This window comes from Cryptomeria japonica, chromosome 11, assembly GCF_030272615.1.
Source record: "Cryptomeria japonica chromosome 11, Sugi_1.0, whole genome shotgun sequence".
NCBI classification, from domain to species: Eukaryota; Viridiplantae; Streptophyta; class Pinopsida; order Cupressales; family Cupressaceae; genus Cryptomeria; species Cryptomeria japonica.
The window spans coordinates 729,337,202-729,481,380 of record NC_081415.1 but is presented as its reverse complement, the minus strand read 5'-3'; the positions used below and the strand labels follow the sequence as shown (position 1 = coordinate 729,481,380).

General features: G+C 38.3%; 1 protein-coding gene across 1 annotated transcript; it reads right to left on the bottom strand.

Annotated features, from left to right (window-relative positions):
• Nucleotides 1-76,619: 76,619 nt before the first annotated feature.
• On the bottom strand, nt 76,620-133,129 carry LOC131072101 (uncharacterized). Its single transcript, XM_058008157.2, has 10 exons — nt 132,383-133,129; nt 131,289-131,367; nt 131,028-131,122; nt 125,671-125,775; nt 125,461-125,540; nt 87,216-87,306; nt 86,986-87,093; nt 85,214-85,300; nt 77,490-77,558; nt 76,620-77,276 (listed from the first exon to the last, which is right to left on the bottom strand). The coding sequence occupies exons 1-10, from the start codon at nt 132,608-132,610 to the stop codon at nt 77,151-77,153; spliced, it is 1,068 nt and encodes a 355-aa protein (XP_057864140.1). The 5' UTR covers nt 132,611-133,129; the 3' UTR covers nt 76,620-77,150.
• Between the last annotated feature and the right edge of the window lie 11,050 nt (nt 133,130-144,179).

Here is a 144,179-nt window from a genome sequence, read left to right as displayed (position 1 = left end):
GTGTTAGGGTTTTATCATGTTACGTGCCATTTCATACAGCATGTGTGGTTACATTCAAGAAGCAAATCAATCATCATCAACAAGTTGCAAATCTACAAGGTTGCAAGTTCGCAACTGTAATTACAGGTTTGGGCTTCACTTGCAGAGACGGAAGAACCCTTTTCATTTCACGGATTTTGTGGAGGACCATGTACATTGTCACCACGGTCCCGACGAATTTTCTCCAAATTTGCAGGGAAGATCCGTATCAGTCTAATTAGCTTAGATCCGAAGTTACAACGCGATCCCGAACTAGTAGCTCCTCATTTCACTCAATCTCTCTCTTTGTTCCACATAGTCAACAAGACAACTTTCTCATTTACAAAAGAGGATAAATCACACATCAACCGCTTGCAACCCACTCATAATTCACATCCTTGTTTCCCTTGGATTTGGATCTAGCGGATTCAAGCCTCTCTTTTGAATGTAAAGTATATCCCAAGTGAAAATCATCCTAGTGGCTTCCTTTCTCTCTCCTAGGTGGGGAGTCACTAGGATCCAATTTTCCACTTTAGAGTGTGCTAAACATTGTAATCAGTTTTCATTGTGAGGCTAGATTGGAGCAGTAGACTACAACAACTATTCTTACTGAGGTTTTTCCCACATTGGGTTTTCCTTGTAAATACTTGTGTTATGTGGTGTGTCTTATGTGGGTATGATTCTTGATCTATTCAAATTTGTACTCATTAGCGTAAAGTTTTAGAATATCATTGATTCACCCCCCCTCTCAGTGACCTATTGTGTTCCTTCAGGTTATTCATTTTATGAGTTAATCTTGACTTATGGATTATTTTATAAGCTCATTTTGGGGGGTTGGTTGAGTTTTTCCCATACAATATTTGTTAGGAAAAAAATATATTTTATGTATGGTTTTTGGAGAGGAGAGGTTGGTTAATGCTTGTGTTTTGGAGAGAGAGGTTGATTTAGGTTTGATTGGTGAGGATTTGAAGAAGTTTTCTTCCATTTTTTTGTGCATTTTGGTGTGGAGATTTCTTGAAGGTTGTTGTATTCTTTCTTGGAGGGTTTGATGGTTTTTTTTTGTTGTAGATTTGGGGCTTGTTGTTGTTTGGAAACTTTTGGTTGTGCATGGCTTGCTTATGTGCAACATCTCCTCATTATTCCTCTTCAAATTCGTTGTCTTTGTAGGACCCAAAGTAGGTTTTGAAACCCCATTGTTTTTTGTATGATATGTCTTTTTTAGAAAAGGAAAAATAAAAATATTTTCAGTGCAATTGAAAGTAATTTGGAATCATTTTGATTGTTGGTCAATTTGTGTTGGAAATGGCATTAATTTCATACCCTTTCTCTATTGTTTTCTATGAATTGTTTTAGGGTTTTTATGCAATTGAATGAACTTGGATTTAATTAATTTTGGAAAGAAATTAAATGAATTATTTAGTGTAATTCTATGATATTTGATTGTGATTTGATCTTCTGGTTATGTGAATTAGGTTTTGTGTTGAAAATCCCTCTCCAAATGGAGTTTTTAAGGGGTTGTTTTCTGATTTTTGAGTCTTGTAACCCCTTTTTTTGTGACTTGAGGGCCAATTGAATTTTTTATGGAATGGAAATAGGCTCCTCTCAAATGGGTCTTCACTTATTTTTCATTTTCAAGGCCTATAGGTTGCCTAATTTTGCTCCCCAACTGTACGCTTTGCAACTACGCATTACTAGGCTCAACTGTGCAGGAGGAGCCCTCAACTGAACAGGTTGAAGCCCCTACTATGTAGATTAAGGACCCAACTATGCATTTGCCATGTCAATTATGCAGGGGTTAGGTTTGGGGCTTGTCTTGCCTTGTTTGCTCAATCTAAGTGCTTGTGGTTTCCAAAGGCTTGTTATGAGGTTGTTCTTTGTTGTATCTATGTTTGGGGGTCAGTAAGCCCTTATTTGAGTTTATTTATATATGCATATGTTTCTCCTATGCTTGGTTGTACATATATTTATTTTCTACAACATTTGAAGTACCTTCATTGGTGTATCTAATTGGAAAGGATTAAAAAGGCTTAAAGTGTGTGTCTGATTCAATTTTCAAACCTTGATTCATCTACAATGCATTTGAAATATCCATAGTGTTCATGTCTACCCTTCTTGAAATGAAACCCTAGGTTAAGGAACTTCTCCATTGAATCCGCACAAAGATCAATCACACAAGTCAGCCATATTGCACTATTCAACCCAAAAACATGTACACTGGATCTCCTAACTTGCACAACAATTATCACCGGCGGTTAAAATCATGGAATAAGGTACTATAGACATCTATCAAGCCTCCCTTAGCTCCACAACATAAAGTATTCAACTGAAATGAAATACCAATCAAGATATTGTACTCTGCTAGATGCTTTGTCCTAACTTACTGGACTTAACCAAATCTTCACTCAAACTTCCAGTATAAGCATATCATTCACAGTGGATGAGAATACTGACTTGAGTTGCCATCAATGACAACATTTGACTAATTGTGCAGTGTCTCTTGTCAACAGGTAACTCATTGAGAGTTCATTAAACCAGTGATAATAAATGAATAAGGGGGAAACAACACATTAATCAAGATAATTATGTTATGCCAACCCATGGCCTTGAATGCTTGTTTAGACTAAGGATGGATTTGGGAAGGCATGGTCGTCCAAGGGGTATTGGTCTAGCATGATCGAACTTCCTTATCCTCATGAAATGATTGTTCGTTTCCACATGAGTTGTCAAATGGGGGTCGTGGTCTAGATAGACTGCCAAGGTAACTCATGTTGAGACTATGTGATGACGCTATTCCGTATGTGTATCTTAGAAACCTATCGTATGTGTTGTGTCAAATGCCTCTGTTGAAACCTTGTGGTAAGTCTTGTTTGACCATGTATTATTTGTGTTTCCTTGGATGTTGGTATTCTCAGCCTAGTTTGTTTGAGTTGTGTGGGGCCTTGTGTCTATATCCAAAGCACGGTGGGGTGGACCTAAGGGTTCCACATGGTGGGGAGGTTTCCTACCTCCATTAGGGACCAAAGAGCTTGTTTGTGTGTGTCAGATGGACCTTGTATCTGATGAATACTAAGAGGGGGGGGTGAATTAGTATGCCAAAAATTGGTGTACTTAAACACTTTGCTAGACTAAGAGTAAACCGGTAAAATAGTTTAGTAGACAAACCAGTTAGCACACATGCAAACCAAATAGAAAATAATGCATTCACCCACAGAAGCACAAACATCATAACACGAGATATTTTGACATGGAAACCCAAATGGGAAAAATCATGGTGAGATGGAACTCACAAGTAACTATCTGTAGAATAGGAACCAGACCGGTTAAGGTCATACAATGTTCTTTACCAGAACAGATCCTGTTAGGAATCTCAATCTCTGTTAGGAGATAAGTTCGATTAAAGACTACCTTGCTAGAGGATTTTAGATCCACAGATGTGAACCACCTTGTTAGAGGATTTACAAAAGGCTTTTGGGCCTACCCAGTTAAGGGCTTCAGACTTGTCGAAGATGTGAGTACTCAACAAGTGAGTGATCCAGCTAATAGCACAGATTGTTTGGTTAGATCCTTGATAGCTCGTTCCTAATGCATTCCAGCATTACTTCAGTCTTCTACACATTCATACTCTCTCTAACTCATCAACCACCTTGAACCCTAGCAACAACATAAAACCCTAGACATGATGTCCTTATAAAGGAATCTGATTTCATGTCGGTCCAATAGGATTACATTTCAATTTCCTAGGTTCAATGCATCTAGACATATTCTATAACATGACACAAAAAGCATCATTGAAGTGTCGGCATCATCAAACAATCGGTGGATGGTAACTCATCACAAAATGTCGGTTGGTAACTCATCACAGAGTATTACCGATTCATACAAAATACCGGTTGCCGATTTGACAAAAATGAAGACTGGGAAATATGTGTTCTGCCGCTTTGATCCTTCGTACTACTTGAGATCCTCGAACTACTTGGGGTCAACATATCATTTCAGATCGGTAATCACTTTCTGCAAAACACCAATAGTCTAAGGACTATAATGCATCATACCGGTTGGGAACAAATACCGATTGAGCTTTAACTTATACATACAAAAGTGATCTCAATGCAAGTGTGTGTCCATCAATGACAATCACAACATAATCATAAAAAATGACAACAATCTCCCCCTTTGGCATTGATGGAAACACTTAGGAAATTTTCACATCTAAGTGTTTTACAACAAAATTACTTCCCCTAAGCATATACACTATCCCTTTTGCAGAAAATACAATGTCTACTACTTCTTAACAGAAATAACATGAAAGTATACATCAAAACATTCAAAATTTATACTTCTCCCCCTTTGCCAACAATGACAAAAAAATATTACAGACCAACCCCTGTTTTATTAGTATTAAAAGAATAAGAGTTTATGACAATAAAGAATAAAACTTGTCAAAAATTGATTTGAAGTCCTGCAAAAATTGTTTCATAGATAAGGACCAGGACTCAAGTAGGGAGGTAGCCACTTCTTTCTCTATCTGCATCTGGGAGACCTGCTCTTCCATGGCATCAATTGTGCTCATTTCTTGAGTCATCGTTAAGGCATCCAGATTGAGATAACATTTCTAAAGTATCTGGAGGCGTGGGAGTAGAACCAGTTGGAGTTCCTACAAATCTTGAGTTCGGTTGCTGATTTCCAACTCTATTTTGGCAAATTGGATATGAAAGTGGTGAAAGGTTTGCCCATAAGTTGTAAAAGAGTCATACAGTGGCTTGAAGGTGCTCATAAATAACTGCAAGTCAGTTTGTAGCTTTTTCTTCTGTACAAGCACATCATCACAGAAGAGATGGGGTTGGCAAATCTTACTCAGTAGTAGATTCCCCTCATCCAGAGCATTCCTTATGTCTTTTTGAGCTTTTTGCAGATCAGACCGAAGCTCATTTAGCTTCTTTACCAAGGCAATATTGAGAGCCTTTTGATGCTCTTTCTTGGCATTTGCCTCTACTACCTCTTCTAGGCACTGCACCCGATCATCCACTACGGTGCATAAGAGCTTCAATTGTGCCAATGATGAATTAGTATTGGGGAGGTTTGTGTTGGGTAACAAATCGGTAAGAGTGTCCACCGCAACTTGGATCACATCTTGCTCCTTCTTCCTTCTTACCACTTCAAGGCATTCTTGAGAAACCTTAATGCTCTGTAGCAGCTCCATTTTGTTTGCAGACTGGAGGTCAATAGGACTAGTGAGGTCAGCTGGTTTGGCTTGACTACCGGTTGCCTTTTGAGTCTCCATCTGAGTGTTTTTTGCCACTTCTTCTTTCTTTGTAGCTCTTAACTTTTCCTATTCTGTCTTTTTCTTTTCCTCTTCTTTTGTTTTCCTTTTCTCTTCTTTCCTCTGCTTTTCTTCTTCGTCATCCTTTTTCTTCTGCTCCTCTTCCTATTGCTTCTTCTCCTCTTCCTTTTTCTTTTCTTCATCTTTCCGCTTGTTTTCTTCTTCATTCTTCTTCTTCTCCTCTTCCTTCTTCCTCTTCTCCTCTTCACCCTTCTTCTTTACCTCTTCTTTCTTTCTCTTCTCCTCTTCATCCTTCTTCTTCTTCTCCTCTTCCTTTCTCTTCTCCTCTTCTTTATCCTCCTCTGATTTCTTCTTCTCTGCTTGCTTCTTTGCTTCCTCCTTTTTGTCCTTTGCTTCCTTTTGCTTTTCTACCTATTTTGTCTACTTCTCCTGTTCTGATGCTTCTAATGGTGTATCCTGAGTAACATCCAGAGCATCGACATCAATAGTGTCTATAGTAACCGGGTTTCCTTCATTATCAAACACTTCATTCGATTTTATTATTGTCGGTTCTTGCTCGGCCTTCTTGTTGGCTTCAGCCACTTGATGCATCTTAAGAGCTTCTTGAGTAAGAGTATGTGTATTCTTGATCACTTCTTGACCCTTTCCTTCCAGTAACAAGAGTTTTCTTCTCATGAAGAAGAGGCCTTTGTATTTATTCATAACTTCGAAAAGTTCTGAATTTGATACATTAGGAAAATGTTGAGCAAAAAATTTCTCTCTCATTTCTTGTTCCTTTTCTATGGCAATGCGCCATTTATTGTCTAAAGAATTATACAAATAATCCGGTGTCTCAGATCTTATTTATGAAGGTGACCGGTCATTAACACATAAATACTTAATGATTTCTTGTTTAGCTACTTCCTTTTCATCATCATTGAAATCATCAAAACAATCAATCAAATCATTCAGCACTTTTCTCCTAATATTTTTGACAGTTCTTTGACAATGTGTCAAAGGTTTGTAGGAAGAAATGTCAATATTTACCGGTGCCGATGATGTCGGTGTTGGGACTGATTAAAATTGAGTCAAATTTTAGAGGCCCATTTCAAAATTTTGCTCTGCATGTCAGAAAAGCACCTAAATAAGTCAGTTTGAATGCCTAGGTAGCAAGGGGGTAAAGTGGAGCCAGTTGATTTTCAGAGGGAAAGGCTCAAGATTCATGTCCCACACCTTTCATTTGGCCTATGCAGTGATGTGCAACTTTCAGAATTCAGTTTGGATAAGTTTACTAGGTACCCATTTCGAGGGGTGAGCTGAAAGTGCATTCTAGGCACAAGTGCAAATTTTATTAAGAAGCCTACTTTGGGTGTTTATATCTTTTTCCATGTTTATTATCATGAAGAATTTCAAAATGGATTTAATTTTATGCATAAATGTGAGTCAACATGCAAAATTTCAAGTCCTTATGAATCCGTTTGCTCAGTTTTCAAAGCTCAATCCGTTTGTAGTTTGTGATGTTTGCACAAGTGTAAAAATGTCCTGGTGAGCGTCATGTCAGAATGTTTGTTCCGGGCTAATTTTGGTATAAATGGTGAGCTACATTTCAAATTTCAAGGCTCTACCAATCCGTTTGATCGGTTTTCAAAAGAGCTCATTTTGCCATCAAATTCAGTTATCCGCACTTCCAGTGTTATATCAGTTAATGTAGCCGTTTTGGTGAGCGCGCCATTTGCATCCTGTCAGTCGGGTGATCGAACTGAGAATTCAAAGATTTAATATGTACTTAAAGGTACCTATGTTCCAAATTTGAGAGCCTACGGAGGTCGTTTGATATTTTTGAGAAAGGCATCATGTGTTGCCAGAACATTGACTTCATCAGGTCCGCAGTGTCGACAAAGCCAGTTGGCTGTTTTCAGAAATTAATATCTCTTCGCTCGGGACTCGTCTTGAGAAACCGTTTGGTAGAAGTCATCCTTGTATATCAGAGTACACGCCTGTCAAATGGCGAGCTCCAGAAAGGTGTTTTGACAGGTTTGAAAATTACGTCTTCGCGATTAAATGCAAAAATTGTGGCGTAATTGTCTGAAGGTTGTAAAATGCGGATTAATCATCCGAAAATGATGCCGATCATTTCCAGAGGTATGTTTGAGGTCCGTGAAGCATTCCAGGGGTCAGTTGCATGAAAACGAAAAAAAATTTAGTCGGACCCACTTTGGGGCCCGACCTAGCTCATGCCCGTTCATTATTTTTTATCACATAGTGCTTAATCCTCTTGGCAAATGGCATGGGATGGACAAGAGTTTAGAAGTTTCAGTAAATTGATTTGCCAGTCTTCTTTAACAAATTGATGTTAATTATGGGTATTATTAAAATGTACAACTCTATGGCAGTGGTTAAATGCATCAAAAGAAGTTTTACAACATTGGCATCCATAAGATCTCAGTTTACATGTCAATATATGGCCATGAAAAAAGAGAAGCAATTAAAACATTCAGGCAAATGAATGCTGACAGGTGTTATACCAATAATCTTCTTTGAGCAATGTGTTTGGCTGGAACCAATTAAACTTCTAGTAATTGCCAGCACAACTCCTCCATGCATGGAATTAGAAGTGGTGTTTGAAAAGGGCTTTGTAAACTTTCAAACATATTAAAACAGCAACAAATTGCTAGGTGCCAAAACAAAAATCCATGCACATGTAAATAGCTGGTTCAAAGCCAAATCCAAGGTGTATGGGCCTATGGAGTTGTGAAGGTTTTGTTAATTCGAGTAAATGCAAGCTATAGGTGTAGTTCCAGCCAAAATATCCTCCCCTACGTGGCTTTGGAAAAGTTTTCAACAAATGCAAATCAATAAGCCCATTAAACTTTAAATTAATGTAGATTTGCAATGTGATAGGTAAAAGTGTAGTTTTAACTTCTCAGCAAATGGCAAATGCAACTCAGAATTAATCTCTCACGTGGATGGCCAAAGAGCAGCATTTAGAAACTTTTTGGCAAATGAATGCCAGTGACAGATTATATTGCCAAAACTAATCCTCATCCCTGCGTGGATCTGAGGTAAAAGACAATGAAACTCCCAAACAAATGCAATTGGCTGGTATAAAATCGTAAACCCCTCTTTCACATGGAGCATGGTTTTGGCATAAACTTATTGGTTTTCAGATTTATGCAAAACTCCAAATTGCAAAGTCCACATGGTGGGTGAGTTGCATAGGTAGAAGGAATTAAAACTCCAAGGAGATTGCAGCAAACAAAATTGGCAGCCATGAAGAATTCTTAGAAATTGCTTCAAAAAATGCATTCTCAGGCAAAATGCAAACAGCAGAAACTTGAAGCAAATACACTTGGTTGTTGTAAAGCCCACTCCCCATCATTCTTTGCTGGCATCCTCTCTGTGGTGGTGAAAAGAGGCATTGAAGGTTTCAAGCAAATCCATGAGGCGCCATTAAAACTCTCAAGAAAAGCTTAAAACACGCAGCTCCAGGCATAAGCCTTAATCCCACATTGGCTGGGAAGTGAACTTTTCTGGTATTTATAACCAAGAACGCACTATAGTAATATGTCTAAGCCATAAAGGCTTTTGATAGATGGTGCCTATGGGCGCCCAAGGTGGGTCCATGCGTGAGCACGCTTCCCGAGGCGATGGAGGAGGTGACTGGATGGCAACCAGGTGGACCCCACGCAGGCACGCTTCCCAAGGCAAATAGGAAAAATTTTGCAGAGGAAGGTCGGGTTAACGAGTGAGCAGGTTCGAGATGGATCAACGACACGCGCTATTTCGCGAAGGGAAGATGCACGTAGTTTAAACCCCGCGAAATAGCGAAAGTGAACGAGAGTCGTCCACGTGTCGTGATAGGTGGCAATCCAGCAGGCAGGTCCCGATGAGGTGGCGCACAGGTGGCAATCTAATGGCGATGACGTGGTGGCCAAGTGGCAGTGACGAAGCAGATGACGTGGCAGTGATGAGGTGTCATCCCAGGTGGCGTCCGATCAACCCCATCGACCAATCAGAGGTCGCCACATGGTAAGGCATCAGAGCGCATCAGAGGCAAAAAATCAAAATTAAAATGAATAAATGATATAGTTTAAACTATATTAAATAATTCAAAAATTTTAATGATGTGCGCATTGGGGAATTAATTCGCCCAGGACTCAATTTTTGGCCAAGGTATAAAGTGTTATATATTTTTGGAAAGCTCTCAGAGTGAGGAATCCAATTATGAGGTTAATTTTGAAAAATGTGGGATATTTTGGAAGCAGTTTCCATGGGAACAAAATTCAGTTAGAGGGGAGACACTTGGCAATTCAGTTGAAGATTTGATTTGGTTCCCTCTCCCTTTTTATTCCAAATTCTTCTCAGTTGTAGGGGTTCCAGTTTTTGAGAGATTTGCTCCAAGGGAGAAATCCGAAATTGCAGGTTCCAGTGATGGCATCCTTTTATCAATGCAAATGACAATGTGTTCGTCTATGTTTTCATTGTTGTCTTTACTATAGGTTTAGTTTCAGTTTGCAGGTTCACACATATGCAAGGCATGTGTGAGTTTCCATGAAATTGTCTCCAAAATGTACTCGGATTCATATAATTTCATTTTATCAAGGATAATTTGAGTTGTCTCTTTTAGATTCCTCTAAGAGTGTAATGTTGTCTTTTGGGTATTCTTCAAGGAAGGATTTAAATCCTAAAACCCAGCATTAATGATTTTGAATGCATATTGGATATCTACATATAAGTATGGTTTTGTGATAAAGCGGAGGATTGTATTAATGTAAGGCATTGATACATGAAAATTTAATGTTGAAAAGAACTTGCATCTAAGATTTCTCATCCAATTTTATGCATGACTCTGTGGCCTGGATAAGGCACTAGTCTCTTGTAATATTGAAAGGTTGTCAGAACACCATTTAAAAATCCAAAATCAGAATATCTTTTATATTTTATGTTATGTGGAAGTGTCCCTCCATCTCATGATTCAAAATGTTGAGTTGCAAGTGTGGATCGAGCCCATCTGCAGTTATCTCTTAGTTTTTGAACCTTTTGAGATCCATCTGCTTTTGATTGATGCAGTCTTGTGTGTAATAGGTCTGATTAAATGCATCAAAGGTATACCCACCTAGGTTTTGCAAAGCCTGAAGAGTAGAAAGATTCATATCCTTGTCATGTTGTCCAAGCCCTGAGGTGTTTCATTGATTGAGATTGGCTATCTCATAGATAGATTTGCAGGTATACTTGGGTTATCACTTTTGGTGAACAACAGTCAGTTCATTCTTTGTCTTTTTCTTTGTTTGTCTTGTCTTCTTGGGTTTTTCTTCAGACACAGTTTCTTCAGAGTCCGGTGAATTATTCCTTGTTTTCCTCTTCCTCTCAAATACTTTGGCAGGTGCCACTTTCGGTTTCTTCTTTGTAGGTGACCGCTTGGTCACTTTGGGACTGGCTGCAATAACTAGTGCCGATGTCGAAGGCACTGCCTTTCCTTTCTTTTCAGGAGGTTCTACAACCGGTGCAACCCTTTCCAGATAGGTGTCAGTTCTCTTTGCCTTAGGATCAAGGGGTGAGGCGATTAGGGTAGAAGCATACCCATCCAGCATATCATACATCACCTCATATCCCATAGGCTCTACTTCTTCCTGTCTGGGCTCAACAGCCTCCATTATGCATTCATCCACTTTGATGATAAAGCAGATATCCTCTTCATATTTCTTGACAATGTCATTGGATATCCTCATCCTTAGACTCATCTTGCTTCTGAACTCATCAAAGTACTTGTTCAAAACATCAAGGTAACCGGTTCCAACTGCTTACAGGCTCTCTTTGATTTGCTTGGTAACCAGTTGGTCAATAGACCACTGGATATCTCCAAGTCCTGGGAAATAACCTTGGAAGTAGAAGAATAACCCTACCAGTAGTTGTCCAAACTTGAATCTTAGTGCATTATCCTGTTTGATTGACTTAAGATTCAACATAAGGTGTCTTTGCATACAGGTGCACAGATCAAACGATGCATCTTCTTTGATCATCCGGTAAGCGGCATTTACCGTTGTAGCAGAGACAAAATTAATTCTACTAGCAGAGAACATCTGGTAGCCTATCACCATTCAGGCATACTTGACCAGATCATCCTTGATTGAGTTGACGGTCATGCCACGTGAATCGCTCACTAAACTGGTAAGCTTGGACATTTCAGTCTTGCTAACTTTCCTTAGGGCTCGCACTTCCCCTGTATTGCAAAAATCGGTGATGGCTTGAATAGCTTGCGGTGTGATATCATGTGTTCTTTCAAGATACATCTAGTCACCATGAACTCTGCTCAAAATGATCCGAATGTGGTCATCTGTGAAATCCTCTAGGAAGCAAACTGCATTATGAAGCTTCTTCTTCTCCAAGATGCTATACTCTGGTTTCATATTTTTATCCTTCCCACAGAATAGACCTAGCTGAGAATGGATCACAAGAGACCCTAGGTATTCGATCTTGCAGTCTATGTAATTAGAAATCCCTTCTTCTACTATAACACTAGCCGGTACTTGAGACAAGGCATTATATTTTGACTTTCTTTGTATGAAATCCATAGAATCGACAGTTGCACTAGAACTATCATGAGATGTGGAAGCAATGATAAAACAGAAAACTTGAGAAATACCTTTCGGAAATTGAGAATTTAGGGCTTGCAAATTCCACTTCGTCAGTTGTTGAATCACCGCTTTGAGTTCTTCTTTTGACTGTTTGATATTTGCTTCTGAATCATCTTCAAGGTTTTAAGATTTCTTTAAATTGCAACACAAATCACTTTTTCTTCGCTCTGCACTTGAAAAACTTCTTCGCTCAAAAAATGATAGTGAGAAATGATTTGAAAATTCCTTTTAAACATATTCCTCACCTACCGTAATAAATGCTCCACCGTTAGGGCGTAAACCCTAATTTTCTTGTTACCATTTCCGGTCTTCTGCCAAATGACAGGGATCACATACCGGTTAAGGTCTTTTACCGGTGTAAACCAAGGGTTCGTAGTGTTTCACCATTTTCTCCCCCTAAGCTTTTTTGATGCTTAGTTTGTCGGTTCCGTTATTTCCACACTAGGTGCAGAAACCGGTTCTTCTTGCAACACTGCTGGTTTCTTCTTCCAGGTTTTGTTCATATCTGCTTGAACAGTGTCAATATCAATCTTTCCTTTCGGAGTGACCGGTATGTCATCCGATATGTTCTTTCTTGTTCTGCAGAATCTGACAATGTGACCTGGTTTGTTGCAATGATAGCAGACCATTCCAGGTGCTCTCCAAGGTCCATTATTCATGTTACCATTCTTCCTCCTACATGTTGCAGCTGTGTGACCATGACCATGATAGATCAAACAGTTTTCTCTCCATCCAGTTGCCGCTTGATAGCCACCGCTTCTTGACTGATGATTGAAGGCATTAAACCGATTGTGATTCCGATTCACAAAAGGTTCCGAACCAACTCCTTGAGTCCTCTGAGGATATCTTCCAATGTTGTTCATAACAGACGTCCATTCAGATGCTCTATGCCCAAACTTGTTGCATGCATAATAGTTACCATTGAATCTGTAGGATCTAGGCTTATCATTTAGAAAATAAGGAAAATTATTGTAAGCCTTACTCCTAAACACATTGGCAGTATGTCCTTCTTTAAGACAATTAAAGCAAACAAGTTTAAACTTTTGCTTACCTTTATCCTTTGATGTCGGTTGTTTCTTCGATGCTCCAACATTTGTACTAGAGGTCTCACCTTCCTCATGACCGGAATAACCAAGTCCATCAGTATTCTTGACAGGTTTGGTAGATTCAAGCTTTTGCTCTAGCTTAACAGTACTCTTGTTGAACTTAGCAAGTATTTCCTTTGACTCAGAGAGTTCTTTGGAAATAGCAGCATTTGTTTCCATCAGGTTTTCATTCTCAGAGATGGCAATGTTCATTTCTCCTTTCATGTCTTCCTTTTCCACTTTGCTCGCATGTAGTTGAGCAGTTAAGGCACTGATCTCTTGCTTCAGTTTGGAATTCTTTTCTTAGATTGGAATTGGATTCATTCAGCTTTTCTACTTCTTGAATCAGGGCTTCCATGTCCACTTCATCAGAGGAACTATTTTCAGATAGCTCCATCAATTTTTCAGCATGTTCTCTCCTTTTTGCTTGAGAGGCCTTATATTTGATCATGATCATCATAGGCTTGCTCAGACTGAGTGAGCCAATGAGTAAGTTCCCTCAATGTGTATTCCCCCATATCTCTTTCCAAGTGGTTAAACTTATAGAAAGGTAGGCTCTGATACCAATTGATGAATACTAAGAGGGGGGGTGAATTAGTATGCCAAAAATTGGTGTACTTAAACACTTTGCTAGACTAACAGTAAACCAGTAAAACAGTTTAGCAAACAAACCGGTTAGCACACATGCAAACCAAATAGAAAATAATGCATTCACCCATAGAAGCACAAACACAATAACACAAGAGATTTTGGCGTGGAAACCCAAATAGGAAAAACCACGGTGAGATGGAACTCACAAGTAACTATCTGTAGAATAGGAACCAGACCGGTTAAGGTCATACAATGTTCCTTACCAGAATAGATCCTGTTAGGAATCTCAATCTTTGTTAGGAGATAAGTCCGATTAAAGACTACCTTGCTAGAGGATTTTAGATCCACAGATGTGAACCACCTTGTTAAAGGATTTACAAAAGGCTTTTGGGCCTACCCAGTTAAGGGCTTCAGACTTGTCGAAGATGTGAGTACTCAACAAGTGAGTGATCTAGCTAATAGCACAGATTGCTTGGTTAGATCCTTGATAGCTCGTTCCTAATGCATTCCAGCATTACTTCAGTCTTCTACACATTTATACTCTCTCTAACTCATCAACCACCTTGAACCCTAGCAACAACATAAAACCCTAGACATGATGTCCTTATAAAGGAATCTGATTTCATGTCGGTCAAATAGGATTACATTTCAATTTCCTAGGTTCAATGCATCTAGACATATTTTGTAACACGACACAAAAAGCACCGTTGAAGTGTCGGCACCGTCAAACAATCGGTGGATGGTAACTCATCACAAAATGTCGGTTGGTAACTCATCACAGAGTATTACCGGTTCATACAAAATATCGGTTGCTGGTTTGACAAAAATGAAGACTGGGAAATATGTGTTATGTCACTTTGATCCTTCGTACCGCTTGAGATCCTCTAACCGCTTGGGGTCAACATACCGTTTCAAATCGGTAATCACTTTCTACAAAACACCAATAGTCTAAGGACTATAATGCATCATACTGGTTGGGAACAAATACCGGTTGAGCTTTAACTTATACATACAGAAGTGATCTCAATGCAAGTGTGTGTCCATCAATGACAATCACAACATAATCATCAAAAATGCCAACAGTATCTTCTTTCCAATATCTTTCATTTCATGATGCAAATGATCCAAGTTAATGTATTATTAGATGTTATGTGTTTTATAATCATCATAATTGTATCATTATTATTGAATTTGTACACTCCTTAGGGAGAATGATGTAATGTTATGAAATTGAAAAAAAGTTATCTTGGAGTAGTGTTTAAGTGGTTCGGAGTTGGTACCGGCTACTCTTATGGATGAATGTTTTATCATACACCATACAAAATGTTATCATAGGAACACTTAGTTTGGTGTTTAAATGAACCTAGTGATAGATATTTATGTTCATGCTTTATATAATATTATAATATTTCATTATGGTTTTAGATTCTTAGATTTTGTTGTGTTGCTTAGGTAGCGACATTAGGGAACTTACAAGAGGACTTAATTTATGTGTATGTTTATCTTCTTCCTGTGCATTAGATATGGTTAATTCCTTAATGGGTTTATATTTTTAATGTAATTTGTTAAATAAAAAATTATTTCTATGTTTAATTAGTTAGTTATTTGTTGTCCTCTAGGGTTTCTTAGCGAGGTCTTACATGGTGTCTAGTATGGCCTTGTCTTCTCTTCCCATTTCTTCCATGCATATTCATCGCAACTTTCATGGGGCCCTCAAACCTATCATTGTCTATGTGAAGGTCTCATCTCAAATTCCTAAGCATAATTTTAAGTAGGGTGTTGTTCCTAAGTTTCGTCATAAGAAGTCGACTCATGTGCCTTATATTGATACATCGGTCCTTGTAGTTAAGGATGTCCCACCTTCTCCATGGTTTCTCACTATCCTTTTTCTAAAGGTTGCTGATGTGGCTCCCATTTTTCATCCTTTAGTTGAGTCACCTACCTCTTCTTCAAAGAGGTGTATGTTTGACTCTCTTGATGATATTTCGACATTGTCAACCATCTTCACAAGATCATTGACTCTTGCCTCACATGAGTTATTACATAAGAATGTTGAGGTAGCCTCATCATTTTCTCTTGTTGTTGGTGAGATGCCTAGTACTTCTTTGGCCAACATGCCTCTTTGAGCTATACTTCCCTCCCCTTAAGATCGGGAATGGGAGGATGGTGATTTGATTGTGGAAGATTGCTAGAATGGTACCTCTTCATTTCTTTAGATTAGAGTGCATTATTTTGTGTTCCCACATACTTGTCTTTATATGTTTGTGCTCTCCGAAATGACCCAAGTTACTCCATAGGTACTTGAATATAGGAGATAATATTTTTTGTGCACTTCCTCTATTTCTCTCATCATTCCTCTTTTTGTCGTATATTGATTTTTCACATCTAGGGAAGATGCAAAGTGATGGGGACATTTAGGTCTTCCATTTTGACCCTTTTTTTTTTTTTTCTTTTTTCATGTGCTCTTCTTCACGATACAAAAACTTGGGGAATATTATGATTAATTCATATGCAGTCATATATATTATCTAATTTCATTGCTATGAATTATACTGACCCTGAATAATCAAATCACCCTTTGTCTCTCTATGTTCTTGTGGATGTTGTGGGTGTCATGTGCTATGTGTTGCAAGGTAGCATTCCATGTATACATCTCATTATGTTTTTATAACACAGCATTTCTTCTCCTTAGAATGATTTGTGTTCCTCTTTGTGTAACACATCTCATTCTAAGGGGGGTTATCATAGCTACATTCATCTGTACATTTATATTACAAATATCTTATCACATATTTCTTTTTGAAATATTTATGCATTCAACTATCTTATTTATTTCCTAGCATGGGGACGCACCACTGCACTTGGTTTTTTTTATCTCTTCCTTTTATGTCGTTGTCCTACAATGCACTTTGTAGTCATCATAGTTCAATCAATTGTATGGAAAATTAGTATAACACAACTTGCTACCCATACATATCAACATCATCTAAATGATCATTCTCTTATAATCTCTATCTAACATCTATGATCATTTTTGTCTAAATTTTTTATTTTCATCTAACATGTTTGTTTACAGTTAACTTTTTTATGATGATACAACTCATCACCATCTCACAAAGGCTTGACTCATTTCTCTTCCTTAAGGGAAACTCCACATGGATAGAAGACTTCGCTTCCCCTTTGCATCTTGGGTATATCTCTCCTAACCTTTTTCTCTCTCTACTTTTGCTTGCATCTCTGACGCAATCAAGGCAAGGAGATCCAATGAAGAACAACCCAACCTTGCAGCCTAACACATAAACCATGCAAAACATACGGGTAATTGATAACCAGGTGCTAGAAATAGTAGAAAGAACAATCGGCAACATAACAGAACACATAACCAGTAAACAGTTTGAATAAATCTTATTACGATCTGAAGAATTACAAATGCCACATGCTGGATCACAATCCAGGATACAAATAATACTTACAATAAAATTACAAGATCCGCAAATCATCCACATATTAGATCAAATTCCAGAAACAATCTATTGATTCTACCCTAATCCGGACCTCAACCTTCCAACCTCAATCCTACCGAATCAGAACCTCGCCAGATCTACATCTTTGCTTGATCTCAAAACTTTGTCTTCTATCTTCTAACTTCTATATCTCAAGTGATTCACAAGATTCCATTTATACCTCTTGCAAATAATAACAACTCAATCAAGTCGACCCAAAGACCAACCGGTTCATGAAATGTGCAACGGTAACATGTCGGCTCAAATCACTAAGAACATCACAAAAGCATAAAATGATGCGCGGACCTCCAAAAATACTAGCCAACGCCCAAAGCAACATCCCCAATGATCCACAAGTCATGAAGATCAACTGCAACCCGATTCCACTTCATTCAACACACTACCAGAATAACCGGTAAGAACATATCAACCGGATAGTACCGGAATCGATAACTCACCGGGATTATATCCAAATGCCATGAAACTCGAACACGACAAAGACACCGAACTCAAGGGAATAAACCCAAAACCACAACATTAAACACTCCAACATGAAGAAATGCCTCGATCTAAAGAAATTACACTGAAAACTGCTCAACCAATAAGAACTAGGTTGGTGCTCCTGCATCAGACTCTGGGGGTTAATTGAAAAGTGAGTCCCATCACTTGATTTCGTTCGGCAATCTATCAATAGGTACTAGCAAATGCCTCAGAGGGTTCGGCGATCTATCAATAGGTACTAGCAAATGCCTCAGAGGGTTCGGCGATCTGACTACAGCTTTTGGTTTCCTCTCCACTGCGATCTACCAGTCCAAATTGCGACCTGCCTCAATCGACAATCTATTCAAGTCTCCACCAATTAACTGCCTCAAGCTCAAGCTCTAGGATCGGCGGTCTACCTGCAAACCTTTCTCTGCCTCACGTTCGGCGATCTGAACAAGTCCACAACCTACCTCAATTTTCTCTCCAACCAACCGGTGCACTAACACATAAACCATGCAAAACATACCAGTAACCAGATGCCAGAAACAGCAAAAAGAACAATCGATAATGTAGTCACATAAATTTGTCCAGTTTAATTAAATGAATATTTTCTATTTATTTAATTAAAAGGCCACTAGCCATCAGTTAATTAAATTAACATTTAATTAATTCATCTTCAAAACATTCTCCTATTAATTAAATAAATTATTCAATTTATTTTAATTAATTCATTATACCAAATTCACAATCAATTAAATGAATAAATCTTATTTATTTAATTTAATCCCCTTTCTTCTTTTAAATAAATAATTAAAAACATTTATTTAAATCATTTATTCCCCCCCCCCCCACTTGCATTTTCCTACAAATGCAAGTTGCAACCACAAGTTGAAATAAATAAATTTTATTTTAATTAAAATCCTATTTTCCCTCACCCACCAAACCCACTTGCAATCCTAAACCCCTTTTAGATTCTTCTAAACCTTTCCTAATTAACCTAATCCATCTCCTAATTATTGTCACAATCCTAATCAACTTGAAGTCACTTCTCAAAGACTTCAAAGTCTTTGAAAAACATTAAATGCTTTGTGTGTTCAACAAATTAACCTCTAAAGTCTTCCAAACCACTTATGGCTCTTACATGACCATTTATGGTTAACCCCTAACTCAACCCTCATGTAACTCATGTGTCTCCTCAAGCATTTATTGCTTTGACCATGGTTATCCCTTTAACCTTTGCACAAGAGTTTATCCATTGGATAAAAGCTTTATTCTTTGAATAAAGAATTTATTCACTCAACCCAACCTTGACCTTAACTCCCAAGTTAACTCTCAGGTCATGTCAAGCATTTAATGCTTATTCCCTCTCCTCTCAACCCCTCTCATGTTGACACCTGTCATCCTGGGATTGGGTTGAAAGCCCTCACATGGATTGAATATTATTCAATCCTAACCCTTGTTGAGATTACTCAATCTCAACCATCCATTGCTCCATTTTTCCTATAAATAGAGCCCATTTCTTCATAATCCAGATCCTGAAAAACTTGTATGCATTTAATCTATAGTCAATTTTAGAGAGCATTTTTTATGAATACTAAGAGCGGGGGGTGAATTAGTATGCCAAAAATCTCTGTACTTAAACACTTACACAGTCTGAAGATAGACTGGTAAAACAGTCTAACAGACAGACCGGTTATCACACATGCAAACCAAAATGCGAATAAAGCATTCACCCACAAAAGCAATACAACCATAACACAAGATATTTGACGTGGAAACCTAACTAGGAAAAACCACGGTGAGATGGAACTCACAAGTCACTATCTGCAGAATAGAAACCAGACCGGTTAAGGTCTTACAATGTTCTTCACCAAAACAAATCTTGTTAGGAATCTCAATCTCTGTTAGGAGATAAGTCCGATTAAAGACAACCTTGTTAGAGGATTTCAGATTCACAAAAGTGAACCACCTTGTTAGAGGATTTTACAAAGGCTTTGAGGCCTACCCGGTTAAGGGCTACAGACTTGTCAAAGATGTGAGTAATCAACAAGTGTTTGATCTATCTTATAGCACAAACTGCTTGGTTAGATCCAGTATAGTTCACTGCTAATGCACTCCAGCATTACTTTAGTCTTCTCTATCTCTTTCTGTTTACAACTCGATCTTCTCAGATAAGATCGCTCTTACAACAACTCAACAATCACCTTAAACCCTAGCCATAACATAAACCCTTTCAGTAACAGCAACAACCACTCAAAACCCTAGACATGATGTCCTTTTAACGGAATCTGATTTCATGTCGGTCCAATAGGATTACATTACAATTTCCTAGGTTCAATGAATCTAGACATACTCAGTAACATGACACAAAAATCACTGTCAGTGTGTCGGCACCGTCAATCAATTGGTGGGTTGGTAACTCATCACAAAATGTCGGTTGGTAGCTCATCACAGAGTATTACTGGTTCATACAAAATACCGGTTGCCGGTTTGACAAAACTAAAGACTGGTAAGAATTTGTTATGCCGCTTTTCTCCCTTGTACCGGTTGAGATCTACAAACCGCTTGGGGTCAACATGCAGCTTCAGACCGGGAAACACATTCTACAAAATCACTAGTCTAAAGACTAGAATACAACATACCGATTGGAACAAATACAGGTTGAGCTCTAGCTCATACATATAAAGGGGTTCTCAGTACAAGTGTGTGTCCATCAATGACAATCACAACATAAACATCAAAAATGCCAACAATCTCCCCCTTTGGCATTGATGGCAACACTTAGGAAAATAAAATTTTGACATCTAAGTGTTTTACAACAAAAACTTGCCATTAACAAAATTGCTCCCCCTAAGCATATACACTATCCCTTAATCAACACAATGTATAGCAATTTTGCATACAGAGCATAATCATTGAGACATTAGAGAATATAGCATATATCAAAATTTCAAAAACAGATGCTTCTCCCTATTTGTCTTCAAAATAGATAGAGTACTTATCCCCCTATATCAGAAGATCAAAATTTTTAAAACCAAAAATAGATACTTCTCCCTCTTTGCCAACAATGACAAAGTGTCGTTGAACAACCCTGTTTCCAAAAAAAATAAAAAGTTTATGACAACAATGAATAATACTTGTCAAAAACCAATTTATAGTCCTACAAAAATTATTTCATGGATAGCGACCAGGACTCAAGTAGGGAGGTGGCCACTTCTTTTTCTGTTTGCATCTAGTATACCTATTCCTCCATGGCATCAACTGTGCTTAGCTCCTGCGTAATTGTCAAGGCATCCAGGTTCAGATAACACTTCTAAAGAATTTGCAGACGTGGAAGTAAAACCAGTTGTAGCTCCCGCAAATCTTTAGATCATGTACTGATCTCTTGCTCCATTTTGGCTGACTGGATCTAGAACCGGTGAACGGTTTGCCCATATGTTGCAAAGGAATCATAAGGTGTCTTAAATGTGCCCAAGTAGGACTGTAAGTCCGTTTGATGCTTTTGCTTCTTAGCTAGCACATCATCGCAGAATAGATGAGGTTGACAGATTTTGCTTAGTAGTAGGTTTCCCTCATCCAAGGCATTCCTTATGTCCTTTTGGTCTTTTAGCAGTTCAAATCGAAGCTCATTCATCTTTTTCACCAGAGCAATGTTAAGAGCCTTTTGGTGCTCTTTCTTGACATTTGCCTCAGCTGCTTCTTCCAGGCTCTACACCTGATCGTCCACTACAGTACATAGTAGTTTGAGTTCTACTAGTAATGATTCAGTGTCAGGAAGATTGGTACCGGGGATTAAACCGGTAAGGGTGTCTACAGCCGCCTGAATTATGTCATATTCCTTTTTCCTGCGAATGATTTCAAGGCGCTCTTGAGCAACCTTGATGCTTTGCATAAGCTCCGACTCACTTGCAGATTGGAGATCAATAGGACTGGAGATATCAGCCGGTTTGGCTTGACTCCCGGCTGCCTTCGAAGTCTCCATCTGTGTGCTCTCCATTGCTTTCACTGCCTTGTCTACTTCTGCCTTCTTCCTTTTCTCTGCTTCTTTCTTTTGTTCTTGTTCCCTGTCTTCCTCTTCTTTCTTTTTCCTGTCTTCTTCTTTCCTCTTCTTCTCTTCTTTCTCTTTCTCTTTCTTCTTCTTCTTTTCTTCCTCTTCCATCTTTTTCTTTTCTTCCTCTTCCTTCTTCTTCTTTTCTTCCTCATCTTTCTTCCTCTTTTCTTCCTTGTCCTTCTTCTTCTTTTCTTCCTCTTCTTTCTTCCTCTTTTCTTCCTCTTCATTCTTCTTCTTTTCTTCCTCTTCTTTCTTCCTCTTTTCTTCCTTGTCCTCTTCTTCTTTCTTCTTCCTTTCCTCTTCTTGCTTCTTCTTCTCTTCATCTTTTCATTTCTCCTCTTCCTCTTTTCTCTTCTCTTCCTCTTTTCTCTTTTTCTCATCTTCATCCCTCTTCTTCTTCTCTTCTTGTTCTTGAGCCGCTTCTTGTGTGTCCTTAGCTTGCTCACCACCCTGTTCGGCTTGTTGCCCCTGTTCTATTCCCTCAGAAGGTATGTCCTGAGTGACATCTTCTACATATAGGGCATCGACATCAATAGTGTTGATTGGTTCTTCAACCAGGTTTCCTTCCTCATCAAAAACTTCATCCGGTTTGGATACAGCCGGTTCTTTTTCCGCTTGGAGGTTGGCCATTTTTGCTTTGTGAGAGTTGATAGCATAATCCATATGCTGATGAGTATCTTTTTCAAAATCATCAATTCTCCCCTCCAACAACTAGAGTCTTCTTCTCCTTGTGAAGAAGAGACCTTTATTTTGATCCAGGACATCAAATAATTCTGAATTTGAGAGGTCGGGAAAGCACTATGCAAAGACTTTCTCCCTAATCTCATGTTCTTTTTCAATGGCAATGTGCCATTTATTATCTAATGCTTTAAATAAAGAATCTGGTGTTTGAGATTTAACCTCTGATGGCGACCGGTCATTTTTACACAAATAAATAATGATTTCCTATAATACTTCTTCCTTTTCCTCATCACTAAAATCATCATAATAATCTACTAAATCATGAAGTAATTTTCTCCTAATATTCTTAACTGTCCTTTGAAAATGTGTCAAAGGTTTGTGTGAGGAGATATCAATATTTACTGGTGCGGATGCTGTCGGTTCATTCTTCTTCATTTTCTTTGTCCGTCTGGCCTTCTTTGGCTTTTCATCAAACTCGGTTTCTTCAAAGTCCGGTTCATTTGTCTTCGTCTTCCTTTTTCTTTCAAAGACTTTTGTCGGTGTTACCTTCGATTGCTTCTTTGTAGGTGACCGCTTGGTCACTCTTGGAGTTGCAGTGGTAGCCGGTGCCGATGTTGTAGCCACTGCTTTGGTTTTCTTTGTTGTCGGTTCTTTTCCTTTATTAACCGATGGTTCTTCAGCTGGTGCAATCCTCTCCAAGTAGGTTCCGGTCCTTTTAGCCTTTGGATCAAGAGGCAAGGCAATAAGGGTTGAGGCATACCCTTCCAACATATCATTCATAACTTCATAGCCTATTGGCTCCACTTCCTCCATTCTAGGCTCAACAGCCTCCATTAATTATTTGTCCACCTGAATGGTGAAACAGATGTCATCTTCGTATTTCTTAACTATATCACCTAAGATTCTTACCCTTTGACTCATCTTTCTTCTGAACTCATCAAAATATTTGTTCAGTACTTCAAGGTAACTGGTTCCAATGGCTTGTATGCATTCCTTGATCTACTTGGTTACTGGTTGGTCAGGAGACCACTGGACATCTCCTACTCCAAAAAAGTAGCCTCGGAAATAGAAGAACAACCCTATCAGTAGTTGTCCAAACTTAAACCTCAGTGCATTGTCCTATTTGATCACCTTTAGATTCAACAGGAGTTGCCTCTGCATACCGGTGCATAAGTCAAAAGATGCATCCTCTTTAATCATCCAGTAAGCGGCATTTACCGCCACAGCAGATACAGAATTAATCCTGCTGGCTGAAAATGTTCTGTAGCCTATCACCATGCAGGCGTATTTCACTAGATCATCCTTGATAGGATTAACTGTCATACCCCGTGAGTCACTTGTTGAACTGGTGAGCTTGGCCATTTCAGTTTTGCTTACCGTTCTTAGGGCTGGCACTTCCCCTATGTTGCAAAAATCAGTGATTGCATGAATTGCCTGAGGCGTGATATCATGTGTCCTCTCCAGGTACATCTTGTCACCCTGGACTCTGCTCAAAATGATCCTGATATGATCCTCCGTAAAATCTTCTAGAAAGTATACTGCATTATGGAGTTTCTTCTTCTCTAAGATACTAAACTCCAGTTTGATCTTTTTGTCCTTGTTGCAAAATAAACCTAATTGGGTGTGAATAGCTAAAGACCCTAGGTCTTCTATTTTGCAATCAATATAATCTGAAATTCCTTCTTCAACTATGACTCCAGCCGGAACTTGTGATAAGGCATTATATTTGGACTTCCTCTGAATAAAACTTTCTGACTCAATGGATGTACTAGAACTGGTATGAGATGTGGAAGCCATTGTTGAGTATTTTCAAGAACACGAAAAAAATACCTTTACAACGTGAATTTAGGGCTTCCTGATTCTGCTTCACTTCACTCTCCATTGGTTGCCAAATCACTGCTTTGAGTTCTCCATGACCGCTTGCAAACTGGATTTGAATCTCCTTCAAGATTTATCAATTTCTTGAAATCTTAGCTCAAAACGCCTTTTCTTCGCTCTGCACTTGAAAACTTTTCTTCGCTCAAAAACAGATAGTGAGAAATGATTTGAAATATACTTTTATACATGTCTCTCACCTACCACCATTAATGCTCCTCTATTAGGGTGAAAACCCTAATTTGCCTCTTTTACTGTTTCCGGTAAGGTCTTTTACTGGTGTAACCGGGGGTTCACAATCATTTCACTGTTGCTCCCCCTAAGCCTCTTTGGAGCTTAGTTTACCGGTTCCGATATTTCCACACTAGGTGCAGAAACCAGTTCCTCTTCCAACATTGTTGGTTTCTTCCTCCAGGTTTTGTTCATGTCCGCTTGAGCTTTTTCAACATCAACTTCTCCTTTCTGAGTGACCGGTATATCATCAGATATACTCTTTCTACTTCTGTAGAATCTTGCAATGTGACCCGGTTTGTTGCAGTGATAGCAAACCAATCCAGGTGCTCTCCAAGGTCCATTGTTCATATTTCCATTCTTCCTTCTACATGTAGCCACAGTGTGTCCATGTTCATGACAAATCCAACAATTTTCTCTCCATCCGGTTGCCGGTTGATAACCATTGTTGCTTGACTGATAATTGTAGGTATTGAACCGGTTAGGGTTCCGGTTTACAAAAGATTCCAGACCAGCTCCTTGGATCCTCTAAGGATATCTTCCGGTATTGTTCATAACAGACCTGCATTCAGATGCTTTGTGCCCAAACTTGTTGCATGCATAACAATGACCATTGAACTTATTGGATCTAGGTAAATTATTGATAAAATATGTAAAATTATTGTAGGCTTTGCTCCTACATACATTGGCAGTGTGTCCTTCTTTAAGACAGTTAAAGCAAATAGGTTTGAATTTTTGCTTACCTTTTCCTTTGAGTGACGGTTGCTTCTTTGATGCTTCAGCATTTGTTCCTGAGGATTCTCCTTCCTCATGTCCAGAGAAACCAAGACCATTGGTATTCTTTACCAGTCTAGATGACTCAAGCTTTTGCTCTAGCTTGACAGTACTTTTGCCAAACTTAGCAAGTATTTCCTTTGACTCAGAGAGTTCTTTGGAAATAGCAGTATTTGTCTCCATTAGACTTGCATTTTCAGAGATGGCTATGTTCAGTTCACCTTGCATGTCTTCCTTTTCCATCCTACTCTCATGAAGGCGAGCAGTCAGTGCACTAATCTCTTGTTTCAACTTAGAGATCTCGTGATCTCTATCCTTTACCCGATCTTCAGCTTTCCTACGGTTCTCAAGCTCTTGACTAAACTGGATAGTCAGTCCTTCCAACTCCTTTCTCAGATTGGAGTTTGAATCATTCAGCTTATTTCCTTCTCCAATCATGGCTTCCATATTTGCTTCATCTCCACAACTACTTTCAGATAGCTCCATCAGCTTCTCTGCATGTTCTCTCCTTTTTGCTTGAGATGCCTTGTATTTGACCATAAGATCATCATAGGCTTGCTCAGACTAAGTGAGTGGTTGAGTAAGTTCCCTCAAAGTGTATTCCCCCATATCTCTTTCCAAGTGGTTAAACTTATAGAAAGGTAGGCTCTGATACCAATTGATGAATACTAAGAGGGGGGGTGAATTAGTATGCCAAAAATATTTGTACTTAGACACTTACACAGTCTGAAGATAAACCGGTAAAACAGTCTAACAAACAGACCGGTTATCACACATGCAAACCAAAATGCAAATAAAGCATTCATCCACAAAAGCAATACAACCATAACACAAGATATTTGACGTGGAAACCCAACTGGGAAAAACCACGATGAGATGGAACTCACAAGTCACTATCTGCAGAATAGAAACCAGACCGGTTAAGGTCTTACAATGTTCTTCACCAAAATAGATCCTGTTAGGAATCTCAATCTCTATTAGGAGATAAGTCTGATTAAAGACTACCTTGTTAGAGGATTTCAGATTCACAGAAGTGAACCACCTTGTTAGAGGATTTTACAAAGGCTTTGAGGCCTACCCGGTTAAGGGCTACAGACTTGTCAAAGATGTGAGTAATCAACAAGTGTTTGATCTATCTTATAGCACAAACTGCTTGGTTAGATCTAGTATAGTTCACTACTAATGCACTCCAGCATTACTTCAATCTTCTCTATCTCTTTCTATTTACAACTCGATCTTATCAGATAAGATTGCTCTTACAACAACTCAACAATCACCTTAAACCCTAGCCATAACATAAACCCTTTCAGTAACAACAACAACCACTCAAAACCCTAGACATGATGTCCTTTTAAAGGAATCTGATTTCATGTCAGTCCAATAGGATTACATTACAATTTCCTAGGTTCAATGAATCTAGACATACTCAGTAACACGACACAAAAAGCACCGTCAATGTGTCGGCACCATCAATCAATCGGTGGGTTGGTAACTCATCACAAAATGTCGGTTGGTAACTCATCACAGAGTATTACCGGTTCATACAAAATACTGGTTGTCGGTTTGACAAAAATGAAGACTGGTAAGAATTTGTTATGCCACTTTGCTCCCTTGTACTGGTTGAGATCTACGAACCGCTTGGGGTCGACATGCCGCTTCAGACCGGGAAACACATTCTGCAAAATCACTAGTCTAAAGACTAGAATACAACATACCGGTTGGAACAAATATTAGTTGAGCTCTAGCTCATACATATAAAGGGGTTCTCAGTACAAGTGTGTGTCCATCAATGACAATCACAACATAAACATAAAAAATGCCAACAATTTTAGCATAAAATCACTAATATATTGTCATTTTGGACTAAAATAATTCTTAGTTCATTTCATAGCATCTCATATTTAGCTTATTTTTACACTTGCATAGCATAAGTTTAAAAGCATTTTCAATCTTGAATCTCCATAAGACATCCATAGTGCAAAAAGTTGTTGAGAGCTACACTAATTTGGAACTTGGAGAGGAGAGTAACAAGGGAGAAGGAGCTAAGAGCATGGTAGAAGGCATTTGGAGATGCCTTGGTGTATTTGCTTCCATAGTTAAATATTTCATCATGTTTTTAGTGTCTCTTTTGGTATGTCTTCTTAGACTTGTTTTTGGTTGATTAACACTAACGTTTGTCTTTGTTTCTTGTGTTTTTGTGTGTTATACGACTACAGGTTTTAGTCTAACATTGCCCATTTTGTAGAGCATCATTTGGTGAACCCGACGTGAATCCAACAACATTTTTTTTAACAAACTAACTTTTTGACTGTTTAGCTTGGCACACAGGTCGCACTTTAGCACTTTTGTTCGCGCTTTTGTTCGCGTTTTAGCACTATTGAAATATGATCTTTTAGCGCTATTGTTTTTACAATAGCGCTATTGTCTCAAATTTAGTGCTATTGTCCATGTTATAGCGCTTTTGACTATTAAGTAGCACGTTTGTCCATAGTTTAGCGCATTTGTATTATTGTCTAAGTCTTATTCTTTAGCGCTTTTGTCTATAATTTTGCGTGTTTGTGTTAAGTAGCGCTTTTGTTTTTACACTGAGTAGCGCTATTGTAACAGAACATTGTAAAAAAAGGCCATGTAACTGATAAAATATTTTTTCTTAGGCTTGTGGAAGCCCACCATATGTTCGCATTTTACTAACTTTTTGCTTCATGTGCAGGTTTTAAAACTAATCCTTTTTTTTTCTTAAAATCAAAAAACACTTCATTTTGGTGCTCTAAAAATCACAACACAATTATGTTTACTTGCAAGTTAGGCAACAAATCTTCATTTGGTGCTCTAAAAATCACAACACAATTTTGTTTACTTGTTAGGAAACAAATCTTTATTTGGTGCTCTAAAAATCACAATACAAATTTGCTTTCATTGCAAGTTAGGAGACACTCTATTTTGGTGCTTAAAACAAAACAAGGCAAAATCTCATTTCTTGCATCAAATTTAAGAAAATTCACAATCAACACTTCAAATTTTTGTGCAAGTAAAAAGAACAATCAACTTGTCAAAGTTTTCTTGTTTCAAAGCGATTTACTTCAAGCAAATGTGCTTTTCATTTAGTTGACCAGGATTTAAATTTTCCTAGTTTACTCAACATTTTGCCTTTGGAGTTAAAAATAACACCATGATTGTTGGAGCAACATCTCCGAAATAGTTATATCACATTGCAATGATGAGTTAAAAAAGAACAAGTGTATTTTGTGTTTGGCACTCTTGTGCAAAAAGAGTTTTGTCGAGTGGTCCTACTTCTAACACACACTATCCTCTCCATTGGCTTTAGTGGTCCTAGGTGCAAGAGAAAAGTGTTAGTAACACTCAAAATTTTGTCTTTTTAAGAGAGGCCTGCCAAGAGACACATCACTCTTGGGAACGACCTCGAGCGGTAAATCCTTCGAGCCGCTATAGAAATCAGGTGAGAGCGAAAGTTGTAGCCTTGGGTATAGTTGTTCCTACATTGTAACTTGCCGAAAGGACAAATGGGCCCCACCACAAGTTACAAGGCTCTTAAGTGAGTCACTGCAGAATGAACTTATATCCAAAAACATCAAAAATTACTAAACACTTTTAAGTAGTAGCCCACCTGTTCTATTGATTGAGGATATTTGTGATAAATCCAGTGCAAGAGCATAGAAGGTTTTGCTCCCAAGATACTCACTGTAGACACCTAAAATTGTCCAGTCTAATTAAATAAATATTTTATTTATTTAATTATCTAAGCCTAATTCTTCTATTAATTAAATAAATCCTTATTTATTTAATTAATTCATTTATCCTCTTCTAGCCTTATTTCTCATTTAAATAAATACATTTATTTATTTAAATTATCCTTTTCCTAAATTAAATAAATATCTTATTTATTTAATTATCCCACTTCTTCTATTAATTAAATAAATCTTTATTTATTTAATTAATTCATTAACCTTTTCTACCCATGACACATGTCATTCATCTCTTAATTCATACACTACCTACCCCTTTCATTATTTTATTATTTCTTTTACCTACCCTCTAATCATAGCCGACCTCCTTTTACACCTCTCAATCTTATCCCTCCATTTCATATAGTGTCTTCTATATAAGGAGATGCTTCCTTCATTATCAAACCCTAATGATGCATTCTAACTACTTGATCAATTAACTACACTACGATCCTACTTGCAACCACATTCCGTTCTTTGTTGAGCTCTTGTGCATATAAAATCTGAGAGCAAATATATCAAGCAAAATCAATGGAGATAGGAAGAATGGAGATCAAAACCCTATTGGACATGTGATGGTATAATCTTTGTGATTTCATGTGATTTGCATTGTCTTAGGTAATCTTCATATGTTATGGTGGATCTTTGTTGATTGTTAGGCTAGGGTTTTGTGGTTGAATCTATTTAGCCTTTCAATATTGTTATTATTGTTATCCATTTTCACCATATACATTTTGGCACGCCCGGTGGGACCCTTGTCCCTTTTGCATTTAACCTTTTGTTGCAGATTTTGTCTTTGAAGTTGCAGATTTGGTATTTCCGACAACATTTTTGACATTTTCGCGTCTGCATACTTTCGGATCGCGTTTTTGATTTTCTGGCGCGTCTGCGACATCGGTAATCGTGTCCATGTTTTCGACAAATTTTTATTTTGCAGGTTTCCGAAAGGCGCGTCTGTGTTAAGGAAACGCGTCTGTGTCATTTTTATCCGCGTCTGTGTCTGGGAAGCGCGTCTGTGGTTTTTATCCACGTCTGTGCCACAAAGAACCGCGTTTGTGTCGCAGAGTCGCGTCTATGTCAAGGGTAATCGCGTCTGTGTATCGCCTGTTCCAAAATTTTGAAGTTTTATTGATTCAGTTTTCGGATTCTGCATTTAGGGTTTCAGATCTGGTTCATTTTTGGACTAACATTTTCAGATCTAGCTAACAAAATTGGTGCAGCTTGTCTTGGAAGCAAAATCGTTTGGTTGAAGGCCCCTATTTTCACAAAGTCTTTTGGGTTTTAAAAATTTACTTAACTTGTGTGCTTGCAGGAAGGGGTGATCATTTGAAAACAACCCAAACTACTAACAAATCTTTGGTGCAGGTCCTTGGCAAGGTTTTTTTGGATTTTTATTGTGTGCCTTGTTTTCATAGACTAACAAACACTTCCATTGGTGCACTAAAATTGAATCATTGTCTTTTTTGTCTTGAGCAATAGGCTCTTTTTGTTTAATCTTTAGAGGGCCTGTCTTCCCGTGTGGTCATTAGGACTACTAGTGAGAAGAGAACGACCCAAGTGGTAGCAAAAGAAAAGTCATCTTCTTCCGAACCACTATAAATAAATGTACTCATGGTGAAAACTATGAATAACGTGTGTTGATTAGTTCATACTGACACTATGTCTCCCCATAAACCCGTTTGATCAAATTTATTTGATCATTTGTAGGACGTAACCCCTACCGGCTGGGAGCCTTCTGTATTTATAGAGCTGAAAGTGCCGCATGTATGGCCACACGAGCGGATGTCTTTACTAGCACCTTTTTGTTTTAGAAGCCCAAATCCTTCTAGTTGTTGGGGCAGGAGGTCGGACCTCCGGTAGCAGCCCACACACATACGGTTCTTAGTAGAGATACAAAGTTCGCCATGGCGAGTTTTCATGGGGACTGATGCTTGGCTGACCCGAGAAGTGAGTGCCGAGGGTGGAGCCAGTGAGGTCAAGCATCTAAGTATCTGCTCTGAATAGCGTAGCCTCGGGGGTAAACCCCATGTGGGATCAACATGTGGGATCAACAACTATTGTCTTGGCCAGCCATAAGAATTGTGCTTGACTTATGTTAAACATTCAAAACATTCAAGACCAAACAGCAAAACATTGTGTCTTTTGTGTCTTCAAGTGTATGCAAAACATTTTTACATCAAACAACACACTTTTCTTGGAGTCATTTTGAGTCTAAACACTTGCAAACATTGGGTCTTCATCAACACTGTGTCCTCTTGTCACGAAAAACAGTCAAGCAGTCAGATTTGGTCACAACAAAACAACTTCACAGATTGGAAAAATTGCACAAAATTTGCAGAAACACGTCTGTGTCAGGCATAATAGCGTCTGTGTTGTCTAGCCGCGTCTGTGAAGGACAGAATCACGTCTGTGTTCCAACAGTCAACATTGCATTTGGCAAACAAAAATCTCAGAAGCGCGTTTGTGTTAAACAGAGCAGCGCCTATGTCGGGAAACCGCGTCTGTGAAGTATACAGGCACGTCTGTGTCCAGAATTGAAAAACTATTACAGTCCAGCAAACATAAACAAAAAAATCTCAGAAGCACGTCTGTGTTAAACAAAGCAGTGCCTGTGTCGGGAAACCACGTCTGTGAAGTATAAAGGCACGTCTGTGTTCAGAATTGAAAAACTGTTACAGTCCAGCAAACAAACACAGTCAGTTTTGGAATTCTTGAGCTTCCTAGGTCATTTCTCCAGGGTTTCATTTAGCATTCAACCTGTCTTTAGGTCTCACAAAGTCCTTCATTGCTTTACACCTTACATTACATTCACATTTGTCTAAACTTGAGTCAAAAGGTCACTTGCTTGTCCTCATCATACTTTATCAACACACTACATACAACAACACTTTGCTAAGTGGTCCCTCATCAAGGTTTCTTACCTTTGGGTCTCATTTGGTTTTACTTAGAGTCAAGGTCAACTTACCTCATCAAGAGAAACTATCCTCTCTTTGGAAGTCACACCTACTCTACTACATACATACTTGGTCTTACACTTTGGACATTGCAAGTACACTTCAGACTCATTTACATTCCATTCAACTCTTGGTCTTCCATACTCTTTCCATTTTTCATCTAGTCTCTCACATCTTGGTCAATACCTAGTTCATGGTTGAAACCCGTCTTCAAAAATCTAGGAGAGAAACTAAAGAGCCTCAAGAGTCCGCAAACATGACTTCTTATGAGTATGACAATGATATCTTTTTCAATTCTGATCATACTACATTACCTGACATGGATGCCTATAGAAACATTCCAAATGTTGAGAACATGGACACTATAAACAACAATGCTACACACAATGACAATGTGGACAACTTTTCAGTACATTCAGCAGATGTGGAAGAATCCATTATGAATCCCCATTTCAATCAATTGGTTGAGGAAATAATGAGGAGGGATAGACAATACTTCTTACAAATGATGGCACAAAGTGGAGCCAAGATACCTCATGATTTTGACATGTCTCAAATAATGGAACATAGACCTTTGCAACAACCTCACTCCAATATGGATCAAAGGAGACCTAATAGTGGAGGAAATAGAGGACCACATATGGTACCTAAATCACCATCAGCTTTGCTTCAAAAACCAAAGGTCCCACATACACATGGTCAAACATATGATACTTACCTTCACAGACCATTATGGAAGTCTTATGCAGACAGATATGCTCAATCACATACCAATGCTAAGGAACAACCACCAAAACAATTGGATGTTCAAAGGCATGCTCAAAATTTGGACACAAGGAAACCTCATGTCAAATTTGGGGGCAACACAATGGAACATGACATGCCTATAGAATATGTTATACATGCACAAAATAGATATGGTGTTCCTCAACATGAATCTATACCAAGTGGTCCATATACACAGCATCATTACAGACCTCCTCCATATGAACATGTGTATGATCAATATCATCCATATATGCAACATGCTCCTCCTCCAATTGGTGCCTCAAGCATGGGGTATGGTCCAACAAGTCGATCTCCACCTAAGAGCAATTTGGAGCAACAAATCAAGGACTTACAAAAGAAAATGGAGGACATAAATACACCGAAGCCAACATACAAAATGAGAGACATATGTCCTTGTCCATTTGACAAGAGCATTCCAATGCCTCCTTTTCCTACACACTTTGTGACGCCTAAATTTGATAAGTATAGAGGAAAAGGGGATCCTAAGGCACACATAAGACAGTTTTTCACAACTTGCATTGAGGTAGCAGCAGAAGAGACATATTTGATGAGATTATTCCCACAAAGCTTAGGTGATCAAGCTATGGAATGGTTCTCCCAACTTCCACCTGGTATTAAGTCATGGGGTGACTTAGCAGAGGCATTTATTCAACATTTCTCCTACAACATAGAGACAGACATATCAGTCACTACTTTGTGCAACACCAAGCAAAAAGAGGGAGAATCTTTTGCATCATTTTTACAAAGATGGAGAAATCTAGCCAGCAGATGCTCTTGTGAAATTCCACAAAAACAAATGGTAGAAATGTTCACACAAAATGTTAACAAAGATATTGGTTATGACTTAAGGAAAGCTTGTTTGTCCACCTTCAAGGATGTCATTGAAAAAGGCTTAGCGACAGAAAAGGTCCTAATTGAACAAGGAGTTATTAAGATATTCAAGGAAAACAAAGATGACTTTAAATGAAAGGACAAGCCAAGATTTTGGAAACAAGAACACAGTCAGTGATGGTGTTGTTGACGCCAACACAGTGCGACCCAAATTCATTTTTCCCGGATCAAGCTCTATAAACAATCAAGTGAATACTCAAACAACCTCTAAATCACGAAGGAAGTACACTCCATTGGGAGAACCACTTGAGTCAGTTTTCAAGAAGCTTGTGGAAAACAAGGTAATCACAGTTCCAGATTTTCCTCCATATGAACCAAAGGTTAAACCAAATTGGTGGAATGATGATGAGTATTGTGAATTTCATAAGAGCAAGGGTCATAAGACAGGAAATTGTCATCGACTGAAGAACATCATACAAGATCTCATTGATAGAGGTGACATTGAGATTGAAGGACACTCGTCCAATCAAGAACATGAAATGTTTAAGGAACCATTCCCAAAGCATGACAAGGGAAAAGCTAAAGCCACAGAGGATCAAACCAACTATACCAGAGCATCTTACAATTATGATTCAACTATTAATCACATTTTAATGGACAATTATGTCTCTACCATTATCATTAAGGACAAAGCGTCCGAGAATTCTACTCAGAGACCCAGGATTGTCCTAAAAGGTGTTGGATCTTCTTCCAAACCTACCTCTGAATGTCATGTTACAACTCGTCAAAGAAAAATCACTTTGCAAGGTGCTCCAACTAAAAACACAGCCTCCTCATCAACCAAACCTGAGTATGACCTTGTAGAACAGTTAGGGAAGACACCCGCGCTCATTTCAATCCTTGAACTATTACGCATATCTCCCGCACATAAAGCCATTCTTGACAAAATCTTGAGAGATACTACCATTCCTACTGATCTAAACATGGACCAGTTTCAAGCCATGGTGGGATACCTTTCTATTCCACATTCACTTACTTTCACCGAAGCCGATGACGCCTCTGTAAGTCAGCCACATAATGCACCATTACACATTGAAGCCTTCATACACAAACATCGAATAAAACGAGTCCTGATAGATGGAGGAGCAGGTCTAAACATTTGCACATTAAGCACTATCACACAATTGGGATATTCTGCTAAAGCTATAAATTCTACAAACAAGATCACCATTAAAGCATATGATGATGAAGAGCGTTCATCCAAGGGTACAGTCATCTTACCTCTCAGAGTTGGGCCAGTTACAAAGGATGTGGTCTGTCAAGTCTTGGATTTAAATCTCACTTATAACATATTGCTAGGATGTCCTTGGATTCATGAAATGAGGGCAATCCCATCCACATATCACCAATGCATTAAGTTTCCTAATAATGGAGTGGAAGTAACAGTTAACGGTGATCCTAATCCATTCATATACTCCAATAACCTGAAATCAAAGACTGAGACCATCATTCCCAGCAATAGTGAGGCCGTTCCTTCATCGGCATACATTGATCCTGAGTCATTAAAACCTTCGACATCAAAACAAGGTGAGCTTAAAGGCAAGTTTCAGGACAAAGGCATGGGAGAATATACTTTCAATCAAACCATGTACTTACGACAAGTCATGAGTTCCCCAAAAGAATATGGAAGACCACATCCTAACAAGCAAGTATCCATCATGATGCTCAAATGGGACCCTACTACCTTCCAAAGATGGGGTGAACTAGAAGAGGAAGATTTATACCGAATGCTTTTCAGAGACAATGAAGAGGAAACACAAGACCACATCAATCTACCATGTGAGAAATATGGCAAAGGCTTCAAAATTCTACAAAAATTCGGGTATGATGGAAAAAGCCCTCTGGGGCTACGAAAGGAAGGCATCATTGAACCTTTACAACCTGAATTGACTTTCAAGAAGGAATGCTCGAAAGGACTTGGTTTCTTAACTTCCAAAGTCCACACCCAAAGGACATAAGAAGCCTTACAAATCAAAGCTGCCAAAATTCAACAAGAGAATCGCTATTCCACAGATTCCAATGAATGGGAATGGGGTTCCGACAAGTCTTCCAGTGACTACGAGCTCACCGAGACATTCAGAGAGCTGGGTGAACCCACAGAAGAGGAGGAGTTTTATAACAAATTCAGAGTTGGTCAAGAAACAACCCATGATGAGTCTACACAGTCCTTGTCTCAAGGTTCTAGGTTGAAATCACATAGGATGAGAACACCTATTCCGGAATGCGCTACTAGTGATGATAATTTGGATTCGCTCATGATCGAGACTGATGAGGAGAGTGCCATCGATGACCTCGATAATTACCTTGACATACCCGAATATAACCACATCTTCACTCTTAGCCCCGCTAACTTCGAAGACATTAACGGCCTTCCCCTTGTTCACCACCAACTCATTGACTGGGATCATGAAGGACCTGCACAGTTGGATACATTCCAAAATGATGAAGCTTTTATTGACTATCTAGGCATACGAGATGATCTTCCCCCTGGAGACCATAAAGCGGGATACACCATAGAACTCAATAGCGTGGCATATTTTGGTGAGGGTGTCAGACCTTCCAGTCGCAAAAATGTGAAAATAAGAACAAATCAAGGGTCTTATGGCGAAAACCACATTGTGGCGCTATCTGACCCCAAAAAAGTAAAAAGAAAGGACATATCTGAGGGTGAAAACCTCTCTGAGGTGCCCGAAGATGGAAGGCTCGACATTCTCCCAGCATCATATGAGGAAAAATCATCAATGTTGGTAGAGGAGACTATCAAAACAAACATCGGTACAGAAGAGGTTCCACACAACATATTCCTAGCTCAATCATTGACAGAGTCTGAAAGGTCAAAATTCATAAGTTTCTTCAAAAAGCGACAAATCAACTTCGCGTGGTCATACGCTGATATGCCTGGATTGGATCCGGATTTGGTAATGCATCATCTGTCAGTCAAACCAGGAGCAAAACCAGTAAAACAGAAATTAAGAAAAATGCATCCACAAGTGGCATTACTAGTTAAAGCAGAACTTGAGAAATTACTCGATGTCGGATTCATACGCCCAATTGATTATCCTGAATGGATCTCCAACTTGGTACCTGTCAGTAAACCAGATCGCAGCATCAGAATTTGCACAGATTTCAGAGACATCAACAAAGCTTGTCCAAAGGATGACTTCCCATTACCAAACATTGACTTGATTGTTGATCTCACAGTAGGTCACGAAATGTTATCATTGATGGATGGATTCTCTGGTTATAATCAAATAAGGATCACACCCGAGGATCAACATAAAATAGCATTTACTTGTCTGTGGGGAACTTTCTGCTGGAATGTCATGCCTTTCAGGCTAAAGAATGCAGGTGCTACATATCAAAGAGTCATGACTACTATCTTTCATGATCTCATGCATGTAACTGTGGAAGATTATTTTGACAATCTCTTAGTCAAATCAATAGACAGAAATACACATTTGTGTTGGGAAAAATGGTGTCTCAACCTTGCATTTATGTGAGGTTACTATTTATAGTAAGTTTTCATTTGAGCACGAAATGGTGCGAAACTCTCCCTGAAGCTTCTGGTTGGTTAGATAAGCATTTCGGTAAAGTTGCGTCGCAAGGTCACAGCTAGTTTTGAAGATATTAAAGTTTTCATCTTGGAGGGGTGCAATAAAATGTTTAAACTTAATTTTGGGGACTTTAGAGGCTCTGAAATGACCTGAAAAGTGTCCGTAACCGGCGAAGCGGGTTACGAGGTGATAGAGCACTTCGCGAGCTTTCCGGCGCTTCAAACGGTTCGTCAATCGGACACCCGGTTCTCAAGTTATGGCCTCCGGAAGTTTGTACTCCTGAAATAGGAAAAATAATTTGTATCGGATACATAAATGAGCTGTAAAAGGGAGCAACACGTGTTGATGTGTGCTTTAACATGTCATAGAAGGGAGATAAGGTCGGCTACACCTTATTGGGTGGTTTTAGCCCATGGTTTTGTAATACCGTTTGATGGTTTCTTGTATTGTATCTCCTATTTATGAGGTGTGTGAGATAGAGGTTGTGTGTAAGAGTCTTATGGCTATTGAGTTGCCTCTGAATCTCTGATTAGTGCTACTCCTGTGAAGAGCTTGCTCTGCAAGTATTTTGTAATCTATTTTTGATTGCTGAATAAAATATTGAGCTGCTTTTGGAGGGTGGGGTTTTTCTCCCGAAAGGGTTTTCCCCACGTAAATCATTGTGTTGTGGTATGAATGCTATTATATCTATTTCTATTTTCTGTAACTGTTGTAATGATCTGAAAAAGTTTTGCATTACCCTCCTCTCAAGGTTAGTGTAGGAAGTTGTTTCCGCTACTTAACTTCCTTACAAGTGGTATCAGAGCCTGATCACCTTTGGTTTCAATTGTGGGCAGTTGGGTTTTTTGAACTAATCCAGATTTGAGTGGGAGCTTGTGCAGAAGACACTTTTTGATCTTGTTGCAGGAATTTTCAGATGGCGAGTTCGTCAGGGAGAATAGAGGTGGAGAAATTTAATGGAAGTAATTTTGAGATGTGGAAGCTGAAGATGGAAGATCTGCTAATAGATCGAGATCTTTGGGATGCTGTTGATGCGAATGTCCAAAGGCCCTCAGATCCTACTGCGGCAGCTCAGTATGATGTTATGGACCGAAAACCCAAGGGTCTAATCAGACTGTGCCTGGCAGACTCTGTTCTAATCAATGTCCATGAAGAAAAATCTGCAAAGAAGCTATGGACTAAGCTTGGTGAGATGTATCAAGTGAAATCTTTATTAAATCAAATTTTCTTAAGAAAGAAATTGTATTCCTTGAAGATGGAAGAGGGTGGACGAATTGCAGACCACCTAGAAGCATTCAATATGATTGTGGCTCAATTAGTATCCGTCGGTGTTAAGATGGATGAGGAGGAGAAATGTCAGATCTTGCTTTGTTCTTTGCCTGATTCGTGGGATTCTCTTGTTGTGGCTATCGGTAGTACTTCTGTTGTTTTGAAATCTGAAGATGTGGTGGGTGCCCTACTCGGTGAAGAGATGCGAAGGAAGGTATCCATCCGTTCAAAGGAAGCCCTAACCGTTCGTGGAAGACCTAAGGAGAAAGGCAAGAAGAATGAGAAGCGCGGCAAGTCCAAATCCAAAGGGAGATCAAAATCTCCTGGAAAGTCCAAAGTCATTTGCTGGAATTGCGGTAAACCGGGTCACATCCGTAAGGACTGCAAAGAAGAAAAGAAGAAGAAAAAGAAAAAGTTCGATTCTGATTCTGAGTCCGACAAGGAAGATGGCGATGCATTTATTGCGGCTTTGGCGACTCATGCAGGTAATGATGCCTGGCTAATTGACTCAGGTGCATCTTTTCATATGACTTCCAATAGAGATTGGTTTTCTGAATATGAAGGATTTAATGGAGGTAAGGTGTACTTGGGTGATGATTCACAACTAGACATTGTTGGTCGAGGTAAAGTTAGAATCAGGTTTTCTGATGGTAGAATAAAAAGGATTAATGGTGTGCTGCATATCCCTGGATTAAAACGAAACCTGTTATCTGTGAGCAAACTGATAGATGCAGGTGTGCAGGTAGTCTTTTCTGAAGCAGGATGTAAGATGATTAAGGGTGCTATGGTAGTTGCTAGAGGTGTCAGGTTTGGCACTTTGTATAAGCTTGAAGCATACACTGTTGAGTGTAATAGCACTTCTGTAAAAGGCAAATCTGCGGATACTTCACTGGAAGATTTGAAGGTTTCACCTTCAGCATATGGAAATGGTTTTTGGGTACGTAAGGGTGCTCTTTCGTCTGAAGCAAAGTTACCTGCAGAGAAGACTATGTTATGGCACCAGAGACATGGCCACATTGGAGAAAAGGGTCTAAGGACCTTGAAAAATAAAAATCTTGTTGAAGGTTTGAATGATTGTAATCTTGACTTTGATTTCTGTGAGCATTGCATTTATGGAAAACAAAACCGCGTTCAGTTTTACTCGAGTTCTCATAAAACTTGTGGTGTTTTGGATCTTATCCATTCTGATGTGTTTGGTCCAGTAGATGTCTCTTCGATTGGAAAATCCACATATTATGTTTCATTTATTGATGATTTTAGTAGAAGGACATGGGTATATTTTCTAAAGAGTAAATCTGAAGTTTTTAGTCGTTTTAAAGAATTTAAAGCAATGGTTGAGTTGCAGACTGGAAAGAAAATAAAATGTTTGAGAACTGATAATGGCGGTGAGTTTTGCTCTAATGATTTTGATAGATTCTGTAAAGACTGTGGAATTAACAGGCATAAGACAACTCCGTATTCTCCACAGCAGAATGGAGTTGCAGAAAGAATGAACAGGACACTGATGGAGAAGGCTAGGAGTATGTTGAGTGGTGCTGGTCTCGAACAAAAGTTTTGGGCTGAAGCTGTTGCCACTGCTTGCTACCTGATTAACAGGTCTCCTACATCAGCTCTTGTTGATAAAACGCCTATGGAAGCATGGTCAGGTCACAAGCCTTCATTGAGACATCTTAGAGTTTTTGGTTGCGAGGCATATGCACATGTGTCAAAGGAGAAGCGAACAAAGTTGGAGAACAAGGCTGTGAAATGTATCTTCATCGGGTATAGTTATGGTGTGAAAGGATACAAGCTTTGGGACCCTGTTGCACAAAAGGTAATTCACAGTAGAAGTGTTATTTTTAGAGAAATTAAGTCTCCTTCTATTACACTGCAGCCAGAATAGACTAAAAAGGAAGATGTGATTCAACTTCCTTCTACACCTGAAAGAGTTGAATCGAGACCCTTAGATAGGCAAGAATTTGAGGAGAGCTCGTCTAGCTCTGAATCTTCAGAAGAAGAGGAAGAACCTCCAACTCAGCTTGTTCGAAGGTCTACAAGACATAGACAACCACCTGAAAGGTATTCACCTGATGATCGGAGATGTATTTTTGCTTTGAATACTAGTGTGGATGAACCGAAATCTGTAGAAGAGGCATTAGGTATGAATGATGCAGAATCCTGGAAGATTGCTATGGAGGAAGAAATGGCAGTTTTGAAAAAGAATGATACATGGGATCTTGTACCATTGCCTGAAGGACGAAAACCTGTTGGTTGTAAATGGGTGTTCAAGAAAAAGATTGGTTCAGATGGAAGCATTGAGAAGTATAAAGTAAGGTTGGTTGCAAAAGGCTACTCTCGGGTTGAGGGTGTTGATTACGGTGAGATATTTTCTCCTGTTGCAAAAATGACGTCCATTAGATTTTTGCTTTCTATTGCTACTGCTTATGATTTAGAGGTTGAGCAAATGGATGTGAAAACTGCTTTCCTTCATGGTGATTTGGAGGAAGATATTTATATGACACAGCCGGAGCACTATGTGGTGAAAGGCAAAAGTAATTTGGTCTGTAAATTGAAGAAATCTTTGTATGGCCTCAAACAAAGTCCTAGGATGTGGTACCAGAAATTTGATACATATGTGTTGAGTTTGGGATTTGAACGTTCTAAATCAGATCACTGTGTTTATTATAAATCTTATGGTGATCATTTCTTATTCATTGCATTGTATGTTGATGATATGTTATTCATTGGTAAAGGGAAAGGTATGATTTCAAAACTGAAGTCTCAGCTCGCTGCTAAATTTGAAATGAAAGATCTTGGTGCAGCAAAGCACATTCTTGGGATGGAAATTAGAAGAGATAGGGTGAACAGAAAGCTATGGCTAGGCCAGAGTAAGTATGTGAATTCAGTGTTACAGAGGTTCAACATGCAGAATTGTAGACCATTGAGTGTTCCTTTTACAGTTGGAATGAAACTATCCATTTTAGATTGTCCTACATCCCCATTGGAGATGGAAGACATGAGCAGAGTGCCTTACCAGAGTGCGGTTGGAAGCTTGATGTATGCTATGGTCTGTACTAGACCAGAAATTGCCCAAGCAGTGGGAGTACTTTCTAGATATATGTCTAATCCTGGTAGAGTTCATTGGGATGCGGTCAAAAGAGTCTTCAGATATTTGAAGGGTACTTCAGAGTATTCTTTGTGTTATCATGGTAATTCAGTTGGAGACATGACTTCCCTTGATATCCATGGTTATGTGGATTCAGATTGGGCAGGTGATATTGATAGAAGAAGATCCAGCAGTGCTTATGTGTTTACTTTGTTTGGTGGTGCAATTAGTTGGATGAGTAAGCGACAGGCTGTGGTTGCTCTATCCACTACTGAAGCAGAGTATATGGTAGCTACTCATGCTTGTAAAGAGGCCATTTGGCTTAAGAGACTGTGTTCGGATATTGGAATAAAACAAGGTACAGTGACAATTTACTGTGACAGTCAGAGTGCAATTAGCCTAGCTAAGAGCCCGACATTTCATGCCCGGACCAAACATATTGATGTTCAGTATCATTTTGTTAGAGATATGGTCGAAGATGGTAGGGTGAAGCTGGTTAAGGTGGAAACTTTGATGAATGTTGCAGATGCTTTAACTAAGGCTGTGAGCACAGAGAAGTTCAGATGGTGTTCAGAGTCTATGGGCCTTATGGCCCCTAGCAATTGATTCATTGTGTTGACATTCCCTTCCGCTCATGCAAGGTGTTCGACAAGTGGGAGATTTGTTGGGAAAAATGGTGTCTCAACCTTGCATTTATGTGAGGTTACTATTTATAGTAAGTTTTCATTTGAGCACGAAATGGTGCGAAACTCTCCCTGAAGCTTCTGGTTGGTTAGATAAGCATTTCGGTAAAGTTGCGTCGCAAGGTCACAGCTAGTTTTGAAGATATTAAAGTTTTCATCTTGGAGGGGTGCAATAAAATGTTTAAACTTAATTTTGGGGACTTTAGAGGCTTCGAAATTCCCTGAAAAGTGTCCATAACCGGCGAAGCGGGTTACGAGGTGATAGAGCACTTCGCGAGCTTTCCGGCGCTTCAAACGGTTCGTCAATCGGACACCCGGTTCTCAAGTTATGGCCTCCGGAAGTTTGTACTCCTGAAATAGGAAAAATAATTTGTATCGGATACATAAATGAGCTATAAAAGGGAGCGACACGTGTTGATGTGTGCTTTAACATGTCATAGAAGGGAGATAAGGTCGGCTACACCTTATTGGGTGGTTTTAGCCCATGGTTTTGTAATACCGTTTGATGGTTTCTTGTATTGTATCTCCTATTTATGAGGTGTGTGAGATAGAGGTTGTGTGTAAGAGTCTTATGGCTATTGAGTTGCCTCTGAATCTCTGATTAGTGCTACTCCTGTGAAGAGCTTGCTCTGCAAGTATTTTGTAATCTATTTTTGATTGCTGAATAAAATATTGAGCTGCTTTTGGAGGGTGGGGTTTTTCTCCCGAAAGGGTTTTCCCCACGTAAATCATTGTGTTGTGGTATGAATGCTATTATATCTATTTCTATTTTCTGTAACTGTTGTAATGATCTGAAAAAGTTTTGCATTACCCTCCTCTCAAGGTTAGTGTAGGAAGTTGTTTCCGCTACTTAACTTCCTTACAATTTGGACATACTTTCAGTTGCCTTTGATCGGTTGGAAAAATACAAAGTAAGATTAAACCCTAAGAAATGTGTATTTGGAGTAACCTCCGGGAAGCTCCTAGGATTCATTGTATCCAAAAGAGGAATTGAAGCGGATCCAGCAAAAGTCAAAGCTATCTTGGAAATGCAACCACCAAGAAATATTAGTCAACTTTGATCCTTACAAGGCAGACTCCAGTCCATCCAAAGATTCATAGCACAACTGGCAGATAAGTGTAATCCTTTTCAGCACCTGCTACATAAAAACATCAAATTCAAATGGGATGACAACTGTCAACAGGCTTTCCAGACGCTCAAAGATTATCTTCTAAATCTGCCAGTTCTGATGCCACCAGTTCCAGATCAACCATTGTTACTATACATATCAGCTACTCCAACAGCACTGGGGGCACTCTTAGCGCAACAAATCGCTGAAGGCAAGGAAAAAGCAGTACACTATATCAGTCGCACATTGGTGGGATACGAGCTAAACTACACACCAATTGAGTGCGCATGTCTTGCTGTGGTCTTTGCTTCACAGAAATTACGACATTACATGTTTACTCATAAGACAAAGTTAGTTGCAAGGATAGATCCGTTGAAATACCTTCTCAATAAGGCAACGCTTACTGGGCGACTGGCCAAATGGGTAATGATACTGAGTGAATTCGACATCGAGTATGTGGACAGAAAAGCAATAAAAGGACAAGCCATCGCAGATCAATTAGCAGATGCTCTCATGATAGATGATGTTCCTCTAAGTTCAGAATTTCCAGATGAATCCATTTTGACAATGTCACATGCAAAGCCATGGCAACTATACTTTGACGGCTCATATACACAGCATGGGGCAGGAGCTGGCATCTTCTTTATAACTCCTCAAGGGGATTCTATACCAAAATCATACCGCTTATCATTTCCTTGCATTAACAATATAGCGGAATATGAGGCATTAACAACAGGATTACGAATTGCAGTTCAATGGAAGATCCAAGAACTTCGTGTTTTTGGGGACTCCCAACTTGTTATCCGTCAAGCAACTGAGGATTATCAAACAAAAGATGAAAAGTTAATGCCTTATAAACAAATGGTGGATGGTCTGAAACAACATTTCACAAAGATAGACTTTGAGCAGATACCAAGAGAGCAGAATCGAGCCGCAGATGCCATGGCTACAATTGCTTCACTGATCGATTTACCTCCAAACGAGACCCGCTATGAGTTCTTGGTGGATAACCTTTTGGTCCCTTCATATGAGATAATGCCTACTGAGATGATATGTGTTGTCGGTCCCGAATCCCAATTATATGGTTCCATTTTCACATACCTACGAGACAATACTTTACCTCCTGATCTATCAAATAACCAACGTCGCACTTTCATTCGCCAATCCTCTCGATATGTCATTTTAGCTGATATCCTATACCGGCGAGGTCTAGATGGCACTCTTCTTAGATGTTTAGAAAGTGATGAAGCTCAGGTTGCCTTACGGGAAGTGCATGAAGAGATATGTGGTCCACATGCTAGTGGTCCTACCTTGGCCAAGAAACTCATCAGGACTGGATATTACTGGCCCAACATGGAGAAAGACTCATATTAGTTTGTCAAGAAATGTAAGCAATGTCAAATTCATGGAGATCTCATACATGCGCCAACACAAGAACTTCAACCGCTTGCGTCTCCTTGGCCCTTTTGTCAGTGGGGGCTCGATCTCATAGGCAAGATTCACCCTCCTTCTTCCAATGGTCATAAATTCATTATCACTGCCATAGAGTATTTTACAAAATGGATTGAAGTCGTGCCTCTCACACAAGTTACTGGAAAACAGATTGCTACATTCATCCTTAACTATATCATTTGCCGATATGGTATTCCTGTTTCCATTATCACTGATAATGGGCGTCCCTTCAAAAATCAAGATGTTCACGAACTCTATGACTGCTTCCATATCTCCCATCATTTCTCCACACCATACTACCCCCAAGGTAATGGCAAAGCTGAGGTGTCTAACAAAACAATCCTTAAAATCCTAAAGAAGACAATCGACAATGCTGGTCGTAATTGGCATATTCAACTTAATCCTGCACTTTGGGCTTACCGCACAAGTGTCCGTACACCTACAGGAGCTACACCCTATTCACTAGTCTATGGTTTTGAAGCCATCTTGCCTATTGAGGTCGAGCTACCCTCTTTACGGGTCTCTTTGCAAAACATCATTAGTGATGAAGACTATAGGGTCTCTCGCTTACAAGAGCTGGAACTACTGGATGAACGACGACAAACTGCTTTCAATCATCTCAAGGCTTACCAACAATGAATGAGTCGCAGCTACAATCACAAGGTCAAGCCTCGCACATTTGAGGTAGGTGACTTAGTTCTCAAAGAAAACCCCAGAAATCAGCAAGACAGAGAGAAGAAGGGCAAGTTCGAACCAAATTGGCTTGGTCCTTACATCATTACAGCAGCATATGGATCTGGTGCATATTAGCTTTCAACTACAGAAGGTGAACCTTTGGAGGATCCTATCAACAGCATGCACCTTCGCAAGTTCTACACATAGCTCTTTGGAATATCCTAATTCAAAAATACAAAAAAATTCAAAAATTTCAAAAATACAAAAAAATTATAAAACAAAAAAAATCATTACTTGGTGAAAATTTGGCAAACAGGCACCTTGTGACACAAAAAACATTGAAAAATCAAAAAAGTAAAGAGAAATAATTTCGTCCAACGGTGAAAACCACTTCGGTGGCACCCTGGGCAAGTACCATGGTGAAAACTGGGTCACCAGCGCCATGCGTAGAGACATTGCTCCTCCCTCCTTCAGGATTCACTTTCATCACTTCACTTTGCACACACTCACAACCAATTCGTTCATAATAAACTTACCCATTCCCATCATGGCTTGTTATTGATCTACCTAAGATTGGTTCGCCATTCATAATAAACCTCCCTTTTCATCCCTTCCCATCCATAATAAATCAGATCCTATCTATGGCTAAGGCAAATCCTACGTCTAGTAATGGGTGTGGAATTGAGAACATCACATGTTTCGAGGAGTACAGTTTCTTCCAGCTTCCTTTAGTCTATCCGCGCACAATCCACAATAAAGCAACATTTGCATCACAAATCCGCAATAAAGTTTCATCTTCTCTGCAATAAAGTATCAGTTTCATGGATTCAGTCAGTTTTAGATGAGACACAGCAGCAACAATGGGCTTCAACAAATCAAATCTTTCAACAGACTCAGACAACATTATGGTTCAGTGCTATCTATCATTTCTATGAAAGTAAACATTGTGACCACAATCAAATAGACTTATAAAAGTGACAAGAGACACTAAACTTGAGGACTACAGTGGGTGTTGGTGTCAAGTCTTGGTTTTCTTTTGATTTTATCTTTCTGGTGACATGTCTTTTAGCTTTTACAGGATGTCTTTGACTAGAGATTCTATCTCTAGGATGTCTTTGACTAGAAAGGAAAGGATGGGGTATCGTCACCTATTTGTATTTTCTATCTGTGGATTGTCTCTTAGTAATGCTATGACTTGTCCAAGGATATGAGGACACTATGAGTCTAGTATGAACTGGGGCATTCCTTGTTTGCAACTGTCTTATCTCCATGCAAACAGGTACAATGACTTTCTGGGTCAAACATATGCCTTGATTGTCATAACCTACTTGCCATAATAAAACTCAATGATGATAATGCACAAGAAGCTCTTTCACTTTCATATCTTCTGTCTTCCATCCCCCTTTCTTGATTGACTTCCATCATCCTTCTCGAGTCCGCGTAGCCTGCTATCACATGACTGAGTATAATGACACACCAAAAACATTTGCATTTCATGTAGGTGCACCTACATTACCACATATAAGCATTTCATACATACATATAGATATCACAACTGCATCAAATCCTGCACACAACACCTGTTAGCACAATTTACATTTGCATTATCATATTCATCTGCACTTCATACATTTGCATTTGCATTGGCATAACATTTTAAAACATAAAAGAACAAAAATATTGCATTACATACATATTTGCATCCATAGCATAAAACATACATTATAATAACATCTCATCACATAGGTACACATGCATATAGCTGCCACAAAGATGAATCATCTCATATATATAATCAAAAGTGTCATGATACAATGATGTCAAAATCATATGGCTACAAAAGCACCCACAGGTGTCTACAATACAAAAATGGCACAAAACTGATACATAGGGAGCCCTCTAAGGCTATGATGAACTCCCTCCCTCGGAGCCGCCTGGCCTTGGTGGAATCTGAGCCCCTGAAGGACCCGCCCCAGGATCATCCCTCCTGTCTCCTCTATCTAGTGGTGGTGGAGGACCCATAACCCCACCACTCGATGCCTGTCTCCTCCGGCTCCCTCCCGTAGCTGTCACTGTACACGACGGTCTATGGAAGCTCCTCGCCCGCTGATCTGTTGGCACTGCACCATAGTAGAGGTCTCTCCAGTAGGCTATCTCCTCTCCTGCCCGCAGGACATAAGCATATCCTGCCCCTGTGTCCTCAGCTGCCTGTCTCCCTGCCCTCAGTGCTGCCGCAGCCTCTGTGTAGTGCTGGATAGCCTGATCCCGCTCTCGCTCAGTATCCCTGAGCCTCGTCCTGAGCCGATCCTTCTCCCTCTCCAGCTCCTGGATCTCATCTGCCTGGCCCTGACAGATCTCCCTCAGATCTAGCAACTCGGCCTCCACCGAGTCATCCCCCTCTGCCTCTGCCTGTGGCTCCCCCTGTGCCTGTACCTGTACCTGTACTGGTCCCTGTCTCTGTCCCTGTCCCTGTGCCTGTACCTATCCAGGACCCTGTGCTACTGGTACCTGTAGCGGCAATCCACCGCGACCCCTCACCACCCGAGCCGGCCTCTCCTCACCACCCTCCCTCCAAGGTGCAACCCTCCTCTCTCCAACTACTCCCCTCCTCCTCCGTCGGCCTCGGCCCCCATCACCTCCACCGTCATCATCATCTCCCCCACCATCTCCCTCCAGTGCCTCTCCTGGATCTGTCAACCGTGGGAACGGATGCTTTGCCCAATAAGCTGTATACTCGGCATCCATGTCGGCGTCCTCGATCTCTGGCCACATGTCCCAAGGTAGAGGTATCATCTCCACCAGCTGTGTCACTACCTGATCATACGACAGCAACGGCCCAAACTGTGTCTGATCTCTCACTGTGCGGGCATACATGTCTGAGCCCCGCTGCATCCTCTGAATCCGGCCAAACTATCGGCCAATCCTGTCTACCAGCTGCCTCTCCAGCACATAGGGCATCTGCCCAATCAAATACCTGCTCTGAAAGGTGTAGGGATGCTCAACTGCATCATCCTCCCACTGCTCGCAGCCCAGATAGAGTCGCCATATGACCTCATCAATGTCATCAATCACCCACCGCCAATGCTCTAGCCTGCCAATCCGTGGCTGCGATGTGATCATATCATACAAATGCACAAAGTTGCGTCCATAACCTTTGCCCCTGAAGTGTATCGGTCGGGTAACCGGCAGATGCTCCTAAGCCCATACCTGCAGCAAGGTAACTCCGCAACCCAATCCCACTGACCCATGATAAACAAATTGATGAAGCTCATAATACAAGTGGGCCAACACACATAGTCCCCAGGCATATCTGGTATGCTGTGTCACCAGCGTCTCCAGTGCTCCTCCCCAGCCCATAGCTAACCCCCGTGTCGTCCTGTCCAGACACAGGAACCCACTGATAGCTCCTCCAATCACTGCCGGCAATGCTAACCCGGTGGTTTTCATGGTGTCCCATGCCACGTGTCCTGCCCTCATCTCCAGTCCAGGGTCCTGGAATACTCATCTCAGGGCCTCTCTGTCGCCATCTCGATCATATGGGATCAGCTCCCCATCGATCGGTATCCTCATAATCCTGTATACATCCTCCAGGGTGACTGTCATCTCACCCATCGATAGATGAAACGTGCACGTCTCAGAGTGCCATCTCTCAGCTAATGCAGTCAGCAGTCCCATGTTCGCTCGAAACTCAGGCACATACAATACGTGTCTCAAACCCATCTCCTCGATGGCAGCTCTATCCTCAAGCGACAACTCAGGTCGCAACCTCTGCGTCGACGAGAATCTCTCCCGTGACTCTAACATCGGCAAATACTCTTGCAGTCAAGCAAATCAATCATGTCAGTCATCGTGGCATTTCCTGTTTATCACAAAATGCTACTCACTATCTAAATGCATATGGCTATCTACCCTAGTGACACTCACTGTTCATCACAAAGTGTTGCTATTTATCCTAGTGGTACTCACTGTTCATCACAAAGTACTACGTGTGTGACACTCCCTATTCATCACAAAGTGTTACTCACATTTGCACTCCCTGTTCATCACAAAGTGCTGCTCATATTTCAGTACTCCCTGTTCATCACAAAGTACTCTATCTTGGTACTCACTGTTCATCACAAAGTGCCTTGATCTATCCTAGTCTTCCTAGAGGACCTGCTTGAGTGTATCCTCTCAGCAGCTTATCTAATCGACAGCATATGTTCATCACAGAACTGCCGATTTGACCTAGAAGATGCAAATTCATACTTTTCAAACACAAACACGCTTACATGACATAAACGCGCTCAAAGACTGCATAGACGCGCCTGAAAAACACAGACGCGCCTGCCTGACACAGACGTGCCTATGCTCTGCATAGACGCGCCTGGGTTGCACAGACGTGCCTTCTTGGCACAAACGTGCCTGAACAGCACAGACGCGGCCGCAATTGACGCAAACGCGGGTCCAGACATAGACGCACCTGGCACAAACACAGACGCGCCTAGCGAACACAGACGCGCCTGGCACCAACGCAGACGCGTCTAAACATTTTTTGACACTTTTTGGACCCTAGTCTAAGCACATTTATTACCCTATTCGACATGCATTAATGACAAAATTAAATGCGTCAAAGTACGAGGAGGTTTGGTGGTACTTACCGGCTCTCGTGCCTCTGCTGGCCTCTGAAATCGGCGAACACGGTCGAATCTGTGAGTGAAGGCCATCGTTGCTGACTGCTGCTGCTCTATTCTCGCTCTGCAATATGCTCTTGTGGAAGTGTAGATGACAATGAGGATTTGTTTTCCCCCATGGTCTATCTTATAGACTACCCCTAGCCTTCATTTCCCGAGTCAGTCTTCATTATCCCATGACTTTGTCACTTTATCTGGTTAGTCCATTCTAGCCTTTCTTTCTTATCGAGAGATTCTCTGCAATCTTTTCAAACATTTTCATCCAATCTCTCAACGGGGCATATCATTCCCATTCTGGGGCAACTCTGTATCAGTTCATCTTATCTTCTTTGAAACAACGCAACAAGCCGCATTGTCTCAAAGAGGGGCAAAATGTAGACACCTAAAATTGTCCAGTCTAATTAAATAAATATTTTATTTATTTAATTATCTAAGCCTAATTCTTCTATTAATTAAATAAATCCTTATTTATTTAATTAATTCATTTATCCTCTTCTAGCCTTATTTCTCATTTAAATAAATACATTTATTTATTTAAATTATCCTTTTCCTAAATTAAATAAATATCTTATTTATTTCATTATCCCACTTCTTCTATTAATTAAATAAATCTTTATTTATTTATTTAATTCATTAACCTTTTCTACCCATGACACATGTCATTCATCTCTTAATTCATACACTACCTACCCCTTTCATTATTTTATTATTTCTTTTACCTACCCTCTAATCATAGCCGACCTCCTTTTACACCTCTCAATCTTATCCCTCCATTTCATATAGTGTCTTCTATATAAGGAGATGCTTCCTTCATTATCAAACCCTAATGATGCATTCTAACTACTTGATCAATTAACTACACTACGATCGTACTTGCAACCACATTCCGTTCTTTGTTGAGCTCTTGTGCATATAAAATCTGAGAGCAAATATATCAAGCAAGATCAATGGAGATGGGAAGAATGGAGATCAAAACCTTATTGGACATGTGATGGTATAATCTTTGTGATTTCATGTGATTTGCATTGTCTTAGGTAATCTTCATATGTTATGGTGGATCTTTGTTGATTGTTAGGCTAGGGTTTTGTGGTTGAATCTATTTAGCCTTTCAATATTGTTATTATTGTTATCCATTTTCACCATATACACTCACCATACATATTTCCTTGAGTAGAAACATAGCTTTTTGAAAGGTTACTTGTAGCCCGATAAAAGTGGTGACTCCCACATCATAGGGATCATCTATTTGTTATGCTCGTGCAAGACTTAGTATATCACATCCTTACCTACCACGGCGGGATTCATAAGGTATGTAGTACCAAACTTGAAGAAATATCAAGATGTGGGCTGAAATTATCGCAACTGGCCATTTGAACTTAGGGATAAAGAGTGTTTGAAGTGTTTGAAGTGTTTTCATTTTTAGTCAAGACCAGTGCAAATTGAGCTGACTTCAGGCTTTGGGAAACACCTAAAATACATTTGAAGAAAAGGGTCATAAAAAATTCAAAAGATTGGGTTGATCTAGACCCGTACTTGCTTGTGCCTTTTGAGGCAACATTCTTGTGTTTGTGTGCTTGCTTTGTTTTCTTGTCAAAGAACATCATAAAATCCAAATCAGAACAAGTATTCATCCAACATCAACATTTTCAAAAACACAAAAGATCAAAAACAAAGAGCAACAATCAAAAAAAGTGTCAAACTATATGACCATTCTTCACATCTTAAGAAAGCAGAATCTTCATCAACACATCAACTTGAAGAAAAGACCATTGAGCTCAAAGGCTCTTATCAAAAGGAGGAAATTATTCTATCTTAATAGACAAATCTTTCTCTCTCATAGAACCTTCCTACGTCGCATGCGTCTATATCTTGAAGGCAAATCAAACGAATTTGATCAAGAGTCATTAAACCGCAGAGCTTTCATGCAATATCGATCTTTGATTTATCACAAAAACAAAGGAGGCAAAATCAATCCTGACTTCTTTCCAGAAATTTGCATCACATATAATGTAGCTCAAGAAGAACCACCAACTCCCGAAAGAGAAGAAGAAGAATTTGTCCCATATGTGACACAAAACTTTTATTAAAGTTCACATTTCATCCATTATCATATTCATATCTCATCAAATCCATTCCAACTCTCAAAACATCAAGAGGTTTTTTTTGTCCTAAGTTCTATTTCGATATTGCTCGAATCAAAAACAATACATCACTTTTTAGAGTGTCTCTACATCTAAGATAAACTCATCCTAAGAGACATTTCTACGCAGGTTAAAACTAGTCTATGAGTGCATCCTCTCATTACTAGATAGTTGAGTCTCTAATACATCTCAGATTTCTCTAAACCTTATCACATCAAACTTTGTCAATCCAACACAACAAGCAATTCAAGAAATAACTTTGGTAACATCTACCTTTAGTGTTAGGGATCCGTATGCAAAGCACCCCACCAAACATAAATCTCTCATTTCATCAACAACTCATCATCATTTTCACCCAACTTCAACAAAAACTTATAAACAAAATGGCTCATACCAGGTCCAGGTCTAGACAACAAGAAATTGAAGAGGAAGAGGAGGAAAATATCAATGAATTCCAAGAAGCCCTTGGAGGAAACATAAACGATGACAATCCAAGTACTCCTACTCTCGCAGCAATAGAAAGGGCACAACACAACCCTCTATTTAATAGACTTTTTGATGAAATACTCAGGAGCAATGTTGATGCTCACTTTTTAAGACTTGCTCAAGAAGGAGCCAAACTACCCTCTGACTTTGATGTTGCGCAACTAATGCAAGCATCAGAATGCCAAAGTCGCAATGAGGATGAAAGAGGTCGAGATCACATCAGATACAACCTTCATCAAGGTAATCCCCCACCTCCTCCTCCTCAAAATAAAATAGACATGTTACAGCAACAAGTTGAAAATCTTGCCCAACAGCTTCATAGTGGTGTGAAAACTAATCAGTTTTCACTCAATGACATTTTTCCCTATCCCTTTGATAGGAATCTTCATATGCCACCTTTTCCATGAGGGTTTGAAACACCCAAGTTCAAAAAGTATAGAGGAAAAGGAGACCCTCATGATCATGTTAGATAATTCCATTCAGCTTGCCTCAAAGTGGCATACGAGGATACATACCTAATGCGACTTTTTCCCCAAAGCTTGGGAGGAACAACCACATCATGGTTTTCCCGATTACTAGGTGGTATTAAGACATTTGAAGAACTCATCCAGAAATTCCTGGCACATTATTCACACAACATTGAATGTGATATCACAATGGCTGATCTATGTAACACTAAACAAAAACCAGGTAGGCTATTTTCAGTCTTTCTGCAACAATGGCGTCAAATGTCTAGCAGACGTTCTCTTCTGTTACCTGAACAAGAACTAGTGGAAATTTTTATTTCCAACTTAAATGACGAAATGGAATTTCACCTAGATGTAAAAGACATAGACTCTTTCAATGACATGATCACCAAATACTTAAAATGTGAATAGGCTCTCATCAAAAAAGGGCTTATCAAGATATACAATGAGCCAAAGGATGGCCCTCGCCCACGCTTCAATAGTGACAAGCCTAACTTCTGGAACAAAAACAAAAACATCGTCAATGACGGGGTTGTGGATGCAAGAACTATCAAAAGTGCACAACCTGTGGTCTGATTTGCAGGACAGAACCCCCCACCCAAGAATAACATAGTTGCTCCTCCAAGTCAAGGACGCAATACATCTCAAGAGGAACCCAGACAACGTCAACAAAATTTTAAACCAAAATGAACATACACTGCCTTAGGAGAACCCATTGAAACGGTGTTACGTCAGTTGGTTTCTCAAAATCTGGTTACCTTACCCAAAATATCAAATTATGAACCTCAAGTCAAACCTTCATGGTGGAGGGATACTGAACATTGCGATTTCCATCAAGGGAAAGGGCATAAGACAAGCAATTGTCATAGATTGAAAAATCTTATTCAGGATCTTATTGACTGAGGTGAAATCAAAATCGAAGGACATGACCCAAAAACAACAAATAATGATCATCTTATGTTCAAAAATCCACTTCCATCACAAGATCAAAGGGGTCCTTCCACTTCAGGGAGAAACACAGATACCACCGATTATACGCAAGCCACGTATAATTACACTGTGAATCACCTATATGATGCCAGTGAACAAATTGCAACTATTACCATCAAAAATCGTAGCTCCACTTGCAATGTTGTTACACGTCGCAGAAAGATTACCATAAAAGCATCTCCATAAGGCACCCCATCTATCCCAAAGCTGTATAACCTTGTGGAACAGTTAGAAAAAATGCCTGCACTGATATCTATCTTAGAGCTATTGCGCCATCTTCGTCCCATAAAACAATCTTGGATCAAGCTCTCCAAGAGGCGTCAATCCCTGCAAACCTAAATACAGATCAGTTCCAAGCCATGGTTGGAAATCTAAGGTCATCACCTTGTCTCACTTTCTCTGAAAGTGACAACTCATCCTTCCAGCAACCTCACAATGCCTCACTCCACATTGAAGGGTTTATCAACCAACATAGGATCAAGCGAGTCTTGATTGATAATGGAGCGGGCCTGAATATCTGTATGCTACAATTAATCACAGCTTTGGGATATGCAATTGAATCAATGGATCCCCGCAAGAAGATCACAATCAAAGCCTATGATGATGCAAAGCGTTCATCCAAAACAGCTGTTGTGCTACCAATCTGAGTGGGCCCTGTGGTGAAACACATCATCTGTCAAGTTCTGGACCTTCATCTGCCATACAATTTATTTTTAAGAAGACCTTGGATACACGCCATGCAAGTCGTTCCATCCACTTACCATCAGTGTATCAAGTTCCCACATAATGGTGTAGAAATCGCAATCCTGGGTGATGCAAACCCCTTTGCATATTGTCACAATATCAGTCATCAACCAGAGATTACCGCTTCCAACAACAGAGAAGCCATCTCATCCACATCATATGTAAGTCCAGCCTCTCTTTCCAGTTCAAACACCACTATACCCAAGCAAGAGAAGCTCAAGATGAAAATAGTAGAGGAAGGTCCTGGGGAGTACAATTTGAGTCAACTCTTTTGTGTTGGACAAATGCCTACTTCTCCTAGAATTCATGGTAAACCTCAACGGTTACTTCAAACACCATTGTTCAAGCCAGCATGCACTTTGATGTCGTTCATCCTTGGAAAGAGTCAAGAAGAAGAAACCAAAGATGAGGACTTAGCAGAATGGATCTATAAAGACCCAATCACCGCGGACATCCCACAAGCTAAGCTTCCCACGTATCAGTATGGCAAAGGCCTTCTCATTATGCAAAGAATGGGTTATGATGGTCAGAGTGCTTTGGGACCTTGCAAACAAGGAAGACATGAACCACTACAGCCAGAATTAAAGCCCAAAGATAACACAGGCTTAGGCTTTCAAAAGGAGATCCTTCCTAAACTCAGATTCAAAGGAAAACCAAGCAAACCTCTATATCAGCCTATTACAAAGAGGCCACCTTTGATTATATCAGCAGCACCGCGTGCCATAACAAATGCCCCATTGAGGCTAAAAATCCTAGGAAAACCATCCACAACACCAATCATCCCACCAATCAAACCAGCAATCCCATCAACCACAGCAACCACATACACAACACCACTGGCACTATCAGAACCCCCAACGGTATCGACAACACCAGCAATTCCAGCAGAAGCAACAGAGTCAACACTATCGACTCCCCATATCGGATTCATTGATCCCCATAATTCTTCCTGCAGCACCAATCCTTTCATCTACAAAGGTACGTCAACCGATCACACCTGCAGTGTTTAACTCAAAGGATATCCCAGTATGGTATAGTAATCGGATATTGGAAAGCGACTCAGAGACCAACTCACATGAGTGGGAATTTGATTCTGTCCAGCTTAATACTTCAAATGAGGAAGACACATCACTACCTCCACCTCGAAAAGACATCCCTGTTTACGGAGAAGCACAGATAAAGACCTCTTAGGTACCTGAGCTGGAAACTTCTTCCATAGACCCTACGTCACATCCTATGTCCGATTCTAACAGGGAGAGTACCATCAATGACCTTCACCACAATGTCTTAACCCTCACTAACAAATCTAACGAAATTAACCTAATCGATGAGGTAATGCCCATTATCCATCCTAAATCATCGAATGGAACCAACCTAATCCCCCATGTCTTGACCATTTCCAAAACGATGAGGCGGTCATTGACTTTTTGGAACTGCGAGATAACATACCAAGCGGGGATCACAAAGTTGGATTCGTCATAGAACTTAATAGCGCAACATACTTTGGGGCAGATGCCAAACCTTTCAGTAGCAAAAATATAACAATAAAACATGGATCTTCTAGTGAAAACCACACTGTGGGACTGTTTGATCCCACAAATGTAAAAATAAAGAGCGTATCCAATGGTGAAAACCTCTTTGAGGTACCGGAGGATGAAAGGTTTGATATTCTCCCTTCTAGTACATAGTAGGAACGATCAACAATTCTTATCGAGGAAACAAAAGAATACAATGTGGGGACTCCTGAAACACCTCACCACATACATCTGGCATCTCTTTTAACTACTGAGGAATGGCCTAAGTTTGTTGAATTCTTCCAGAAGTGCCAAATTAACTTTGCATGGTCATATGCAGACATGCTTGGGCTTGATCCTAATTTAGTCATGCATCACCTCACCATAGCAGAAGGAGCAAAACCTATCAAGCAGAAGCTTTGCAAGATGCATCCTCAGATTGCAGTACTAGTCAAAGCAAAACTTAAGAAACTCCTAGATGTTGGTTTTATTAGACCAATTGATTATGCAGATTGGATATCCAATATTGTGTCTATCGGCAAATCAAATGGGGGCATCTGTATCTGTACTGAATTCAGAGATCTGAACAAAGCATGTCCTAAAGATGACTTCCCCCTACCAAACATCGACATAATAGTGGACCTAACAGCAGGACATGCCATGCTTTCTCTCATGGATGGCTTTTCAGGGTACAACCAGATAAAGATCACACCAGATGATTAACATAAGACGGCCTTCACATGTCCATGGGGCACATACTGCTGGAATGTAATGCCTTTTGGTCTAAATAATGCAGGAGCGACCTATCAAAGAGAAATGACCACCATCTTTCATGACATGATGCATACCATAATGGAAGATTATGTTGATGACTTATTGGCAAAATCACTAACAAGAGAAGGTTATCTAGAAATATTAGAGAAAATCTTTGATAGACTAGAACAATATCATGTTTGACTCAACCCAAAGAAATGTGTCTTTGGAGTAACCTCGGGGAAGCTTCTAGGATACATTGTCTCAAGTAAAGGTATTGAGGTTGATCTTGCAAAGGTCAAAGCAATCATGGAAATGCCACCACCAAAAAATATCAATCAGCTAAGGACATTACAAGGATGGCTACAATCCATCCGAAGATTCATTGCACAACTAGCAGATAAGTGTCACCCCTTTACACACCTATTACACAAGAACATCCACTTTCAATAGGATACCAGATGCCAGCAAGCATTCCAGATGCTTAAAGATTATCTCATGAATACACCATTGTTGATCCCACCAGATCTAAGTAAGCCTCTACTACTCTATATATCAGCAACAAATACAACATTGGGTGTACTATTGGCACAACACAATGCAGAAGGGAAAGAGTGTGTTGTTTACTACATCTCTCACACACTGGTTGGCTATGAACTCAATTACACACCTATTGAGTGAGCTTGCTTAGCAGTAATATTGGTGGCCACTAAACTGAGGCACTATCTGTTGACACATAAAGTACAACTCATTGCAAAGATCGATCTACTCAAGTGCTTACTCAGCAAAGCAGCGTTGACAGGTCATTTGGCCAAATGGGTGATGATTCTAAGTGAAATTGACATCAAATATGTGGACCGTAAGGCTATCAAAGGCCAAGTTATTACAGATCAATTGGTCGATGCTCCCCTCATAGGCGATCATCCTCTCATTTCCAATTTTCCAGACGAAGAGATATTCATGATCACAGCAGCATAACCATGGAAACTATACTTTGATGGTTCATACACTAGGCATGGCTCGGGGGCAAGCATTTTGTTTACCACACCTCAAGGTGACAGCATCCCAAAGTCTTACCGGCTCACATTTCCATTCACAAACAACATAGCTGAATATGAGGCCTTGATCACAGGACTCGGGCTAGCCATACAATGGAAGTTACAAGATCTACAAGTATATGGTGGCTCCCAACTGGTCATTCGACAAGCAACAGATGAATATCAGACCAAGGATGATAAACTCATGCCATACAAACAAATGGTGGACAAATTAAAGACATCATTTACTATTATCACCTTTGAACAGATACCCAGGGACCAGAATCGAGTTGTTGGCGCTATGGCTACCATTGCATCTCTCCTAGATCTTCCACAGAATTAAACACGCTACGAGTTCTTGGTAGAATAGCTTTGGATTCCCGCTTATGATGTCCCCGAATCCGAGATGATATGTCACCTTGTCGGTTCCAAATCCCCATGGTACGGTGAGTTCTACACCTACCTCTGTGATCACACACTTCCTCCTAACCAATCGAATAACCAACGTAAAACCTTCATTTGCCAAACTGCTCGATATACCATTATCGCTGAAACCCTATACCGACGTAGTCTTGATGGTACTCTCCTTCGATGTCTGGAATAGGATGAGATAAAAAAGGCCTTGGAAGAGGTACATGAAGGAATTTGTGGAACTCATGCAAGCGGTCCGTCTCTAGCCAAGAAACTCATGCGCACTGGATACTATTGGCCATCCATGGAAAAAGACTCCTACTACTTTGTCAAAAAGTGCAAGAAATGCCAAGTTCACGGAGACCCAATACATGCACTAGCACAAGAATTGCAACCAATCACAACACCATGGCCCTTTTGTCAATGGGGACTCGACCTTGTAGGTACAATCCATCCATCTTCATCCAACGGCCATAAATTCATCATTACCGCTACTGAATAATTCACAAAGTGGATCGAAGCTATTCCACTCACCCAAGTCACCGGAAAGCAAATCGCCTCATTCATCCTTAATTACATCATCTATCGGTATGGTGTACCCATGTCCATCATCATAGATAATGGTCTTCCATTCAAAAATCAGGATGTTCGTGAGCTTTATGAGAAGTTTCACATCCAACACCGCTTTTCCACTCCCTATTACCCACAAGGAAATGGTCAGGCTAAAGCATCAAACAAAAACATATTAAGAATCCTCAAGAAAACAGTCAATGATGTCGGTCGTGATTGGCATGTTCAATTGAATCCAGCACTATGGGCATATTGAACTAGCATTTGAACCCCTACAAGCACAACTCCATACTCACTAGTCTACGATGCAGAAGTTATCTTACCTATTGAGGTTGAGATACCTTCACTATGGGTTTCCTTGCATAATCTCATAGATGATGAAGCATAGAGAGTATCACGTCTCCAAGATTTAGAGCTACTTGATGAGAAACGACAAGCTGCATACAATCACCTCAAGGCATATCAGCAGCACATGAGCAGAAGCTATAATCATCGGGTTAGACCTCGTACATTTGAGGTAGGTGATCTTGTTCTTCGAGAGAATCCTCATAACCAAAAAATAGAGAACACCAAGGAAAGTTTGAATCAAACTAGCTCGGTCCATATGTTATCATTGTTGTATTTGGGTCCAAGGCATATTAGTTGGCCACATCCGAAGGAGAACCACTAGCAGATTCACTCAATGGCGTGCACCTCAAATGGTTTTATACCTAAGCTGCACAGAGCATCAGGCTCTCATGCATACTGGAAAAAAAACCAAAAACATTCAGATAAATGTCCCGAAGAAAATACAAAAATATCAAAATAGTAAAGAAAAATCATGCATCCAAACGGTGAACAACCACTCCGGTGGCACCTTGGGTAAGTGCGATGGTGAAAACTTGGCAAACAGGCGCCACTCATAATGGTTATGGCTCCATTGTCTTTCAGACTTGTTGTGATCACATTCACTACATTCACTCATCCATCGGTCCAAAACCATGGCTTGTTATTGATCTGCAATCAAGGATAGTACTTCATGCGTCCTGCATCCCGCTTTTTCATAGTCATATCTAAACTAGGGGAAATGCCCTTAATCTAGTTGATGGAAGTGGATTCTACATTATTTTGTGATTCATTGAGTTCTTCATTCAAAACTATCTCACAAAATCCAAAAACATTCGGAAAATCATCTCACAAAATCCAAAAACCTCATAAAACATCAAAAACATGGCAAACACCTTGTACATATGTTTTTTTTTAAAAGCAGATACTAGACAAAACATTGTGAAATAATCAAACGATGACCACTTATCCCATCAACCAAACAATCAACATCAAACGCACAAACTGTCTAAACAAGGATGCATCCTTCCTTACCAAAACAAAGACAAGATCACATTTTCTTTGACAAAAAAAATTTGTTTAAGCTATCAAGTACTTGGTTGATTTGTGGGTTATTTATTCATTTATATCAGGTTCCTACGCTACTCTAGGATATCCACAAGTGATTAGAGTGGTCGGGATGGTTCCTACACATTGTTTGTATGTCTTCTGTGAATTATTCAAATGAAGTTCTGGGGAATGTACTAATGGTGTCTACGTGGGAAGTTCACTAAGCTACGTGATCATATGCAAAATACAGTCATGGATCGCTATGGATTGCTGACTACAACTTATACCTCGACCATATGAACATGAACCATTATCGAGGGTCCATATTCTTTATTCTTTATTTATGTTGTTTGTTTGTAGGTACAATGCTCCATCCTTGGTTCCTACTGCCTCATCCAAGTTCGATATTATCATGGTCAATGATGAAAATTAAAGCACTATGGATCGTCATTCCATCTCATCTGTTTATATTGCATTCCGTTGCATATCGCCCATCCATTTACTCATTCATTATTCATATGCATGGTTTTGTATGCAAGTGTGAACAAAGTTAATATGAGAAGTTATTTGCAAAATGAATTGGTCTTAGATACAATCACGACAGAGTACTCTGATACATCATCAGTGCATCATGCAAAGTTTACACAACCTTGCATTCATCTATCATAATCACATCTTCATCATTACATTTAGTTGCATTTGCATTGAGTGCATTTCATATCAGTTGCATTTAACTACATATAGTTCATTATCATTTATTGGCATTAGTCTCATTATATCATTTCATCTTTGCATAATCATGACATTTAGATTCATTTATAGGATAAAATTGTCCTTAGTTGCATTTACTATCATTATTAGCCATTACTATGCATTCATTTAGTGTCAGTCACCAATCATCATTTATCATCATTTATCATCATTTAAACACTTGTGTACCCTGCATTTGTTTAGATTCCCATAAGTTACATACATTTATTTATCCATCCATTAGTTAAGTGCATTCATTTATCCATTTAGTATATTATTATACTCATTCATTTTATTTCATTTAGGATTTATTACAAAAAGCATTCATTATCCTTTTAATTGCATTAAGGTGCAGTTATTCGTTACCCATGAGTTGCATTATCATTTCACTTCATCATATTTTTTGCTACCTTTAGAATTATAACAAAGCCATTTGTTTCAACATTAGTTTATACATTGCACATATGCATTCATTTAGAAATCATCATTTAAACATTTGTACTTTACATTTGTTTATCCATATTACATTCATCTAAAAACCATCTAGATGCATTTACATAAATAAATCATTCATTCAACACATTCCATTAACATCATTGCATATCATTATCTCATCATCGCATCAACATAAAGTATCCAAGTACTATCTATACCATCATAATCATCATTTCATTATGCATACATAATCATCCTGGCATTACATACACAAGGCATTGCATCACCAACACACCATGCACACATATATAAACCTGCATCTACATATTAGCATCACATTCATAAAACATGCATATAGACATCATGTAGGAATAAATCATCATACAACATGCATATAGGACTCATCTAATCAATGCATACATATAGCAAGTACAAGTATCCATCTAAGCATAAATCATAAAATCATCATCCTGCATAAAATCCATATGTATCAACATGCATATCATCACAAAATATGGGATCTCCTCATATATATCACATCATATCGCCACAAATATACATGTATCAGAGTACATTGAATTCCAAAATATCGGCTACCAAGAACCATCCAAGACACAGTCCAAAATGATAATATAAATGCATACAAAATGCTCTCTCAGAAGCCACTCTAACCAGATGTCGCACCACCATCACCACCTACTCCCCCACTACCCCCTACACCACCTGATCTATCTCTTTGTGGAGGACCCATCACACCACCACTGTTCTACATCCTCTAAGACTACTTTGATCTCGCTCGCTGCATCTGTGAATAGCTAAGTACTAGCTGGCACTGCCTGCTCATATAACCCCCGCCAATAATCTATCTCCTCCTGTGCTCGTCACATCTCCCTCATCGCATCCCCAGTAGGACCCTGCGCTCCTACTCCTGCTCCCACCCATACTCTCTCCTGCAATGCCACAAATCTCTCCATGGCCTGATCTCTCTCCCGCAGCACTACCGTCATCTCTGACTCTCGTGCAAACAGCTGCACATCTCTAGCTGCTACCTCTGCCTCCATATCCTCGAGCCGAGTCTGCAAAAATAGTATCATATGGTCTCGGAGATCTCCACCTGTAGCTCTCTCCCCCATATCCATAGGTGCCTCTCCAATGGCTCCCTCTCCTATAGCTCCCTCCCATGTATCCATAGGTGCATGTCCCTCACCTGCATCCCTGCCACCTAATCTCATACCTCCATGCATCAAAGGTCCCTGAGATAGCCGCAAAGGCTGCCCACCTCTCCCTCTTCGATGTAATCGTCCACCACCACCCCCTCCACCTCCGAATCCACCACCTCCTCCAAAACCCCCACCCCCTCCTCCATCACCACCTCCTCCATCCCCTCTCCCTCGTCCACCTACTACTTCGCGACCTCCTCTCCTCCTCCGTCTCCATCCCCTATCCTCCTCAAAATCTGGAATCGGCTCTCCTGGATTTGATATCCGCAGAATTGGATGTGTCGCAATGTACTGCGTGAACTCCTCTGACACCCAAACATCTACTACCCCAGGCCTCATCTGCCATGGTCTCGCCTGTAAGGTACGGAACTCTGCCAATGCCTGATCATAAAGTAGCACTGGCCCCCATAAGTACCTCTCTCGTACCACCTGTGCATATTCTCCCGAACCACTAGGCAATCCCTGTCGCCGCCCAAACTGTCTCAAAACTCTGCCAGGAAGTTATCTCTCCACATTGTAGGTTGTCCTACCAATGAGGTATCATGCATGAACACATACGGCAATGCCTCTGCATTATCCTCCCAGGGCTCACCTCAATATACGACCTCCAGATCACTGTATCCAAATCATCTAGTTCTCGTCGCGACCACTCTAATTTCCCCAGGTGGGGCTGACTCATCATCCCTCCATACATGTATACATACGGCTGGTCCACTACTCGGAATCTCAAACTAAATGTTCGGGTAACCGGTAAGTGCTCCCACGCCCAAATATGCAGCAACATGATGCCCACTCCCAATGAGACCACCACTCGGTATGCTACCTCATGCAAATCTCGATATAAGTGCAACAGCACGCACGGTCCCCATGCAAATCGGGTCCCCTCTGTAATCATCTGTTCAATCACCTGACCCCACCCAACGGCAAGTCCATGCGATCGTCGATCGGGACATAGCAGTCCCCCAAAAATCCCTGATAGCACTGCTGGTAATGGCTCATATAAGGCTGCTATATCCTCCCAGACTATCGATCTGTCATCAATTAAGACATCCTCATCAAAAAATCTATACACTGTTGTTGTCCCCAAGCTCGGTCATAGCTCACCAGCTCTCCTCGAATAGGAATGTGCAAGATGCGCCATATATCCTCCAGTGTCATTGTCATCTCCCTCTGCGCTAAGTGAAACGTGCATGTCTCACTATGCCATCGCTCTGCCAATGCTATGATCGACCCACGATTCGTCTGAATCACGGGCATATACATAACATCATACAGGTTTGTCGCTGCAATACAATCCAACTCAGCCTCTATCAATTGATCACGCAACACCTATGTGGTGGGATGCCTCTCGCGCATCTTTAAGATGCGAAGATCCTCCTACACACGTGCATCAACCATCATCATCAGTTGTTTTGTTTCAAACTTTCTTAATTTTAAACCTATACTATCAACAAATGTTTTCATCAAGTATCTTCGAGTCTCAACAAGTAAGCAATCATGGCACACCTCGACTACAACAGGCATTTATCCTAATGACCTCAGTCTCATCGAGGCTGCTATGATTCAAAACAACTCTCACCTCACATCTCCATCCATCCATCATTGGCATCCGGAGATTCTTTTTCAAACACACTGGGGCATCTATTTTCCTACACAAAAGCATTAGTTTGCACACAATAGTGCTAATACTATCACAAAAGCGCTAAATCAACTATGCAATAGCACTAAACCAACAACGGTGCTACATTGACTATGCAATAGCACCACCTCACAACAACAGCGCTCAATCAACTACTTAATAGTGCTAAACAAACAAACGTGCTAAAGCAGCTATACAATAGCGCTAGCCTTGACAAAAGCGCTAAAACCACTATGCAATAGCGCTAATTTAATTGACAACAACGCCAAAACACTGTTTTAGCACTATTGTGTTGACTCAACTTGGACTAAGCAAAAATATACCAAAATGCATGAAATTCAAAAATTCAAATTCACATACCGGTGGTCCATAGTCATCTGGCCGCTGGAATCGTCGCACTCACTCTAAACGGTGCTCTACTATGGGAACCGGCATCCTGACTGCTCCTTGCTCTTCTAAAAAGTCACTCCCAGAGCTAAAATTTCACTATGGACGCGAATGCAAATGACCCTGTTTTCACCCCTTCTTCCTCATATATACCCTTCACCGTAACCCTAATTTTCCCCCGCTCACCACTATGGTCCCCGTGAACTTTCCGAGCCTCCCATTTCTTCATTTTGTCTCTGATTTCTTCTATTTTTCACCAGTATTGCTAAAATCTTCTCTTCTACCACCCTGCCAATTTTCATTCTTTTTCGAGAGATCGCCCGATTTTTCGAAAATTTCCAGCCCATCTCTCAAGGGGGCATACCACCCATTAAATTAACATTTTATGGGGCATATTTCTTCACACCTATTTTTCTTTCTTTAAAACAACGCGATAAACCGCACCGTCTCAAAGAGGGGCAAATGTAGTCACATAAATCTGTCCAATTTAATTAAATGAATATTTTATATTTATTTAATTAAAAACCCACTAGCCATCAGTTAATTAAATTAACATTTAATTAATTCATCTTCAAAACATTCTCCTATTAATTAAATAAATTATTCAATTTATTTCAATTAATTCATTATACTAAATTCACAATCAATTAAATGAATAAATCTTATTTATTTAATTTAATCCCCTTTCTTCTTTTAAATAAATAGTTAAAAACATTTATTTAAATCATTTTTCCCCCCCAACTTGCATTTTCCTACAAATGCAAGTTGCAACCACAAGTTGAAATAAATTAATTTTATTTTAATTAAAATCATATTTTCCCTCCCACCAAACCCACTTGCAATCCTAACCCCCTTCTAGATTCTTCTAAACCCTTCCTAATTAACCCAATCCGTCTCTTAATTATTGTCACATTCCTAAGCAACTTGGAGTCACTTCTCAAAGACTTCAAAGTCTTTGAAAAGCATTAAATGCTTTGTGTGTTCAACAAATTAACTCTAAACTCTTCCAAACCACTTATGGCTCTTACATGACCATTTATGGTTAACCCCTAACTCAACCCTCATGTAACTCATGTGTCTCCTCAAGCATTTATTGATTTGACCATGGTTATCCCTTTAACCTTTGCACAAGAGTTTATCCATTGGATAAAAGCTTTATTCTTTGAATAAAGAATTTATTCACTCAACCCAACCTTGACCTTAACTCCCAAGTTAACTCTTAGGTCATGTCAAGCATTTAATGCTTATTCCCTCTCCTCTCAACCCCTCACATGTTGACACTTTTCATCCTGGGATTGGGTTGAAAGCCCTCACATGGATTGAATATCATTCAATCTTGACCCTTGTTGAGATTACTCAATCTCAACCATCCATTGCTCCATTTTTCCTATAAATAGAGCCCATTTCTTCATAATTTAAATCCTGAAAAACTTGTATGCATTTAATCTATAGTCAATTTTAGAGAGCATTTTAGAATAAAATCACTAATATATTGTCATTTTTGACTAAAATAAATCTTAGTTCATTTCATAGCATCTCATATTTAGCTCATTTTTACACTTGCATAGCATAAGTTTATAAGCATTTTCAATCTTGAATCTCCATAAGACATCCATAGTGCAAAAAGTTGCTGAGAGCTACACTAATTTGGAACTTGGAGACGAGAGGAACAAGGGAGAAGGAGCTAAGAGCATGGTAGAAGGAATTTGGAGATGCCTTGTTATATTTGCTTCCATAGTTAAATATTTCATCATGTTTTTAGTGTCTCTTTTGGTATGCCTGCTTAGACTTGTTTTTCGTTGATTAACACTGACGTTTGTCTTTGTTTCTTGTGTTTTTGTGTGTTATACAACCATAGGTTTTAGTCCAACATTGCCCATTTTGCAGAGCATCAGGTAACATAACAGAACACATAATCGGTAAACAGCTTGAATAAATCTTATTACAATCTGAAGAATTACACATGTCACATGTTGGATCATAGTCTAGGATACAAATAATGCTTACAACACAATTACAAGATTCACATATCATCCACATATCATATCGGCTTTCGGAAACAGTATGTCGATTCTACCCTAATCCAGACCTCAGCCTTCTGGCCTCGATCCTACCGGATCAGAACCTCGTCGGATCTACATCTTCGCTCGATCTCAAAACTCAATCTTCTATCTTTTGACTTCTATATCTCAAGTGATTCACAAGCTTCCATTTATACCGCCCGCAAATAATAACAACTCAATCAAGTCGGGCCCAAAGACCAACCGGTTCACGAACCGTGCAACGGTAACATGTCAGCTCAAATCCCTAAGAACATCACAAAAGCATAAAATGATGCGCGAACCTCCAAAAATACTGACCAAGGCCCAAAGCAACATCTCCAATGATCCGCAAGTCACGGAGATCAACTGCAACCCGATTCCACTTCGCTCAACAAACTGCCAAAATAACCAGTAAGAACATATCAACCACCAATACCGGAATCGATAACTCACCGGGATTAGATCCAAATGCCATGAAACTCGAACACGAAAAAGACAACGAACTCAAGAGAATAAACCCAAAACCACAACATTAAACACTCCAACACGAAGAAATGCATCGATCTAAAGTAATTCCACTGAAAACTGCTCAACCGGTAAGATCTAGACCAATGCTCCTGCATCAATCTCCCTTTTGATATACTCGTTAAAGTGGGAGAAATGTAACATCATAAATTAAGCCTCATGCAATTTCACGTTGAATAAACCTCCTCTTAAGCCAAATTAAAAGGCAATGATCAAATTCCAATATGTCAACCTCCCTTGCATTTGTCATGCCTATTTTCTCGACCATTTGGTCTAAAATATGCATGGACATGTTTGTTTCATGAATCCATTCGATGAATATTCACAACTAAATGTGGTCATTGGGACATTAAAAAAAAATTATATTGGCAATGTAATGCCCCTTTGGGCTCGCATTGATGTCGGGACGATTTCCAATTCCTTAAAACTACCTTTTTGGGCTTCATTTCATCTCTCTCGTTCATTGGATTCACTCTCATATATTTTCAAACTCTATTGCATTTTCTACACCATATCAGAACTTACCAAACCTCCATTATCATCCAATGAAGCTCTATCAAACTTGGAATTCATTCCCATTCCTCATTCCTACAAGCCACGCTATTTTTGGTGTTGAAGAGAGGGTACATTTTTCTAGATTGTTTACTTGATTCATTGTCTTTTTTATAGCATATCATCTTATTGTAATGTTCTTTCTTGTATCCACTTTATTGTTTTATTACAATCTTGTATCTAATCTATTCATGGAGGTGGAAACACCATAGTGGGGATTTGACCATTGAAAACCTCTAAACATAGCCACCCCCAACATTATGTCTTGGTTTCTTGTGTGCATGTTCTAGTGAGGAAGAGTGTGGTGTTTGTTGGAGCTTCATTTCGTGAACCTGGGTGAGCATTCCTTTGCTTCCTCCTTGTTCTTCTATTAGTTTATTTTTGCTTATTAAGCTTTTTGTTTTATATTTATATCATATTTAGTTTGTAGAACATCATACTAGTTATTTGGTACTCTTTGGTACGGATTTCTATACTCTATCGATACAAGATGTTTGTGCGTCATGATGTCGTCCTCGACCTGCACATGTGTCCTCGACAGAGAGCGTACAAAGTTGTTCAAAAGGTCCTTGTAGCTTGTTTTTTCATATTCTAGGAACTAAATAATTTTATGCGTTAGTATACTCTAGTTGCACAGGCATTTATTTCCCATATAGTGAGGAAACACAAAGGTTGTAGTGCCCCAAAGGGTTTCTTGGACTAGAGAGTTGGATTTGGGGTCCTCGTGGGGTTTGACTACCCTTTGTAGTGGTTTGATTTTCCTTCTCTACAGTAATACCTAATACAAGCCTCTATTTACTTCTATACAAATGTAGTTGCATAAACTTAGAGGGCAAGATGCTAGAGTAAGGGCCAAATTTGAATTATTTGAGCTATAAACATAAGATAGAAAATATGTTATTTAAGTGACGATCAAAGTTTATTACACAAGGACCCCATTGAAATAATATCTCTTTTAGAATTTCTAAGGAGATATTCCCAAAGAAGATAGCAATTGGGCCTATATACAAGAAACCCTTGAATATGTTGTCAAAGACTATTTTTGAATAAGGGAAAATAGGTTTTAACGGGACCAAAAACCCCATACAACAGGTTTTGAAGGGACCCGAAACCCAATAGATTTTACCGGGATCTAGAACCCAACAAAGCAGGTTGTGCAAAGATATTAACAATGAAAACCACAGCCAAAAAACCAACACAACTGACTCTACAGCTTCCAACAAAAGCAAAACGAAGCTGCTAAAAAGAATAGACATAAAAAACCAGCAAGCCTACCAGATAAAGAAAGGGTAGAAACTCCAAAGAGACAAGCTACCTGAGAAACTACAGGCAACACAAAACAAACAGAGCACAACTGCCCACAAGGGTTAAGACAACCCCCTCCCTTAGGATTTCCCTTTGGGACCCTTCATGTGGGATCAAAGGGTCATGTCAAAAGAAGGCGAGGACCTCTTAGACTGTTTACCTTTAACCGTTATTTAGCCATCTTCAACTTTAGCAGCCTCATCTTGCCACTCCAACGAATTTAACGCAGGAAAATCAGTAGCTAAGGGATAGCCAGCAATCAACGAAGCTCTAACAGACATAGAAGGACTTGGGTCAAAAACACCCTTGGAATATGTTGTCAAAGACTGTTAAAAATTAACCTTTACTTGATAAAGGTTATTTCTTTTACTTAGTTACTTGTAGGAATATTCCAAAGGAATCCCTACAAGTCTTTTGTGTTATTTGAGTATTCTCACACGTGTGAGAATGACTCATTTCTATAGTTCATATTTTGTGGAATATTAAATATTAGGTGTAGATTCCTCATGAGGATTTTAACATCTTGCACACACATAGGATGAAAGGTGGCATGCATAGACTTGGAAGTTACTTATCCAACTATCTCAGTGCCTCTAGTTATTCGAGGTGATTCTCTCATTCTTCACATGAAGTGTTCAATGCATGAGCTCTCTCTCTTTCTCTCATTGTATCATTCTTAGGCTTTATTCAAAGTAAACAAAGCTATTGAGTTCAAGTGCAAATTAGAAAGAGAAACTAAAACTCTTAAAGAATAAATCTAAAACATGCAAAATGAAAATGGAAATAGGACAACAAGAACTAGAACAATTGAGAATAACTAGATTTGACAAATCAAGATTGATAAAAGAAGAGGACACATCACGAATAAAGGAGATTCAGTTAGCATTAGCTGACATGGAAATTAAAGAATATCAGCTGAAAGATCAAATAGAAGAGGCTAAGTCATGGTCACAAGTTGTAATTAGGTCATCAAACAAGCAAAAAGGAATCATTGGGAAATAAATTAAAATACAAATAAAGGAAGAACAATATAAGAAAGGCAAGGCTACAAATATCATTATCAAAGGCTTGAGGGATTTTAGTGAAAATGAGAGAACTGACATTCTAGCAAGGGACCTCCTTAAAGATAACTTGAAGTGGACATGGTTTATTCAACAAGAAAGCAAGATTGAAAAGAAGATAAAGGAAGAGATATGCATGTAAGAGTTATCTTGAGAAATATAGAGGATGAGAATATGATCCTTAGAAATAGAGGATTGCTTACAAGCACACACATCTACATAGATGAGGAATTGACTTTTTCTCAACAAGAAGACCATAGAAATGAGTGGGAAAAAGTGAAAACATCAAGAAATGAGGGAGAGTGGGCATGGTTGAAGAATGAGAAAGCTCAAATCAATGATCGTTTCTCAAATAAGAAATAGGAAATAGGGGCCCCACGGGATTGTTTACATGTAGTAAGTTGGAATTGCATCCATAGAGAAGAGGTCTATGGTTGGGACCCATGACAGGGGAAAGGTATTATCATTCTTCTAGAAACACATGAGCACAATGGTTACAAGGATCCAGATTTTGAGGGTTACAAGAAGATTTTAGTTTAGAACAAAGGGAATGAGATAGGCAAAGGACACAAAGGAGTCATACTGCTAATAAATAGAAAGTGGTGTGGAATTGTAAAAATGGAAAAAGAGGATCTAAAAAAACAATTTACATTTTGCTGCAAATAACAGAGAAGGAGGTTACTTTTAGGTTGATTGCTTGCTATTTCGCCCCAAAAAACTCAAAGATCTATAAAAGAAGCAATTAGGCCATCGAAGATACATATACCTCATTGAAAAGAGATATCCCTTTATTTAGTTCCGTAGGAGAAATAATGTTAATGGCTGATTTTAACACAAGGACGGCTAACATTCAATCTCTCTAGTTGAGAAATGAAGAAAGAGGGGAAAACAACCCCTTATGGTTGGGAGAGGTTGGAAGTCAACCATGGTAAAGAAATTTGTAAGATGAAAATGGGGGTGTGACACACTTTGGGGCAAAATTACTGGGGCTTTGCACGGTTATTTGCAATGGCATGACACAGTGGCCAGCTTTACAGGGTATCACATGCAAAACTTACAATGGTCAAAGTGTGGTAGATTACGTAATCAATTCTCAAAGTTGTATATCTAGAGTGCTTAAGTTTGATATTGGGGATTTCTCTATTGAAATGAAATATGATCATGCCCCCCTACTTGTTAAGCTAGACTTTGTTCCTATTAGTCCACACAATAATCAAACTCTTTGCATACAAAAGAAAACTCTTTCCAAAGGCAAAATCCTCATGAATCAAGAAAATAGAAAAATGTTTAGTGTTTCTCTTAAGCAACAGTTTGAGGTTATAAAGTATAGCATGGCAGATGAAACAACCAATGAAGCAGGTGGTCATGTTCATAGTAGTTTTTTGATTCCAACAATCCAAGGCCCTTAAGTGCATGCAAAAGGTCTCACCCCAAAAAGAGGGTTGCAAGTTCTTTTTCGGCAAACTCGTGGTATGATGAAAAAATGCAAAGCAGCTAATAAGAATATATATATATATATATGCAAGAAGAAAGGGGTTAATCTCCCTTGGAAAACACAATAATCTCCCTTGGAAAACACAACCCCAAAGGATTTTGGAGAGAACTGCAATTAGAGTATGTGAGGCTCCTTTATGAGAGCATACACGAGAAAGATGTTTGTCCCATAGTGAACACATCAATGGAACTCTTCATAGTGGATGATATCAAGCAAGGAATAAAGAATTTAACAAGTGGTAAAGAGGAGGACATAGACTTAAGCTGAATTTTTAAAATAGGGGATTGAACTCGTTGCCCCTCACATAAAAGTAATTTTCAATGGGGTCATTCGAGACGGCTTTCTAGGAGAATGGACTACTAATGTGGTCATTCCTCTCTTTAAGAGTGGAGATACTTCTCACTATTGCACTATTATGGTCAAACCCCTCCTGGGCAATCTTTTTGGGAGCATGATAGAGTGAAGAATGAACAGTTGGGCAGAAAGTGAGGGAAAAAGGGCAAAAGGGCAAGCGGGCTTTAGACCTAGACACTCTACCATTGATCATTGTGTCTCCCTTAGACATTTGATAGAGAAAATTTGGGACAAACAAAGAGAAGCAACCTATTGCTATTTTGTGGACTTCAAAAAAGCCTTTGACACAATGCCTAGAGACAAACTATGGAACGAAATGGAAGAATTGGGTATCCCAAATATAGAGCGGCAATTCATAACTTTATGAGAAGGTTAGAGCTAAAATCAAAACAAGTGAAGGAATGATTGAATTTTTTGGTAGTGAACTTGTGTTAAAACAACGATGTCCTTTATCTCCCACTTTGATTTATAAAATGATAAGTTGGAAGCCTAGTTACGAAAAATGGATGGAGAAGGTGTCCAACTAGCAAGATATGTGGTGAAGTTTCTTTTATATGTGAATGATATTATTCTAATCTCAAAAGCAACACATGTATTAAGAGAATGCTTAAAGGCCTTAGAACACTTTTGTCAGAAGGTCAAGATGCAAGTGAACATTACTAAGACCAAAATCATGATCTTTTCTCTAAATAGAAAAGACAAACCAATCGCCTTTCTTTTCGAAGGAGGGGCCCACTGGAGATAGTGAAAGAATACAAATATCTTGAGATTGACTTCCACTATAAGCTCAACTAGAAGACTTGTAGGATGAAAAGGATATAGGGAGGATGAAAAGCCTCGTACCTACTCCAAAATAGGTGCAGAAAAGTTGAACTTTGGGATTGGAAAACCAAAAAACTCTTTTTGGTTTGCTGGTTACGCCCTAGAGATATAAAGTATGGGGAAGCAACATGTCAAATTGCAGCTAGAGACGGGTAGAAAGAATCCAGAAGCAACTAATTACTAGCAATCTCAAAGTTAAAACCACAGTCCCGTATGAAATTTTTTCAGTTGAAGCAGATACTTTTCTATTGGAGGTGACACTGATAACTAGGTTAATAAGTTATTTAAAACAGGTTGAAAACATGGATAACCAATGTTGGGCCAAGATAGCTATGGAGGAGTTAGACCGTATGAACAAAACTTGGATAAAGCAAAACAAAAAGGGGTTGGGCAAGTGGAGCATCAAGTTGCATGAATGTCCTAACACCAATGAAGATATAAAAAAAATTGACTAAAAATTTTAGGACTACAATGTTGACCAATCACATTGGGTGTAAAAAAGCATACTACATCAAAGAGTTTAACCCAACTTGTGACCATAGTGAGAAAACATATTTAGGGGCAGCTATAAAAGGAAAAGAAAGGTTGTTAGTTGCACAATTGAGGAGATCACATCACCTTAGATTGGAGATCGGTAGGTGGAGGATACCCAAGGAAGTTTGGGAAGAAAGACAAAATGGCACTTTGTCATGGAATGTGTAGTCTATGAGGACATCTGCATTCAATATGAAAACAGTTTGAAGGTCGAGAACATGCACCATTTATTTGACGAAGATAAGATCAACCAGATTGCTAGCCTCCTAGTCAAGATCCATAGCATAAGATCCAACATCGAAAGGAGTATGAAGATGATTTGGAGTTGTTTATATCTTGGTCGCTTAGGCTATTCAGCCTCGTGGGCATGATTAAAATCAATCATTCATTCATTTGGTCCAAGCAAGATGGTAATGTTGATTGTGGTGCCATATTGTGGCTTCAATGCTTTCTACCTAAATTTGGAGGCGGACTCGATTATATAGACCTTGAAACACAAAAAACTTGGCTGGTTGATAAATGGCTCATCAGCATGACTAAAGGGGGCAAACCATGGAAAAGAAATCTTTCTATAAGAGGGAAATGGCAAGAGTTTAATTGGTTGGATTAAGTTCTTTGCTCCTAATTTTCCAATTAAAGCTTCTTTCCCCATTAAATCCTTTTGGCATGGCAAACAAAATTGTAAATTTTGGGGACACTCGTTATAGCATGGATTCAATTTTTTATCTTCCTCCATCTGGTCGAACAAGCAATGTCAAGGAAATCCATTGGTACTCGTAATTCTTAGACAATCTCGAGATTTACATAACTTTTCTTCTATGCAACGTTCTTCGTGGTAGGACATTAAAAAACAATATGAATTGTTACAATAATTTATTTTTTTGGTTGCAATCTCTTGCGCCTCTTAATCTAGCGAGAGAAACTAGACACTCCAATTGTTTGCAACTTCTTCGAGGGTTATCGTTGGTTACTACCCATCATTTCTGCTCTTTCCCTCTAAAGCAAGTTTATCTCCATCTTCTTCCCATTTGAAACTTAATTCCTTTTCATCCAGCACCAAAGAAAAATTAAATCATTTTCAAAAGCAGATATTCCAAGGCATTTTACCAGCTAGAACTGAGTAACAAGTAACTGAGTGCTCGGTTCAGGCTACAACAGAGTTTCAGGGCACACTAAGTTGCTCCTATTAATAGCAGAATTACTAGTTTTTTGTTCCAAGAAATTGCCTCAAGGGTAACGGTGAATCCTACTTAGTTGCTTATGCTGTCATATTTTTGTAAATTGCATGACGTTACCTGTATATTGTGGTCCTTTGACTACTCTTATTTGTTGTTCTATTCACCAAGTTGTTTGGCTGCAAATCTTGGTTTGTTACTGTCTTTTGCATGTCTTCTAACTTTCGTATCCATTTAGTTAGTGAGCAGCTTTGGTTTTTTATTTTTGCTGCTATGGTGATATGTAATAGTCAAGTTACTGCGTTGTATAGCTCTGGTTTTCGTCTAATTACATTGCAGCCCTGGTTGCTGTTTATTTTTTATTCATTGTAATATTTGCTTTGATCAATATCAAAAAAAAATGCCGCACTTCCACACACAGATGGGCAAGTAATTTGACTCCAATAAGACCAAGAACGTGGCATTTTCCAACCAAACAAAAAAATCTTTTATCTTGAAAGGGATTATCCTAGAAGAAGTAACAGAGTACAAATATTTGGGATAAGACTTCAACAAGAACTTTGGTTGGAAAAATTGCAAAATAGAACTTTGAGAGGTTGGTGAGCACCCTATGCATTATAGGTAGATTATGAGAATTAGAAACTATCTTAATTCAATTCAGATTATTCGTAATTTCAGTGGGCACTTAATGGGTGTGAATGTGCACTAGAAACACTTAAAAAATACAAAGACAAATAGAGAAAATTCAAAAACACCCAATCACAAACAAGTTTAAAATATACACTTTTGATTCTTTTGAGGATCTTTTAACAGAAAGAGGTTGCCTTCACTATTGAGGCAATCACTATGGTTTATCTCTTAGATATATTTAAAGTCGGACAAATGGTGCCAAATAGATAGCCTAAGCTTAAAATATAAACTTTAGATTCTTTTGAGGATCTTTTGGCAGAAAGAGGTTGCCTTCCCTATTGAGGCAATCACTATGGTTTATCTCTTAGATATATTTAAAGTTGGACAAATGATGCCAAATAGATAGCCTAAGCTTATAAACAAAATGTTTTGAACAAGAGAAAGATGCCTTGGATTAAAGAAAACATCAAATGAATGAACAAATGGAACATCAACTTGAATAAATGTCCCAATAATAGCGAGGAAATAAAGACATTCTGATGGATAAATTCATAGATCTATGTCAGATAAGTGTTAGGAAGAAAGAGATAATAATATCCTAATGAATTTAACCCCATTATAATCATCATCACAAGGGCTATATAGGGGCAAATATTATTTGGATGGCAAAGATGCTTATAGCCTAATCGAAGACTGACTCACATCATCTGTGTGAAACTCAAATTAGTATATGTAAGAGGGCAAAGGTAAAATAGGAGGGTATATCTTTCATACAGTTGGAAGTGGAAGCACTTTATTTAAGAGTAGCTTCTTTACAGGATCTATTCAAAGAGGAGAAGTTTTAAAAAACAAGGGAGTTATCATTAAAATAAATAGCAGAAGATTGCCTGCAGAATGTTAAAGATACTAGGTCAGCTATCCCTTAGGCTGTCTTTGGCCTCTAACTCTCTATTCTATTTTATGACCTTAGTTCTCTACTCACTTTTTTAAGAAGCATGTACTTGTGAATTTAACAAAAATAATGGTATTAAGATGAATGATTTATAGGCCAATTTTTTATGTTAATACAATCCAAACTTCAGAATAAAAACACAAATTGCTCATTAGCAAAAGATATTTACATTTGCTGCTTATAGACATCCTTAATCTACGAACTGAAATCATACTGTAGATCTCATACTCATTAAAAACCATATTCGTTGAAATATTTAACAAGAGAAATCTGTTTCTGTGCTTGTGATCCTTTCGACTAGCCACACTCATGGGACATATTTGCATGTTTAATGGAATTCATCCATAAAATTAATTTTCAAAATTGTAGGATCGCAATGCTAAATCTAACTTCTCATCTTTGTAGGCTTATGCCAAAACAGCTGATAGACATGAGAACATAGAAGATTATTTTTTCCCTACTAACAACCCTTCCAAGTGGATTTAAAAATCCACAAAGAATGCACTCATTTAATACACCCACTCACAGGTAACGTCAAACAAAACGTTATTGAACAATTTGTATTTTAGAATCTAAACATTAACAATACAAACTTCTTGTTGATCATTTTGGACGTTATAGAGCACTGGCAATGAAAGTGGACACAAATCACTACTGCCAAAAACAAATATACTTTTGCTTTACAACTCCTTTGTGCTCGGAAAACTCTGCAGTGTTGAATTCATGTTTGCTTACTCTTGGTCCTCTTAATTCTTGCTTTCACTCTTGACTTTGCAATTAGAGTCTCCACAGTATTTGCAAAGTTCCCCACAGCCATTATCAACAATAAGATCCCACATACAACTACCTGTCACATATAACAACCACCAAATAACTTCAAAAATAGCTTAAAAAGAGATTTAGAAATCCTCCTGGCATCTAAAAGTACAGTTACAAAATTAAAAAACAGTCACGAAGTGTGAAATTAAGGAACCAAGGGCAGTGACAAACCTGTATTATAACAAATTCAAAGGTAAACATTGAAACAACGAGGAAGTAGAAATTTTAATAAACATCATACCTGCCACTCAGAAACACTACCAACAATCACAGTCCGAAGCAAGAGCACACCAATGTATCCTTCAAAGCCCTGTGAATCCAACTCGTTAGATCTTTTCCCAATTTAAAGAATATAGCTCTAACGGGTAAAGAATAGGATGATGTACTCATTGTAATACTAATCAACTAAGATTCTGGTATTTATAAAAAATAAGTGTGGCATTGCATCTTTACTTATATCAACGCTAATGCTAGAGAAAAGAACTGATCACCAACTCAGTCTATTATAACATTTGTATATGCCTTACATACGTCAATGCTCATGGTGAGATAAAATAACTATAAAGTTTGCATATTAGTGAAACAAGCTAGGTTTATCAAACCACTAACTTTATTCAAATTCACAATTTATTTAACAGTTCCATCAGAAGATTACCAAATGGGACAAGCTCATGTGTTAAACAATCAAGACTTTCATAATGAAGACTGATATTCAAATCCCCTAGAGGCATATTATAAGTGTACCCTGAATACGCATCCCCAAGGTTTACACACATTTCGCCATCCCCAATCTGTCAAAATTCTATTGAACACCCCTAGGCATTGCCCCAAACTGGGGGAAGTTTCCCTAAAAATTTACCTTCTACAGGAATACTTTGGGGGCAGCCTGCCAACCCAAACATTCCTATGACCTCAAGAAGTCCCTGACCTAAAAAATTGTTTGCAAAAATATTTAAAAGAAGAAAAACCCTATCCTTCTATAGAGGCCCACATTCACACCCAAAAACATGTCCACGAAGATACAAATATCTTTCAAGACCTGAAATTTGGTCTTCGTGGCAAGGACTCCACCTCTTGACCTGCCCTATATCACGACAGGGAACATGCCAAGGGTGCTGTCCATAGATCCTGCTAAAGTTGTCACCCCCAACCTTGCTCTGGTTTTCAAAAACAAGAAGTATAATTTGTTTTCTGTTGTGCCAAATGGAGAATAATATTTTTTCCCCAATTTTTTCCTAATTAAATCTCAAGTAGTAACTGAATTACATTTGAACTTTTGGTTAGTTGAGTTAATCCCAACTCTATGTAATACTACTATGATATAAAGCATTTTGATTTATATCTTAACATTTATAATTTGACAGTAGACGTTGAATTATCAATTATCAGCTCTGTTCACAGTTCTCTATTTTAATTTTGTGTGAATTAATGTTATTTTTATATATTTATACAACATCCCTTTTCATTGTCTCTAGTGATATTTCATTGAAATTCTATGTTATCCAGTTCCATTGTGATTTGGATGTAGATTATTGTTTTGATTTTAACTATCATTTAATGCATTTCAAATGCTATTGTTGATTGACATAATTAATTATTTTAATGGCAGTTATATTATTATTGTCATCTACAGTGCTGCTAAGGATTACTGTGGAGAGATTATGGTGTGACAAGTATAGGTACTGGGGATGGCAAACTATGTCCTGGTACTGGAAGTATTCCGACATAATATCAGTATTGGCATAGTGTGATTGTTAGGTTGTGGTGGTGTTGCCCTTGCCCTCAAGGTTCAAACCCCACTAGGTGTTATTGTTGAGCTTTTATATCAGGGATGAGGTCCCCCATTTGTGACCTGATTAAAAATAAATAATTGATGGTGTTGATTATTTAGTGCCTAGGAATTTATTTTATTTCAATTATCTACTTCCAATATCTTTTAGAAAAAGAAAGAGTGGATTTTACAATTATAATTGTTTTAAATAAATTGATTTGAAAGTGCAAGTTCATAATTAGAACTTGAATAAATAATTAAATTTATTTTATTTTGGAGAAATAAAAATAGATGGTTTCTTTTTTATAGTTATTATGAGTTTTAAATATTAGAAAATTTTAAAAATCTAATATTAGATATTTTTTAAGTCGTGCAAGAATCGAAAAAAAATATTTAAAATAAGATTTCTTTTCCAAATTGAGAATTATGATTATTTTACCTACAATTAGAGGAGTGTGATTTATATTAGAGGAGGAATTCTTTAGAGGAAAAAATCATTGCATTCAAGAAAGATGAATTTACAGGTTGAGGTTAAACCTGAGGAGCAATTCTTTAGAGGAGGTTAAGAATTCACTCCATTTAAAGATGAATGGGTGATTTAGATTAGAGGAATTTTTTTTTGATTATCGCTTTTTGAATTAACATTCAAGAGTTGATTGGAATTCAGTCTAGATCTTCATCAATTACTGTCAAGTTATAAAAGATTCAATGTAGGATCTTAATCATGGAATTCCTTTAACAAACATTTCAATTTGATTTAGTAAAGAATTTAGATTCATGATTGTGAAAAAGATGTTTCATTGCTTGAATGAATGCATCTTGTTCAAAAAGAAAACAATAGGAAAGTTGAACATTGATTGGAATTAGGAATTACATTTCAATTTTAAAAAGATCAAAAGATTGACAGATTGGTAGAATGATACAGGAAATGAATTCAAATTGTTTAAATATAGTTGTTTTATATCTTGAAACTAAGATTACTTGTAGAGAAAAAAACCTAGTAGACCCCCGCAAAAAAATTAAGAAATTTATGGCTTTGGATTCAGATGTTTCTTCAATATTGATTTAGGGATGCAATCTAAATAAATAGAAATTCAAATTACTATTTTAATGATAGATCTTTGTTGGTGTAAATTATGTCTCATAATTATACTTTACTTAAGTTGACTTAGGGTAATGTATTTTATAGTTTGTATATGAGACACTTAGGTAAGTGTGCACATAGGTATGATGTATGTAGGAGAAATTCCACCTTTTGTGGTCTTATTTTGTTGTTACATTCCACCTTCGGTGGATGATCCACCTCTTGTGGAATATTTTATTATTTCTCCTACCTACCCTACTTTCGAGGCGGAGCGATTAGGAGAGTGACACCACTCTGCATTGGGGGAAGAGTTGGTTCCGAAGCCGACTATCGGGTGGATTCCCTTAGATCTTGACTCGATTCACTTCCCCATTCTATTGCTCCGATCCGTGTGGTTCGTCACCCGCCCTCTGGAACTATTATTGCATGAATGGGTTTTCGGAAAACAAGGGATGAATCGGAATATTTTATTATTTCTCCTACCTACCCTACCTACCCTTGTTTCTCATTGAGAAACACGTGTCATGATTGTGTGCTCACATATCCATATGGCTTTGCCTTTATAAGCAGGCCCATCTACATTGTATGTAATTTTCTATGATCCAGTTGATCAGTATTTTGCATCTTGATTAGAATAGAGTTTATTCTTATCAAATCTAGTGTCTCTCTTATTGTGCTATTCATTGTACTCTAGATCTTGGCTATATTTGACAAATCCTTACAATCTTTTATTGCTTGAAACCCTTATAAATTTGAGTTAAAATGAATGGTATAGGAACAAATTATGGATTCCTAAGGTATGGGATATCTTTGTTCAATGAATATTCGAAGAATGTGGTGACAATACTTTATGTATGGTACTGTTATGAAAGTGTCTATATATGAATTCTACTTGTTATAAATGACTTGGTTTGAAAACTTGGGTGCTGGCTAGTAAGCTAAATGAACCTTGTTGAAAAGTCTTAACCAGGTTGTCGAATAAATTTTATGTTTGATCATGGTTTTGAGATTAGGTAGAAATCATGTGAAACTAAGCTTAAGTACATGTTTTCCAAGTGCACAACCCTTGCACGCTTCCTTTCCTCTTGTTTGAATCTTTGGTCATCCATGTTCCATATTTCTTTGATACAACATGGACAATCTCTAAAATTAAGGTGTGCATAACTTTGGTTCCATAACCAACTTGCATCTTCAATAGTACAATAAAAAGCATTTGATTCAATTTCTTTGATTCTCAATGGGAACATTTGGTTCTTTGTCATCTGTGCTCTAGCAATCATCTTACCTTTTGGTCTTTATCATTGATGGTGCAAACTTTATCCTTGAAAACAAGTTTTAAGTCCTTCGTCAACTAGCTGGCCCACACTAATCAGTTTTTGTGTTAGTTATGGTAAGTCTTCTATGTCAGCAATTTCTACCTTTCCTTGTCTAGTGTCTATATCAAATTTTATTTTTCCACAAACTTTTTTAACTTTATTCACTCAAGAATCTAGAAATACTTCTCTGCAACCTATCATATGATTAGAACAACCTGAATCTAGAAATCATACCGCATTATTGATGTTCTCAACTTCTTTGTATGAAAGAAAGTAGTGCAGTGGATCTTAATATTTTCCTTTCTTGTGCACACTTTGTCTTTCTTCATTTGAATTCTTGAATCTGCAGTCTCTCTTTATAAGACCAATTTTTTTGCATTAGTAGCATTGCATTGATTACCTTCTTCCTTCATGGGAATTCATGGCCTCCACTTTGTCCTCTTCCTATCGAAATAGAACCAAACCCTTGATAAAAGTTTTCCCCCTTACTACCTTGAAGAAAACTGGTACTTGCTTGTTGATTATCGTTGATCTTTGCCTTTGGCATAAGCACTTGATCTAAACAACCCATACACTTTACCTTCTCTTCTTGAGTAAGTAAAGATCCTGTTAACTCTTCTACCTTAAAAGTATCTAAATCTTTGCACTCTTCCAAGTACTAACAAAATTTGCATCCACTTGGGTGTATGAGATCTCAAGATCTTCTTCACAACCACATCACCTTTCACCACCTACCGTATGTTATCATCTTATTCACTATGTATATCATTCTTACACGGTAATATTCAATTTGATTATTATCTTTCATTCTTGAACTCTTAAAACTTACTCTCAGGATTTGAAGCTTTGCAACCCTTACCTGATTTGTCCATCCATACGAACTTTCTAAACCTGTCCATGCTTCATTTGATGTCTAACAACACACAATTCTTAGATAAATTCTTGAATCTCTTGCAGTCTGATTATAGAAAAATGGGTGAGCATCATTTTCCTCTTTCTTTTTCTCTATCTTATCTTTTGCATTTAATGCATTCCAATCTTAAGGTTCAGTATATGTATACCCACATGCTACCATGTCCCATAAAACCATCCATATTAAGACTCTTTTCCGCTGATCTGTGAATTGTCATTGTACCATTGTTTACTGCAATTGTAACAAACCAAACCCTAAACTTTGTGACAATTGGTAGTTCAACTTTGTAAGCACCACTTCATCAGTATCTCTTATCCAACAGCGTTATGCTGATTTGACATCAGATTTTCTTACAAAGATGAGGAGCAGCAACAAAGAGATTGTTAACAAGCCCCAATAATAGCAGCATTCCCTCCAAAGCTTGCGAGAAGCAGCCAAGAGAAATAAGGCTGAATCGGCACCAATAGCAATGGTTATGAATTTCGAGTGGCACTAAGCAAAAGAATGGAGCAGACCATATTGAATTTAGGAACTCAAACATTTATTAAATGAAAATATACAGAGCTCAAATGCACTGAAATATAAGGTTTTTTTCAGGTTCACCCATCCAAACCTGGGGCATATCCCATGGGTAATTAGGCCCAAATCCATACTACGAACCATTCAAAACAGGCACAGCCTCGGGCTTGGATGAAAATTGTAACTTAGTGCATGTGTGTGTGTGTGTGTGTGAGAGAGAGAGAGAGACATGTACTAAGTTGCCAGTTTATTAGCAGGTCAGATACAAATACAGGGTTCGGGTACACCATTACAGCAAAAAAATCCTTGAGTACGGTACGGCTAGGTATGGCTGTATTATGTTTTTTTATTATAAAATATAAAAACAGTGATACTCAAATTCATAATTCAGTGACTTGTCATATGTCAATACACGATACAATCAATATTCAAGAATCTTCATGTTGTTTTTCATCGAGAGCATCAAAGTCAACATTTGGTTCAATTTCATTTGTACCACAATGAGTTACAATGCCACTTCCACTAGCCCTGTCATATGCAGAGGCTGCCTCATCTAAAGAGAAATTTTTGGCAAGTTGTGTGATAAGAATATCTAAGTCAACACACTCTAGAGTTAGATCCCAATTCCTTGTTATCCCCTAACTGTAATCAATTTTCTTATGTGACAAGAGATCCTAATAACTAGTGGACGTCCAGGAGTGGAGCCCCCAATGAGGTTGGGCAGCGTCATGGGGCAAAGCCCTGCCACCAAGCCCAAATTAAGGCCTTTGAAACCACACAAACCTTCATGACACACCATTTTCACAATTTTATCACTTAGGGCAATATTAGGTATTTGGCACTTTTTTGTTTATAAAAATGTCTAAATGAGTTTTATTGTTTTTTGTTTTCTGTTGGAGCAACCCTTAGGTCTCCTCAGGTTTTCCCAAGATCCCACCTGGGCACCCCGAGTTCAAGACTCACAAGGAACCCAAGGTGCCTAGGCAAACCCGAGCAACTCTTGTCATGGAATTAATACCCAAACCAATTCAATACATGATCAGGGCCCTCAGGGAGTGTATAGGATGTTGAATTGGGCAAACTACCACATCTAATTTTGAGTATGGCATACCCCTATATACAAGGCCAGGTAAAAGTCGTAGGCAAATTTGACGAAAAGAATACCCAGTGGCTATGGTATTGAAGCTAAAGGACACCTCACATGGAAAATACACCAATCACAAAAAAAAATTTAAAGAAAATTAAAAAATATACATATAAGAAGTGATTCCACCAAAAGATATTTCAGGTTCATCCAGAAACAAGTAGAAAACTCATTTTTTCAACTTACATTTCTTTAAGACAAGCAATACCAATGAATCATGTCATTGTCAAACGTGATAATCCTTCCATGTGAAATGGACAATGCACAAGTTTCCACCCAAAAAAAATGGTGGCTGAACACCAGAAATTAATCCATGATTTACATTATTATTTGAGGCTAAAACAGTTGTCTAAAGAAGACGATTGCTCCAAAGATCAAGACTAATGTTATAAGCCAAACTCTAGTCATACAAAAAGCAACTAATTAGTATGTTTGAATAACACTTCTCTCATATTACAAAATAATTTGGCTATATATTTGAAGTAATAGCTTTCTATGAAAGATCTCACTGATGCACCTTGAAACATGACACCAACATTGAGCTAAGAGTTTGGTTTTAAACTTAAACACTAAACTTTGTGGGTCCCACCGAAGAAAACAAAGCGTTCACGAGAGAAAAGAAATCTTATGTGAATAAGGTTCAAAAAATGGTGGCTTTCTATTAAATTTTGAAAAGTGAAACAAACTCGAAAAGGACTTTCCAGTACATACATTTAGATAAGGGTTTATTATGGAATTGTAGGTGGACACTACTGAAATTGTAATAGGCAAACCAACTGCCATGAGATTACTTTTTGATATTTTAACCCTTTCATAAAATCATTAAGAGGAAATTAACACAAAGCTAGCTTTAGAAGTCACATTGTTGAAGGACAGTACGAAAGAAAAATTAAAAATAGAAAAGCAAAAGGGATTAATCGAAGGCATAGCCTTTCACATGTTGCTCGGTAAAGAAATGTAATACCAGAAATTCTGCTGATAAGAATTATATTATTCTGATTCAGCCATCTGCGGTGGTGCAACTTTTAAAATTTCATTTTTAATTTATACAGTTAAGAGTGAATTGAAAAATGTATAACAAAAGAACTCATGACATATACATCAAATCCCAACTTTTACTCATTTCTTGCCTCTAAACATTAACAAGTGAAATTAAAAAAAAATGTCCTATGCTTAAGCTCTAAATGTTAAAATAGGGAAATAAAACTATGTACTTGCCTGCAAAGTGAATAGAATGGGGTACAACAACCACAGTTGACCTTCAACCCCCGAAGTTTCTCCCCATACTACATCCATTCTCCGTGCCTGCATATTCAAGTGACAATCAAACAGATGGATAAATAACTTTGCAAAATCCACTTATAAGAATGACAAATTTTGGATTATAAGACCTCTCCAACCAAACCTTTATTACACAATAAGGTGATTTTCTCCTAAATCAAAAATTGGTCCTATAGATAATCTAAAAGAAACTAGTGCAAAATTAGATTCTTGAGAAGGCAAATTTAGTAACCTGGTGTAAGAGCCAAATTGAAGACAAAGATTAAACGATGCACTAGAGTAGCATTCATAGTCTTGAAGAAGAAATTTGGATCTAACAGATACCTTTGAAACAAGAAAATAGACCTGCTATTTGCATAATCAGTTCTTGTTTCAACTTTCAGGTATAGTTACTTGAGCTGTATAAGAACACATTTGTGATTCTGGAGTGGGAGAGAAAAACTAGAACCACCTATCCAAATGTTTGTATTACTAGTACCATGGCTAAGAAAATGTAGTTTCAAGATCCACCCAAGTATAAGTCCTGGATAGATATTATTTCTTCTCTCTTTTGGGGTTTTGTAGCTTTTCGAGAGAGAAACAACCACTGCAGGTGAAGCTATCAAAAAGAACGAAGAAGGAAAGAAAACAAAAGAAATAAATATTGATGTCCACGAGTGACCAAAGTAGGTCACCAGGACTCCCAAATACATTCAGTCACAGGTAGCTGATCTCAACAATATGAGAGTATGCAAAATGAGCCAAGATTGTTTAAGTTAGCACAAACACAACCCCCCCTTGCCAACCCATAAAGCCCTTATTCATTTAGAAAGGGGGTGGGGATCCAATCTGATTTGAGCTATTTTTTTTCTAAATGACATAACTTTATGTAACTGCAAATAATTTGCATGATTCTGCTGTTACAATGCAAGATTAGTACTTTATGTAAAATTTGGTCAAAAATAGACCCCACCATACAGTGCCAAACTTGTGACAGCCAACTTTTTAAGTGTTTTTTCCTTCACAAGGCTCTGATTAGTGCATTGCAAATAGTAATTTCATTATTATGTTATCCTTAAAAGGATATTTTAAGCACCGTTGTGTTATTTACAAGGGTTTTTGAGAAGTTCATCTTTGTATTTTTATTTTATTTTAAAACTAATGACACACATTGGCATTTTTTTTGGCTTGGTAAATTGATAAGAATTACCCCGTCCTCATAATTGAGGAATATGCCATCAACTTTCAGCCACCATTTATCTTAGAATTCAAAGGTAATCCCCCATCGTGGTTAAAATTAACCAATTTACCAATAAAAAAAATAAACAAACATATGTAATCTACAATATAAATTAAAAACATGAAATACAACCTAAAGATATTAATGACACTTATTATAATTATTAATTTATAAACTAAAACATAATGGATTTATATAAAATCATTAAGAAAAACTAACTTTCATTCCTAACTTCAGTTTTTCAATTCTCTTGCTGGAGAACCATCAACCAACGAAAGCTTCCCCTGGATATGAAAATGCTTGTTCCTAGAGATGAGAAGAAATGCTCAAGACAAAAGACTGCAGAGAGAATGGACAAATTAGAAATCCTGACTCTAAGTAATACTCCCATTCATAATATTCAGCTCCATGGACAAGATCAATACACTTTAGCCTTGGACCATCATCTTGCATGGAGAAAATAAAAATAAGATGATAATGAAAAAAATACCTTTCCTAGTGCAATGCGTGTGTATAACCGCTGACGCTGGTATCTATTTTGAAGTAACATGGCAACGCCTTGCATTATAGCCCATGTCAGAAAGAGCCGCACTCCTTGCTGCATTTATACATTAGCCATAATAATGTCACAAAATTTAGAATCGGGACAATAATTTGAAAGAAATAACAATATCCTTGCGGGGAACTCAGTAGAATGAATAGAACAATGACAATAAAGACCTGCTTCTGGACACAGCTAGGCTGCCCTCTGATCTCCCATGTAAGACTTACAAGAGCCATAGTCATGGCACAATAATGGTGATAGACCCACCTGGAAAAACAGAACATATAAGATACCTAATTCTCTTTAACAATTCAAGTGGATTAACACACAGTAATTTGGAGTTTGCTGTGTCATGCAGAATTCCTGACAGAAAGCTCATAAGACTCAAACAGTTATAAAGAAGATCAGCCAATAAAAATTATAAAATGGTTGAATTACTGATCCCCTACAAACAACATAGATCATGGAAAGTTTACTACTAAAAATAAAAGATTCTTTTTTAATGCAATGTGTGTAACTTTTCATTAGTAAGATGATCCAAAATGGATCAGACATGTTAGCCATGTTAGCAAACATCACTATAAAACACACTTGAAGACTTTTTCATTCACAAACCACTCATAAGACACATATCTCTAGGTCAATATCAAAAACAGGGTTGCAAAGAATTTAGCAAGTCAAAAGAAGTATAGAAAGTCACTTGAGTGATCCGAACACTCAAGGGACTATTAGAATGATATAAATGAAGCATCAATGCACTTTTGGCCACAACCAAAAATATCATACAGTTTTGGCTACAGCCAAAAACATTACCAATATGTCTGCACTTAAACAGCAGTTTCATGTATAGCCAAAACCATCTTTTTTGTAGCTCATGGGCTACTTTAGTCCTTTAAGGGACATTGTAAAGGAGTTCCTTTAAGTTGTATTTGATTGTATTGTACATAGTTGCTTCGGTAAAATAGAATTATAGAGGTTGTAGTGTCATTGAGAATGTTAAAGAAATAAGGCATTGTTGTATAGGTGTTTGGGCATTCTCCCGTATGTGTAAGATGTCCACGAAGGCCTCAAGAAGGCAGTAAACATTTGTGAAACAGCATGGAGACAATGGCATGAGGAGGAGATCCCTCACTCTTCTAGAGCTTTCTTCCATTTGGGGTTCTCTAAGTCAAAGGCTGTGTATACTCCATTTTTATGAATGTTCTTGCCCCATACATTGCTCGTAACATCATCTGATCTTCCTTCATGTATGCTTGCACTTAACAACAAAAACTTTTTTTCTGCACTTCTGCTTAAGAATCGGCAACTAAATCAGTCATAGTAATATTGGATGGTTAAGATTCATAATGGTGACTTATGTAGTGGAACATCCACACTTATTAACGATCAGATTGGTATCAAGGATGGTTTTGTGTTGCTTTTCATGTGACTTTGTGTAGAGTCTATGAAACTTGACAGTTTTGCAGTTATATATTCCTTCTCAGATCAGCTAGTGCTACAGGGGAAGGCGTTTTGTTTCCTTTGCAGCAGGACACATCCACAATGTGGAATAGACATATCAGAAGCATTGTGGCTCTTGTAGGAGAAATGACTCTTGATGGTGAAGAAAAATTCAGCAAGTTGGATGGCATGAAGCTAACATCACTCAGTCTGTGGGTTCTCGTGGACAAACTAGGAGTGTCTATAGAGATATCAAAAGAAAATGAAGAATCAAAGACTCGAGAGCCTGAGAAAGAGCAGCCCCATAGCACCCAAGTTCCACCTCTTTTTAGAGTGGAGACTAAGACATATGAGATTGAAGGTGATGTTAAAAAACTTTGACCATTGAATTGCTCAAATAGATGCATCATGTGTATTTCAGTTTGCATCACCTTAATGAAGAGCAATAAATTTATTTTACAAGGTTGAAACTAGATAATCAAGATAAACATGGTTTGAATTATGCTCATTCCTTGGCTATGAGAAAATTACGATTTACAACTAATAAGTAAGTGGGATTCAAGACTCTAATTCAGAGGTAATTTTATCCTATTTGTTTAGAATGGAATAGGTATATTGTTTGGCAATATTTGAGGCAAAGACAATGCCAAAGCATGCTGGCAAACATAAGCAAATTTTGCAATGAAGATGTACGAATGGGAAGAGGTGATAAAACTGTGATATAATAATGAGATATATAGGTCTGTATACTCACATAAGGAGGCCTATTTTGACGTCTAAGCCTAAGGACATTGATAAGACTTGCTCTCAATCACTTTAGTCTTTACCTACAGATGGACAAGACAAAGAGTTAATCTTCCTCTCCAAATCAGCAAAAACAGCAACTTGGTCAAGGTTGTTCCAAATCTAAACACAGAGAAATGGGTAAACACAAAGATAAGCATAATGCTACTACTACTTTTGTGATTGTTGTACCCATGTGAATTTTCCATATTGTGCTGAATTTTCAGTTAAAAACTTTGTCGTCTTCTCAAGCATGAGTCATGGTTCAGACTTTGTTGTGTGTGTCTATGTCATTTTGGTCATCTTTCCTTCGGTATACTTACAAGAATAATGAAGAGAGGTTTTAAATATATCTGTTAGGGCGAAGGATGGGTTAAGATGATGAAGGCATAAGAAAGATTCATTAAGAAATTAATCTTCACCATTCCAGTATACAGGTGCACATCACTGTAAAGGCAACATGGAAGTTTTTGAGTTTGAAAAATTGCAGGGGCATGAGTTTTTAGTTATAGTCATCATTGTTTTCGAAGAAATGGACATATTCTGAGAAGTCTATTTTTAGCAGATACTTTTAGACTATCTAAAATCTATTATTAGTTGGTAGTTATCTTTATCAAGAATTTATCTAAAGATTGCCAATTTAAGGTTTAGTATTTGTGGACAAAATCATGTAACAAATTTGTTTTACATGAAAGCAGTCTACTCATATCATCATCAGCAACCATTGGAAAATCTTTACATTATTTTTAGTAATCAATTGTTAAGCAGTCTACTCATATCATCATCAGCAACCATTGGAAAATCTTTTTTTAACCATGCTATTCTTAGCTTACATTATTTTTAGTAATCAATTGTTTTCAAAGAAATGGACATATTCTGAGGAATCTACTTTCAGCAGCTACTTTTAGACTAGCTATTATTAGTTGGTAGTGATCCTTGTCAGGAATCAATATAAAGATTTAATACAGATGCAAAAGCATATGGATTTCAAAGAATCGATGTTGTTCAATTAATCAAGGAGACAAAGCTCCTTTAAATAGAGTTAAAGGACGATGTTTCTAAGAGAAACAATCATTAACTAGAGGCGAAATTAGAAACAACTTAAATGACCATTAATAACACAAAGAGAAAGATATTATTCTAATACCCTCCCTTAATGGTCATCATTCTAAGTACCAAGAGAAATAATAGAGAAGGTTGCCCCCTTCTTCTTAGAACACGCTGCCACTTGAGATGAGTATGCCACCAACCCTCTCAGAAACTGCAGAACTTCTGGAGATACCCAAAACAACACCAACCGCCCAACCTGATGTTGGAGAACTGTCCCTCCCTGTAACTAGAGACACCAAGAACAGTCACGATTTTGAGGAAAAAATCGGCAAACCCTCCAAACTATTGCAGATGAGAAAGATGCCCGAAAATAGACTGCAAACAAGAGACTAATGCAGATGTTCGCACAACAACTCCAAGTGCAACTAAAACAGACTGCAGAAAAGTACAATTTTTGAGGAAAAAATCATAATCAAACTCAGAATCAGTGAGTTTGTGAAGCTTGTCAGGCTGGGAAGCAGAACAGGGCACCGTTCAAGGATGGTGACTCATGTCGAGCATCTAAGGTACTGCAGTTGGTCCACACCGATGTATGTGTTCCAATGAATACTCCTTTTGTTACTGGGTGGAAGTATTTCTTACTTTTTGTTGATGATTACAGTCGTAAGATGTGGGTGTACTTTCTTAGACAGAAATCAAATGTGTTGCCTGTAATTCAGAAATTTAAGGCCTTGGTAGAAAAAGAGTCTGGTTGTTCTATTATTACTCTTAGGTCTGATAATGGGGGGCAGTTTTGTTCTACCGCTTAATCCACTTTCTATGATACACATGGCATAAAACGTCAGTTAACCACACCATACACCCCTCAACAAAACGGCGTTGTAGAACGTCGCAACCGCACCATTACAGAAATGGCTAGGTCTATGTTGGAACACAGAAATGTTCCTAAGAAGTATTGGGCATAAGCAGTGTTTACTACAATCTATCTCCTTAATAGGTCTCGCACTCATGTTGTTAAAGGGAAGACTCCTGAGGAAGCCTGGACTGGTCGCAAACCCAGGATCAGCCATCTGAAGTTTTTGGCTCTCTTGCATAATTCCAAGAGTCAGAAGCTTATGTTTACAGGGTACAGTGACAACCATAAGGCCTACCGACTGATTGATGTAGACATTGATTGTCTCATCTTCAGTCGTGATGTTGTCTTTGATGAAGATCGAGGACCATTTCAGCTTTCCTCGTCTAAGCAGAATTCTGAGGATCAACCTTTGAAGGCTTCTGATTTAGGTGTTCATCTTCCATTTGGTTCACCTAATGGGAGGGATGATGCAGATTCAATATTTGATGATGCACTACCTGAATTTCCTCAAGATGATGCTAATCTTCCACCTGTTCCAGATCCTCTTCCACCTCCAGTTCCAGTTATTCCTCCTCCATCTAATGTTGGCACATCTACTCTTCGGGCTAAATGGTGGGCTAAGACAATCAGTGATCTTCGTCCTGATGAGCTCATTGAGGGTAGATCTTCCAAAAAATAAGGGCAAGCAACAAAATACAATTGAGTTTGCTCTCATGGCCAACATTCATAGTATTTATGAGCCTCAAAAATTTGCAAAGGCAAAAGGGATTCCAGAGTGGGAACAGGTAATGGACGCAGAATACCAGAGCCTTCTGAAGAACAACACCTAAGTTCTCTCTGATCTTCCTCTAGGGAAGAAACCCATTAGCTGCAAATGGGTCTATAAGGTCAAGTATCTGTAATGTCCTCTACTTGGTTCAGGACAGTTTTAACCATAATTAATCGATTTCCAATATATTTATAACTTAACTAAATCGATTAATAGACAAAACTATCTTAACATGAATCCAACCTAGGATGTTCTACCTTTTCTTTAGTCTATCAAGTACTAGCTATCTTACCATACTAAATAATTAATCCTATTTTTGATTTATAAATCATTTACGCATTTATTAATTTTTAATTAATAAATAGTTATTGTTATCAATTAATTAATAAATACTTTGTTTTGGTGATTTAATAAATATTTATTAATTTTTAATTACATAATAAATGATAATTTATTATTATGATGAAGAATCACAAAATCTATTATTAATTACATCATCAGGATGCGGGGTTATGACAACCCTCTCACTTTAGAGGAAAATCGTGAAGTCTCATAAATGAGACGATTTTCCAATATTATTTAATGTTAATTAATAAATGTTTTAATTATCGTATTTATTTAATCACAATAATCCAATTGTCCAAAGAGGGGTTATGACAGTCCGCCCTTCCCGAATTTGCTTGTCCTCAAGCAAATGTTTATTTTAATTTCCTCAACTAAGTCATCTACCAACATGAGTTAAACAACACAAAGCATATACATGGGAAACACGAAGCATACACGTGGAAGGCACAGAGCATACACATGGAAAACATGAAGCATACATATATGCAAACACGAAGTATACATGTGAATACACACATTGTGAAATTTCTTTCTTGTTATGAGTAGAAACACAAATCAACACCAGCTTGATGCAAAAACATAAACACTCAATCTAGTTTGTGATCTCAGGTAGAGTATTTAAGAATTTCAAATGGAGTAAATATAATGAGTCTAATTAGCCATATCGACAAAGAGGATAGATAGCACAATGTTTGGATACTTGCCTCAAGTATTAATTAAATGGACTATGCTTAACCCCTTATTCGCCATTAATGAAAGAGAAAAGATTTAGACACAACGAGACGCCCGTAGTGCTTATCAGGCCCAAGAGCGGTACACTCCCCCTTGGCCCAATTGATGGCAGACTTTCAGTCATCCACATCGGGTTGCCTACCTGACAGAGGCCTAGTTTCTGCTGACCTCATTGCTCTATCTCTCTCCCACACTAGTGGTGAATGTGAAGTATACATCTTTTATTAGTCAATTTGTTTAAGATTATACTGTTATCAATGAGATAATTCCATACTCATTCCCTAGTGAGACCAAGGAGAAGTAGGTGCAATAGGATGCCCGTAGCGCTTATCAGGCCCAAGAGCGGTACACTCCCCCTTGGCCCAACTTGTGGCAGATGTTCAGTCATCCACAGTGGGTTGCCTGCCTAACAGAGGCCTAGTTCCTACTATCCCATGGCCCTATTCCCTTGTATCTTACTGGGTTTGGGTATGCAATTTATCCATTCATCATTACTTAATAATTAATCCATGGTTTCTTTATGGGACTAATCCTTGTGATCTTAAAATCACATTAATAATGCAATTCAATACTGACTTGTAATTTCAATAAATATTTGTGTATGCATTAGCCTTCTTCGTATTCACTTCCTCAGTGAGATCAAAAGGATTTAGACGCGATGAGACGCCTGTAGCGCTTATCAGGCCCAAGAGTGGTTTACTCCCCCTTGGCCTCACTAATGGCAGACCTACAGTCACCATAGCGGGTGATGTACCTGACAGAGGCCTAACATCTGCTGACCTCATTGCTCTACCCCATTTCCTCACTAATGATCCATATGGAATTTATGATTAATTTATTCTCAATTTAAATGCCAGCTTATTTGTTATTTGTTATTTTTTTGACATTATTATTATATATATATATATATATATATATATATATATATTAAGTATTTTAAATGCCACATGGATATGCCTAGTTATCCACTATTCTAATTTGAATTACTCTGAAGTCATACCAATTCAATATCTATTTGGCTGATAATAATATATTTAGAATTCATTTTACCAGATGGAACCCTCGTTGCTTATCCATCATGGTATTTGCCTCTGTTTATTGACTAGAATAATTCGTTGATTGAATCTTACCCTACAGGATGGCATGATCATGGCTCTGATACCATTTGTAATGTCCCCTACCTAGTCTATTTAAATATACTAAAATTGATAGATTTTCTTCAATAAGTTATTAACAAGTGCTTGTCTATTTTCCTCATTAGCTGATTAATTTCATTATTCATAGTTCTTAATATAGATATCAAACCTTGCTACTACTTCAGTTTCAAGGGAGAAGGGTTTACATATGTTACCAAAACGCTTAGAGACCAACTACAATAGGTTCCCTCAAAGTTTACAGATCCAAGCCCTTACCTATCTTGGGTCTATACCCTCAAGGCTTATGGGTCGCTGATCCCCACCCTATCTTGGGACTTAACCTATTGCTTGGATTTAGACTGCCCCTCTTTGGAACATCTCAATCCCATCTTCTTAAATACGGAAAGTAATAACATGATTTAGACTATAAGTATATGTATTTCTTATGTATTATGAATATATACATGAAATTAAGTATGACTGTCATACATATTGCAGTCCATATTAGCATTACTATTAATTCTGCATAAGAACATTATTGGGCTTCATATATTAAGCATACTTATTAAGCACATCCACATGCATACAACCAAGAACACAAATGTTACTGCCTGTAACTTGATAACAATTCTGATCTAATCTAATCAATGGTGATCTTACTAGATGCTTTTGACTCCTTTCATTTATATCTCTCAATGTGAGGGAGAGGTCACACCTCTTCATCATGTATACCCTTTGGCAAGAGATACACCCTTTCACCATTAGCACCCTTTGAAAGAGTGCAACTCTTCATTATTTCTGCCCTTTGAAAGGAACACAACCTCTCATAATCAGATCTGCACTTATCATTTAAATCAAATCTGCACTTCTCATTTCCAAATTATTCCCCCTCTCAAATGAGGTTCTCTTCTCCCTTTTATATCTCATTGTTGAGGGAGTCACCACCTTTCTTTCATTTCTTTTGACTTTTCATTAACTTAATTAATTTTTAATTAATCATATTTAATTATATTTAATTATTTTATTTTATATTTTAATTTAATTTTAAATATTTTAATTTTATTATTATCATTTATTATTGAATTTTATTTCAAAGTGAGGACATTACAGTCCCCCCCACCCAAGATTGCTTGTCCTCAAGCAATGATCATGGAGTGTTCAAAATGACTCCCAATATGAAATGGTATTGGAAACACACATGGAATGCAAATGCTGGAAAGATATCAGGCATGAACCAAACACAGAGCATAGACATGGATATATACGAACACGGAGCATACACACAAATACATGTATCGTTAGATTATTTCTTATCAACTAGAATGTTTTATTGATTCATGTTTACCTTGCAGGATGGCAGGATCAAGGCTCTGATACCATTTGTAATGTCCCCTACTTGGTTCAGGACAGTTTTAACCGTAATTAATCTATTTCCAATATATTTATAACTTAACTAAATCGATTAATAGACAAAACTATCTTAACATGAATCCAACCTAGGATGTTCTACCTTTTCTTTAGTCTATCAAGTACTAGCTATCTTACCATACTAAATAATTAATCCTATTTTTTATTTATAAATCATTTACGCATTTATTTTATCAATTAATTAATAAATACTTTGTTTTGGTGATTTAATAAATATTTATTAATTTTTAATTACATAATAAATGATAATTTATTATCATGATGAAGAATCACAAAATCTATTATTAATTACATCATCAGGATGTGGGGTTATGACAACCCTCTCACTTTAGAGGAAAATCGTGAAGTCTCATAAATGAGACGATTTTCCAATATTATTTAATGTTAATTAATAAATGTTTTAATTATCGTATTTATTTAATCATAATAATCCAATGTCCAAAGAGGGGTTATGACAGTATCATGCAGATGGTACTTTGGATAAATACAAGGCCAGATTAGTTGCTGGAGGATTCACACAGCAGGAGGGCATTGATTATGAGGAGACATTTGCTCCTACTACCAAGATGAGTACCATTCGTCTTCTTCTCGCTATTGCAGCTCACTTTGGATGGAAAGTCCATCAAATGGATGTTAAGAGTACCTTCCTCAACGGGGAGTTGCAGGAAGAAGTCTACATGATGCAGCCTCCTGGTTTCAAGGTTGTCGACAAAGAACATCAAGTATGTAGACTCGTTAAAGCACTCTATGGACTTAAACAGGCTCCTCGAGCGTGGTATATTAAGATTGATCAGTACTTGGTTGCTCATGGTTTTCAGCGTTGTCCTTCTAACTGTAACCTATATATCAAACACTCTGGTGATGATATTCTCTTTTTGGTTGTCTATGTGGATGACTTAATCATTACTTGCAGTTCAGCACATTTGATTGTAAAAATCAAACAGGATTTGTGCAAGGATTTTGATATGACAGATTTGGGGCTTCTCCATTATTGTTTAGGTGTTGAGGTTTGGCAGACTGATAGTAGCATTTTTATTTCTCAATCTAAGTATGCCAGGAACTTGCTTGACAGGTTTCGAATGTAGGATTGTAAACCTGCTTCCACGCCTATGGAGACAGGATTGTATTTGTCAACCAAGTCTGATTCTCCTCCTGTAGATGAAAAGCAATTCAGGCAACTAGTGGGCAGTCTCATCTACCTTACTACTACTAGACCTGATCTCAGTTTTGCAGTGAGCTACATTTCACGCTTCATGACAGCCCCCAAGGCTGATCATTGGGTAGCAGCAAAGCGTGTGCTGCATTATGTGAAGGGCACCTCTGATTATGGACTTCTTTACACTAGGAGTCATGATCCTAGACTCTGTGTGTTCACAGATTCAGATTGGGCAAGTTCAGTTGATGACAGGAAATCAACCTCTAGATATGTGTTCAGTTTGGGATCTGGTGCAGTCACATGGACTAGTAAAAAGCAGCAGGCAGTGGCTCTCTCCTCTACAGAACCAGAGTATCGAGGAGCAGTTAAGGCAGCATGTGAGGCAGTTTGGCTTTGCCAAATGCTTGCGGATATGCAGATATCTCAAGCAGGTCCGACTCCCTTGTTCTGTGATAATTAGGGAGTGCTCAAACTTGCCAAGAATCTTGTCTTTCATGAAAGAACCAAGCATGTGGAAACTCATTGTCACTTCATCAGAAAGCTTGTTGAAGACGGATCAGTTCAGTTGTTGTACGTTCCAACAACGGAGCAGCCAGCAGATATTCTCACCAAATCGCTCAGTCCAAATAAATTTGCTAAATTCAGGGGGCAACTTGGTGTTGTTGACAAATTGACCATTAAGGGAGGGTATTAGAATAATATTCTTCATTATTGTTTAATGGTCAAATATGTAAAATAATGTAAATATTGTCTTTTTAGATTCTTTCTAATATCGAGTGTTTCTTATTTAGAAACATTGATCCTTTGTACATTATTTAATGATCAGTTGATAATTTGTAAATAATAACTAATTTTTTACCAATTACGTTTCCGTATTATGGTATCAGAGCATTAACAAAAATTTGTAGAGATTTTCTTCAAAATAAGAAAAAAAAATTAATTTTTAATCTCTTTTGTACTTCAGATTTTCTGGGCCTGATTCATGTAGGGTTTTCTGCAGATTTCGCAAGTTTTTTTTGTGGATTCTGGCTTCCTGGCTTAAAAACTTTTCTAGGCATTTGTTATTTTCATGGCCGCCTAGGGCTTCTACAATTTTCGACTAGGGTTTTGACCCTTCAGTTCAAGTCGAAATTTTATTCTGATTGCAAATTCTTGGTGGGTTTTTCGAGAGCTTTTTTGGGTTGGTCTCATATTTTTCTGGGTGACTCGTTTTTCGTGACTTGAATTTTGTGCCAACGAATTTGCCTTGGAATTTGTGCCTATACTTGTCTCAATGCATTGAACTTCATACCTCTGGTTTCGTGCATTCAACATCTTCTCGGTACCTCGTTTTTTGTGCCTCGAAAAGCGTGAAGATGGCTCCTGGACATCGATGTTTGTTTCGGTTTTTAATATTTTTTTACCTAAAAAAAAATTCTAATAGGTTTTAATATTTTTTTTCCCGTAAAAAAATTTGTGGGTTTTAATAATTTTTTCCTCAAAAATTGTACTTTGTTGCAGTCTATTTTTAGTCACACTTGGAGTTGTTGTGCCAACATCTGCACCAGTCTCTTGTTTGCATTATGTTTTCGAGCATCTTGCTCATCTGCAATAGTTTGGAGGGTTTGTCGATTTTTTCCTCAAAATCGTGACTGTTCTTGGTGTGTCTCTAATTACAGGGAGGGACAGTTCTCCAACATCAGGTTGGTGTTGTTTTGAGTATATCCAGAAGTTCTGCAGTTTCTGGGAGGGTTGGTGGCAGACTCATCTCAAGTGGCAGAGTCAGTGGAAGGCTCTTGTCTTTTGTTGCAGCGTGTTTTGAGAAGAAGGGGGCAACCTTCTCTGTTATTTCTCTTGGTAGTTGGAACGATGACCATTAAGGGAGGGTATTAGAATAATATATTTCTCTCTATGTTATTAATGGCCATTTAAGTTGTTTCTAACTTCGCCTCTAGTTAACGATTGTTTCTAGAAGAAACATCATCTTTGTAACTCTATTTAAAGGAGCTTTGTCTCCTTGATTAATTGAACAACATCGAAAAAGACGAAGTACGGCTGGTATAGATTTCGAGAAAAATATCCGGCTGACCCAGAAAAAGTCTGGTGGGAGGAATCTCACATTCCTCGATGTGTACTACGTTCCTAGCATGGAACTGAACCTTCTGTTTGTGAGTCGGATTATGCGGCATTATCCTTAGCTTGATGTCATCTTCAGTGCACATAAGTGTTTGATTTTTTATCGTGTGACACACACTATAGTTGTTGTTGGTATCAGAGCATTAACAAAAATTCGTAGAGATTTTCTTCAAAAAAAAAAAAAAAAAAAAAATTTTAATCTCTTTTGTACTTCGGATTTTTTGGGCCTGTTTCGTGTAAGGGTTTTCTGCAGATTTCACAATTTCTTTTTGCGAATTCTAGCTTCCTAACTCGAAAACTTTTCTGGGCATTTGTTATTTTCATGGCCGCCTAGGGCTTCTGCAATTTTCAACTAGGGTTTTGACCCTTCAGTTCAAGTCGAAATTTTATTCTGATTGCAGATTCTTGGTGGGTTTTTCCAAAGCTTTTCTGAGTTTGTCTCAAATTTTTCTAGGTGCCTCGTTTTCCATGCCTCGAATTTTGTGCCAATGAATTTGCCTTGGAATTTGTGTATGTACTTGTCTCAGTGCAGTGAACTTCATACCTCGGGTTTCGTGCATTCACCATCTTCTCAGTACCTCGTTTTTTGTGTCTTGAAAAGCGTGAAGATGGCTTCTGGGCATCGATGTTTGTTTTGGTTTTAAATTTTTTTTTAATCTGAAAAAAATAATTGATGGAATTTAATATTTTTTTTTCCCTTAAAAAAATTTGTGGGTTTTAATAATTTTGTCCCCAAATTATCTGTGGGTTTTTGAATAATTTGTCCGTGAAAAAAATCATAGGAGGGATTATGATTTTTTCCTCAAAAATTGTACTTTGTTGCAGTCTGTTTTTAGTCGCACTTGGAGTTGTTGTGCGAACATCTGCACCAGTCTCTTGTTTGCAGTCTATTTTCAGGCACCTTGCTCATCTGCAATAGTTTGGAGGGTTTGCTGATTTTTTCCTCAAAATCGTGATTGTTATTGGTGTGTCTCAGGTTACAGGGTGGGACAGTTCTCCAACATCAGGTTGGACGATTGGTGTTGTTTTGGGTATCTCCAGAAGTTCTGCAGTTTCTGGGAGGGTTGGTGGTCTCAAGTGGCAGAGTCAGTGGCAGGATCTTGTCTTTTGTTGCAGCATGTTCTGAGAAGAAGGGGGCAACCTTCTCTGTTATTTCTCTTGGTAGTTGGAACGATGACCATTAAGGGAGGGTATTAGAATAATATCTTTCTCTTTGTGTTATTAATGGTCATTTAAGTTGTTTCTAACTTCGCCTAATAAGATTGTCTAAGGTAGGATTTTGTATTTGTGACGAAAATAATGTAATGAACTTGCTTTGCATGAAAGTGGTCTACTCATAGCATAAGAGCGTTGGTTTACTTTTTTATTTGTTTTAGTTGCATCGTTTTGTAAACTCTAATAAATAAGTGCCCTAGGCACTTAGTTTATGGATCTAGTATCATTCATTGAATAGAATTCAGTAATGCCTACATTGCTTCTAAATTAATGTTGAGATGTTTTGGGTTATTGTGTTTTATGAGTTGAATATCACTTATCATTTATAGAAAGCTCTGTATTGCAATATGTGTTAGGTTGTTAGGTTGGTCATTGTGGTTTTGAATGTAACTATTATGTTTAGCTTATAACATATTGTGTATGTATGCTAAGGTAAATTAAACTGCTTCTAGCAAGTTTGCAAACTCTATAATGTAGGTTTACTCAAAGTTAGAGATTGTGGCTTTGTACATGATTTCTTTGTTCAATTTACCCTAGTGTTTGCATCCTTCTGTTCTACTCACATTTTTTCAATCTCTACTTTTAGCAGAAAGAGTGAATATTTTCAATTAAAAAGCATAAATACCTCTTGCCTTGAGTTGATGTATCAGCCTTTTGCCCTAGCTTGAGAAACAAAAAGAAAGGTTTTTCTTTCAAGTTTGTATTCCATTCTCAACTTTGCCCGAAAAAACACACATGCATAAATTGTAAGTTGCAAGTACATAATGTTCAAATTAGGATTTTAGGTTTTAACTTGTTATAAAGAGCTTACCCTTCTAGCTCAAAGAGCAATTCTACCACACATGATCCATAAACCTTTGGATCAATAACCCTACAATTAATCAACAATGGATTCTCCTAAGTTATATTTGACACTACTTTTAGTAACCTGCCCTCGTGCATTTAATTATCTTGCAACGGTATTAATTGTATGAAATCAATAAGAGAAGTGAAAACAAAACACTAGAGCACACAATGAACAAAAATACACAAGGCATGGATACCATTTGGGAAAACCCAATGGGTGGAAAACTCCAAGAACGATATGCACATTAGCAATCCCATTCACTATGATAGTGTCGATATAAGGAGATTAAAGATTTCATGGTCTTAAATACGGCACTAATCTATCCCTACAACCACCTTTATTCTTCAATGCTATTCTGTGCAATTTGCAAGAAACCATGTTCACTCTTCTTCTTCATCAGAACAATCTTAAAGAGCTTTCTCATCCCACCAACTAACTCCACATTCAATTTCTCTATCTTCTTTTATTCCCCCATACTGGACACTTAGTTTAGAGATTCAATGTCATTCATTCAATAGAATTTAGTAACGCCTATCTTCCTTGTAAATTTATGTTAAAATGTATTGCGTTGGTCATTGTAGTTTTGAATGCAACTACCATGATTAGCTTATAACATTTTGTTTGTGTATTGAGGTAAATTCAATTGTTTTTAGCGAGTTTTTGAGCTTTGTATTGCAGGCTTACTTAAAGTTGGAGATTGTGACTTTGTGTGAGACTCCTTAATTGAATTTACCTAAGTGTTTGTTTCCTTGTGTTTAAGTCTATTCATTGCTTGTGTTTTACTCACATCTTTTCAATCTCTACTTTTAGGTAGAAAGAGTGAGTTTTGACAATTATTTAGGTTGTTTATTTTCAACCAAAGAACATAAAAACCTCTTGCCTTGAGTAGAAGTGCATATTAGCCCTATGCCCTGTCTCTTTCAATCCATTTTTGCATGCTGCAAATACCTTGCAGTAAGGTATAGGTTGCTTGCAGCAATGCTACAAGTGATCACAAAGCTCCTACAGGAGTTCAATTACCTGCTACAAGTACAGTTTTGACAATTATTTGGGTTGTTTATTTTCAACCTCTACTTTTAGGTAGAAAGAGTGAGTTTTGACAATTATTTGGGTTGTTTATTTTCAACCAAAGAACATAAAAACCTCTTGCCTTGAGTAGAAGTGCATATTAGCCCTATGCCCTGTCTCTTCCATTCCATTTTTGCATGCTGCAAATACCTTGCAGTAAGGTATAGGTTGCTTGCAGCAATGCTACAAGTGATCACAAAGCTCCTACAGGAGTTCAATTACCTGCTACAAGTACAGTATAGCTTGTTGCAAGTGTTAAGACTGCTATAGGAAAACAACGATTCGTTACAGGTGTAAACTGCTAAAGGCAATCATATAACTTCCAATTTACAAGAAATCATAGGGTTGCATCTCATTTTTTATTTAAATTCTGTAATGTCTTATAACAGCAACCTATTTGGAATGGCCACTAGTTCAAGTTCAATGGACGTGGAATTAAAATATATGAAAAGCAAAACAAAATAGGGTTGTCAAAAAAACAAAATTATGGCATTCATTAGAGGAGAAGAAGAAGCTAATGGTGTGAGTGAGAGCAAAATTAAAATCTCATCCTTTAGCAAAGAAAGCATCATTGAAACCACCTACAAATTCTCCTTCAATAATGGCCTCCCAACATCCTTTCTTGGAGATACCGTCTAACCAAGAAGAAGATTCATCTCCTTGCAAAAGAGGCCCATTGGTAAAGGCATTTCAAAATAAGGCAAGAGAAATTGCAGATAAGAAAATTGCACATTGCATTTATGCCAATGGTCTTCCTTTCAACTTGGTGAGATCACCATATTGGCACGAAATGATGACACCAATCTGTGAACCCTCTAATTACACAAGTCCTAGGTATGAAAAGTGTACACACCACCTTATTGGCAAAAGAAAAAACAAATTGTAGAGACATCACTCACATTGATTAGGGATTCATGGATTGGAATGATTGTCCATTATTTCTAATAGATAAAAAGATTTGAAAAACCAGCCTTGAATAAATGTTATCACGATGTCCCCCAAAGGGGCAATGGTTTTTAGGGCGATGAGGGGCAAATCAAGGATGCAGAATCCATTTCCAAAATCCTCATCGACTCCATAGAGATGATGAGTCCTAATAACGTTGTCCAAGTCATTAAAAACAATGCAAGAAATTGTATGGCAGCAAGTGCTTTGGTTGAAGAAAGGTTCAAGTACATTTTTTGAACACCATGTACTACAGTATGCTCCCTTAATTTGGCGATGTAAGCAATTAGCACTCACACAAAGTGGGTAAAAAATATATACACTAAGGGTGAGGATATCCAAATGTTTGTGACAAACCATCATATATCACAAGGCATCTTCAAGACTATCAAATTTGGACTTATTTAAGATAAATTTAATTTAAATCACATATATTTAAATTTTGATGTATTATTAATTTATTAACTTATATTTTACACAACATTGGGTTACTCAGACATGTTGATGTGTTTCTTATGCGCAAGCGAACACAGAATAAAATACCCAAAAGTATCTTATCCTCCCTTGAACAAAATCTCTCGGATGTTGAAGATTAGCTTAACGATCACTCGAGAAGACTCCGAGGTTCATGAGGTGGCATCCTCTTGAACCTCAACATTATCCAGTTTGCTTAATGTAATGATGACGAGAAGCAGACTTTGGTTAACTCTTCTGAAACTATTTGCTCCCTCGATCATCTTCGATGCAAGCCTTGTGATGACTTTGATTGATTCTTCCTTGTTCTTTGATATACTTGATGAAGGGTGCACCTGGTTGAATGTAGCTCTTCAACATACTAACTTTGATTCTTGGATTCCCGGAGGGAATTCAAGATTGTAAAACATCCTTCCATCATGTAGGTTATCCTTCTTTGATGCTCTTGTGTTTGCTGATGAAGCTTCTTGATGAACTTCTCCTTGTATCTTGCTTCGTTTCCAGCAAAACAAACAAGCGAGTATCGAATACACTTGATGTATAGGATTAATAAGAGCATATAATGAGAATTCGCCCTCATGAAGTGACACTTGAAGTTGTTTTTCGCTCTTAGAGAGGAGCTCTTAAAGTTTACTCCACCCTTGATGTTCATGAAGTTGTCCTTGCCTTAATCTTCTTCATATTCTTGAACTTCGCTCATACCCTTCAAATTGTGAAGTTTGCTCATGTAGGTCAAATCATGAAGTTCACTCTTGCATGTTGAGCTTGTGAAGTTCATAAAGTTGAGATTTGCTTGTGTAGGTTTGAAGATGAAGATTGCTCTAGATGGTATGCACGTGTAACTTGTTTCAATCACTTTGCTTGTTCATGAAATGCGCTCCAATCTTCTTAGTCATGAAGTTTACCCTTGTAGAAAATTCCCTCCAAACCTTGAACTTAGGAAGTTCACTCCAAACCTTGAACTTATGAAGTTCGCTCCAAACCTTGAACTCATGAAGTTATAAAATCGCTCCAAAATGACAACTCATTAAGTTATAAAATCGCTCCAAAACAGCAACTCATGAAGTTGTAAATTTCGCTCCAAAACAGCAACTCATGAAGTTGTAAATTTCGCTCCAAAACAGCAACTCATGAAGTTGTAAATTTCGCTCCAAAACAGCAACTCATGAAGTTGTAAATTTCGCTCCAAAACAGCAACTCATGAAGTTGTAAATTTCCATCTAAGGGGTATGCACATGAAGTCTTATTTCCATTGCCTTGCTTGCTAGGCTTGTTGGTCTTTTCCAAACATGAAATCCGCTTCAAACTCTTCAAACCTTAAGTTCACTTCAATGCTTTAACTCATGAAGTTGCTTCAAACGTGAAATTCGCTCCAAACTCTTCAAACCTGAAGTTCGCTTCAATGCTTTAACTCATGAAGTTGCTTCAAACATGAAATCCGCTCCAAAAGTCTCAAACCTGAAGTTCACTCCATCACTCCAACTCATGAAGTTGTTTCAAACATGAAATCCGCTCCAAACTGTAAGATCATGAAGTTCACTTGCAAAACCCAACTCATGAAGTATGATTTTCGCTCCAACGTGCAAAGTCCTGAAGTTGTAAATTTCGCTCCAACTTGTGAAGTCATGAAGTAGGAATTTCGCTCTTGCTGCTCAACTCATGAAGTAAGGATTTCGCTCCACTTGCTCACCTCATGAAGTAAGGATTTCGCTCCACTATGCAAAGTCATGAAGTTCGCTTGCAATTTGCAATTCATGAAGTACATGTTGTCTAATTTTCTTCATTCCTTTTATTCCTATCTTTACTCATGAAGACTTGAAGATGTAAATCGGCCCAATCTCTTTATTCATGAATTTCCCTCCTAAAGTCCAACTCATGAAGTTCGCTTGAGATCGTCTACTCATGAAGTTTAGAATTCGCTCCAAAAGGTGAAGTCATGAAGTGTGAATTTCGCTCCACTTGCTCAAGTCATGAAGTAGGAATTTTGATTCAAATGGTGAACTCATGAAGCTTGCTCTTGAGTGTTTGATCATGAAGTAGGCAATTTCCTTCATTCTTCCACTTCCAACATGAAGAAGCTCCAAAAGTTTCACTCATGAAGTTCGCTCCAAACTCTTCAAACCTGAAGTTCGCTTCAAAAGTGAGTCATGAAGTTTAAACCTAGAGAAGACTTAGAGATGAGGCGGATTACAAATGAGCTTATTAATCACTTCATTGCACAAGATTTCAATCCTTGGAATAATTCATTCAATTGCTCAAACTCATCCTTACACCAATTCTTAAGCAAAAGACTCAAGGGGAAATTAAAACAATTGGAGCTTACCTACAACCTTGAACTCTTGGATTGATGCTATTAGCAATTTTATTCAACTCTTTAGCTAGACTCCTAATTAACCGGCATGGCATGCAAAACCTATAAACTTACTTACTTACTTCACATTTCACACAAGGCTATTCACCTGACTCCTAGCCACTCTTGATGACCTACACCCTTTGAATGCAAAGGCTAATAGCAAAAGACTCAAACACAACCTAGGAAGCAAGAAAAAAGTGGGGGTCCCCATTTGCGATGGGGCGATGTGTGAATACCCCACAAGACCCAATTTGCATTACACAACCATTTGAAATGATTTGTGAAGGTGCAAGAGCCACGGGACGCCATGGTCATTAGCCACCAGTGGAGTAATTAGAAACAATCTAATTCAAAGAGGACCCAAAAGTTCAAACCATTGATCTTGGATGATAATTAGAGGGCTTGTGTGGACTATGTCTTGAGTTTCACCAAGCCTATCATGAATATGATTAAGTTTTTTGATATAGATCAGCCATGTTTAGGGAAAATCTATGATGGCATTCACTCCATGATAGAGGAAAAAAGGTCATAATAGCATAAAAGAATGACCCCAAAGAAGCATTTTTCCATAGTGTGGAAAAAATCATTTATCACCAATAGAACAAGATGAACACACCCTTGCATCTCCTTGCATATGCATTAGCCCCCAAATATTATAGAACAAGGATACTTTCTTTGCCAAGGCGAATTGCAACATATAGAGATAGTGAAGTTGTCATTGGGTACAAGTTAGCATTCCGAAGAATATTAACAAATCCAGAATTGGTGGATAATGTTAGGAAAGGGTTTGGCAAGTTCATCTCAAGAAGAGATCATAGTATTTGTACTCTTCAAGACCAATGCAAGGAAGATGCTCCTACATGGTGTTTCCTCCACAAGCAAGATTATTTGTTCCTCCAACCTCTTGCAATCAAATTCTACAACAAGTAAGCAATAGGTTGACATTTCTTCTTCAACTGAAGAAATTGGAGTACATATTCCTTTATCCACTCAATCAAGCATACTTGGCTGGTTGCAAAAAAAGCAAAAGACTTGGTCTATATCCATTTCAACTTACATCTCCTATCACATAGTTAGTTGACTACAAGGAGGGGGCATCAAAGAATTGGGATACAACACCTAAGTGTACTGACTTGGATGCGTCTATTTTAGAGGCTGCCAAAGTCAATGTAAATGATCACAAATCCCTTACACATGATGTACCTAGTGACAGTGGCACTCTATTTGCTTGTGGTTCAAATGATTTGAACCAAGCAATGAGTTCAATCTAGATGCTTTCAATAAAAATTGAAGACAAGATACAAATTCTTTATTGTATTATTTTCAAATTTTGTAATTGTAATGAATTTTGTTTGAATCTTAGCTCTAGAGTCCTGGACATATATATCATATATTGAAATTTTGAACTATCAATTGACAATTGATTTTATCATTAGCACTATCAAAGATTCAAATGTCATTATTATTATATGATATATCAAATGTATTTTCAATTCTACATTTTTTTTTATCTTTCTGCATATATATATATTATACAACTCTAACATACCCAAGAAAATAAAATTGTCATACTGGCATACGAGAAACTCTTACCTTGATCTGTAATTAAGGCTTACAAATTAAATTTACACCTATTTCAAATTACAGATTTTTCTCGGTCACAAACAGAATTGCATCGCTACGTCTTTTAACCATTGAAATACAGAGTTAGGTTCACTTAATCAGTTACAATTTTATGAAATTAACTAATTACTTCAATTTCGTAATTAAAACTCAAAGAAGCAATCAAAATTGTAAAGAATAAAAGAGAATTATAAGACAGAAGAGAAAAAGAGAGATCATGAACTTGATAACGGAGTTCACTCAACATGAGCTACGTCTTTGGGTCCGCTTCTCAATGTAGGACCGCTTTATTAATGACACCAAGCTTAAAATGCCTTTTTTACATCATCCAAGCTCCAGACCTACATTACAACATCTCTCACAGTCTCCTCTTGCACCTAAAGACACTCACGTACTCTCCTACTCGGGTTAGGCTTTAATTGCCTCAACCCAATTACACTGAAGAGTATTACAGCTTGACAAATGTCTTTGTGCTCGCAAAAATCATCAAGACTCCTATTCTCCAATTTCCTCTCAAGAGATTCCTTATTTCCTTCCAAATGAAATTGATTGCTTTTACAAGCTAAAATTCTCAATTGCCTGAGAATTCCTCCATGATTGTCTTTTTACAAAACAATAAGACCCCCTTATATACATTTAAAAATGCTATTTAGGGGTTGCAACAATAATATTTCCAAAATCCCCTATATCACCTATTTTAAATCCCTTCAGATTTTAAATGAAATATTTTTATTTTTTTTTAAATCAGGCTTATAGGTTTATCATTATCGGGTTTGTTTTGTATTTGTGAAAAGTGGGGGCTCGAGCCCCTTTGTTTACGGCCCATCACCGCTTAACACCACAAATACCTTTTCACCTTTATTTAACTCCGAAGAGCCCGCGTACTGTAGCAGTAGGGAGCGAAAATAGGGGATGGGGAGTTGGCGGTTCAAACCGCCAGCCGGCCTCCCCATTTAGTTCGGTAGATCCTTTGATACCGTTTAAATAAAATCGTGACCGATAATATAGCAACAAGCCACTTGGTCTAGTGGATGAGAGGAAAAGTAGCAAGGGAGAGGTCACGAGTTTGACCCTCCAACCAACTAATTTTTCTGCAACCAAATTTGATACTGTTGAGACATGTCCGCTTAGAGCTGCTGAAGGGGTGCCACGTGGCACTTTTTGTTGGTCCATGTTTTTTTTGTGTGTTATGAAGATCCACCTGGATCATACCTGTACCCGACATCATCCCAAAACTAGTAACTTCAGCGCATTATTGAACTGGGGTGAGTAACAACTCCAACTTGTTGTGACCTAAGCACACATCACTCCATTCCAAATGGGGACCCCCTACTTTCTAAGTCCTCTTGGTCTTTTGGTTTTGGTTCTTTGGGTCTTTTCACAACAATCCCTTCTGTCTCCCTGGTCTACAAGTGTTTTGATGAAATTTGATCAAGTTTGCAAGTCGTTTGAGCGAATTTGGCTGTCTGGAACTTGTTTTGCCTATTTTAGGGTTTCGCCCTTCAAACTTAGGTTTGAGGCATTTTCCTTAGGGTTTTGGAAAATTTGAACATTGCAATCAAGTCAAAACCATTCAAGGAAGCTACTAGTGAAATTTGAGCGAATTCTAAGCACTTACTATTTTTAGTAAGTTTCACTACATCTCGAATTGACCTAATTTTGCCAAAAATCAAACTTACTATTTTTAGCAGTTTCTCTTTTTAGTAAGTGTCAGCCTGTCCGGATTTGCCCTAATTTGATGTTTGGAAGTACTTACTATTTTTAGTAAGTCTATTTTTGGTAGGTCCATCTCAGGCAGTGGTCAGGACACTGAAGACAAAGCATTCCTGAAAATCCATGTCTAAATCCGAAAAGTTGAGAAAGCAAACAAGTGATCGGAAAAATGGCTAAGTATGAAGTTCTTTCCTGAAGTGGAAATGGCATGAAAAATCTTCAAAGGCACAAAAAATCCACTTCATTCTGAAAGTGGCAAAGAAATCCAGATGATGGGCAAAATTCCGCCCAAAGTCAAATCAGGGTGCCAAACAAGAGTCATGGAGGAATTTCCTCCCAAGGACAAATTCCTCTTGCATGGTAAAATTCCGCCCAAGCAGAGGTTAGAGCGTTGGATTGGCATGAGGGAGGAATTTTCCTCCAAGTGTAGAAATCCTCAACCAAGTTGAAATTCCGCCCTAGCAAGAAGATGGGCGCCATACAAGGGTAATGGAGGAATTCTTCTCCAAGGTATAATTTCCTCCATCAAGGCAAAATCCTGCCCAAGGTTGTCAAAGGGTGCGAAATGAAGGTCATGGAGGAATTTTCTCCTCCAAGCAAATTCCTCCTGCATGTGGAATCTCGCCCAAATAGGAGATGGAGCGCCAAAATGAAGAAGAGGAATTCCAAGTTTTTTCCCAGAGTCCTTCACTAAGATGAATTAGCGCCCAAGAAGAGGTTATAGCACCAAAATTGAAGTGGAATTCAAGGCTAAGGAGGAAATTTTCAAAATTTCAAACAATTCCTTCCTCGGGGAAGAAATGCGCCCAAGTAGGCAGAATTCCAAGAAAGTAAAAAAATTGACTGTGTTGGAAATTCCTTCCTTCAAGACAGAGTTCTTGGAAATCATGAAAGATTTGGTTAAGGCATGAAGAATTTCCTTCCTTCAAGGCAAAGTAAAATCAAGGTCAAGGTTGGGCACCAAAATGAGGTTAAGGAGGAATTTTGCTCCACATCAAAAATTCCTTCACCATTGAGAAAATGTGCTCTAGAAAAGGAATGGACGCCAAAGTGACATCAAGGAAGAAAAGTCTAATTTTCCAGAATTCCTCCACTCCCTAGCAAATGCACTCCAAGACAAGTAGAAAATGCAGAAACATGGTCAAGAGGGAAAATATCAATTCCAAAGAAATCCTTCACCACATTCAAGCAGCGCCCAAGGACAAAACAGAACAAGGAAAATTGGCTAAGAGAGGATTTTCTCTCTCCAAGAACTTCGGACGGGATAAAATTTCTCACACATGGAAGAAATGGTCAGTTGATGGAAAAATCTCCTTCATAACAAGATGTGAACTAGAATGCAGAAAAATTCCTTCAGAACAAAAAATCTCTCTACAAAGATTCTCTCCGAGAATTCCAAACGTATAGGAATCCTTCAGAAGTGGAAAAGATTGTTAAAATTCTTCGAAGGCAACAAAATCTTCCAAAATGTCTTTTGTGAGCCCGGAATGGAAAGATTCTTGTAAAGGATGAGTTGGTGACATGCAAAGAGAATATTTTGTAATAATGAAGCACAACCCAAAAAATTATAAAAGTTCTTATGACAGCGTGGTCCATTTGAGTGGCAAGAATCTTTTGACTGCATGACAGCATGATGGTGTATTTATTGCTTGTGAACATCTTGACCAAGTAGTGGCATACTTAATGCATGGAGGCTACCATATTCCAGGAAGTGATGGCTAATTTATTGCATGTTGGGCGATTTTGGATGTAGTGGTGCATTTAATGCATTATGGGCGCCATTTTGAGCAAAGGATAATTAATGTAATGTGGGCGAGATTCCTCATTTATGACTCTCCCCACTACTTGGCATCATGTATTTGGGAATTTATTGGTCAAACCCTAATTAGGGTTTACATGTTCAATTTTGACCATTGATTGGTTTGTAATCTAGGCCGTCCATTTTCCTCCTGGAGGCCTATAAAAGGGGTTCACCCCTTCATTTTAAAGGGGGGAGATTGTATGAAATTTTTGCAATAAGCTATTGAGTAATAAACGGTGATATATTGTTTTTTGATGGTATACACTTGTGTTATTTTATAGCTTGCATGGTTTCACTTTCCTCACTTAGATTTATTTTAAGCATTTAGATGAACAAGGTTGATTGCAGTGTTTTAAGGTGAAGATCGCTTGCTCATACCTTTTGTTGATAGATGATTTTTATCAACAATGCCAAGTTGGACTAAGCCATTTTATGTGTGCGCTTAATCTGAATTATTGGATGAATATTGTTCTTTGATGGTGTTCATCAATGATTTAAAATCTTTCAAGCATAAACTCTGAAGATTGCACCCACTTCATGTAGTTGTCTTCTAGTGGTGAAGTGAAGTGTGGTTGATCTCACCCGAAGCATTGTTATCTATCGAGTTCTTAGATTTAGAGTAGCTTTCCTAAACCCTTCATATTTGACTTCCAATATTATCCAATCGAAAAGTCCCAAAAAGAAGAGCCATTCATAGCCAAATCATTCGTGTAAAATCTCCTTGAAAGTTATAAATTTGTCCAAGTCTTCTTCAAAGTGTGCGTAAGTACCCTTGGATTACCAGTGTTTGCCCCGTAGGGTACATGTTCAGAATATAACAGAATGCAAGTAAAACATAACAGTACACATATGCACAATATATAGAGAACTCACATATATATATTCATTGATCACAAAATTACAGCATTTTCAGCCTAACATAACATATCCCGAAGACAATTACATGGACATATATAAGGGTGTCGACCAACTGCAAGTGTCAACCGTCAGCAACTGTCGGCTAACCGTTGACCCCTCGACAACAACTAACAACTACTAATTTACCTGACAACATCATCCCCCCCCCCCCCCCAAAAGTCGTCTCCCGACGACACACAACAAAATGGGGAATACAACTATACAAAACAAATCAAGGAGCTAGGGGTTGAGACCGTGTCCCTGAGGATGAAGGCACAAATGGGGCAAATGCCACGAGCTGCTCCCTCAACTAATGGACATGTTGAGTTCATTGTTGTAGATCCCTCTCGACTAACAATTGTCATTCCCTGGCGGTTTTCACCATAAATACTGCCTCCATAACCTCCTCGTGCTTCTTATCGATGTCCTCCAAGGCTATAGTAAGGCGAGTCTCAACAGCTGCCCGCTCAGCCTTCCCGTGGTCCAACTGGTCTTCCAAGGCTATCACCCGAGCTCTATGCTAGACTAGCTCATCCTCTACCATCTGGAGCCGAGTGGCTAACTCCTCCCGAGCTGTAATGGCTGCCACCCACTCGGCCTCAACCGCTGCTGCTGAATGTTGGGCCCATCAGAGCTCATAATACCCATCTCGGAATGCCTGCTCAACCCTCCTAAGCAAGGAGTGTGTCCTACTCTCGCCATCTGGCTCCTGACACCTCCATTCCTCCAACATGACAGGCATCTCCGTAGCAAGCCATCCCCGAGAGTCAAAACATCGCACAAACTCCTCAGCACATCCAGTTGGAATCAAGGAACACTGAGAGGGAGGGTGAATCAATGTTCTGCAATCTTTAACATTATTAATCTGATTCTTCAACCATCTAATGCAAATCAACAAAAGAAAGATGCAAACACATAAAGCAAATATCCACAACACCGTAACACCAAATTTATATGTGGAAAACCCGGTTAAGGGAAAAACCACGATGGGATTGAGACCCACAATGTTAATATACTATGTCAAAAGTATAGAACTATTACATAAGGGGAATGCACATGCATTCAGGCACACTGCCTAGAGCTCACTGCTCAAATTACAATAAGGGCCACAACCCCAGAAGGCTCACTGCCTTACAAAATGATTACAAAAGATTACAAGAAGGTTTGAACTATTGAATAGCATCAACAAATGCCTGAATATAGTTTTGGTTAAGCACAAAACACATAATCATACTCTACTCTGCTATACTATTATGTTCTGTTGTTCTGCTATATTCCGAAGCACAAATCCTTTACTTGCGCACGTGAAACTACGCACAATCGCTCACAAATACTTTCCACACCATCACCAATATCAACAATGATCATATCAATCACTCATATATCCACAACATCAAATTAGATCTTCTTCATGTCGGCTCAATCCGAACTCAAATGCATATGCGGACCAAAAAGAATTGTCCACACGCTGCCAAAAATGTCTAACAACACGCCACGCCACGATCATAATCTGGTCACCAACATCAATCTGCATAATCCGCACAATGATTATCCACACGAGACTGTTGATGAACACTGTTCTACCCAAAAACCTGTACACCCGACCTTCCAACTCACTCAAAAATTATCACCGGAGGCCTCAAACCTGTAATATAGTAGATAACAAATCCATGATGCTTCCCACAAATCCGCAACCCAAAATATTCAATAGAAGTGAAACGTTAACCAAATAAATGCATACTATCGGATGTCCTGTTCTATCTCACTGGACCTCACCAAAGCTCAATCACACTTCCGGTATGAACAAATCATGAACTGCGGATGGGATTTCTGGTATCAGTTGCCATCAATGACAACATTTGATCATCTATGAAATGTCTCTTGCCAACACATCGCCCTGTAACAAAAGCTAGTAGGTGCTCCACTGCCTAATCCGTCATCCCGAGGGCCAGTTCCTGTACCGAGGCCACCATCCTTCGTGCACCCGCCTCCATATCCACCAAAAACTACTCGAGAGCACCCAACTCACCGTGAGTCACGAACACTACCTACTGATGGGCCCAGGAGCCCTGGACTACCCTCCCAGCACAGCTATGTCATGCAAAGGGCCCAACTCCAACTCCCTCTAGTGGGAACTCCCTTCGTCCAAATCCATTATATCAAGTTGTGGCAACACCTATTGCTGTTGTGGTGAATGAGGCAAAGGTCCAATGGGTGCCATGGGAGTCACCTGATAGCGGTTCAGCCACACATCCAACTCAACTGCCTTCTCCCTGGGCATCTCCTGAGTGCCTGCTGGCTGCCCCATAGCCTCAACTGTTGGCTCGATGACCTCAACTGCTGGCCCCACGACCTCAACTGTTGGCTCCACCCTAGGACGTGTCAGGGTGAGTGGTGTCCACAACTGCCCAAACCCTGACACGGGTATGGCTCCAACAATCACACCTGAAGTAGTAGTGGAACCAATCCGCCCTCGACCTGTAGCAAAGGCCGGAGCAAAGGCAATGCTCCGTACAAGTTCACCTGAGGGTGTGACACCACCTAATGGTGCAACTCCTGCAATACCCTTGGCTCCCTCCTCGTTGGCCAATGCATCTCCCACAGTACTACTACTCGCCTCCCCTTTGCTCGCCTCCCCTTTGCTCACCATGCTTTGCTAACCCTCGAAGAAGTATCCCCTAACTCCTCTTCTCCATTGTTGTCGGCCTCCTCAGTTGTCTCCGTCTCACTCTCTGATGCAACCATTTGACGTCTACGCTTTTTTACTGGACTAAACATCACCACTACCTGTAAAAGTGTCTGCCCAAAGGCTAGAGTTCGACGTTTGTCACGTCGAAGTGTGTCCAATAAAATATGGGTGGTCGAGAAGGGTCCACATGACTTTGTGGCTGCAACTCGTACCGGTTGGGAGGCACTTGCGTCCGTACTGCATCCAAGAACAACCCAATAGCATGATGGGGCATGTAAAAGGTTTTATGCAGTAGTGTCATAAACTCATGAATCTGCTTTGATAGCACGAACGCCCAATCGTATATTGTGTCGTTGCGTAAGCCATTCATCAAAGCGGGCAGCAACACCGCAGTATCTAAAGCTCGGCTAGCCCCTATCAGTCGGCTCTTCATGACGTCAAGCAAACATTGCCTCTCTCTTGGTTCAATAAATTATCTCTTCAAACCGCACCCCTTGGTTGCATTCACCGTCTCCCACTCGGCAGGTGTCAAATTACCTCGACAGACCAAACGTAGGAGATTCTGCTTCTGTTCAGTAGTCATCTTCGTTGCTGATTTATCAATCTTTCAGCCCTATCCGAGAATGGCAAACACTCAAGTGAATGCCTCAGCTGAAAAGGAAATTATAACTCCGCACTGCTAGTAATCAAAGATGGATTCCCGATTATTTCTATCATATGCGACAATCATGGTTCTGAGGGGTTTCTTGAAATCCCGAACAAGAAATACAGGCATCTGAATGGCCCAGTGTACCCCTGAGCGCCGAAGAGATTCTTTGATTGAGTGGTCATCCACTGTCTCCAACCACCATGTTCTGCATATGTTGCCCACTCAATCGTTCGAATGTGATGGTGTCGATTGTCACCTTGGACCGCATTTTATTCCCCTTCGAAGCCTGCGCAGTTTTCCCTATATCCATCTTTCCTGCAATTCTTACCCTAGATGGCAATGTCCGCCCAATCTCCCTTTGTCCATCACATCTGCATTGCTTGATTCTGCCATGCTTAACTGTTTCAATAGTTGGTTCCTTGGTAACTATTGCAACCGTTTCCGCCAATCCTGTTTTGCTTTCCCCGACTCCATTAACCCTTTTGTTGCCATGCGAACTTAATACATAATATTTTCTTACCGATTCCGCCACTCTCTACACCTTTGGTTGTGCACCCGTATGGCTTAAGTATACCCGATGGTCTCCGCTTAAACTCGTCCATATAGCTTTGACTAATTACTCTGTCTATATTCCTCGACGAATTTATCCTATTGTTGCCTCCGTACGAATGTTTGGCTACCCTGCAATCGTACGGATTCTTGTTACTCATATGGATGGATTTTCTTGCTGCCGCCACTGTACGGATTCATCTTGTCGTTTGCCTCTGCGAACTTTTCCTTCATAAAACCTTACGACCTCTGTGATTTTGGTGATGGCCTCTCCAATTTTCCCCGTCACCGTATGGTTCCTACGATTTTTCCCCACGCCCTTCGTGTTTTTATCACCGTACAGGTGGGATTTATTTATTTTGTCGTACATTTTTTTCCGACGACCTTGCTACTGCCGTACAGTTTTCTGACTTTGCTCTTTGGCCTGTCGTACGGTTTGTCCTCCAACAACTTTTACTTGGTCGTACGGTTTTAGTGCTGACGGCTTTTGCTTGGTCATACGGTTTTATTGCCGATGACAAAAACCGTATGGTGAGTTCTCTTTAAAAAAATTATTTGTTTTTTTAATAATTACCTTTTCAAGTCACCCCGTCCGGTCCAGACTCTGTCTGAGCCAAGTCATCCCATTGCCTCCTCTGGTGATATATCTTCAATTTTGACCCATTCATAGGTTCTCAGATTGGCTAGCCATCCAATGTTGATAACCTGATTGCTTCGTTCTCCCCGACTTCTCAAATTTATAAGGACTGAGCCATTGGACTTTGAACTTACTCGGTTTTATTTCGTTCCAGCCATTATACTTTAATACCAATTGGCCTGGGCTGAACTTCATACGCCGAATGTGCTTATCATGCCACAATTTCCGACGTTGTTGGGCTACCTCAGTGGCCCATTGAGCCATCATTCTCCGGTCATCCAGTTTGCCCAATGCGTACAACCTTTCCCGCAGACTTTCTATATCACCCAGCCGATTCTCAATTGCTATATACGCAAACTAGGTACCATGAACTCGGCGGTACGATTGCCTCTTGGCCATACAATAGCTGAAAAGGTGCCTGGCCTGTTGTGACTTTATACGTGGTTTGGTAGGCCCAAAGTACAAACGGAAGCTTTTCCTTCCAATCCTCTTGTTCAACACCACATGACTTGTAAATGACTAAGATCAGTATCTTATTCGTAGCTTTTGCTTGCTTGTTTGCTCTCGGGTAGTAGGGGCTCATCAAGGAGTGAAAAATTTTAACTTTGTCGTCAAGAGTTTAACCACATGATTCACAGAATGTCCTCTGTCGCTCGTCAGTTGGATCAAGATGACATACTAGGTGATAATTTGTTCATATATAAACTTTGTCGTGCTCAAGGTTGAATTGTCCCGTAGTGCTCGTGCTTCAGCCCACTTAGTCAGATACATTGTTGCCACCACAATGTACCGACACCTTCGCACACGGCGCGCCTTCAAGGGCCCTATAAAATCCAATCCCCATTGTTTGAACAATTCTTGCACGTGGGACGGATTTAGGGGCATAAAGTCCCTCTTAAGTGGTTTGCTTGCCCTCTAGCAAGTGTCACATCCGACGACCCATTCACGAGCATCATTGTATAGTGTGGGCCACCATAACCCTGCGAGCAACACCTTTCAAGTTGTGGTGTCCAGTCCCATATGGCCGCCTGCGGGTCCTTCGTGTGTCGATCTCAGCACCCTTGGGACCTCTTCTTCCATGACGCATCTCCTCAACACTTGATTGGGTCCCATCTTATAGAGCAACCCGTTAATCAACTGAAATGTCCACTTCTGAGGACCAACTTTCTTCTCTCCCCTGGCAGCATGTCCGTCGGGAACCGCGAAGTCAACAAGTAGTCCCCGATGTTGGTGTACCATGACGGTAGTGCAACTCTCTGAAATAGATGAGCATTGGGAAAGTCATCATTCACTCCTCGTGGCTCCCTAGACTTGATCCGTGATAGCTGATCTGCAATTACATGGCTTTTTTCGAGGCGTACAATAATTGTAAAAGTAAATTCCTAGAGTAGGAGTAGCCACCTACTAACCCTCCCTTGGATGATGGGTTTATTCACCAGGTACATTAACGCCTGGTGGTCAACATAAAACGTAAATGGAGTTGCCAGTAGATAGTGTCATAATTTTCGCACCGCATAGACCATCCCAAGAGCTTCTGTCTTTGTGGTGCTATAATTCTTTTCTGCTTTTGATAACAATCGGCTCGCGAAGTAGATGGGGTGATCTAACCCATGTCCTCCCTCCTGTGTCAGTGTGGCACCGATAGCAAGATTAGAAGGCATCCACATGTACGTGGAATTCTCTATCCCAATTTGGGTAGGCCAGGATAGGTGCAGCCACCAACCATGTCGTAAGTCCCTCGAAGGCTTCTCCTTGTGTCGTCTCCCATACGTATGGCTCTCCCTTTCGTGTCAGTTTGTCCAAAGGGTAAGAAATTTGGGCAAAATTCTTGATGAAATTTCTATAATATCATGTGTCCCAGAAAGGACTTAACTCCTGTTATATCTGTCGGGGGTTCCATCTCAATGATCAATCTCACCTTGTCTAAATCTGTTTTCAATCTAGCCTTGCACACAATATGGCCGAGTAGTTTCCCCTGAGGCACCATAAACCGGCATTTCTTTGGATTCAATGCTAGCTGAGCTCTCCAACATTGTTCCATGCATTCCCTCAAGGCCACCAAGTGGGTGTCTTGTCCACTGTAGATGGACCAATCGTCTAAGAATGCCTTGAAGTTCCCCACAGACATTTTATCAAAGATATGCAGGATTATCCTTTGGAATCTGATGGGAGCATTGCACAACCCAAACGGCATTCGGTTGTAAGCATACACACCATCCTCGACCACAAACATGGTCTTCAACATATCTTCCTTCGCAATAGAAATTTGGTTGTACCTCGAAAAACCGTCCATGGAGTACATTTCATGTCCAGCCTTTCCTCAAGGATACTATCTGTGAAGGGTATCGGCAATGGATCCTTAATGGTGACGGCGTTCAAACATCGAAAATCCACACATGCGAATTTGATTCGCCTCCTTTTTTAATGATATCACAATAGGTGAGACCCACTCGCTTGTCTGCACCTGAAATATGATGCCTACTTCCAGCATTCGTTCTATCTCATCATTCACTCTCGCTGCATATTTATTATTCATATGGTACGGTCTCTTCCACACTGACTGGGCCCCTGGTACAAGTGGAATCTGGTGGACATATATTACGAGGGAACCCCCTTCAAGTCCTTATAGGTCCAAGCAAACACATCCTTATACTCCATAAACATCTTGAAGGTTGTTGCCTTCAGCACAAGATTCCACTCGTCACCGACTAGAATATTCTTCAGACTTGCTTCGTCCCCTAGGTTTGTCTCCTTAAGTTTAGGGTCCTCATACTGTATGGGTTTGTCCTTGTCAAATTGGTGTGTCGATGTCTCATCAACTCGAGCCCCCCCTTCCTTATACTCCCCATATTCAAGCGGAAATATGTCTTTTTCCCTCGATTCTTCTTCTATTTGCAACATGTTGCATTCAAGATGGAAGAGCTCGTTCAGTGAGCCCATCTCATCTTTCGAGCAGCCCTCCAACTCCAAAATGCCCTCATTGTTCGGCTCCATCTGTCGTCTGCCTTCATCTATTCCAGGAAACTCTCCCTCCGACTCTGATCCCGAGGAGGATGCTAACTCCTCACTCACCACTTGCATACTCAGGTCAATAACAAATTTCCGCCCTCTACTCTCCATGGATAGCGTATTTCGCTTCCAATTATGGTTTACTTCCGCAGTGATGAGCCATCCTCTCCCGAGGATTGCATCATAGCCTTTCTTCTTTAGGGTAATTACTACAAAATCTAAAATGAGGGTTGTGTACCAATAGTTACCCGTTGTGACATTAAGGTTCCAATCGGCTTGATGTCGTGTTGGTCGGCCCCCACCAAATTAAATGTTGATGGCCATAGCGTCAACTTTCCCAATTTCTTCCACGTATCCTCTAGCAACACGTTCACTCCTGATCCTCCATCTACAATGGTGTTGGTGAGGATTGTGCCCAATATACCCATTTACACTATCGCGGGGTGTCTTTCGTTGTTCACCGCTAGTAACATTGGGTCCGTCGACGGGCTAACTAGGATCTCAACGTGGAGTGTCACCGTATGGATAGGTACATTTATGGCGCTCGTGATAACCACCTTTAGTCGTGGCATAGTCCCCAGAAGGTATTTAATCTTAATTGGCACTTATGTCTGCAACACTTGTCTCATAACATTTTGTTCAAACTCGGCACGTAGCGAAGTACAAGTAGTGTCATTTGCTTCCCTTCACTCCTCCATCATTTCCCTCTCAATGTCGGCCTTAGCTCCCTGTACTCTCTCTATTTCCGTACAAGGGTCTGGATGCGTAGTTTTCTTCACTTGTGCTCTTGTGCTTGACAATGTCCCCTCCCCGTTTGTCCTGTCAATAGTCAACAGGTTTACTCCCGACTTTGGGCAGTTTGCGTCCTCGTGGTCGCCGGGGACCACACCATCTACACAAGTGCTCACGATTTTCCCCCTTTGGGCATTCTCTAGCAAAGTGTCCCCATTCGCTACAGGCTCGACATTGAATCATTGGTCGGCCTTTGGCATCGTACTGTACCTAACGGTTGTTAACATGTTCTTTTCCCCTCTTCATTGTTTCGGTAGCCACCAGATGATGTAGTTGTATTGGCCGACTGTTATGGGGTGGCCGTTCATGGCTGCTCCTGTGCGAGGAGCACCTGTGCACTTCCGATCTTCATATTGTATGGGCACCCCTTGGTGGAGTGTCCCAATAGTTGACAAATATCACAAAATGCCTTTTTAGGACACGTGCCTTTAGTGTGGCCTTCCTTCCTTGCAGTCTGCGCACCATAATTCCCCTTCACTCTTGCTACTACTCCCCTTCATGGCCTTAAATTCTTTCATCACTCGGTGCATGTCCTTCTATAATACTTGCACCTTCTTGCTTGCTTCCTCATCGCTACTGCTCCCTGCGCAGGAATCATCATCATCCAATCGATTCTTCTTTTTTCGTGACGTCTTGTCTTCACTTTCTATATCCATAGCTTTGTTGTAAGCATCCTCGTATGAGGTTGGGGTAACAACTTTCATCTTCTTTCTCAAGGAAGATTTCAATCCCTCCACAAACCAACATCTTTTCAGTCTGTCAGCCAGTTGATTCTCCATTTTCCCGAGCAGCTTTCTCAAGGAAGATTTCAATCCCTCCACAAACCAACATCTTTTCAGTTTGTCAGCCGATTGATTCTCCATTTTCCCGGGCAGCTCCTTGAGCCACCGGTTGTATGTTCACACTTTCATGCTTGCTCTGCTTCATACTGTAGATTTCTACTACAATTTCATTATCATCACGAAGCAGTTTGAACTCTACTTGTAACACTTTCTTCAGGTCAGGCCATGTGCCGACCTTGGTTCTATTTACTTCCCAAAACCAGTCTATTGCCACTCCACATAATGTTGCAGGAAATTGTACCACCCCCTCATCCCGGTTGGCCTACGCATTGGTCGACCAAATTGTTTCACACGTCCTGCAGTGTCGTACAAGGTCCTCCGCTCCATCCCCCGTGAACTTCGGCAACTTCTGATTCTTCGACATTGTGGTGGTTCCCTGTGACCCGCTATGTGTACTTGGTCCGGTTGGAATTGCTCCCAAGTTCGGTGCACTGGACCCGAACAGAATATTTTGACTACGGTGCCCTCGTGTCCTCCCGACACTCTCAGTCGCTCTCGTATCCTCTACGCGTCCGTCTTCGGTGTGCTCCTCACTTTGTGTCCTTCCGGTCTCCGATCCCCTTGACTCCCTTCGGTACGGTGTCTCTAGTTGCACTCCTTCACTGTCTTGTAATGTGAGGGTCAGGTTCCCCAAACAGTGTTGGGTGTTTTCAACAGCCAATCTCCCACTGGTATCCCCTTCGATATTCTGGTCCACTCCATATCCTTCAGCACTCTCCTGGTCTCCTTCAAGTAACCCTTTTGTGTTCCTGCAGTCCCCTTCAATCAATCCTTCTGCAATTCTCTATAGCCGTCATCTTCGCTCAGCTTGCTCTTCCAACCTTAATGTTCTTTGGATAGCTTCATGCTCGTCCTCTTGTCACACGCATCCTATCTTTGTTCAAAGTTACTTGCATCAATTACCTCCTTCGTACGGATTGAGGATTTGCTGCCTTTGACGGCTCTCGCCACGCTCCTCTCCTCTTCCCGTCAATTCCTCTCCTCGAATCATTGTAAGATTTGCTAGCGGCAATCCTCCTGGTTTTCCTCTTCCCGCAAGTTGTAGAGAGCAATAAAGGTTTGTGCTACAAGCTTTGGTAAGTGGCACATGAGATGATCCACTGCTAGACTTACCCCGAGTGTATCCCTGATCACACTCTCGAGAACTTCTACGCGTTTTGCCTCCCTACGAACATAAGTCCCAATGGATGCCTTCAGTATATTTGCACAGTCCTTTGTCAGTGCTCTTTCCCTTTCGAATACTTCTTCGTCACTAGTGCATTGTTCGCAACTTGATTGGCCCATTATAGGGTTCTCGCCATGTCATACGTCTACCGTCCCCTCGGGTAATTCATTCTCCAAATTCGTTCAGACAACGGCGCCAAATGTTTGCCCCGTAGGGTACATGTTCAGAATATAACAAAACGCAAGTAAAACATAACAGTACACGTGCACAATATATAGAGAACTCACAGACATATATTCATTGATCGCAGAATTACAATGTATCTCCAAACAGCATTTCCAGCCTAACATAACATATCCCGAAGACAATTACATGGACATATATAAGGGTGTCGTCTGGCTGCGAGTGCCAACCGTCGGCTAACTGCCGACCCCTCGACAACAACTAACAACTGATAATTACCCGACAACAACCAACAAAATCACCAAACGAGCCTATATCCACATAAAGTTGCTAGTACGCAATCGGAACCTTGGAGTCATCATATGATCTTCCTGCAATCTTAGCATACATTTGACTTTGATCAAGAAAGGATAAGGTAGCTGTTGGGAAACTTTATTCTGTGTTGGGCGTGGCTGCAAAACGCACGTCAACACAACTTATATTGAAACTTGGAGCTGTCATGTATTGAACTAGTTTTTTGTTCTATAACGTATATTGAACTCTAATTTTGATTTATATATGAATGAAATCAGTAATGTATTCTCTAAATTCAGTAATGTGAATGTTTTTTAGGAAAGTTTTTACAAAATTATGTGTTTTTGAATACTTAGAAATTTAACTTAGTTTTCGCAGAGTACAAATGTTTTTAAAAAATTGGGTCTGCGGAGTCCAAGTTTTTGAACTATGGTTGGTGGTAACAGGTTGTTGCAAATGCAGACTTCTTCGAAGTATATTTATTCGTTTTGGGGTTTACAGACCCATCTCATATCAGATCTAAAAGGTTTAGGTTCATGTGGTTCCTTTTTCTTATTCACAAGAAGCTTATTGTTGGGTTAATTTGCAATTTTGTGCCTTTTCTCATTCCAGTGCTTGTTTGGCCTATAGTTCAATAAAGTTTGTTTGCCATTTGTTTTTTGAGTGTTCTTTTGATAAGCTTGCGTGAAGTGTCTTTCTAACTGTTTAACCCAATCTTGATTGAGAACAGAGCATTGACTGGTGCAATATTCTTTCTGGCTGTTCAGGTTCTGTGATTCGCAAGCATTTGTCTGATCTCTGGTTGCAATGAGATACTCTAGTTTTTTATGGACTGCTATAAATAATGATGGTTATCAAAAGGAAAGACGAAAGAAGAGAAGTCATGCTTTCCTAGATTGCTTTGCAGATTAGTTTACAATTTGGAGCTGATCCTGAAGATATGAAAAAGTTTGCTGATGATGGTGACCCTGTTTCTAACTGGTCCATATTGTAACATGCCCATACATATCAGTAAGAAATGTGATCTGAATTTTAATGACGAATTCAAATAGCAATACAGAGTATGCAGAAACCTGCAGTATTGTTTAACAAAGTGGACAATAGCAAAACTTGTAGATAGAGTTGTAAGCTTCAAAAGTTGATTTTTATTCAATCCAAAATGAGATTTATACAATTACCTGGAATTCCCAGTCTCCAGAATCTCATGAATTCGAAATGAACAATTTGCTGAATAAAAACAAATAAACAAAATTATAAATTTCAAAATACTAGGAGTTTAGATACCCCAACTTGGTGGGGTCATAACTTTCTGCTCAGTGCTTGAAATCTGAAACCATTTACACCATTGGAAAGATCTCCAAGAGCTCTAATTTCAGTCCCTTAAATCTAATGCCTTTGGCTGTTCAATTTAAGAGACTGACAACAGTTTCAACCCCAAATTCTGCTCCAAAGGCCTCCAAAAATGCAAATTATTAAAACAGAGAAAATATCGAAAAAAATGGATTTTTGGTTTTTCCCATCTCTGCTTGTTCTTTCACTACTGGACTGCTCTGAATCACCCTCAGGACTGCTCTGGATTAAATGACCCATAGAAGATGATGTTGATGATCTCTCCAATGATAATTCACAAGATTCCAATTCTCTTCATGATACTGCTCATGCTTCCAAGATTAGGTACCTTGACTGGTAGATTAAAGACTGCATGGACTTTTAGGCAGAACAGTACCATCAAAAAAGTTGAGACCGTTATCTCATCTTGATAAGCAAGCTACTGCCAAGGGGAAAGGACCAAGGATGTTAACACACTTTCATCTTTGAATTTTGGGATTTTTTTTATATGTGGTTATTTTATTAGCTCTGGCATACAGCCTCTTGTAGACTAAGGTTTTGTAATGCTCTTATAAACTGTTGTTCTCCTGACAGGATCCAATTGGCTGGTTATGATTTGCACTGCTCACTAGAGCTATATTTGTCATCTTTCCACAATATTTAAAAAATAATAAATAAATTGTGCTTCAGAGATTTCAATATCTACTTGTGTTTCAGAGATCTCAATATCTACTGCACTTTCTCTGTTTATTACAAATTTATTACAAGATCACAATATGTTACGCCAAGACCCTTTAGTGGAGAATGGAGACATAGCAATACAAAAAGGAGACGCCTAGAACTAGAAGTATCCCCAAAATTCTAGAGACAGCATTTGAATAGGAAATAGCATCGTGCCAGGGATGGGAACAGTGTGGCAGGGATGGGCAACCAAGGGATGGAATACAAAAAGGGGATGCCTGAAAATATCCTCAAAATACTAAGGTGAAGTGATGGGGGAAGCTGTAAGGTTCTCATATTATTTTTTGTGACATACATGTAATTCTTTGCATGAATGGTTCTTTTGAGTTGTTCATTTTCTACTATGGTGCCATTTTTATGCATTTTACCATTTTGGTGCATCTCATAAAACAAACACAAGATGGCATGTTGAATTTCAATTCAAATCTGCATATAGAGCATGGTACTTCTAGTAAGTTTATAGAAGGGTATTTGGTCTCTGAATAATATTTTGGGATTCTAAATTTTTGGTAAGTTTAACTAGAAACTTGTAGTAAAACAAAAAATATCGCACAATATATCCTTTGAAAATCAAAATAAATGTTTCTTTAGGGAAAAGCTACAGGGACTTTTTTAAATCCAACTAAAATAGAAAATTGTTGAGCAAAATTTTCAAGTAGCAGCTCTGTCCATTAATTTGCTTCCTGCAATGCTCAACCCTAAATCTTGCAAATACTTTAAGAGAACCATGATTATTTTGAAACTTAAAAAACACTGTGAATGGCAGCATCAGTATGATTTATTGACTCTACTTTACCATGGCCGGATATCACTCCCATTGACCCTCAAAATGTTTTCACGTAAAGCCAAACTTGTGTAGAAAAATAATAACCATGCCTGCACAGAATTTTAAAAATATTAATTTTGTATAATCCCTAATTGGAATTAGTGTGTATCCAACTCAGTAATCTTTATTTACCAAATCACTTAATTCACTTAGTGCAGACTACGGTAGACGAGAAATTACCTGGTATAACTGGACTGGCAATGCTGGGAAGCAACCCTCCCAAATCCAAGTCTTCAGTAGCAGTAAAACACATGGAAATAGCAGAAACAGAATTGCTGTTCTATCCTGGAAGTGGCAAAAATATAAGTTATTAGACAAGCTATAGAAGAGATTTTCCTTCATTTCAAGATACATGGAGTAAAAAGGCAAAACAAAAGCTATTTCATTGAGCCCCAAAAGAAGCTTTAGAGAGGAAATCCAGAAGAATGTAATTGAAGTACACAGAATGATTGTCAACATTGCAACAAAGTTAGTCAGACCTTGAAGCAGTTCAATTCACAGCCATTTTCGAACTGGCCCAGACTAGCTGGACCTAAGTTATTGGTTTGGGGTTCACCTCTGGGGTTTGGGTATGACAGTTGCCAATTTTTTAACTAGAGTTCAGTACAGCTTCAGAACAACCACACAAATTATTTCTAAATATTAAAAATACAAATAATAGCCATAATTTGCACAAAATATACAAAACTCAACACAGAACACAACTGACAATTGATAAGTTGATGCTCTATATTATATATAGATAAATCAAAACAGTTTATATTTACAGCATATGTTAAAAGCAGAGCAATTCCCAGTGGTCAAACATTGAACAGCTCATGGAAGCTCAATACAAATCATCATATTGCTCCTTTACATACTGCAAATGTTGTTTTGTTTTCTGGTGTTGTTAGTGTTTTTAGTGTAGTTTGGAAGTTGCTTTTAGGGTTAGATTAGGTTTTCCCCTTGTCTATTTTTTTAATGAAAGATTTTAATTTCAATTTTTTTTTTTAGGCCATGGGTCTGCAGTTCCAGCCCAGTACACCCCACGTTCCTCTTGTTTTTCTAAAGGCCATTGGGTACCACAGTACAACCACAGTCCTGTGGATCCTGCCCAGGTATGAACCCAGGCCATACCTGGGCAGGACCCCAAGGAAACAGCATATTTACCATACTTGATACTTATGATATTTGGCCTGATCCAGCTTTTCTAGACTCAGCAGATTTTTCCAATTTGGTCTGGATTTTCCAATTCCTTTAGAAATTTTACAAATTATTTTGATATTTCCAAATTTTTTTGGCCTCCAAACGAATTTCATTTTTCAATAATAGGGAACCCATGTGTAGACCAACCTAGCATGGATACACCTCTGCTTAAAAGCAGAACCCCATAATCAGAGGTCACAACTGAACACCAAATCTGGTTTTTAATTTTTACTGTTTTAGAAGAAAGAAAAAAACAGAAAAACTAGAAAACATAGATCTAGATAAAATATATTTTGAAATGATTAAGAACAATGCACAATATCTCAGTTTATTATTCTTTTCTCTATGTTGTTGCATATAATTTAACTCTGTGATTATCATCACTCTATGTTTTATGCAAATTCTATATATTTTTACAATTTTCCCATTCCAAAGACCTTTTTCCAAGATTTTTCCAACCTAATCCAAAAATTACAAACTTTCAAACATTTCTGCATTTTCCGTCCTACAGATAATTTGAACCTGGTAACTGTGACAGAATAAAAGAGACATTGATGTGAAATAGAGATAAGTTTCAAAAGGACAAAACATCGAAAATCAATATAGTGGCTAATGAATAGAGTACCTTTTTCCTCGTCAGATATTCCTTTACTATTGTACAAGCTGCCATAAAAAAATAACTAAGCAGAGATCAAACTCATGACCTATAATCTAGCTGAGCTAAAACGAATCATTATTCATGACTTTGCAAGAAACCACTTAGACGGGAATCATCAGTTGTCAATACTCAGCACCTATAACCACCAAAGTCATACTTCCTAACTTGACCATCTGGAGAGAATGAGAGGATTATATGAAAAACAAATTTATTCAATAAACTACATTTGTGCTTTGGTCACTTTTAAAAGCTTATTACATAAAGAAGTGCTGACTTTCTCAGATCAAGCAAGAAACAATTTAAATGCAACTCAATTGCATGAGACCTAGCTAGTGACAAAACTTGAGGTTCAAAGCAAAGCTGTTTAGTCAAGAATCAAGGATAAATCTGATGACTATGTTGGCTATATCCAGCCATTGCCTTCTTTATTGATCAACTGACCCATTGCCCATTGATTGATTGTAATCCCCCAAACCCTTCACAAAAATCCTCCAACTTATATTAACACAGACTAAAGGATCACTATCATTACGATAATTTCACTGCTTACCTCCATCTAATAACAAAATGATTTGTTTCTTAGACCTGTCTCTTCATAATGTTTGTACACTCTAATATCTAAGTTCCAAGACCCTTGAACGTGGTTATAATTTATGACATTTTAAAAGAATCGTTACTCAAAGCAAAAGTGCAGTCAAACATCTGTTAAATTGATTGAAACATTTTGTCATCAACTTCTTGCAGGTTGAAACATATAGTATCTTATAAAGCTTGCTTTATGTTTCAACCTGCAAGAAGTTGATGACAAAATGAAATTCAGCGCTATGTGCTATCAGAAAACATCAGAACTTTTTGCCAGAAAAAGTTCCCCTCCATCTACGCACCTGCCATTGCCAACCCTAACCCTAAACTCATTCATTCAATTAATGGACTTCTGTACACGTAATCAGATTCCAAAAATGAGCATATTTCACAGCACCCATACCATCAACTTTTAGTTTTAAATTCTAGATTTGCAGAGGTTAAAGCTAGACAGAAAGTAACGGAAATCTTACAGCATAAGCACGAGAGAACTATCTTGCTTGTAAATGTTGTTTCTTAAGTTTTAATAATATTAATCTTTTGCTAATGACTTCAATTTATCTATCTTTCTATTTTATTTTATTTTCAAGTGGACCTTGGTCTGCTGGTGAAGTTGAATGGATCACAAAGAGTCCACCAGGGATCAAGTCTTGCTCAGTGCAAGGCCCATGACACTTCAAAAGGATAAAAGGATAAGACCGTGATCATGCCCCAGGCAACTTTGCAGAATGGATATCCCCCAATCCCTAGCTCTTATTAGTCGAAAGAGGTTGATTAATCATGCAGCTTTGATTTGCACTCCCGTTACAAATAGGTTGCAAAAATGATCATACATTGTTCTAAAAGCTATCAACACTAAAAGGAAATTACCTTTTTTGTTCATTAATATTTTTTCTGCTATAGAAAACTATGGCATTTCACTAATAAAAGCTTACCCAAATTTCCAGCACGAAACAAATCAAGGAATAGCAACTTCTGATGCTAGAATAGAAAGATTAGGAGTTAGCGGATATTCAAGCCAAGTGAAGATAAATTATTTAAACCTTTGGAATAGGACATTAATAAAGAAGGGAATATAAAGATGCTTTAAAATTTTTGAGGACAAAACACACATAATTATAAATCCAATACACCAATGGAAAACTTGACATAGATTTATGAAACATGCTTCATACATCTGATGTTTCATTGCATGTTTTATTTGACTTATGACACAATAAATATATTATTCATTCATTAAGCTACATCAAATCCACATATTTTATTAGCTTACTCATTTGTCATATACACATCACTTGCATACTTACTAATTGACCTGTTGGGGATTATTCTCTCCACGTCCCCTGGATACTGGAAGAATCGCCCCATGTACTCTACCTTAGGGTTTTACAGGATATAAATTTAAAAGATTAGTATGTTTGCATGAAAATAAATAAGCAACTGAGAAATTCAACCTGCTAAACCAAGAGCCAGATTCGAATGGTTACTGTCTCATGTAAAGGAAAGAAGGTCTCATTACACCACAACAGCACTAGATAAGCAAGGAATACTCGTGCTATCACTAGAAGCACTAATTAAGCAGTTTAAACTCATTCTATCACAAGAAGAGCTAGGTAAGGATGGTAGTCATTGGCGAATTAGACTTGATCATACTTCTGATTTTTCAAAAATGCAAGCAATGTCAAATATTTTACATTTTTCTGATAAATAACCTGCTAATGGGGTCCATGTTAATAACTCCTGGAGCCCCAGGAAATTTGGAGAGCCAAACTAGATTTTGCTTGTGCATTGTAAAGGACCTCAAATATTGCTGAAGCTAGGGACCACACTGGTAATTTCCAAGTGCCCGTGCCCTAGGTGTTTCTCATGCTATCAACAATGAAGAGAAGAATGGTACTTTTGTTCCAGAAGGGAAGGAAACTCTGTAAATATTTTAATTTCTCAAAGATGGCTCAAGGCATCATTAAAGAAGCCTTCCTCCTGTTACAAGATATAAGATACATCAGGCTTTAGATACTATTTAGTGAAGATACAAAAACCGGCAAACTTTCTTGTCAAAAACAATGCTGATATGGTCCCTCGGGATCCTGTAGGAGTTGGATGACCTTTTGGATGACTAGGATGCTCTTAAGCCATTGATTGATAATGACCTTTGCTCTCTAGGAGATCATGATCTGAATCCCACGAATATTTTATTTATTTCAAATTTAATCATAAGGCAGTCATGCTTTACAGCAGATGGTGCCAACCCATCATGCTATAAAATAATAGAAGTTAAAACCTTATGATTTGAAGATAGATTGTGGGAAGAATGATTATTGGAAAGTATGCATCCTCCCTGCTCCAGTACCACAAATGATGAGGAAAACAGTTTGAGTGAAGCTGAGTGCTACAAAGATGTTGCATTTAGAACTGGTGATGGCACTGGACAAGACATTGGAAGCAGCCAAGAATGCATCTAACCCTATATATGCCATAGATATCAAGCATGAAAACATCACAGCATGAAATATAATCCCTTGCTCTAGCTGATTCTCTGTGGTTTCCTGCCGTTTGTCTTCTTAAAAGATGTATTCAGGTCTAGCTTGCCTTCTCTTCAAATCTAGAAGTATTAACCTCAGGGGATTTAGTGATCAGCGGGAATACTTTTTATTTCTGTTTTCCTTGTACGCATTGATAGACACCTGTAATTGGTCTTCGTGGCCTTAAATTTGCAGATACTGCCTACCCTAGACTTCCCTACAGGCTGACTGTTGAATACAGAAAATCTTTTTCTTAAATTTCAGGGACAGAGCCCCAAATTGAACACTTATTTCTCCATCTAATAAGAAAAATATGCATAATCACCACAAAAGTAAAAAACTAAAAAGACAGAATCCAAAACTATAACAAGCATCTTCTGGATAGTACTGAGAGCAGAAAGTCCAAACTTTCATAAAACCTTTTGCCTGCACTGTAAAAGCTATTGCACAATATGCCATAAGCAAAATGAAACTCATTCAGTGTTATTCAATGCAAAAAGTTGTAAAGCGACATAATTTGGATCTCAAAGTTGTACTGAGAAGTAAAAGGGTACCCAAGAAGAAGGTTGATAGTAATGAAAAACAGTTACCCTGTAATTGTTGTATTCCTCCTTGACTTTCAATCGGACATCATTTCTCAAAGCACGAACATTAATGGGGCCAAGAAACATTTTAAGAAAAGAACCTGAAACACAATAAATGATGATTCACTTGTCATATAAATATGTTAAACACTATCTTTATAAAAATATCTTTGTCCTACTTAACATTGAAGCACACATTGACTAGGTCTTTTCACTTCACCTAAATGAAGGCATCAAATAAATTTTCGCTTGTGAAGATATCAGTACCCTGAGGCTTGTTTGGATTAAGAGCAGAGACATCGCCTTCACTAATCATACAGTGGGCTCTAAATAGTTCCTCTTCTAACTGCAACACAACAGACAGAAAGCAACAACAATTCAACAAAATATCAGAATCCTCAGACACTGGGCTGCATTAACTTTCTCCAACTGCAAAACAAATCAATACAACAAATGAAAAAAAGACGACAACTAAATGAAATCTCAATTTATCCCATACCAGACTTCAAAATCTCAAATTCCTCCCCCAAGAGGAGCAAGTGATGCAAGTTGCAACAATACCAAAAAATAAACAAAATCATCAACCCAAGACAAATACTGTCCAGCAAGGCATGGTCTAGTGGTAAAATGGTAGCAACTAGCGTGATGATGACCAGGATTCACAACCCATTGAACTTGGTTCCCGGTTCATTATGTGGCTGGATTATTACATGTGCCACCATCAGATAAAGCTGGAAGCATGTCCTGTGTGAATTTTGATGGATGAAAAAATCTCGAACATGCGTCTTTAGCCAAAAGAAATCAAATGAGGCGGTTGCAAGTCCAGGCCGAATACTGACAGAAAAGATACTCTCACACACCATTTCGTAGCCAAAAGGTTTCCTGTATTTGACAGCACAGTGTTTCCCTATTTTCCTGAAAAAGGAACTATGCAGTAAATTTTGGTTCACCTGATCAGAAACCCAACCGTGTGCCCTATGTACGTTATCAGCATGGATGGACCCTCCACAAAAACACTTATGGAGATGATTCAATTGCATGGGAACTCAGACTATCACCCACATAAGCTTCCTATGGAATACGAGTTAACAACCTACTTCATGACCAATCCATATTGAAACCATCGTCTACTGTAGTCTGTACTAGAGACCTCAATTACATAATCTGTTGACCCACGTGCAAGCATATCTAAGGTAAGTATAATTGGCACAGAACCAGCACCTAAAACCAACCAGATAACCGTATGCATACCCGAGTCGTGAAATTGCGATGCAATCATAACCTTTTGTTGTTTGCTATTTTCCCAAACCAAAAAATCGAGTAAGCATGACAAACCAAAAGAAAAGCAAGAGATTCCCTACCTTTTCAGCCTCTCTGTGATCAATGTCATCGGCAGAGTTAAGAGAGAATCGAAGCTTCTTGATTTCAGATTCGAGAGTAACTGCTCTCTGCCTGATTGCTTCTTCCTCCAACTTGATCTTCGAACAAAATGCACCGGCAGAATCCTGCAACGCCTTAGCCTGCTCTACAAGCCTCCCAATTTGCTCCGCTATACTGTTATTTTCTGTGCTCTCACCATCATTTGTCATGATGTTGCCACCTATTTGTGATCCTAGATCTGTTAATTTCCCCACAAAAATGACACCCAATAATTTTTTCTGCAATAAAATGAGGCCCACTTATTTACAGGAGATTTCACGCCCATATAGATTCAATTTATCGACCCCCACCCGATGTTTTCAACACAGGTTTTTGGATTTTTTTCCCCACCTGATGTACTACACAGGTGTTCGGAATTTTTTTCCTGATTAGATACCTATCTAAGCAAAAATGCAGGTAGCTTGGACCTGCTCAGATACCCATATTGCCAAGTACACCCATCTCGAGAGAAACATTATATCTACCCAAATTCCTCTTTGGTTTTATTCCTTGTGAAGGGGAACCTGTGAAGCCTTTCCAAACTCCTTTTCAATTTTTCTAATCCCTTACCTATCGAAAATTGAAAATGGGTATCGAATGATTCTGAGACTTTCACTCCCTTTTCTCTTTAGATCACGGTCACATCACATCAATCTGTCCAGATCTCCCGAAGACAACAGGGTAGATATTTATTGACGAGGAGCAAATAAATGTACCACGTAGATGAAACCGACAATTGAAAAATGTTCGAGATAATCTATCTGGCTTTATAATTTGTGTTATTTCAATCTTTGAGAACTATTTAATTTTATCATAAATTTGGGGACAAATTCAATTCAAGTGTACCTGCAAAAAGCTCTCGAACAAAGATTTTGTTAATAAATTATTTTGGTTCTCCTATGTGTGACCCTTAAGGGATAAGAATCGTGTGGTATGAATGTATATCCATCTTTCCTTTCGGGTGGATTGAGACGTTTGCAAACAATATAAGCACTTATTTTAGTGTTAAGGGATTAAACTACATTTTTAATATCTCAATTCATTTCTTTTAAAAAAAAATTTAAAAATAAAAATGGAATTACAATGTAATTTTTCTTGGTGGTTTAAGTAGAGGTTATTAGATTGTGTAAGGTGTATTATTATAATAATTATTAAATCAGTAAGCATGTATAATTTGAATTATTTGGAATCATTTTTACAAAAAATGATGAAGTCATATTAAATATTATTATAATAATTGAAAGTGTAAAATATTATATATTTTTTTATAATACATTAAAGAATTATATTTCTTTTCTTTTAGTGCACTAGCCTTGTTTTATAAAGTATTAACTAGTAAACCTTTTGAAGATTACTTAGTAATAGAGGGTGGTAGCACATTTCATAATTTAGTTGAGTACATTTGAATTAGCTCAACCTACTCAATACCACCCTTTCCTTGTTCTTAATTTGTTATTTTGGCTAGCCTAATATGAACTAACAATAAGGTATAGTTGAAGTTTCTAAATGTTCTTTAATGGTATAATATCAAAAGAATGTCATCCAAACATTTGTAAAGACCAAGAAGATTCTTTGAATTATAAATTGATAATACAATATATTGTCCTCGTATTATTGGATAAGAATAAGCTCATCCCAATCTTGCAAATCGCAATTCTTTTTTAATATATCTTTGATGAGTTATCATCTCATACTCGCTTGTATTGAGAGAATTTGAAATCTTGAATGTCATCCTACTCAATTCCAATTGGGTGGTTTATGTAGTCAAATAGAACTATGCAACACATGTCTCACTCTCCTCACATGTATGGTTTCCAATTAGCCATTTTTAGGAGGTTCTCATATAGGCTACCACCTTATATCTTTGCCATGTCATGGAGGCACTTGTTGCCAACCCTTCCTCCTCTACTTTATAGGTTCAAGTTGTGGAGCTTAGGCAGTAGAAGCAAATTGCTAACAATCATTCCATAAGAGGTGCCTAGATGAAAGCCAGACTTCACTGGCTCAAAGTTGATGACAGAGATTCAAAGGAATTTTTTCAAGCTCTCAAAGCTCATCACACTTCTCATGAAATCTAAAAAATCAAGGAGGTACATTTAGTACTCGCTGAGTTGTCAATATTCTCTATGCCTTCATCAATCATTGTGAGAAGGTTTTCATTGCTTAGGATAACTCTCTCAAAAGGAAGAGTGTCCTTCATAAATACCTTCAAGTTATCTTTTGTCATCTTTCTTCGGCTCAAAGAACATTACATGATTGATTACTCTCCACTACAGATCTTAAGGAGGTTGTGGACACATTTTATGATAGAGCACCTAGTTGTGATGGGTTTCACTGTGATTTCTACAAGGTTCTCTAAGATTATGTTGGGGATAATTTTCGCAAAGTCTATATTGAATCTTTTCATTCCAAATCCTTAAAAAAAATTTACAAAAAAGGCAATATCAACTTCATACCTAAAGCCAACGATCTTGAAGATTTTTGTAATTTGCATCCCATTGCACTGCTCAATGTGTTGAATAAAATCCTTATGAAAGCTTTGGCTCTGAAGATTTGCTACCTTCTTTGTCAAATTGTCTACCTTGAGCAAACGAGCTTCATTAAATTCAAATACATTTTGGATAAATATTATTGCGATTTGGGAGGGAATGGAATGGGATTAGTGCTCTTAATAGAAGACCTTTTAAAAAAATGATTTTGCCAAAGCTTATGGTCATATAAAATGATATTTATTCTTTTTATGCTTCAAGTTTTAAGGTTTGGATGTCACTTCATTCAATCTATTAACATGTTTTTTGCATATGCCTCTACCTATATTACCATTGATGGGTGGCAACCCTATGTGTTTGGCCTTTTCCACTACATCAAATAAGGGTGTGCTCTTTCCCTCTCTATATTCTTGTTGTTGAAGGATTTGGGTGTCTCTTAGCATACTTTGTCTCATGGGATTATTTGGGGCATTTCCCTACCTGAGTCATCGACTCGACTAGTTAATGGTCACTTTGCAAATGATTCTTTTCTCACTCTCATTGAAGAGGGGCAAAATATCATAACAATGCTCAAGTGTTCGGACAATTTCTACTAGGCATCAGGCCCATACATTCTATGGTACTAGACCTAAAACTATCGTCAATCCACCCTTCTTATGCCTTAATGGATTCAAGCTTTTGGCTGGAAGTGGATTGATCATGGTGAAATATTCAGGTTTTTGGACATTCCTTCCACTTTCTAGGCTTTTCTAATGACCTTATGCCATGTTATTCTCACCAAATTTGGAAAGAATTGTGCTTGTTTTATTGCTAAGACTCTTACATTGGCAAGCAAGTTTTAAGTTTGTTCTAAATTCTATCAACTACCATGTTTATTATTCCTCTCGTTGGTCCCCTTCTAGAGCTTCATCCATAAAGTTAGAAAATATTCTTTGAGATTTTTTGTGGGCCTCTCTCTATGATCACAAGGATTTTCATCGTGTTTCTTAGGACTTTTTATCTCAAGAATTTGATGGTTATGGTTGTTGTACACTAACCAACACTGACTGGCCTTATGTGTCAAATGGATTATACCCTCACCAACAATGAATCCTAGAAGATTCTTCTTCAGCATTGCATTTCTTCAAGATGCCTAGTAAATGGGCTTTCTTAGAAGGTGATTGGATTTCAAACCCTTCTTGTTATGAAATACATTATTTACATTGAGGACACTTTTGTTACCAAAACCATTTGGCATGTTGAAGAATTTGTTAAGCCTTCGCTTCAATGGGATGGGTTTGTTTTTAGGGTTGTTCTTTCCCTTAATCAACATAATCTTCCATGGTCCCCAATTTTGTAGGTTCAAGCTCACCCTTTACCACATCTACCTTGGGTCAAGACCTTATGGTTACACAAGAAAGGTATCCAATGGCCACAAGATTTATTCTCTACAACTTCTATGATTATTTTATCCTCGGATGAGCTCCAAGTAAAATTGTATCTCTCTCATCCGAACATGATAACTTTGATGCAATTATGAATGTCATTCATTCTTATATTATTCACAAAATTAGTATTTAATCTTCTAGATCATGGCCAAAATATTAGAAGTGGAGTCTAACATTTTGTAACTACAAGTCATGTATTGGTTATTGCTAGCTTTCTCCACACCTTCCTATAGTGCCAATTTAAATATGAGATGGTGTTTGCAATCATCAATCTTAGTTTGGCAACACAAGTTTCTCAACATTTGGTCAACTATTTTAGAGCCCAAACTCACCCATTTTGCCTAGTGTATTCTTTTACAAGGATTTCATGTGGGTTTAAGGCTTCTTCATATGGGCATCTAAGACACTCATTGTCATTTTTATGGGTAGATAAAATTATTCAAACGCCTCTTCTATATTTTTTCTTGATCTCAATAACTATAGAATTAGATTTATAACTTCATTTGAACTCTTCGACCGGAGCCTTTTTCTTGGCATATGGATCTCTTGAGAGATTGGCCTCATATTCCCCACAAATTTTCTTAGATTCAACATTCTTTTAAGGTGGAGATTCTCTTCAGTATTTGGAAAGACAAAAATTATACCATTTTTGTTTTTTGTACTATTGATCAATATGTTTCACTTTACTCTACAGTTATCATTTGTTATAATGTGTTATTATACGTCTAGGTGCAACCCAACAAGGTTGCCCTAGAAGTGATCCACCTTCAAGAGCTACTCAAGTACTCAAGAAATTATCCTTGCACTATTTCCAATGTTCCCCTATATTTGTCCTCTTCCTACAGTCACTTTCCTTCTTCTGCTTTTTAAAGACATAAGAGTCTCCCAGACCATGATACCAAGTGTAAAATGCAACAACTAGCAACTAAAAATTTGCAACATTGAAATTACAAATTAGAAACTTGAAAATATAGATAATTTTTTTTAAAAAAATTTAAAGAAGGGAATTAAACTAGAAAGATTTTATATTACTTGCATAAGATTTATTGCATAAACATAACACAATGCAACATAAACAAATATTTAAGAAGGGTTTAGTGTTTACAGCTTGCAAAAAATCATCCTAAACTTTATAATCTTTACAATGTTGAAAGAGGGAAAGTATCACTGGTGCAGGAGCACCTGAGCACCTGAATGCTCAAATCCTAGCAGGTATAGCATTTTATTGCAAATTAAGCATGTGTGTTTATTTTATGCTTCTAGTAGGTTTAATAGGTTTGTTTTGTGGTGTAATAAGGTTTGGAACTCATTTGTGTTTAAGAGTTTCCAAGATTTTTGTTTTTTTCTCAGTGGGCCAAAAACTGTCAATTTTGGGTCCAAATGAGCATTTTTGAATTTTTGATGTTGTAAAGCCTTGAAAGGCATTGGAGCATGTTTATTTAGTGTTTCTAATGATTTTGAGTCATTGGTTTGAGTGCCAAGTCACCGGGAGTCAAAATGCAACTTTTTGAGCAACAAAAGTTGTCAAAAGTTGTCAAAAAGTGCAAAAAAGTGACTTTTGGTGGTTTTGGTTAGTTCCAGCCTGTACCTGTTCGTACAAAGGCTTCAATAAGTTGGCACATGTATAAAAACCATGTTCCCATCTTTGTATGTGTTTTTCATGTTGGAAAAATAAAAGAAATACTTGTTTGTTCTTGTATTTTGTGAGTTTTAACTAGTTTTCTGCACTTTTGAGAGTACAGTCCATACCATGGCTTCATGAGTTCGTACTACTCCTGTTTTTAATTGGTGTGATCTCATTTGATGTTTGAGTAGTGGTTTGGAACAAGTTTTGTTTGAAGTGCTCTTGAGAAAGGCATTGTTTTGTGGTTCCAATGGAAGATCATTCATGGTCCAGCTGATTTCTTCAAAGTCTCTTCATCCATGGCTTTGAGGAAATTTGTTGGATCCTTTGTACATACTGTATCATACATTTATTTTCCTTTTCTAGCAATGCACAAGTGTTTGTAAGCCCATGGCAAGTATGTGAAGTGAACAACTTGGCTTGGGTATTCTTAAATTATTTTGAATGGTACTTTGTTGTTCATAGCACTGTACTTTTGAAATATTGAAGAAGAATTAAGTTGGCAAGAGTTATCATTTCCTTTTACCATCCTTGTCTCTCTCATGACTTGGTTGGATGCAAGAAGCAAAGGTGTAATCAGACTGTAAAACTGTGTGTCACTGTTTCATTGTTGAAATCTCTTTGCCAACCTCCCTAATGGACAGTATGGAATGATGGATCCTCTTTTAGGCATCATGGGAATGTAATTACAAGTGTTTTCAATGTTAGGAAGACAAGATGCACAATCTGATTGTAAAGGACCTAAATAAGGATCCTATAAAAAAATGTATTCTCTATCACAGTCTTGTATGGCTGTCATGCTTTGTGACATCTTTTAAGTACTCAAACTTACAAGGTTTTTGAAGAGGCTATATGCATTGTGTCACCTTGCTATTAACACCTTTTTGCAGGCCAGGGACAGAGGGAAGAAGTAAAATAAAACAAAGAAAGAAAGTGTAAACAGTTTTTAAGACTGTTAAAGTGCAGTGATGGCAGTGTATGAACAGTAGTTATAAAAATCCCTTCCTATTTGTTTTGCAGGGTGTTACAACTTCTACCAATTCATTGTTGCATCTGTATTTGATAAGCTTACATTGTACTTGGTTTATTAATGTTGACAAAGTATGCAAAACCTTGAAAATATTGCTGTCCCAGTCCTCTAGATTGTTATTTCTGTGTGAAGCAGCAGTATGGCATTTGTTTGATAAAATGACAACATTCTAAGATAAGGTTTGAATCCTTGGGAGAGTTGTGTAGATGTCATAGCAAGGTTTGAAACCTTTATTTGGGTCTAGCATCATGGAGGAGACCTTTAATTTGCAAACCCTCACTAAAACCTTCAAAAACCCTTGAAATATGCCTATTTTGTGGGACAGTCCTCAAATAGTCCGTACAGTACTTGCCATAGCAAAAATCCTTGAGCTTTCATCATCAAATGACTACATCTCCAAGGGTTTTCCATGAAGTTTAGCAGGTTTAGTAGGGTGAACAAATTTCACTAAAAACTAGGGCTAATTCTAGTAGCCTTTTTGGGGTCAAATTGACAATTTCATGAAATCGGTAAGGAAGGAGAGGTAAATGATTGTTTCAAATCATCAAAACTGATAAGTTAAGACCTGAGACACCCTACTACAAGCTCCACAGCATTGCATTAAGTCATTTGATCAAAATGACCATTTGAACCTAGAAGTTGCCTTGAGTAAACCAACGTTCTTTGCATCTAATTTGGAAATTTTCATTCTTGAAAGGTGAAGGACAGTCATCATACTTTGCAAACCTGTCCAAATGCTCAATCAACACATTAATATGATTGAAATCCTTAAAGGTACAAACAAGGTTAGGTAAACCATGGTTCTCCAACAGTTGCCCATTCCTGGAAGAGAGGAGATTCAGCCAGTTGGACAACCAAACTCGTTCATTTTTTGTGACACACAAGAGGACCTCATTTCAGACTTGAATGCCTTAGCATGGAAGGTAAGGAGGAGTGATGTCCAATACAATAGGGTGCAAGCAGTGTTGAATAGAGAGGAGGAGATAGGAGAAAGGTTTAGAAGAATCCCATTTGTGCCTAGGGATTGATTTGGGAAGCACATTGAGAACAAAAGCCCACCAACCTCAAAGAAGACCAACTTCTACTCTACCTCCTCATCAATCACCAAGGCGCTTTTCTGCCCAACCACGGACTTACTAGTCACCCATGCCATTTCCAACTGGAAAGGCCTGACCCTTCACAGGGAAGTAATAGATGTTGGATCCAATGTCATCTAAGACCGATGTTTGATCCTACAAATTCCCTATTCGATCACCCACCATAGGCTACCCCTAACTAGTACGACCTCTGACTGGGTTGCATATCTAGACCAAAAGAACTGACTAACGCTTACAGTTTCTAATGTCACCTTGGCCAAAGGTTTTAAGAACTTGCAACACATCAATGCGCGTAGGCATTGTTCATCACCCTACTCAGCAAGACTTTAACCCATGAAAGTTTCTATGCCATCATGTCTATCTCTTATGCTACTGCATTCTGACTCTTTGGAGGCTTATTGGGCTTACTTACATATTTATACTCAAGTTAAACATACTGGTCAAACAAGCTCGTGGTGACAATCACCCTTATGGCTAAACCTTTCATTTGACAAATACTTAGATTATTTATATACTGATTTCATGCTTGTGCTCATGAGCTAGCGTCCTGCATGCTCATGCTCACAAGAAAGAAATCCTTCGTTATTGGTAATGTTGAATTATCTATTCCTCATTTTTATGCATCATATTCTTTATCAGATTTTAACAATCTTTAAGTTGCAATAGTTGTGGCATTTCAAATTTTGCAGCAGTCTCACTACTATTTGCACATGATATGTAGCCAATAATTGGTTATTGTTAACTGATATTGTTGTTGAATTATATACTAGTAAATTTTGGGTTTTCATGTTTTTCATACAACAGTGGCATGTTTTTCCTATGTTCCTATCTACTCCTAAGCCATAGTGTTCTCTCAACATATGATGTTCTATGTTTTCATCATAAATGGCATTTGTTCCTATAAAGACACACAATCCTTGAACTCTTATACATTTCCAGGTAAAAAGGAAACATTTCTCCTATCTATCAATAACTTTCTATCTAATTCGTAATGGCTAAATTCATTGTATTACTTTCGCATTCCTAGTTCAGATATTTATAACTTTCCTCTAGAAAGAAGTGTAGAGCATATCATGCAAAAGAAGGAATATTTTACTTATATTTATTATGCCATGACATTAAGAAATTCTAATTAGCAGCACAAATCCAAGTACGTAACCTGGAAGTATTGTTGGCTAATGGAAATGCATAATTCTTCTTCCTTGATGAAGACTACGTCTCCCTTCTCTCCCAGCTAGCTACTGCAAGGTAAATGTTGGCCTTTCTTAAATTTTCGGCTCTTGAAGTATGATCTCGAAGCTTCTTTACAATTATTATTCTTATAAAAAATGTTTCCTTCTACAGAAAAACAACAGAGTCTCAAAAATGATCTATAACTCTGTTTATAGCCACGAATTTGAAATGGCTCCCATTTTTAATAAATGAAAAGGGTTATTAGAATATCAAAATATCTCAGGCTAATTTCATTTCCATCCCACCGAATTTCATTTCAATTAGCTATATCTCTGATCCCTCACCACGTGAAGGCAATGATAAGGGTTGCATTTAAAAGAATGTGAAATAAATACTTCTCATTTCATCGACTAAGAGTCAATGGCTATTAATACATGGCCTTATAAAATTTAATACAAAGTTGAATGATTCGATGTTAATTGAACTTGTTTTACATGGAATAAAGTCCACTTAAATCATGGTATAGTTACTCAGTTAATGCATTCATGATTATCTACAGGTAATGTTCATGTCATATTTAGGTACTTATATTTGTGTTAATTATTATATTGCATACACATGTATAACTACATTCCTACTACTCACACATAATCATGTATGTATTCATCTTATCAATAGAATCATTAAGATTTAAACCAAAGGATTATAATCATTGTTTGATTGTTTTAGAATATACTTTGTTTTTAAAAGAACAATATAATCCTTGACAAGGATGAAACAATCCTAATCACTAGACTGACCATTAGGGTTTACCTGGATAAACATTGGACTGAAGGCACCAAACACTACACATCTCAACAAGTCTAAAACTTATAGGTTAGGGTTCTGGATAGCATTGGATCCTTCTTCTATTACCCCTCGTTCCTGATGATACTTTCCCTCCCTTCTCAAAGGATGACGACTTTCCTGCATCCACTAGGTCAAAATCATGTAGTTAGTTTGAATCTTATCATAACACTCACATTTGCATACATTGATAAAAATTCATGTCATAATGATTAAAACCAAATCGTTAACATGTGCATTGTGAATCACTATTCAACGATATAAAGCAACACTTGTATCAATGGATATAAGCATCATTAAAATATTTAGGGTACAAGTGGGATGTAATATTTCCTTCCCCTTGTGAATCATCATCCTTGATGATTTTAAGTATCATAAAAAATCATGAGGTTCAACATTGTTTATCCAAGCATAATAAAATAAGTTCAATTGTTATAAATATTAAACAAATGTGCAAATATTTGGTGTATTTCATTATAGTCCTCCCAGGTGGCACTGTCATCAGAGTATTGATCCCACTAGAGCTTGCACTGAGTGACTTCTCTATTATGTAAGCGAAAATTACGTACCTCGAGCAGCTTGACTGGCTCGATCATGACCACTCCTTGGTCTTGTACCTACAAGGAGTTCTCAATATTGTTTGCACATGATATATAGCCAATAATTGTTCATTGTTAACTGATATTGTTTTTGAATTATATACTAGTACATTTTAGGTTTCCATGTTTTTCATACAACAGTGACACATTTTGCCTCTATTCCTGAGTACCCCTAAGTCGTAGTGTTCTCTCAAAATATGATGTTCTATGTTTTCATCATAAATTACCATGACATTTGTTCCTATAAAGATAGTGAATTAATGCACAATCATTGAACTCTTATACATTTCCAGGTAAAAAGGAAACGTTTCTCATGTCTATCAATAACATTCCTAGTTCAGATATTTGTAACTTTCCTCTAGAAATAAATGTAGAGCATATCATGCAAAAGAAGGAATAGTTTACTTATATTTACTATGCCATGACATTATGAAATTCTAATTAGCAGCACAAGTCCAAGTACGTAACCTAGAAGTATTGTTGGCTAATGGAAATACAAAATTCGTCTTCCTTGTTGAAGACTACGTCTCCCTTCTCTCCCAGCTGGCTACCACAAGGTAAATGTTGACCTTTCTTAAAAAAATTCTCTTGAAGTGTGAGCTTGGAGCTTCTTTGCAATTATTATTACTATAAAAAATGTTTTTTTCTACCGAAAAATGATAGTTTACAAAATGATCTATAACTCCGTTTATAGCCACAAATTTGAAATGGCTTCCATTTTTAATAAATGAAAACAATTATTAGAATTTTGAAATGTCTCAGGCTAATTTCATTTCCATCCCACCAAATTTTATTTTAATTAGTTATATCTCTGATCCCTCACCATGTGAAGGTGATGATAAGGGTTGCATTTAAAAGAATGTGAAATAAATACTTTCTCATTTCATCCACTAAGAGTCGTTGGCTCTCAATACATTGCCTTATAAAATTTAATCCGAAGTTGAACGATTCGATGTTAATTGAACTTGTTTTACATGGAACCAAGTCCACTTAAATCGTAGCATACTTACTTAGTTAATGTATTCATGATTATGTGTGTGTAATGTCCGAGTCTTATACTTTTAGACTTGTGGAGATGAGTAGGGTTTGGTGCCTTCAGTCTAGTGTCTATCTAGGTAAACCCTAATGGTCAGTCTAGTGGTTAGGATTGTTTCATCCTTGTCAAGTATTATATTATTGTTTTAAAAATATAATATAATCTAAAATAATCAAACAATGATTATGATCCTTTGGTTTAAATCTTAATGATTCTATCGATAAGATGAATATATACATGATTACGTGTGAGTAGTAGGAATGCAGTTATACATATATATAATAGGTACCTATATGTGTGTTAATTATTACATTGCATTCACACACACACACAACACTACATTCCTACTACTCACATATAATCATGTATGTATTCATCTTATCGATGGAATCATTAAGATTTAAACCAAAGGATCATA

Excerpts from the sequence above, each read along its gene's own strand:
- LOC131072101 (XM_058008157.2), bottom strand. The coding sequence starts at position 132,610 with ATGACAAATGATGGTGAGAGCACAGAAAATAACAGTATAGCGGAGCAA. Across the intron at positions 131,368-132,382 it reads ATCACAGAGAGGCTGAAAAG|TTAGAAGAGGAACTATTTAG; the intron begins GTAGGGAATCTC and ends GTTGTGTTGCAG. Across the intron at positions 85,301-86,985 it reads CACGCATTGCACTAGGAAAG|GCACGGAGAATGGATGTAGT; the intron begins GTATTTTTTTCA and ends TTGAATATGCAG.